The 121896-nt window shown below is 43.5% G+C and overlaps 7 protein-coding genes across 11 annotated transcripts; all 7 read right to left on the bottom strand.

The window, feature by feature from the left end:
* Positions 1-2004: 2004 nt before the first annotated feature.
* Positions 2005-5417, bottom strand: LOC141542656 (galectin-1-like). Its single transcript, XM_074267237.1, has 4 exons — positions 5146-5417; positions 3597-3676; positions 3117-3288; positions 2005-2601 (listed from the first exon to the last, which is right to left on the bottom strand). The coding sequence occupies exons 1-4, from the start codon at positions 5152-5154 to the stop codon at positions 2419-2421; spliced, it is 444 nt and encodes a 147-aa protein (XP_074123338.1). The 5' UTR covers positions 5155-5417; the 3' UTR covers positions 2005-2418.
* A 10070-nt stretch (positions 5418-15487) lies between these two features.
* LOC141542657 (galectin-1-like) lies at positions 15488-18513 on the bottom strand. 2 transcript variants are annotated; one of them, XM_074267239.1, is made up of 4 exons: positions 18359-18513; positions 16762-16841; positions 16196-16367; positions 15488-15713 (listed from the first exon to the last, which is right to left on the bottom strand). In XM_074267239.1, exons 1-4 carry the CDS (start codon positions 18365-18367, stop codon positions 15567-15569), a joined length of 408 nt encoding a protein of 135 aa, XP_074123340.1. In that variant the 5' UTR covers positions 18368-18513; the 3' UTR covers positions 15488-15566. The 2 variants fall into 2 exon arrangements, with proteins under 2 accessions (XP_074123340.1, XP_074123339.1); XM_074267238.1 differs by having other exon boundaries at positions 18261-18460.
* A 17230-nt stretch (positions 18514-35743) lies between these two features.
* LOC141542658 (galectin-1-like) lies at positions 35744-39271 on the bottom strand. Its single transcript, XM_074267241.1, has 4 exons — positions 39155-39271; positions 37500-37579; positions 36921-37095; positions 35744-36447 (listed from the first exon to the last, which is right to left on the bottom strand). Exons 1-4 carry the CDS (start codon positions 39161-39163, stop codon positions 36301-36303), a joined length of 411 nt encoding a protein of 136 aa, XP_074123342.1. The 5' UTR covers positions 39164-39271; the 3' UTR covers positions 35744-36300.
* Positions 39272-48678: 9407 nt separating this feature from the next.
* On the bottom strand, positions 48679-54111 carry LOC141542654 (galectin-1-like). Of its 4 annotated transcripts, none has more exons than XM_074267234.1 (4): positions 53867-54100; positions 51948-52027; positions 50870-51041; positions 48679-48923 (listed from the first exon to the last, which is right to left on the bottom strand). In XM_074267234.1, the coding sequence occupies exons 1-4, from the start codon at positions 53873-53875 to the stop codon at positions 48918-48920; spliced, it is 267 nt and encodes an 88-aa protein (XP_074123335.1). In that variant the 5' UTR covers positions 53876-54100; the 3' UTR covers positions 48679-48917. The 4 variants fall into 4 exon arrangements, 3 of the variants coding, with proteins under 3 accessions (XP_074123335.1, XP_074123334.1, XP_074123333.1); XR_012482227.1 differs by lacking the exon at positions 48679-48923 and adding an exon at positions 50183-50409 and having other exon boundaries at positions 51902-52027; positions 53554-54111; XM_074267233.1 differs by lacking the exon at positions 48679-48923 and adding an exon at positions 50183-50409 and having other exon boundaries at positions 53554-54102.
* Positions 54112-76468: 22357 nt separating this feature from the next.
* Positions 76469-80614, bottom strand: LGALS1 (galectin 1). Its single transcript, XM_074271647.1, has 4 exons — positions 80477-80614; positions 78783-78862; positions 77180-77351; positions 76469-76695 (listed from the first exon to the last, which is right to left on the bottom strand). Exons 1-4 carry the CDS (start codon positions 80483-80485, stop codon positions 76549-76551), a joined length of 408 nt encoding a protein of 135 aa, XP_074127748.1. The 5' UTR covers positions 80486-80614; the 3' UTR covers positions 76469-76548.
* Positions 80615-88301: 7687 nt separating this feature from the next.
* Positions 88302-99401, bottom strand: PDXP (pyridoxal phosphatase). Its single transcript, XM_074271640.1, has 2 exons — positions 98769-99401; positions 88302-89703 (listed from the first exon to the last, which is right to left on the bottom strand). Exons 1-2 carry the CDS (start codon positions 99319-99321, stop codon positions 89387-89389), a joined length of 870 nt encoding a protein of 289 aa, XP_074127741.1. The 5' UTR covers positions 99322-99401; the 3' UTR covers positions 88302-89386.
* Positions 99402-101350: 1949 nt separating this feature from the next.
* SH3BP1 (SH3 domain binding protein 1) lies at positions 101351-121583 on the bottom strand. Its single transcript, XM_074271639.1, has 18 exons — positions 121298-121583; positions 118513-118555; positions 117995-118099; positions 115703-115779; positions 115360-115471; positions 113631-113707; positions 111699-111834; positions 110178-110246; positions 109749-109839; positions 108688-108833; positions 107558-107669; positions 106910-106991; positions 106569-106649; positions 106277-106393; positions 105638-105735; positions 104567-104705; positions 102959-103056; positions 101351-102303 (listed from the first exon to the last, which is right to left on the bottom strand). Exons 1-18 carry the CDS (start codon positions 121357-121359, stop codon positions 101864-101866), a joined length of 2085 nt encoding a protein of 694 aa, XP_074127740.1. The 5' UTR covers positions 121360-121583; the 3' UTR covers positions 101351-101863.
* Between the last annotated feature and the right edge of the window lie 313 nt (positions 121584-121896).

Below are 121896 nucleotides of genomic sequence, written 5' to 3'. Positions count from 1 at the left end.
ACCTCAGAGTTGTCTTAATTTGCATTTCTCTGATCAATAGTGATTTGCAGGCAATCATATTTTGCCATGATCTTCAAAGCTGACAGCATCAAAATCTTGGGTCAGATCAATGAGTGTTGTGTCCAGACTTTTCTTCTGAACCTATTATTTCCTCTGAGAAATGTCAGGTAGCAAACACCATATAGAATATTCTTTGGCCCTTTCTGAAGCTACACTGTCTCTAAAGTAAATGGCTATCTATTCAGTCTGTTTAGAAGGACTCTGGAAAGAATCTTTTTTTTTTAACATTTTATTTTAGCTTTTGATTTTCAGAATATATGCATAGTATTCCACATTCACTTCTGTAAAACCTTGTGTTCCAAATTTTTTCTCCCTCCTTCCCCACCATCTCCTTTAGACAGCAAGTAATCTAATATATGTTAAACATATGCAATTCTTCTATACATATTTCTATAATTATCATGCTGCACAAGAAAAATCAGGTCAAAAAAGGAAAAAATGAGAAAACAAAAAAATGAGCAAGAAATAAAAAAGGATGAAAATGCTTTGTTGTGATCCACATTCAGTCTCCATAATCCTTTTTCTGGGTGCAGATGACTCTCTCCATCACAAGTCTATTGAAATTGTCCTGAATCACCTCATTGTTGTAAAGAGTCTGACAAGAATCTTATCTGCAATGAATAATAGAGAGAGACCTATTTCTTTTACCTTTATAGAGATGGACAATAGAGGCATCCTTGGGGATATCATGGGGGATAACCTCCTCTTATCAAATGATCTGGGATATTTCAGCCCATCATTTTTATAAACATTGGACCCTTTGCCTCCTAAATCTCAATTGGAGTAGAATCAATACCAGGTCCTTTGCCCCCAAATATGATCCTAATGGCATTATAAATTTCTTCATTTGGAAGTTCAGCTTGAGAGAGATTAACTTCAACCTGAGATATAAAGTCAGTAGCTTCAGCATTGATTGATGAGGGTGCATTGAGACACTATGGGAATGTTCAGCCTTTCCAGGTCCATATTTTTATCACTAATCAATGTGATCTTAACAGTACTGAGTAGTTAAAATGAACCATAAGTTTTTGACCCCTCTTTAGCCTGTAGGGCATCATAAAAACATTTTGGATTGTTACTATGTGTAAAACTTAGAGAAAGTTGAAGAAAGAAGTTAAGGAAACATCAGCCAAGTCAGAGCTGAGAGAAGGGGGAAGTCACAGTTGATCCCAGGTGTGACAAGTGACAGGTTTTTATGTTGCCATAGAAACAAGACATCCAGGCCTAGCAGTATCAGACCAAAAACTCTATTATAAAGCAGCAGTTATCAGAACCATTTGATTCTGGCTAAGAAATAGCGTGGTGGAACAATGGAATAGATTAGATCCCTATGACATAATAATCAATGACTATAGTAATCTAGTATTTGATAAACCCCCAAACTCCTGCTTCTGTGATTAAAACTCACTAATTCACAAAAGTTGCTGGGAAAACTGGAAAATATGTCAGAAACTTGGCATAAACTTACATCTCACACCCCATACCAAAATAAGGCCAAAATGGGTACGTGATTTGGGTGTAAAGGGTACTACCATAAGCAAATGAGGAGAGCAAAGGAAAATTTACCTATCAGATCTTTGAACAAGGGAGGACCAAAGAAGCTTAAGAGCTTCCTAGAGTGTTTTCCCACTCTCCTCCATCTGACTTGCAGATCTCTCTGAGCTTCCTTGGCTGGTCCTCAAAGGGAGATAAGGTTTCACCTGGTTTGGATTCAGCAGCTTTCCATTAGGTAGGCTTGCCCAGAGAGTGGTCTGGTCCCCTCTCTTTGCTAACAATAATACAGGTCCCCCTGTCATCACTACTCTGAGAAATCCCTTCCCCATTGCCAATCAGGGATTGTGGAGATTTCTAAACGTTTGTCATCTTGTTTTGTGTTGCAGCCTGGGTTCTAATAGTCTGGTAAGTCCATGGACCCCTATTTGGAATAATGAGATAGTGTTAATATTTTTTCATTCTGTGAAGATTTTTTAATATTTAAATTTTTAACATCCATTTTATAAAAAAGATTTGGATTTCACATTCTCTCCTTTCCTCTCATTCTTTCTGTGCCCACTGAAAAGATAAACAATGTGATATGAATTAAAATCATGTTTTTACATATATAAAAGCAGTAAAACTAGGAAAATCAGAAGTTTTAAACATTAAAGACTGCAATCTTTTCTCATCTGAACATTACTCAGGGAATCTATGTGGAGAAGCACTGACTTAGAGGCCATTGAGGTAAAGGGACATAACCAGGATCACTCAACCATCCTTCTCAATTCCAAACCCAAGTCCTCTATCCCCTAGACCAGAATTACAGAGAAAAATGTTATCTATTATCATCAGCAGCTCTTTTATTAGTAATGAACTTCAAGATCAAGAATTCTCTGAAGCTTGCTTATTTGGAGAAATCGAGAGCAATTCCAACGTCGTCATTTTGATGTCATCATAAACTGCCACAGAATCCATTGTTGTTAAGGTAGTGCGATTCGGGAAACTCAAATGAAACCCATCAGGCAACTTCACCTCAAAGGAAGTCCCTTTAAACTCTATCAAAATCTGAATGGAGAGAGGATAGAATGAGATGAACGGAAAACGATAGGTTTGGAGACAGGAAGATCTAGATTCCAATTCCACTTTAAGACTTTCCCTATAAGACAATGTGCGACCTTGGACAAATCATTTTTCCATTCTGAACCTCATTCTGTGAAACGAGAGAGTGACACTGGATGTCCCCTGATGTTTTCTCCAACTCTAAATCTAGAACACTATTATGTGTCCTGGTATATCCCAGGGTCTTCTCTTATCATTTTGGGACCATGGCCCTTCACAACTCCCTCCGGTTCCCGCCCTCCACCAACCCACCCCAAAACATACTTCAGCTGAAGCCACCAACATTGGGGTTCTTACTATTGACCTTTGGAAATTCACTGACTCATTTTCCCTCTAACTTTTTTTACCCTCTCCATTAGAGTTCATTTCTAGGATTCTTCTATCAAATTCAAGAAGTGGATGAGATCATCTGTTGGACTTTCTTAGGTGGAACATTTCATGCTCTGGTTCTGGGATCTTACCTCCACGGTGGTCCCTTGCACAAAGGGGAAATAGGTATGCCTTATTCCTTTATCCCATGCACCATCCTCCATGCTGTTGCACAGGATGTTTCTGTAATCCCTTTCATAGTCGAAGTTTGGGCTGAAGCGGAGACCAATGTTACTTCCATCTTTGCCTAAGTCTATTACAAATCTGGGAATTGAGGACATGGCATTGACACAGAGCCTTGGAAACCTCCACTCAGAGAATTCCTGAGCTAGAAGACCCCCAAAGGGATACTCATCCCATCCTGACCTGAAGCACCATGACTCCTCTTCTGTAGTACCCATTCCACCTCAACCCCATCTAACAAGTTCCCATTGCACACATTTTACTACCTCCAGAGAGAAGCAAAACAAGTTTGGTGCTTCTAATAAAGGGACAAGTGCAAATAGGTAGGTAAAAAATTCAGCTATTACCCATAATAAAATTGTGTCTCACCCATCCCATGTCCCACTTACCTTCTGGCATTAGGCAATATGTCTCCCACCAATCTTATGGAATCTCCTGGTTTCAGGTTCAAGCGCCTGGCATATATTGGCTGAAAAGACCAAGCACAGTAAAGTTAGGGCTGAGTGGGAGTTTAGGGAGCCACAGCTTCCAGGTGGGGAGAGACCCTCCTTCAGGAAGGTTCTAGGAAAGATTATTTAGTGCTGAAGTGGGAGTCAGTCCCAGATCTATGAACTTGAGGAAACACCTTCATGTCTCTGGACCTCAGTTTCCCTATTTGTTAAATGAGGTACAGGCCCAATTGAGTGATCAGTCCATTCTTCATTTTGCACCTCAGATAACTAAGACTTAAAGAAATAAAAAGTGATCTTTTCTTGAGTAACAAGATCAGAACTAGAATCCACGTTTTTCCTGAATCCCAGGGCTTTCTGTCCTACTGGCTGCATTAGTGCCATCTTTGGCTGACATCACAGGTATCTTAGCACTTTGTCAAGGGGAAAATGAGGACCGTGGTTCTCCCCCAAGGGTAGAAGATTGGCTGTAACTCAATGGGGAAATTCCTTGGTGGCTAGGTCAACTTTACTTTGCCTCTAACATATCTTCACCAATTGTCTTGCACTCTTCTTCATTTGCCCAGCATGGTCTGCATTTCATTAAGTATGAATGGGGATCCTCAGAAAAGTTTTCAGGAGAGCTTCCCACTTTCTCCATGGCCAAGTCTTGGTCCTAATCAAGAGCAGAAGTCAACCATATTCAAGAGAAGGGGAGGAAGAGTCTCAGAAAGATTTGGGAATAAAGAGTAACCTTGGGAAAAACACTGAAATTAAGCTTCTCCTTCCTAAGGGAAAAAGGGTAAGGGAACCAGGGCAGCAGTGATATATGGTCCCTTTTAGTTCTAAATCAATGGAAAAGTAATGGGAAGGCGTGGTGAGAGGAATTTTATGCATTAGTTTCCCAAGAGAAGAGAAAAGTAGTGTATTTGTGAGATCAAATGGAAATGTCTAAGAAATCACTTGTTCCATTTGTTTTTGTCACCTGCCCCATTTGTCTTCCCATCTTCAGGCTTTTCCTTTTCCACTAGAGTCTAGTCAGTCTGGCTCTTTCTGTACTATCAGCCTAGGTTGGAGTTAACTTTCTAAGACAGTCATTAATTCCAGAAGGTCTGATCTTGTGACAGAATACCCATCTCTGCTTTCTTCGTCTCTTTCCCTTCCTTCATCTCCATGCAGATGTAGCCCCTCTCAGCCAACGGACACACTCCCTCCCCAAGATCTCTCTGACTTATCAACTTGTTAAAGACCTTGGGCCAGCAACCAGAGACAAAAGACAGCTTCAAGGTGAAGGGGCCATGGCAAGGACAGACCTTGCTAGGACTAGGGAGATCAAGGGGGGTGAAATAGAGGAGAGAAAAAGAAACCCTAACTCATATAGACAGGAAGGGCAGACCATCTCCTCTCCATTGGAAACACAGCATCCTTGAGTCTCCGGGATCTTTTCGAGCCCCAATCCCAGGGGATTTCCCCATTGTCGAACCCCAAGTCTGTGCCCTAGCTCACTCACTCCGGCCATAACGGAGGGATGAGGGAAATGGTCCTGCGATTCTCCTGGCTGTGTTGGATCCCCGAAGGAGAATGTCCAACTCCAAGACCAAGAAGGTAATTCAGGGAGGTGTCAAGACCCTTCAAAAAGAAGATTGGGCTCAGGGCTTCCTCTGAATCCAGAGCAATCCCCCACACCAGTCCGGTCCTCAGGAACTTTAAGCCAAGTTAGAGCACAAAAGGGGAGGTCTCTATATCAGGAGAGAGGACGGTGGATGTGAGCTCTACATCTTGGAAAATGAACCAATCAATGAGACGACATCTGTGGTCACACCCTCTCTATATCAAGCTCTTCCCTTTTCCAAATTCCTTCCCACAACCAAATCCTAAAATCATCCTTTAAGGTGAGTCTCCTCTCCATTTGGGATCGCCTTGCTGAATGTGGGGGATGTGAATAATATGGCTAGAGGAAAAGATAACAAACATTTGCCCAAGATTTCATTCTTTATGTAAAAATAAACAAGCACACACCCATCATTAATATCCACATTTGTTTTTTCTTTAATAAATGATAAAATTATACAAATACCAAAAATGATTTCAAAACAACGTCTTTATTTATTATCGGTAAATATTTGATTTGTATCCTATTTTATATACTCAGGTCACATAAAAATTTCTCTGGTGAAAAGGAGTCACAAATGGGTAAAAAGTTGAGAAAGCCAGCTTTAGGGGATGAGGTTGGAGCAACTTTTAGAGGGAAAATTAGTTTTAGAATAAAGATGAATATGATGTTGGAGGGAAGAGACTGGGTGGCTCTAGAGGGAAAGCCATATTCTAATCCAAATGAGTGTCTCTCCAAAAAAAATCCACCTGAAGGTGGCAATCTTAATCAGAGGATGGCATAGCATGGACAGACTGAGAATCCATCTGGTTTCTTAACAAATGTGGAAACCGAGGCCCTGGGGTCATTTGGGCCTTGAAGAACTGAACCCAGATCTCTGTCTAGGCCCTCTGACCCAAGTACAATGTTTTTTTTTCCCACAAGACCCCAAGATAGGAGTCCCAGGAAGTCTTTGACACAGCTTCTCCTTGGATACCCACAGATCCTTCCCTTGACAGTGAGACCCAATGAAAACAGAAGTGCCGGGTCATAGGTTAGAGAGGGTCCTGGGATTCCATTAGCTAAATGGGAATGAACTCCCTGAGTGAAAAGAAGGGATCTGACTTTCCCCATCATGCCTTCCTTTTCCCTCTTGATTCTTGTTTTTCTCTTGAGGGGGACCTGAAGGCCAGGATCCTTAGCAACAAGACACTTCCACTCTTTGATCTTCAGTTTTCTTATTTGGGCTTGAGCAGGCTAAATCCCCTCCCATCGGACAGTCCCTCTGTATTTCCAGCCAGGCTCAGATATCTAAACCCAACAATCCTGACCATTCCTTCTCCTACCATCTCTTTCAAGGGCAAGAGAAGCACTTCATGAACCTTGCAGAGGTTGGAGATACATTAAGCAAAGGGAACTCCTAGCAGTGACTGGAACAGAGCAAACAAAGCTCCCCACCAACTTTAGGTGCCTCATATCTTAAGTTTGATTCCAGCCCCTTCACCTCCCCCCTCAACTGGCACCACCCCAACTCCCTGCACTGTCAACTGTGCGACTCAGGGGCAAGTCATATCACCAGTATGTATCTCACATTCCTCCTTTATAAAAAGGAGATAAAATCTTCGTACCAACCCCTTTCCTGGTTGTTATGGGTGAATGATTAAATGGTTGAGGACATAAAAATTTAGTTTTCCAATCTTATCAATATATTAGGCAATGCCTAGCAATTGTTAGAGGAAAAAAAATGGGAGCAGGCCCTTTCCTCACCTTAGGACTGCATCCCAAATATGCTAAAAGACAGATTTTTATACATAAAGAAATCAAATGAGCCCAATAAATCAAAAGGAAACATTGCAATATTAAGTAATCTGATTTCACATAGGAAGAAAGATTAGGAACTTTCCAGGAAAGTCAACAGGTTCAGTTCCCTAAATTCAACGAAAAAGAATATTTCTCTCCCCCAAAATGTTTTTATATAGTCAAAAGAAGTCAGAAACAATAACTGATTAATCAATACAGGGCCACTTTTCAGATACAACATTGGTTGCTTGACGTGTATGATGTAGGAAAACTCTATATACACAGAGTAATATTCCATTACTTTCATATACTACAATTTATTCAGGCATTCCCCAATTGGCTGACATCTGCTCATTGACCACATCTTTGCCCCCACAAAAAGAGCTGCTACAAACATTTTGGCATCTGTGGGTCCTTTTTCCTCCTTTATGATTTCCCCTCAAAGGGTATGCACCATTTTATAAGTCTCTGAGCACAGTTCCAAATTGCTCTCCAGAAAGGCTGGATCAACAACTCCACCAACAATGTGTGTGTGTCCCCGTTTCCCCACATCTCTTCCAACATTTATCATTATCCTTTCCTGTCATCTTAGCCAATCTGAGAGGTGTTCGGTGGTACCTCAGAGTTGTTTTGATTTGCATTTCTCTAATCAATAATGATTTAGAGCATTTTTACATATGACTATAAATGGCTTTAATTTCATCATCTGAAAATTGCTCATATTCTTTGACTATTTATCAATCAAAAAATAACTTGTGTTCTTATAAAGTTGACACAGTTCTTTATATATTTTAGAAATGAGGTTTTAACAGAACATTGGCTGTACAACTCCCCCCAGCTTTATAATTCCCTTTTAATCTTGTTTGCATTGCCTTTGTTTCTACAAAACCTTTTTAATTTGATGTAATCAAAGTTGCCCATTTTGCATTTCACATTGTTCTCTAGTTCTTTTTTGATCATAAATTCCTCCCTTCTTCAAAGATCTGTGATATCACCCCCAAATCATGTACCCATTTTGATCTTATTTTGGGATGGGATGTGAGATGTTTCTGACATATTATTTTCTAATTTTCTCAGCAATTTTTGTGAAATAGTGAATTTTTATTCCAGAAGCTGGAGTTTTGGGGTTGATCAAATATTAGAACAGTATAGTTATTGATTATTGTGTCATGGGTATCTAACCTATTCCACTGATCCACCACTCTATTTTTTTAGCCAGTATCAGATGGTTTTGAAGACTGCTGTTTCATAATGGAGTTTTAGGTATGACCATCATACTTTGTATTTTTTCATTAATTCCCTTGATATTCTTGTCCTCTTTTTTTCCCAATACTTTCATTTTTACAGAGAGGGAAACTGAGACACTGTTTGTTCCCAGAGTTGTAACTCATGGGTCTGGAAGAGAGAAACAAAACAAGTTAAGGCAGCATTGATAGAGTATAGGGACTGGGGAAAAGGAGGCTGAACTGAGAGTGATAAGGGGAGGGGAAGCTAGCATTAGGTAAAGACATCCAGTACAGGGAAGCAGGAGGTGATGGGAAGAGAGGACACTTAGTCCAATTTAAATGAAAAAAAACTGTCCTTTATCTGATCAAGTTGCCTCAGTTTCTTCCTCTGGCTGCCATGTTGTCGGTGGAGTAGTGGGACCCCTTCAGTCCTTCTCTGCCTCTCTCCCAGGGCTGGACTGAGAGGGCATCCAGTATTCTCTGAGTGAATGTCATGACCCCAAGCCATTATCTGACCCAGGAAACCATACTCAGAGGGGTGGTCAGGCCTGCCCTCAGTCAAACAGCCAATTCTCAGCCCAGACTGCACTGGAACCTGGCTCTAACCTTTGGACATCCAGGCATGTGAGGGCCTTTCCACCCAGGACTGGAGGCTCCTTCTCAAGCCTCTCTCTGACTTGGGCCCAGCTTACAGTGAGTGTCCCCCAAAAGTCTGCAAACTGGTCATCCCCCTTCTGCTGTGAGGAGTCTAGATGTGGTGAGAGCAGCTGACAGGGCTGGCCCTCTTGAAGCCAACCAGCCCTAGAGCCAAGCCCAGATCTAGGAGCCGTGAGCCCATCTCTGAGCTTGGGCAGAATCCTTGGTCACTGCTTGTGAGTTTATTCTATGGTGATTAAAAAAAAACCTTTGAATTTGAGGCTGAGCTGGAACTGGCTGCACATACAAAGTCTCTGGGAACAGATCTCTTACTTTCGTCACTTTCTGGTGGGAAGAAATACGGGAATTTATTGTACTTCAGAGGAGTAGAGGAGAGATCAGAGGCTCAGAGAAGGGATCTCCGAGGCCATTGAGTCCAACTTCCTCATGTTACACAAGAAGAACTGAGGCTGGGGATGACTTGGGCTCATATGAGCATAGACATAGAGAGCTGGAAGGACCTGGGAGTCCAAGATCTTGATTTTACCCTGAGGAAACGGAGGCCTTCTCCAAGGTGGTCTAGACAGTGGGTATCAGAGGTCAAAGTCAAATCCAATCCCTGTGACCTCAGAGCCAGGGAATGTCTTCCTCCATCTGACCTGCAGATCTGAGTTTCCTTAGCTTGTCCTCAAAAGGACAGTAAGGCTTAACTGGTTTGGATTTAGTAGCTTTCCAGCAGGTGGACTTGCCCACAGTCTGTGGTCTGGTCTTCTTCCATACCTACTACATAGAGGTTCACCTGAGGTCACTACTCCCTTCCCCATTGCAAATCAGGGAGTGTAGAGGCTCCTAAGTGATTATTACCTTTTTGTGTTATAGTCTGGACTTCTGAAAGTCTGGGAAAGCCCATGGAACCCTTCTCACAATAAGGTGGTGGTGTTGATGTTGTATTTTTTTTGTGTGAATGTTTTATATATACATATATACATGTATATATGTATATATAAAACATTCACACAAAAAAAATACAACATCAACACCACCATATATATATGTATATACATATGTATAATATTCATATATATAATTATATATATGTAATATATATATAATTATATATATAACATATATAATTATATATATATTTAAAATTTTGAGTTCTTAAATTTCTCCCTCTCTCTTGTTCTTCCTCTCCCCACTGAAAGGGCAAACAATACGATATGAATTGGAATGATGTTTTTCTTTATATGTGGATACCACATAGTAATTCCAGAAAAAAATAAAGGTTAGCAACAAAAAAAATGATATTTTTCATACCTAAAAATCACATGTGGAGAACTCCTCTCTTAGTGTCATCAAAGGGCTTTCAAGCTTGTGTAGGCCCACTCAACCATCCTTCTCTACCCGAACCCAGACCTCTATCCCCCAGATCAGAATAACAGACAGTGCCAGCTGTTATCATCAGCAGTACTTTTATTAGTAGTAAGAGAGCTCCAAAAGTGAACAATGATCTAAAACTGGCATGAAAGGAAAATTCATTGGCAATTCCGATGTTCTCATTTTGATGTCACTTTGAGCTGCCACAGAATCCATTGATGTTAAGTTAGTGCAATTTGGGAAACTCAAATGAAGCCCATCTGGCAGCTTCCCTACAAAACTGCCTTTAAATTCTATGCAAACCCAAATGGGGAGAAGACAGACCGAGATGAACACACAAACCTAAGCTTGGAGACAGAAAGATCTAGATTCCAATTCCAACTCAAGACACTCATTAGAAGACATAGTGTGAACTGAACAAATTTCTAAGTTTCTTCCTCTGTAAAATGAGGGAGTTAGAGTAGGTAGTTCTAAGGTTCTTCCTAGCTTTAAATCCAGGATCCTTTTATGTACCCTGGCATATCTCAGTCTTACTGGGATCACAGCCCATCACAGCTCTCTCACTTTCTCTCCCCACTTCAGTCCAAGGGATGCTGGCCTTCTTGTCGTTGACCTTTGGAAGTCCACTGAATCATTTTCCCTCAATCTTTTTGTCTTTTTTTGCATCAGAATTTTCTTCCAGGACTTTTTTGTCAAATGCAAAAAAAGGTGGAAGAAATTTCTTCGATTCTTCCCAAGTGGAATATTCCTTGCTCTGATTCTGGTAATTTAGTCTGGGAGGGGATGACCCTGAGGATTTCTGTCCAAAACAGAAACAATTATTAAATACATTCATTCTGAACCAAGCCCTGCTGAAATAATGACCATCTGGGGCTTGTCCTAGTTCCTACTGTTGACCAATCAGTGAAAGCTAGCATGATTTAGGCTTAAGGGATGGTCCTTAAGAAAGACAGCTCCCTATGTTGGATTGAATAGGCAAGTCCCTCTGTACCTGTCCCAAATTCCTCCTGGTTCTGCCTCTGGGGCTGAGCAGGAGTAGACTAAATCCTCTCCTATGGCAGAGCTCCTCTGTATTTTCAGACGAGGCTCAGGCACTCAAATCCAACATCCCTGATTATTCCTTCTCCCACCATTTATCTCAAGGGCAAAGAAAGGATTCCATAAACTTTGGAAGAGTTGGAAAAACCAAAAAACAAACAAACAAACAAACCCATCATTACCAGGGAAAGAGAGCCCCCAACAGCAATCAGAGCAGACTAGACACAACTCCTGTCCTCCCAAGCCTCCCACCATCCCCAAATGCTTCACATTCTGAACTTGCTTCTAGCCTCTTCACCTTCCCCCTGTACTGTCTCCTCCCATTTGCCCTGCTATGTGACCCATGAACAAATAATATCTTGACTGAAACTCAGTTTCCTTCTCTATAAAAAGGAGATAAAAATCCGTGTGCCAACCCCCTTCCTGGTTGTTATGGGTGAAATATTAAATGACTGAAGACAGAAAGATCAGCCTAACAAGTTTTTTGATGTGTTAAGCAATGTCTGACAATTGCCCAACAAAGCCAGAGAAGCTCCCTTCATCACCTTAGGATTGCACCCCCTCCCCATACAAGAAGAGACAGGTTTTTATCATAAACAAATGAAGCCAATTAATTAAAAGGTAGTCAATACAAAATTAGGTAATCTGATTTTTAATAGGAGGAGAGATTAGGAACTTTCAAAGTTGGGAGAGAGAGAGTCAATGGTGGGGAGTTAATTTTCTGACTTGTATCTTTATATAATGCAAGGAGTGTAGAAACAATAACTGTTTGAACATTACAGGGCCACTTTTCAGATAAGTAATATAGATTGCTTAAAATGTATAATTGTAAGAAAACTCCTTGCATCAATTTTGGATCTGATCAGATTTCAGGTCGGCCCAATTTAGATCTTTAGGTAAGGGTTTCTAAATAGGAGGGAAACATGGTTCAGCTTCTAGGCTATGTAGGGCCAGGTTCAAAAATACCATAAAGTTTTCTCCCAAGAAGGAATATGGATTAGATCCACAATTGCATAGAAAGGAAGCTGGACTAACTGTATTACTGAGTACCAAAACTGAGTCAGTGTAATTTATTCAATTCCCCAAATCGATCACTTGCTGTCCTAATCCCCTCAATTTCCCATTTTGACTGATGATGGAGTGGAAATATTTTCTCTTGGACATTCTGGAATAGGTCTCATTCTCCTAGTATCTAAGGAGACTGCTTCTCTCATTCCATATTACTTGTAAAAGGGTTGTAGATAATTCTGCTAAAATCTGCCAGTAATAAAACTTTATATAATTTACTACGGGTCTTAAAGTTGGTTCTATAATTCTGAAACTTCAGAGAATTTAAGTTTTTATATAACACTTGATCTTGGTTTTATTTTTTAAACCTCAATCTTGTACCTCACATAAGAACCTAAAAAAAATGTTGAGGGTCTGATTTGTAAACGAATTATGTCTTTTAAAGTTAGCAAAGAGGGAGGATTATGTGAAAATGGCAGAATGGATCAGAAAATTCAAAGCACTCTAGGTTTCTCCCATAAACAAAATATAATTGAGCCTTAGGACAAACATAGATTGGTGAAAAACAAACAAGATTTGGGACAGAACAAGGATCCTTTTAGGACTACTGCAGAAGCCCAGAAGAAAGTGGTTTGGGTAGAGGATTAGTTAGTATAAAGTGTAAATACCTTGGGGCGAGCTTTGTTGAAAGGATAGCAGGGAGCCCTGGGGTTAGCTGGGTTTGAAGGTAGCCTCAGTCAGAATTATAGAAACTTTCACCTCCCAGAAGCAGCAAGGGAAATTGGGGCATTTGAGTCCAGATTATTGAGGGAACTTTTCCTGAAAAGGAATGGCAAATGGAGAACTGCAGCTGAGTCAAGGCCCTGGGTGACCCAGAAACCCAGAATGCCTGATGAATGCGAAGAAGAAGAAGAAGAAGAAGAAGAAGAAGAAGAAGAAGAAGAAGAAGAAGAAGAAGAAGAAGAAGAAGAAGAAGAAGAAGAAGAAGAAGAAGAAGAAGAAGAAGAAGAAGAAGAAGAAGAAGAAGAAGAAGAAGAAGAAGAAGAAGAAGAAGAAGAAGAAGAAGAAGAAGAAGAAGAAGAAGAAGAAGAAGAAGAAGAAGAAGGAGAAGGAGAAGGAAGAAGAAGAAGAAGAAGAAGAAGAAGAAAGAAGAAGAAGAAGAAAGAAGAAGAAGAAGAAGAAGAAGAAGAAGAAGAAGAAGAAGAAGAAGAAGAAGAAGAAGAAGAATGATCCACATGTGCAAAAATGGCTTGTAGCAGTTCTTTTGTGGTAGCAAAGAATTGGAAAGGGAGTGGATGCCCTTCACTTGGGAAATAGCTGAATAAGTTATGGTACATGCATAAGTAATACAACATTATTGTTCTATAAAAAAAATGATGAACAAGCTGATTATAGAAAAGCCTAGAAAGATTTACATGAACTGACACTGAGTGAAACAAGCAGAACCAGGTATACATTGTACACAATAACAGCAAGAATGTGTGATGATCAACTATGAAAGGCTTGGTTCTTCTCAACAGTTCAGTGATCCAAAGGAATTCCAACAGACTTTGGACAGAAAATGCCCTCTGCAACCAGAGAAAGAACTGAGGAGACTGAATGTAAATCAACACATGCTAGGTTCAATTCTTTTTTCTGTTTTTTGGGGTTTTTTGGTTTTTCTCTCCCATGCTTTTTCCCATTTGCTCTGATTTTTCTCTTCCAACATAATTCATAAAACAATGTGTATTTAAAATAAATTTAAAATTTAAACCATATGCCTGAGATTAATATTAATAATTGGATAATCCAAAAGAAAACCTGGGGTAGAGCTGAGTATGATGTAACTCTAATAGAAAAAAAAAAAAACTAAGAAAAGGGAAAAATAGTAATTATACTCTATAAATAAGATGTAATAGCAAGACCCAATACAGAAATATTAGATCAGGGAGGAGGGCTACTCCTATTCACATCAGGAATGGGTTAAAGAGGGAACAATACACGTGTAGACCAAGAAGGATATTGCACCCTCCAAAATCTATAAAAGAATAAGGAGGATTGAAGGTCCAGGACCAATCAGAGGAAGCTATGTATGAAAGAAGGGAAATCCCTGACCCAGGCAGAATAAGGAATTTAGGAACTAATGACACAGAGTGTTCCAAGAAATGGTCCATTGGGATCATCAGTTCAGAATTGGAAGGGCCTTAGAGATCATATTATCTCATATTCTTCCCCTCCAGGTGGGAAGAAATTATGGAATTTATTGTACTTCAGAAGAGGAGAGCAGAGATTAGAGGCTCAGGGAAGGGACCTCAGAGGCCATGGAGTCCAACTTCCTCATGTTACAGAGGAGGAAACTGAGGCTGGGGAATGACTTGGACCCATGGGAGCACAGGTATATAGAGGTGGAAGGAGCTGGGAGCTCTTCATTTTTACCCTTAAGGAACCTGGGGCTCAGAAGCTTCTCCTAGGTCATTTAAACAGTGAGTGTCAGAGGCCAAATTCGAGCTCAATAGGTCTGACTCCAGAATCAGGGAGTCCCAGAACCACCCATCATGTCTGCAGATTTCTCTGAGCTTTCTGAGGCTAGTTTTCAAAGGTTCACAGTGTCTCACTGGTTAGGATTCAGCAACTTTCCAGCAAGTGGACTTGCTCAGTCTGTGGTCAAGTCCCCTCCCTTCCCTAATACACAGAGATACCCCCAGGTTATTACTCTGGAGGTACTCTTCCCCATTGGTTAATCAGGGAGTGTGGAAGCTTCTAAGTACTTATCACCTTTGTGTTATGGCCTGGACTCCTGACTTCTCATAATAATATGGTGGTGATGGTGTTGTGTTTTTTCATTCAGTGAATATTTCATTTTGTATTTATTTTTGTCATTCACTTTTAAAAGTTTTGAACTCCCAATTCTGTCCTTCCCTCTCATTTTTCTTTACCCATCAAAAGGGCAAACAATGGGATACGAATCATATTTTTACATACATAAATACCACAGAGCCATACTAGGAAAACTGAAAGTTAGTGAACATGGGATTTTTTTCCATCTAAAAATGACTTATGAATCCCAGTGGAGAATTCTTTTCCTAAAGAGGCACCAAAGGGCCATGGAATAAGGGACTTTGTCCAGGCTCACTCAGCCATCCTATTCAACTCCAAACGCTCTATCCCCCGACCAGAATAACAGACAATGTCAACTGTTATCATCATCAGGACTTTTATTAGTAATAAAAAGCTTCAAGCCTGGAGAATGGTCTGAAGCGGGCTTGATTGCAGGGCTCATACGAAGGACAGTGCTCTCATTTTGATGTCTCCACTAACTCCCAAGCATTCGATTACTGTTATCTCATTGCGATTGGGGACACTAAACTCATATCCATCAGGCAACTTTACTGCAAAGTGAGTCCCTTGAAAGACTATGAAAATCTGAATGGGAAGAGGGCAGAAGTAGGTAAACACAGAGCTTGGACACAGGAAGGCCTGGATTCAAATTCCAGCTCAAGACACTGACTCCAAGACCCTGGGAGTCTTGGGTAAGGCATTTCTCCATTCTAAGCCTCCCTTTCCCCCTCTGTAAAATGAGTGGGTCAGAGTAGATAACTCCTGAAGGCCCCTCCCACTTTAAAGCTAGGGTCCTGTAATGTGTCCCAGCATGCCCCAAGTCTTCTCTTATCCTGTTGGGAGCTGTGGTCCTTCACAACTCACTCTCCCTCTTCATCTCAAGGGATTCTGGGTTTCTGGCCATTGGCTTTTGGAAACCCACTGACCCTCTTCACCCTCTAGCTTTTCATTTTTCCCCCATCACAATTTGCTTCCCAGGCCTCCTCTGTCTAATGCAAGGGATGGAAGAGATCCTGTCTTGGGTCCTTCCCCGGGGTATATACCATGCTCTGATTCTGGGTTCTTACCTCCATCCTGACCCCTTGCAGAAAGGGGAAATAGCTCTGTCTTATTTCCGTGCCCCATTTCCCGTTATTCATGGTGTTGTAGACTATAGTGTGATGATCCTGGAGATAGTCGAAGCGTATATTCAAGTGAAATGCAATGTTATCGCCAATATTGTTCAATGCAATTCTAAATCTGGGGACAGAAAATATATCTCTGTCATTAACATAGGTCTCAGAGCCTGGAAAATCCCCATTCAGAGAATCCCCCCAAAGGGACTCTCACTCCAACCTTACCAGAAGGTCTCTCTTAAGCAGTATCCCTCCTTCCCCCACCCTGTCCAACAAGTCACCAGTGCCCACATTTCGCTACCTCCAGACACAAGGAATTCACTACCTATCCAAATAGTTCATTTGGGACTGGGAAGTTTCCTTTGGAAAGATTTCCCTAATTCTGTGTCCAAGACCAGTCATCTAGAGCTGAGACCAAACAAGTTTAGTGCTTCTAAGGGTCAAGTGCAGGCAGATGTGTGAAGGATTCAGCTCTCACCCATGTTTAAATTGCCTCATCCCTCCCATTTTGTACTTACTGTTGGGCATTAGATGACACATCTCCCACTAGTCTTAGGCTCCGTCCAGGTTTCAGGTTCAACTTAATGGCATGCAATGGCTGAAGAAACCAAGCACAGCAAGGTTAGGATTGGCTGGGAGCTGAGGGGAGCCAGAGCTGAAGTGGGAGTCAGTCCTAGCTTTGTGACCTTGAGGAAACCTCTCTTCATGTCTCTAAGCCTCAGTTTCCCCATATTTTAAATGAGGACCTAGCCTAAGTGACTGACCCAGTCAACTTCTCAGGAAACTGAGATTCAAAGAAGCAAATTGGGACCTTCCCCAGGTCACACAAGTCACCAACAGAAATAGGAATGGAATCCACATTTTTGCAGTCTCAGGTTTATGTTCTTTCTGTTCCACTGTCTGCCCCAAAGTCTTCTTTTGTTACCATCACATGGATCCTGGCCCTTGCTCAAGGATGAAGGAGGATGGGAAGGAGGAGGAGGATTGTGGTTATATCCCAGGGGTAGGAGATAAACTGTAACTCAATGGGGAAACTCCTTGGTAGCTAGGTCAGCCTTCCCTCACCTCCCCCATATTCCCAGTCATTGTCCTGCCCTTTTCCTCATTCTCTGAGAGCTTAAGTAGGGATTATTAAGGATGGAAATGGTCCCAAGAAAAGTGTTCAGAAGAGCTTTGCCCATTCTCCAGGGCCAAATCTGGGTGCCAATCAACGACAGGAGCCAATCATATCCTTGCTGATTCCCCTTCTCCTGAAGGGGAATCGGCAAGGGAGGGAGGAGGAGATTCCGAAAGAAGGGGAATCAAAGATCACCCTGGTAGAAACACTAAAAACAAACTTCTCCTTAAAAGGATAAGGGCATCGAGGTAGCACAGATGTGTGGTCCTTCCTGTTCCAAATCCTTAGAGAAATAATTGAGAACAAGGTGAGGGGTGTCATAAACTGGTTTCCTAGAGAAGAGGAAATAGTGTATTTGTGAGATCAATTGGTTATCACTTTTAAAAGAGGGAGAGGAAGGGCTGCCCCCTGTCCCACACCTTCTTTGGTTTCCACCTTCTTCCTTTTCTAATGGAGTCTGAAGTCTTTCTGTACCAGAAGGCTGAAGTGGAGTTGACTCTGTAAAACCATTGTTTCTTCCAGAAAAATCTGATTCTCTGGTAAAAGACTCATTTTGGTCCCCATTCCCCTTCCCAGCCACCTCTTCTCTTTTCCTTCCTTCTCAAGGAAGAAGATTCCTCCATATTATACCTTCTCCTCCTCAGCATCCCCACACAGATGGAATTTCTCCGAGGCAGGGACACCCTAACCTTAATCCCACTTCCCCCTTACTCCCCTCTCCCTAGAATCTCTCTGGATTTATCAGCTTGCCAAAGACAAGTTGCAAAGAGGAGGGCATGGAAGAGGCATCCCTTGAGGGCTGGGGAGGTCAGGGTTGGGGTTAGAGAAGAAGAGAAAGAAGTCCCAACCTATGGGGGTAGGATGGGAGGTTATAACATCCCCAGCCCTTCCTGAACACACCCTTCTTGAGTCTCCAGGCTCATTTCCAAGCATCAAGCCCAGAGGATGCCCCCCTTCTGGAGCCTCAGTTGGAACACGGAGCCTCCTGAAGCACTCACATTGGCCATGGTGGAAGATGAGAAATGCTCCTGCGATTCTCCTGGCTGCTCTGGGACCTGGAAGGATAAGGACCAACTCTGATTGTGAGATAGTAACTCAGGAAAGTGTTGGATTCTTCAAATATCCGGCTAAGCTTCCTCTGGGAGCCCGCCTCCACACACCTCCAGCCCAGCCCCCTGGCACTTTCCCCCAATACAGAGCACAAAAGAAGAAGGGGTTGTATCTCAGGGACGAAGTCGGCCCAATTTCCAAAGTCTTTCTTAGAAGGTCAGCCAAAGCTAGAAACACAACCTTTCACCACACTCTCTCTGTCTATGGGTACCCAAGGGGAGAATGTGTCACAGGCTACCCGAGATCCTTAGTCTCTGTCAGCACCAATGCACCCACTGGGGTCCCAGTCACTCCCTTCCTTGAGCAGGGAGTTTGTGGGGAACCTCAGCCTGCCTCCCTCCAGCTTCCTGATACAGACTGAGCAGGGAGTGCTTTCTGACAGCAGGTCAGAAAATCACAGGTTCAGCCCTGGGCACTTTGCCCATTTTTCTCTCCTTTTATGTAAAGACATGATGGGGGACCTCTACAAGGTTCAGTAAGACTAGAGACACCCACAGACAGGAGAGGATGGAGGTGGGCCAACTTGGCCTGGAAAGTTTTCTAATCTGAATGGTATCATTTTGTGGCCAGCCGTAAATCCTATGTTGTTATGTGGGGCGGAATCTCCAGGCCTCTCTTTGGCTGGTATAATCCAGTATAGACATTGTCTTAATTGAATACTTTCTAGGAAAGGGAGAAGCTTCCCTACATCTCAATTTTGTAAAGTATGAGTGTTTAACATAGGATGTTTTAGTGGAATATTGACTTTTGAAAAGGATGTGTGTGTTTTCTAGTGTTTTTCCCCCCCTGAAGCAATTGGGATAAGTGACTTGCCCAGGGTCACACCGCTAGGAAAGATTTAGTGTCTGAGAAGTCAGGTCTTCCTGACTTAAAGGCTGATGCTCTCCACTGCATCACCTAGTTGACCCCTGTTTTTTAGTGTTTTTATTAGGAATGGGTGTTGGATTTTATCAAATGCTTTTTCTGCGTCTATTGAGGCAATCATATGATCTTAGTTTGGTCATTGATATAGTCAGTTATGATAATAGTTTATTTAATATTGAACCAGCCCTGCATTCCTGGTATAAATCCTACTTGGTCATGGTGTATTGTCTTGGGGATGATTTTCTCTAATGTCTTTGCTAATATTTTATTTAAGATTTTTGCATCAATATTCATTAGGGATATTGGTCTATAATTTTCTTTCTCTGTTTTCACCCTACCTAGTTTAGTTGTCAGCACCATATCTGTGTCATAAAAGGATTTTGGCAGGAATCCTTCTTTCCCTGTTTTTTCAAATAGTTTACATAGTATTGGAATTAATTGTTCTTTACATGTTTGGTAGAATTCACAGGTAAATCCAACTGGTCCTGGAGAGTTTTCTCAGGGAGTTGATTAATAGCTTTTTTTGATTTCTTTTTCTAAAATGGGACTATTTAAATAACTTATTTTATTTTCTGTTGACCTGGGCAATCTATATTTTTGTAGATATTTCTTCATTTCACTTAAATTATCAAATTTATTGACATATACTTGTGTGTGTGTTTTCAAAGCTGACAATTCATTCCTAGCCCCTCTAGATTGAAGGTGACATTTGTAAGGTTGAATTGGGTCCCAAATGTGGCACCCAAAGGTGCCACATCTGGCCTCACTCTTTCTTCCCTATAATTAAAGTTTTCTGAAGTCTCAACTAAGGGAAAAATAAAGCCTTCCACACTACACCCTCCATTCTTCCCAGTGGCAAATGAACTTTGAAGGGCAAAGCAGGACCCCCACAGCCAGCAGCTTGAGCCCAGCTCTGCTCCCCTCTTCTTTAATAAACTCCCAGCGCTGAAATTGAGTGGGGAGAAGGAAGAGAATAGATAAGGGTAAAAAACTTTGCCAGGAGATGGAAGGCACTGGAATCAGGTTCGGGGTGTGAGTCACTTGGAGTTGGTTGGAGGCTTGAGAGGAGGGGAGCTGTATCTGTTCTGCCCCACTCACTGCTAGGAACTCTCAGCCTGGTGATCAAGGTTTCTGTTTCTCCAACTTCTCCAAGTTTTATGGAACAATTCTCTTGCCCTTTAGATAGATGACAGGAGAAGGAATAGTCAGGGGTGTTGGGCTTGGGTACCTAACCCTCCCCTGAAAATACAAAGGGGCTGTCTTACAGGAGAGAATTTAGCCTTGGAGACAGAATCAGCAGAAATTTGGGGATTCTGCAGAGGGGACTATCTATTCAGTGTAACTATGGGAGATGTCCAAAAGGGAATTAGCTGATGCCTTAGGAAGTACATTTCCCATTCTTGGAGGTCTTCAAAGTAAATCTAGATGACCATTTTGAAAAAAAGTTTCAGAGGAAGATTTTATTTCAATAGTTATTATGAAGTCCCTTCCAAGTGGAGATTGGAGGATTCTGTTAGGGCAGGGACATTGTATACATAGGGAACTTCACCCCTCCCCCAGACATAAAATTCTACATAGAATTAAAGCAGAAGAATTTAGATTAATTTGTTTCACAGAGCCTTCTTCTAAGAAAAAAAATGTGTTTTGTTTAAGTATAAAATAAAATAATACATTTGCATTCAAATTTGGTAAAATTAAAAATGTAATTCCTTTTTTTTTTCTCTCAAGTTCACAGATCCCTTACATCCATGGACTCTAGGGAGATCTGTAAACCTCCAGATTATGAAGACAGGAATCTTACAGAGTTTCCTCACTGAGAAGTTAGGGGATTTGTGAGGTGGGATTTGAACACTGTTCTTTTTGACACCATATCATCCTGCTTTTAATACTTTTTATATTGTATTAAATTTTTATTTATTTTTAAAACTGTGTTTCAATTGCATTTTTATAATAATAATAGCTTTTTATTTTTCAAAATACATGCAAAGATAATTTTCAACATTCACTCTTGCAAAACCTTGTGTTCCAAGTTTTTCTCCTTTCCTCCCCTCTTTCTCCCTCTCTCTGGGTAGCAAGAAATCCAATATAGATTAAACAAATCCTACTTTTAATTCTACTAGGATTCCCATTTATAGATGGGGAAACAGCATTAGAGAATTAAAGTGCCTTGCAGCTGTAGATCTTGATCTTAATTTCCCTCTTAAGAGAGGAATAAGAGCTAAGGATGAAAGAAGAGGCAAGATGGGAAAATAAAATCCCTTCTTTTCACTCACTGTCTAAATGGAGGACATGTCACAGACACACTTCTGAGTCCCTTAGACCAAATTCCATCCTCTGGGGAAGGGGGCATTGGGATGTCTGCCACTCTCTCCCTTTACATCTCCAGAAATCCTTCCCTGAAGATGAAACCCAATGAAAGCAGAGACACAAATTATTCCATTAAACTAGAGTCACTAGGGTGTGCTATAGTGCAGCAAAGGGATTATACTGGATTTGCAGTCAGGAAATGCTTGTCTAGCTTTCCGACCCCAGACAAGTTTTTAAACTTCTACCTGCCTCAATTTCCTTCATCTATATAGTGGGTGCAATAATAGCCCAGAGTTATATATATCAAATGAGATAATATTTGTATAGTGCTTTGCAAATCTCTCTCTTTCTCTCTCTCTCTCTCTCTCTCTCTCTCTCTCTCTCTCTCTCTCTCTCTCTCTCTCTCTCTCTTTCTCTCTCTCTCTCTCTCTTTCTTTCTCTCTGTTTCTCTCTCTGTTTCTCTCTCTCTCTCTGTTTCTCTCTCTGTTTCTCTCTCTCTTTTTCTCTCTCTCTGTTTCTCTCTCTCTCTTATATATATATATATTCTTATATATATATATATATATATATACACACACTCACAATAACTAAAGAAGCTTTATTGGGATGCCTGTTTAAAAAAAATCAGCAAAGGGATTCACCTGATACACTCCTTCTATTTTTAAATAATGACTCTAAAATTCTACAGTGTCGGGTACCACAAAAAGTCTGAGTGACAGTTTTCCAATCCAATACAACTTAGAATGTTGGCAGGAAAAGTCTGTTGCACCTTAGTGAGAGTGGAGTGCAGTCCAGCACAGACTGTGCCAGGATGGTCCTAACCCCAGAAAAGCTGGAGTACGCCTTTGAAGCCACTGAATCAGCAGCATCTGTTCTTGGTTCTGGAAATCTCAATCCACAGACAATAGGATGATGGTGTTTAACAACTGTGCAGAAGGAGATTACAGGGATCCCTTTGCTAGCACAGAGGCAGGACTTTATCACTTTATCCATACTGTAATCCAGGTTGCATTCCTAGTTGGTAGTCCCAACACAAGGAGGAGCACTAGTACGCCAGAGATTCCAGTGAGAGGGGAACAGGGACCCTTCTCACAGTTCCAGGGGGAAAACCTGTCATTCACAGATCAGAGAACAAACAAGGAGAGTAGCAGATCTCTCTATTTACATAATACAACCTTGGAAAACCCAAAAACTTAGACGTTCCTAGAAGCATCTCTAAAAACAGCTGCACAAAACCCCCAAAACTTGGAACAGTTCACTCTCTATCCTGGAAGAAGAGCCCTAGTTTAACAAAGAGTTATAAGCCTAGGAATAGGCTGGAGAACTGAATAAACAAGAGCAAAAGATTCTGATCATATAAAGTTTCTATGTTGACAAAGATCAAAACACATACTCCAAAGAAGATATCAAAGTCAAAGCTCATACATCTAAAGCCTCCAAGAAAAACATGTCTTTACAGCTCAAACAAGGATTTTGAAAATCAAGTAACAGAGATAGAGAAAAAGAATTGGGAAGAGAAAGCAATGGAATGCAAAAAAAAAAAAATCATGAAAAATGAGTCAACAGTTTGGAAAAGGGAAACATACACACAGAAATCCTAAAGAAAAAAAAAAAAAAAACACTTTCACAATAGAATAGAACAGATGTACAAAAAACCAATGAGAAAAATAATTGGCCAAATGGAAAGAGGAGCATAAACTTCCCTCTTGCCTCCAATTTATTTCATTCCCAATTCAAAAGGAACATCTGTATCAGCAAAGGCTGCTTTGCAACTCCTTAAAATTTATGATTCACTCTAACAAACATTTAAAGAACAATTAGCCCCAATGCTATATAAACTATTTGAGAAAATAGGGATTGAAGGGGTTCTACCAAATTCCTTTTATGATACAGACATGGTACTGATACCTAAACCAGGTAGGTTGAAAACAGAGAAAGAAAATTATAGAACAATCTCCCTAATGAATATTGATGCCAAAATCTTAAATAAAATATCAGCAAAAAGATTACAGAAAATCATCCCCAGGATAATACACTATGACCAACTAGGATTTATACCAGGAATGCATGACTGGTTCAATATTAGGAAAACTATTAGCATAATTGACTATAAGAATAACCAAATTAACAAAAACCATATGATCACCTCAATAGATGCAGAAAAAGCATTTGATAAAATCCAACATCCATTCCTAATAAAAACACTTGAGAGTATAGGAATAAATGGAGCTTTCCTTAAAATTGTCAGGAGCATATATTTAAAACCATCAGTAAGCATCATATGTAATAGGGAAAAACTGGAAACCTTTCCCAATAAGATCAGGAGTGAAACAAGGTTGCCCACTATCACCATTATTATTCAATATTGCATTAGAAATGCTAGCCTCGCAATAAGATTTGAGAAAGAGATTAAAGGAATTAGAGTAGGTAATGAGGAAATAAATTGTCACTCTTTGCAGATGATATGATGGTATACTTAGAGAACCCCAGAGATTCTACTAAAAAGCTATTAGAAATAATTCACAATTTTAGCAAAGTGGCAGGATACAAAATAAATCCACATAAATTCTCAGCATTTTTATAGATCACCAACAAAATCCAACAGCAAGAGATACAAAGAGAAATTCAATTCAAAATAACTGTCGAAAGCATAAAGTATTTGGGAATCTATCTACCAAAGGAAAGTCAGGAATTATATGACTAAAATTACAAAACACTTTCCACACAAAGTCAGATTTAAATAATTGGAAAAATATTAAGTGCTCTTGGATAGACCAAGTGAATATAATAAAGATGGCAATACTCCCCAAACTAATATATTTATTTAATGCTATGCCAATCAGACTCCCAAGAAACTATTTTAATGACTTAGAAAAAATAACAACAAAATTCATATGAAAGAACAAAAGGTCGAGAATTTCAAGGGAATTAATGAGAAAAAAAAATCAAATGGAGGTGGCCTAGCAGTACCTGATCTAAAACTATATTATAAATCAGTGGTCAGCAAAATCATTTGGTACTGGCTAAGAAACATTAGTTTGATCAGTGGAATAGGTTAAGTTCACAAGTCAAAATAGTCAATAACTATAGCAATCTAGTGTTTGACAAACCCAAAGATCCCAACTTTTGGGATAAGAATTCATTATTTGACAAAAACTGCTGGGAAAACTGGAAATTAGTATAGCAGAAATTAGGCATGGACCCACACTTAACACCGTACACCAAGATAAGATCAAAATGAGTCCATGATTTAGGCATAAAGAATGCCTAAAAATAAATAAATTAGAGGAACATAGGATAGTTTATCTCTCAGACTTGTGGAGGAGGAAGGAATTTGTGACCAAAGAAGAACTAGAGATCATTACTGATCACAAAATAGAAAATTTTGATTATATCAAATTAAAATGCCTTTGTACAAACAAAACTAATCCACACAGTATTAGAAGGGAAGCAATGAAACATTTTTATAGTTAAAGGTTCTGATAAAGGCCTCATTTCCAAAATATATAGAGGATTGACTAATTTATAAGAAAGCAAGCCATTCTCCAATTGATAAATGGTCAAAGAATATGAACAATTTTCAGATGATGAAATTGAAACTATTTTCACTCATATGAAAGTGTTCCAAATCACTATTGATCAGAGAAATGCAAATTAAAACAACTCTGAGATACCACTACACACCTGTCAGATTGGCTAAGATGACAGGAAAAAAATAATGATGAATGTTGGAGGGGATGTGGGAAAACTGGAACATCGATGCATTGTTGGTAGAGTTGTGAATGAATCCAAACATTCTGGAGAGCAATCTGGAACTATGCCCAAAAAGTTATCAAACTGTGCATACCCTTTGATCCAGCATTGTTACTCCTTGGCTTATATCCCAAAGAGATACTAAAGAAGGGAAAGGGACTTGTATGTGCAAGAATGTTTTTGGCAGCCCTTTTTGTAGTGGCTAGAAAATGGAAAATGAATGGGTGCCCATCAATTGGAGAATGGTTGGGTAAAGTATGGCATATGAATGTTATGGAATATTATTATTCTGTAAGAAATGACGGATAAATACATGAACTGATGCTGAGTGAAATGAACAGAACCATTAGATCATTATACATTTTAACAACGATACTGTATGAGGATGTATTCTGATGGAAGTGGATATCTTCAACAAAGAGAAGATATAATTCAGTTCCAATTGATCAATGATGGACAGAATCAGCCATACCTAGAGAAGGAATACTGGGAAATGAATGTGAATGTTTTACATTTTTGTTTTTCTTCTCAGGTTATTTTTACCTTCTGAATCCAATTCTTCCTGTGCAACAAGAGAACTGTTTGGTTCTGCACATGTATATTGTATCTAAGATATACTATAACATATTTAACATGTATAAGACTGCCTGCCATCTAGGGGAGGAGGTGGAGGGAGGAAAGGGAAAATTAGGAACAGAAGTGAGTGCAAGAGATAATGTGGTAAAAACTTACCCATACATATGTATTGTAAATAAAAAGTTATTTAAAAAAAAAAAAGTTGGCAGTGGAGCCAAGATGGAGGAGAAGGCACAAGTGACTTTCTGAGCCTCTCTCAAACCCTCACTACCAATTATTATATTTAGTCTCAAAAATAGCTCTTGACTGGTAAAATTCACAAAGACTGGAAGTGCAACAACTTAACAGCCTAAGATAATCTGGAAGATAGCCAGAAAAGGCTTGTCCTGAGTGGTGGGAACAGATCAGCACAAACAGAGATAGAACCAGAGGCTACCATATTGAGCAGACCAGGCGGGGGTGGCTTCTGTGATTAGAAAATTTATAGAGATGACTGCCATAGGATGACTGCTCTGCTTTGGTTGCAAAGCAGTAGACCAGCAGAGAAATTAAAGCCAAAGGTAGAGAGTACTCTAAAAAATGCCAGAACCCAACAGGATCTGTCTATACCCACTGAAAACCGGAAGTGACTTAGTACAGACCACAGCACAGCTGTGCAACAGCATTCTGCAGCATGGGCTCTAGCGGGGTAGTCACAAATCTGCATGGCAGGAAGGTGCAGTTTGGGGCATCCTCTAATCTGCACATTGGGGGGCTTGGCCTAGGGCAATAGAACTTCCATAGCACAACTTTGCTCCCCTGGGCAGAAATGTGCCATGGGGGCTATTTGCTGGGCAATTGCTAATAAAGAGTATTTTGACTTTACTGATATAACATAAAAAAGGAAGTAGAAATGGAAAGAGGATAGTGTCAGATAAAGGGAAAGGGGGAGATCAAAAGCGGGAAACTACATGCCACGAAGAGGCAAAGGAAACCTATCATATCTGAGGGGATTTAGAGAGGGGGAGGAACATTATGTGAATCTTACTCTCATTAGAGCTGGCTCAAAGAGAAAATAATTGACAAATTTGGTTTACAGAGAAACTTCTCTCACCTAATTAAAAAGTGGAAGAGGAAGAGGGAAAAGGAAAAGAGTAATAAGGAAGGGTATAAGAAAGGGGAAAGTATTCAAAGGGGGTGGGAGGGATCCTAAAGAGGGAGAGCTGTGTGATGCAAGTGGGGCCCATAAATTTAATACTGGGAAAGGGGGAAAGGGAGGGCAAGAAAAAGAAAAGCATAATCTGGGGATAATAAGATGGCAAGAAATACAGAATTAGTCATTTTAACCATAAATGTGAATGGGATGAATTCTCCCATAAAGGGAAGGGGGATAGCAGACTGAATCAAAAGTCAGAACCCTACAATATGCTGTTTACAAGAAACACATTTAAATTAAGGAGATGCACACAGAGTAAAGGTAAAAAGCTGGAGCATAATCTATTATGTTTCAGATGAAGTCAAAAAAGCAGAGGTAGCCATCTTTATGTCAGATCAAACAAAAGCAAAAATTGATCTAATTAAAGGAGATAAGGAAGGAAACTATATCTTGCTAAAGCGTAGCATCGACAATGAAGCAATATCAATACTAAACATATATGTACCAAGTGGTATAGCATCTAACTTCCTAAAGGAGAAGAGAGTTGCAAGAAGAAATAGACAGCAAAACTAGAATAGTGGGAGAGCTCATATTAAACTCTCAGAATTAGATAAATCAAACCACAAAACAAGTGAGAAAGAAATTAAAGATGTAAATAGAATATTAGAAAAAATAGGTATGGTAGATCTTTGGGAAAAATTAAATGATGACAAAAAGGAGTGTACTTTCTTCTCAGCAGTTCATGGAACCTAACAAAAACTGACCATGTATTAGGACATAAAGACCTCAAAATTAAATATAGGAAGGTAGAAATAGTAAATGCTTTCTTTTCAGATCATGATGCAATAAAAACTACATTCCACAAAAAGTGAGGGGTAAAAAGACCAAAAAATAATTGGAAACTAAATTATCTTATCTTAAAGAATGATTGGGTGAAACAGCAAATTATAGACACAATTAATAATTTCACTCAAGATAATGACAACAATGAGACTTCATACCAAAATTTGTGACATGCTACCAAAGCTGTAATAAGGGAAATTTTTATATCTTTAGAGGTTTATTTGTATAAAATAGAGAAACAGAAGATCAATGAATTGGGCTTGCAACTTAAAAAGCTAGAAAAAGACCAAATTTTAAAACCCCAATCAAATATTAAACTTGAAATTCTAAAATTAAAAGAAATTAATAATATTGAAAGTAAAAAAAAAAAAACTATTGAATTAATAAATAAAACTAAGAGTTGGTTTTATGAAAAAACCAATAAAATAGATAAACCTTTGGGAAATCTGATTAGAAAAAAGGAAAAAGGAAAATCAAATTGTTGGTCTTAAAAATGAAAAGGGGGAACTTTCCACCAATGAAGAGGAAATTAGAGCAATAATAAGGAGTTAGTTTGCTAAATTTTATGCCAATAAATTTGATAATCTAAGTGAAATGAATGACTACCTCCAAAAATATAGGCTTCTCAGAGGAGGTAAATTGCTTAAATAATCCCATTTCAGAAAAAAGAAATGGAACAAGCTATTAATCAACTCCCTAAGAAAAAATCCCCAGGACATGTGAATTCTACCAAACTTTTAAAGAACAATTAGCCCCGGTGCTATATAAACTATTTGAAAAAAATAGGGAATGAAGGAGTCCTACCAAATTCCTTTTATAACACAGACATGGTATTGATACCTAAACCAGGTAGGTTGAAAACAAAGAAAAAAAATTATAGACCAATCACCCTAATGAATATTGATGCTAAAATCTTAAATAAGATATCAGCAAAAAGACTACAGAAAATCATCCCCAGGATAATACACCATGATCAAGTAGGATTTATACCAGGAATGCAGGGCTGGTTCAATATTAGGAAAACTATTAGTATAATTGACCATATTAATAACCAAATTTAAAAAACCAAATGATCATCTCAATAGATGCAGAAAAAGCATTTGATAAAATCCAACCTCCATTCCTAATAAAAACACTTGAGAGTAGAGAAATAAATGGATTTTTCCTTAAAATAACCAGTAGCATCTATTTAAAACTATCAGTAAGCATCATATGTAATGGGGATAAACTGGGACCATTCCCAATAAAATCAGAAGTGAAACAAGATTGCCCACTATTACCATTAACTATTCAATATTGTATTAGAAATGTTAGCTTTGGCAATAAGAATTGAGGAAGAAATTAAAGGAATTAGAGCAGATAATGAGTAAACAAAATTATCACTCTTTGCTGATGATATGATGGTACACTTAGAGAACCCCAGAGATTCTAACTAAAAAGCTATTAGAAATAATCCACACCTTTAGCAAAGTTGCAGGATACAAAATAAACCCACTTAAGTCATCAGGATTCTTATATATTATTAACAAAAATACAACAGTTAGAGTTACAAAGAGAAATTCCATTTAAAGTAACTACCAATAGTATAAAATATTTAGGAATCTCTCTGACAAGGGAAAATCAGAAACTATATGAGCAAAACTACAAAACACTTTCCACACAAATAAAGTCAGATCTAACCAATTGGAAAAATATTAAATGTTCTTGGATTGGGCGAGCAAATATAATAAAGATGACAATACTACTTAAACTAATCTACTATTTAGCGCTATACCAATCAAACTCCCCCCAAAATATTTTAATGACCTAAAAAAATTAACAACAAAGTTCATATGGAAAAACAAAAGGTCAAGAATTTCAAGGGAATTAATGAAAAAAAAAATCAAATGAAGGTGTCCTAGATGTACCAGAGCTAAAATTATATTATAAAGCAGTGGTTACCAAAACTATTTGGTATTGACAAGAAATAAGACTAGTTAATCAGTGGAATAGGTTAGGTTCAAAGGACAAAACAGCCAATAACTTTAATACGCTAATGTTTGACAAACCTAAAGACCCCAGCTTTTGGGATAAGAACTCACTGTTTGACAAAAATTGCTGGGAAAATTGGAAATTAGTATGGCAGAAACTAGGCATTGACCCACACTTAATACTGTACACCAAGATAAGGTCAAAATGGGTTCATGACCTAGGCATAAAGAATCAGATTACAAATAAATTAGAAGAACATAGGATAGTTTACCTCTCAGACCTGTGGAAAAGGAAGGAATTTATGACCAAAGAAGACCTAGAGATCATTATGGATCACAAAATGAAAAATTTTGATTGTATCAAATTGAAAGGTTTTTGTACAAACAAAACTAATGCAGACAAGATTAGAAGGGAAGCAATAAACTGGGAAATCATTTTTACAGTTAAAGGTTCTGATAAATCATTTCCAAAATATATAGAGAATTGACTCTAATTTATAAGAAATCAAGCCATTCTCCAATTAATAAATGTCAAAGGATATGAACAGACAATTCTCAGATGAAAAAATTGAAACTATTTCTAGCCATATGAAAAGATGCTTCAAGTCATTATTAATCAGAGAAATGCAAATTAAGATAATTTTGAGATACCACTATATACCTGTCAGATTGGCTAGAATGACAGGGAAAAATAATGCAGAATGTTGGAGGGGATGTGGGAAAACTGGGACACTGATACATTGTTGGTGGAATTGGAAAACAATTTGGAACTATGCTCAAAAAGTTATCAAATTGTGCATACCCTTTGATCCAGCAGTGTTACTACTGGGCTTATATCCCAAAGAGATTTTAAAGAAGGGCAAAGGGGGCAGCTAGGTGATGCAGTGGATAGAGCACCAGCCTTGAATTCAGGAGGACCCGAGTTCAAATCTGATCTCAGACACTTAATACTTCCTAGCTTGTGACCCTGGGCAAGTCACTTAGCCCCAGCCTCAGGAATAAAAAAAAAAAAAAAAAAAAAAAGGGCAAGGGACCTGTGCAAGAATGTTTGTGACAGCCCTCTTTGTAGTGGCCAGAAACTGGAAACTGAGTGGATGCCCATCAGTTGGATGATGGCTGAATAAATTGTGGTATATGAATATTATGGAATATTATTGTTCTGTAGGAAATGACCAGCAGGAGGATTTCAGAAAGGCCTGGAGAGACTTACAGGAATTGATGCTGAGTGAAATTAGCAGGACCAGGGGATCGTTATATATTTCAACAACAATACTTTATGATGATCAATACAAGTTAATTGGATTTAAGTGAGGATAGGCTATGCAATGTCCAGCCTGACTTTATCCTCTAGGATGCTTTGAGACCAGTGGCAAGACTTAGATCAGGATGACTGGAGATGGCCCTGGATGCACTGGGTGACTTTGACATTTTTAAGCTAAGGTCTTTAACAAGTCTCAATTTGACTGAACCAATGTCCATCCAGAAATTAAGGTTAGATAAGAAATGAGGCAAAAAAAAAAAATGGCCTCTTTCAAATAGTCATGTGTGTGTGTGTGTGTGTATGTGTGTGTGTGTGTGTGTGTGTGTGTGTGTGTGTGTGTATGAGAAAACCCTCAGGGTTTCTGTCCAAAACAAAAACAACTCTTATGTCCATCTTCTCTAAGGGAATCAAGGCCCAAATAATGATCAGGGAGTTGTATGTGTTTTTCTCCACTTACTGCTGAGAACTCTCTCTGCCTACTACTAATGATGTTTTGTTGTTGTTGTTGTTGTTTTAATTTTTCCAACTTTGGAGTATTTCTCTTGCCCTTGGGATAAATGGTGAGAGAAGGAATAATCATTGTGATTGGCCTGGTACCTATTGTTGGCCAATTCATAAGAGCCAGAATGATTTGGGTTTAAGACATGGTCCTTAAAAAAGAAAGCTCCAATTGTTGGATTGAATAGCGCCTTCCCTAAATTCCTCCTGATTCTGTTTCTGGGGCTAGGCAGGACCAGGCTAAATCCTCTTCTGTGGGATAGGTCCTCTTTATTGGCAGACAAGGCTCAGGTATCTAAGGCCAATATCGCTGACTATTCCTTCTCCCACCCTCTATTGTAAGGATAAGAGAAGCATTCCATAAACCTTGAAGAGGTTGGAGAAACAAAAACCATGATCACCAAGAAGGAAGGAAGGAGATTTTGTTTTCCAACTGACAAGTTCCAGTTGGGTCCCCAGTGGGACAGCTCTACTCATATAAGTTATTGTTTGTCCTTCTGCCTACTAATAATGTTTTTTGTGTTTTTTTTTTAATTTCTCCAACTTTGGAGTACTTCTCTTGCCCTTGGGATAGATGGTGAGCGAAGGAATAACCATTGTGATTGGCCTGGTACCTATTATTGGCCAATTCATAAAAGCCAGAATGATTTGGGTTTAAGACATGGTCCCAACAATAAGTGGAGGAATAGCCCCAGCTCCCCTCCTCCCAAGCCCCCCAACAATCCCAGGTACCTCACATCCTATGCCTGATTCCAGCCCCTTTACCTCCCCCTCAATCCTGGCAGCACCCCATTCTCCTTTTCCCTGACCTGCCATTTCAGTGACCCATGCACAATCTATATCCCCACTCAAATCTCAGTTTCCTCCTCTATAAAAAAGAGATAAAAAGCCTTTCACCAACCCCCTTCCTGGTTGTTATGGGTGAATGATTACATGACTGAGAACACAAAGCCTTGGTTTTCATAACTTATCGATGTATTAGTCAATGCCTGGCAATTGTTCAGCAAATCAAGAGCAGACTCCTTTCTCACTGTGGACTGCACCCTAAATATAGGGAGAGACATTGTTATACATGAAAACAACTAATAAAATGAAGCCAACTAATTAAAAAGAAACAATAGAACATTAGTGATCTGATTTCTGATCAGAGGAAATATTAGGAACTTTCCAAATTGAGACTGGGAGAACCCACAAGGTGCTCTTGCCTGAATTCAGAAAAACAAGTATCCCATTCCCTTATCCCAAGTACCTTCATATAATCAAAAGATGTTGAAACAACCGATTGATTAGTACATGCTGTTTTTCAGATAAAACATACAGGTTGTATAGATGTATAATATGTATAAAGATATACTACATAATAATATATCTTATATATAATATATATAAAGATGTATAGATGTATATAAAATATATACATATATATGTATATGAGAGAGATGTATGATTGTGATAACAATTGGATCTGATCTGTTTTCAGGTCAGCATAACTTAGGTCCTTAGGTAAGGATTTCTAAGTAGCAGGTATAGGTGGTCAGCCATGAAGGACCAGTTTCAAAAAATAAAGTAAATCTTTTCCCCAATCAAAAAAAGTTTTCTCAAAGAAAAAATTTGTAGTAGATTTGATGGGACACAGCTTCTAGGGGAAATGGCACAATAATCCTGAGGCCCCCTAGCCTTAGAAATGCGGTTGTTCTAACAATCTGTCAATAATCCTAAATTCCCCTGACCTTCCGAATACTATAGTAATTTAGTTATATATTTCTTCCCCTAGTCCTTAGGGAAAAAAAAATAATAACCCTGAGGTTCCCTGGTTTTAGGAATACCATAATCCTACAAACATTGCTGACCATCCGATTTGCAATCTGTTGGTCAGTGATAACAAATTTCCTGAGACAACAGTGAACAGACCACTCCTCAGACCTACCTGTAAGTCATAAAATCAGCAAATAAGTAACATGAAACTCCTGATCTCTCTAACTTTTTCTTAGGTCTTCTTGCTCCTGGTTCTCTGCTAAATTCTTTTGGAACTTAACCTGCTTCAATTGGTTTTACAATTATAATAAACTTTGCCCCTTGGATGGGTTCGAGATGGGAGACCCTGGTTTGAGATGGGTTCAAACCTGCAAATTCTTTTGAGACACTTTATGACACTGGTCTGAAACCCCAATCTTTTGAGGTCTCTTTTGAACCTCAATGGACCCAAAATTGAATATTAAGGGAATTGGGCTAGTTCCAGAATTTCCTCAGTTTCCCCTTTAAACTAATCATGGAGTGGAAAACTCATCTCTGCTATGGATCCCATTCATAAATGAAATCCATAAAAATCTTCATAAATTGATCATAATTACCAAAATAAGGTTACAATTCACATTATTAGAGGACAAACATGGACTAATTTTGAGAAGGGAGATTTGCAACTCATTAAATTAACCAACATAAATTTAACATAAAAATCAGCATACTTTGAATCCCAGACATGGTGTGTGCTACTACTCTGGTTGCAGGAAATGTCTTCTCTTGGACTTTCTGAAACAGATTTTATTCTTGGGACTGCTCTGAAGGAGGTTCTCCCTCTCGGGTTCCATATCACTTGCAGAAGGTACCTAGATAACTCTGCTAAAATCTGTCAGTAATAAAACTTCATACAATTTAGTACAGTATCTTAAAGTTAATTCTACAGTTCTGAAACTTCAAAGAGTTTAAACTTTTTTATACCACTTACTATTTTTTTCCTTAACTCAATCATGAATCTGATATGAGAATCTTAAAAATAATTCATGAGGGTCTGACTTATAAATGGAATACGATTAATTGAATACTGAATACAGAAGTATTCAATAAAGGTTAACAAAGAGATACTTAAAAATGAGAAAATAAGTAGTTGCTTGGAAGGCAGTACCTTGAAAACTTTAACTACTTATAGAAATAGGGGTTGGTCATATGGAAGAGTTGTCCAGCCCTGTGGTAGAACATTCTGAGCTACTATTGATTGGATCTGTAACAAGCAGACACACTGTACTTTCACCTCAAATTAGAGATGCTATCTCCTTTAAGAAAGAAGGTCCAGGACCAATCAGGGGAGGGTATATATGAAAGAAAGGAAATCCCTGACCCAAGCAGAATAAAGGAATTTAGGAATTAATGTCACAGAGTGTTCCAAGAAATGGTCCATTGGGATCATCAGTTCAGAACAGGAAGGGCTTTAGAGGTCATATTATCTCATATTCTTCCCCTCCAGGTGGGAAGAAATTCTGGAATTTATTGTACTTCAGAAGAGGAGAGCAGAGATCAGAGGCTCAGGGAAGGGACCTTAGAGGCCATGGAGTCCAACTTCCTCATGTTACAGAGGAGGAAACTGAGGCTGGGGAATGACTTGGACCCCATGGGAGTGCAGGTATATAGAGCTGGAAGGAGCTGGGAGCTCCTCCTTTGAGGAACCTGGGGCTCAGAAGCTTCTCCAAGGTCATTTAGACAGTGAGTGTCAGAGGCCAAATTCAAACTCAATAGGTCTGACTCCAGAACCAGGGAGTCCCAGAACCACCCATCATGTCTGCAGATTTCTCTGAGCTTTCTGAGGCTAGTTTTTAAAGGTTCAGAGTGTCTCACTGGTTAGGATTCAGCAACTTTCCAGCAAGTGGATTTGTTCAGAGTCGATCAAGTCCCCTCCCCTTCCTTCCCTAATACACAGAGATGCCCCCCACTTATTACTCTGGAGGTACTCTTCCCCATTGGTTAATCAGGGAGTGTGGAAGCTTCTAAGTGCTTATCACCTTTGTTTGTGTTATAGCATGGCTCCTAATACTCTGGGCAAATCCATGGACCTCTTTTCACAATAACATGATGGTATTGATGATTTTGTTTGTCATTTTGAGAAAGTTTCATTTTGTGTTTATTTTTGCCATTCATTTTTTTCTTTTGAGTTTCAAATTATTTTCCTCCCTCTCATTCTTCCTCTACCCATTGAAAGGCCAACAATATAATATGAATTAGCATTGTGTTTTTACATATATAAAAAACAGAGAAACATTACAAAAACCAGAAGTTAAGGGCAACAATGATTGCCTTTTTTCCTTTTAAAAAATTTTATTGTTTTCTTTTTTTATACATGTACAGTAATTTTTTTTAAATGCACATTTCTTTATGAATCATGTTGGGAGAGAAAAATCAGAATAAAAGGGAAAAATCATGAGAGAAAAAAATAACAGAAGAAAAAGGGAAAAAAAGTGAACCTAGCATATCTTGATTTACATTAAGTCTCCATAGTTCTCTCCCTTGATGCAGATGGTGTTTTCTATCCAAAACTTATTGGAATTGCTTTGGATCGCTGAATCACTGACAAGAGCCAAGTATAGTTGATCATGATTGCCTTTTTCCCCACCTAAATATTATACACCGATACCACGTGGAAAATTCAGATCCTAGAAAATCATCAAGGGGCCATTGAGATAAAGGGACTTGTCCAGGGTCACTCAGTCATCCTTCTCAACTCTAAACCAAACCTTTTTTACCCCAGACCAGAATAACACAGGCCATGTCAACTGTTATCATTAGCGGCACATTTATTAGGAGAAGAGAGCCTCAAGATTTAAGAATGCTCTGAAGGTTGTTGCATTGGAGGGCTCATTCGAAGGCCAATGATCTGATTTTGATGCCAGCACTAGTTCTCAAGTGGTTGATAGTAGTTACCTCAGTGCGATTGGGAATAGAGATCTCTTGATCATTAGGAAGCTTCACTAAAAAATAATGCCCTTGGAAGTGTAAGGTAATCTGAAAGTGGAGAAGGCAGAATGAGGTCAACACAGAAACCTGAGATCAAAAATAGGAAGAGCCGGATCAAATTCCAGCTCAACACAATCACTAAAATAAAGTGTGATCTTAGGCAAGGCATTTCTCTGTTCTGAGTTTCACTTTCCTCCTTTGAAAAATGAGGGGTTGGATGAAATGGCTCTTGATGTCCTCTCCCATTCTAAATCAAGTGTCCTGATAAACCCCAGAGTTTTCTCTTATCCTGTTTGGGCCATGGCCCTCTATAACTTCTTCCCTTTCTTTTCCCATTTTAGCTCAAGGATACTGGGCTGTCTTGCCATTGACTTTTGGAAACCCTTTGGAAACCTTTTCACCCTCTAGCTTTTCATCTTTCCCCCCATCACAGTTTGCTTCAAGGACTCTTTTGTCCAATATAACATCATTTCTTGGGTTCTTTCCAGGGGAATATTCAAGCTCTGATTCTGGGGTCTTACCTCCACTTTAGTCCCTTGCATAAAGGGGAACTTTTTCTCCCTTACTTCCTTGCCCCAGATTTCATTCTGCATGGTGTTTATGACGACGGTATTGTGATCCCCTAAATAGTTGAAGCGTGCATTGAAGTGAAATGCAATGTTACCATAACCATCATTGCCCAGTGCAACTCTGAAACTGAGAGTAGAGAAATACATCATTATTTGCATGAAATTAGAGCCTTGAAGATCCCCAATCAGAGAATTTCTGAGCTTAAAGACCCCCCAAAAAGAACAATCACCCGATTTTCACCAGAGGCACCATGACTGGTCTTCTTCAGGGTTCCTCCTCTCCCCAAACTGTCCAACAAGTGATCTTTTACACATTTCATTATTCCAGAGACAGGGAGCTCACTAACTATACCAGTTGCTGGGAAGTTTCTATTAGAAAGTTATTTTTGATGCTGAGTTCCAGCACAGCCTTCTGGGGCTGGAGCAAAAAGTGTGTGATGCTTGTAATCAAGGATAAGTGCAAGCAGATGTGTAAAGGATTCAGCTCTCACCCATATTTAAATTGACTCATCCATTCAATGTCTTACTTACTGATTGGCATCAGGTAGTATGTCTCCCACTAATTTTAGGATAGCTCCAGCTTTCAGGTTCATCCTAGAGGCAACAATTTCCTGAAGAGACCAAGCACAGCAAGTTTAGGGTTGTCTGGGAGGTTAAGGGACCTAGAACTTTTAGGTTGGGAGGAACCCTCTGGTTCTAGAAAACCAGACTCTCCTCTAAGTTAATTAGTGCTGAAGTGGGTTTAGCCCTAGCTCTTTAACCTTGGAGAGGCCCTTTCATGTCTCTAGGCCTCAGTTTACCCATCTATTTAGTGGGGAATAGAGGATTGACCCAATGCATTCTTCATTTTACATATCAGGAATCAGAGACACAAAGAATCAGGAAGGGACCTGTCCCAGATCACACAAGTGAGCAACAGAAACAGAATCACACTGCACATTTTTGTTCAGTCCCAGGTTCATGTTCTCTCTGTCCCACTGGCTGCCCCAGAGCCTTTTTTTGGCTGCCATCATATGTAAGCTTAAAATCCCTTGCTCAAGGATGAAGTGCGTGTGTGTGTGTAGGGAATGGGGAAAAGAAGGATTGTGATTATTCCCCAAGGATAGGAGATAAACTATAACTCAATGAGGAAACTCCTTGCTAGGTAGGTCAGACTTAGCTTGCCTCCCCTGTACTCCTGAGACATTGTCCTGCCCTCCTCCTCATTCTCCCCAAGCTGTCCTCATCTCATTAAGCTAGGATGGAAATCCATGCCAAAAAAGTGTTCAGGAAGGGTTTTGCCCACTCTCCAGGGCCAAGGAGAGGAGCCAACCATGTCCAGGAGGAGAGGTGTTGTCAAGTGAGGGAGAGGTTCAAAAAGAAAGGGGACTCAAGGGTTACCTTGGCAGAAATAGTAAAGACAAATAACTTAGCTTCTTCTACCAGGGGTAAATGGACAAGGACACCTGGGGAGCACAGATGTGAAATCCTTTTCTAATCTAAATCATTAAGTAATTGGGGGCAGGATGAGGGATAATATTAATAAACTGGTTTCCTAGAGAAGAGGGAAGTAGTATGTTTATAAGTTCACTTGGGAATTATTTTTAAAGTGGGATAGGAAGGCCTAGAATAGGGAATCTTTTGCCCCCTGTTACCTTTGATCTCCACTTTCCTCCTTTTCTAGTTTGGCCTCTTCAGCCCAAACTCTTTCTGTACCATAAAGCTGGGGTGGAGCTGATTCTGTAAGACCATTATTTCTTCCAGAAAATCTGATCCTCTGGCAGAAGATTCATTTCTATCCCTATTCTGCTTCCTTTCCCCCTTCCTTTGTAACTGAAGGAAGGGTATATCTCCCTATCCCCACCCAGATGAAATTCCTCTGGGCCAGGGGACACCCTAATCATAATCTATGCCACAGCCCACTTACCCTTTGCTTTCCTTTCTCAGAGTCTCTCTGGATCACCAGCTTGTCAAAGACAAGGTGCAAGGGGGAGGTTATGGAAGGAATAGTCTTTGAAGGGCTGAGGAAGTCAGGGTTGGGGTTAGAGAAAGAAAAGGGAAGGAAGCCCAGCCCGTGGGGATAGGGTGAGAAGGGTAGAGCATCCCCACACCCTTCCCAAGTCTCCGGGATTCACCCAAACACAAAGTCCCATTTCTGGATCCCCAGTCTATATCCAGGACAAGTAAGGATCCCCTGGAGCACTCACGTGAGCCATGAAGAGGATGGGAAATGATCCTGCGATTCTCCTGGCTGCTCTGGTACCCCGAAGGATAACTCTAATCCCCAGATGGTAACTCAAGGTGCCGTCAGATGCTTTAAATAGCTGGTGGGTCCCCAGATTTACTCAGCCAGCCCACCTCCACATACTTCCTGCCCAACCCTCTGGCACTTCCCCCAATATCAAGCACAAAAGAAGAAGGGGTGTATCCCGGGGCAGGACTGGACAAATTTTTGAAATCTTTCTTGGACAGAAGCCCTTGGCCACATCACATCAAGAACTTTCCTTTTCTAGCCTTCCCCCCAACACACCCAACCTCAAAACCTGTTCTTTTGGGGTGGGGTTGGGTCATATGATTGACTGGGACAGCCAAGGGAAACTGCTTTTACAATGAACAAGAATCTGATCTTCTCAGGAAGGGACTAGGGCAGCTTGAGGAAGGCTATGCTTTTAGTGAGAGTCAGTTGCCTGGCCTCCAGAGTCCACCTGAAGGAGGAAATCCTATGAAAGGATGGCATGTGGTTTCTTAACAAAGTAAACTGAGGCCTTAGACTCCTTTGTTCAATGAGGAGTTGAACCAGGACTCTGACCACAAGTCCATTGCTCCTCCGTTCTGTTTCAGAAGGCTGTTTTTTTGACCAGCTGTCAGAAAGCATTTTGTCCTGTCTGCATCATGAAGCCAGAGGGAAGCAGGCTGATGATCCTGAAAAAGTGATGCCATAACCTCTGACCTTTTACCTCTTCTTTCATTAGACCTCATTGGCAAGGAGAGTGTCTGTGGATAGCTAAGGAGAGGATGTGTCACAGGCTACCTGGGGTCCCTGGCTGGGGTCCCATTTTCTGGTAGCATCAGTGAATCCCGTAGAGTCCCTTCTTGAGTTAATACAGCAGGACTTTCTGAGCAACTTGAACTTGCCTCCCTGTAGCCTGTAGGGAGGGCTTTCTGACAACAGGTCTCTCCTTCAGAGTAAAGGCAGGGGAACCATGGGTTTACTTACACTAGAGACACTCACAGATAGGAGCCGGAGGTGAACCAACTTGCCCTGGAAGGTCCTTTCTAGTGCCACTTTCCGGATAGCTTTGGCTTCTAAGATCCCAGCCAGACTTAAATCCTATGATCCTATGTAGGCAGAATTTCCTGGCCTCCTACTGACTGGTGGAGGCAGTATAACTATGTCTCAGTTGGGAGCCTGCTAGGCTATTATGTAAAATGGAGGTGTTTAGTACACGATTAATAGTGAAATGCGGACTCTTAAAAAGGATGTGTGTATTCAGTTCCAGGTGATCAATGATGGACAGAGACAGCCACACCCAGAGAAGGAACACTGGGAAAGGAGGGTAAAATGTTCACTATTGTCTTTCTACCCTGGTTACTTATACCTTCGGAATCCAATTTTTACCGTGCAACAAGAAATTTGGTTTTGCACACATATATTGTATCTAGGATATACTATAACATATTTAATATACATGGGATTGCCTGTCACCTAGGGGAGGAAGGAGAGGAAGGGAGGGGAAAATTTGGAAAAATGAATACAAGGGATAATGTAAAAAAAAAAAATTATCCATGCATATGTGCTGTCAAAAAAATTATAATTATAAAATTAATATATTTTTTAAAAAATTATGTGTGTGTGTGTGCAAGTGTGTTTTCAAAGCTGCCAATTTTTCCTATAGGAAGAAGGTGACATCTATAAGGCTCTGCTACATGTGACCTCTCCCTCTCTTCCCTACAGGGAAGAGGTCTTAAGTGAGGGGAAAATGAAGCCTTCTACAGCACTCCTATTCTCCCCAGTAGCAATGAGATATTTGGGGGACAGGAAAGGGAAGCCATGCCCTCAGCCAGCCCAGCTCTGCTCCCTGCCTTTTTCATCTACTTCCAGCATTGGGGTTGGGGGAGAAAGGAAGCAGGAGACCCCCAAATGGGGCTTGACCTTGCCAGGAAGGTGAGAAATGAAGGGGCTGTTATCAGAATCAGATGGTTAATCACTTGAGGTTTGGGGAAATTTGAGAGGAAGAAAGTGGAGTCTGTTTTGCCCATTGTTCTCTGGGAGCGCCCTCTGCCTGCTGATCATGGTTTTTGCTTATTTTGCTAATCTCTTCAAGGTTTGTGAAGTGTTCCTCTTGTTCTTGAGAATTGTCATATGATTTTCTTTCTTTTTTTTTAATTAAAGCTTTTTATTTTCAAAACATGTGCAGAGATCATTTTCAACATTCACCCTTGCAAAACCTTGTGTTCCAAATTTTTCTCCCTCCCTCCCTAATCCTCCACTTCCCAAATGGCAAATAATCCAAGATAGGTTAAATATGTGCAATTCTTCTATACATATTTCCACAATTATCATGCTGCACAAGAAAAATCAGATTAAAAAGAAAAAATAAGAAAACAAAATGCAAGCAAACAAAAAAAAAAGTGAAAATACTATGTTGTGATGCACATTCAATGCCCACAGTCTGGGTGCAAATGGCCTCACAAGTCCATTGAAATTGGTCTGAATCATCTCATTGTTGAGAAGAGCCACGTCCATCAAAGGTGAACATTGTATGTCTTCTTGTTGCCGTGTACAATGATCTCCTGGTTCTACTCATTTCACTCAGCACCAGTTCATGTGAGCCTCTCCAGGCCTCTCTGAAATTATCCTGCTGGTCATTTCTTACAAGACAATAATAATCCATAACATTCATATCCCATAATGCAGTCAGCCATTCCCCAACTGATGGACATTTTCTTGCCACTACAAAAAGGGCTGCCACAAACATTTTTGCACACAAAGATCCTTTTCCTTCTTTTATAATCTCTTTGGGATAAAGACCCAGTAGATCAAAGGATATGCACAGTTGGGTAGGCCTGTGGCCATAGTTCCAAACTGCTCTCCAGAATGATTGGATCAATTCACAACTCCACCAACAATGTATTAGTGTCCCAGTTTTCCCACATCCCCTCCAACATTCCGCATTATCTCTTCCTGTCATTCTAGCCAATCTGAAAGGTGTAAGGCAACCCCATTCTCTGGCTGTACTTGGAGGTTCACTGGGGACCCTGCCTCTCCCTCTCTTTACATTCCAACAGATCCTTCCCCCAATTATGAGACACAATGAAGACAGAAGTACATTAAACCGGAGCCGGTAGGGGGTGCTATAATGCCATATTCCCCTGGATTTGGAGTCAGGATAAAGTTTTTAACTTCTACCTATCTCAGTTTCCTCCACCTACATAATGGGTTAATAATATCCCAGAGTTGTTGAGAGGACAAATTAGGTAATATTTGTAAAGTATTTTGCAAACTTTGCTGAGTTATAGATCAATGTTATTATTGGTTCTCAGAACAACCATATAAAGGAGGCTTGATTAGGATGTCTATTTAAAAATAAGTAAAGAGATTCACCTAAGCTGCCCCCCAGCCCTCTCCAAATACCTTTAAATAATAACTCTAAACAAAGTAGTACATGCCCATCTTCCAGGAGAAGCCTATTAAGGAGGACTCAGGCAAGAATCTTGTTTGCAGTGACAAAAGATTGCCATAGGATAAGTAATTTCCTTTACCTATATAAAAAGAGAATTTCTTTTCTTTTTTTTTTTATTTGTAAATTTTTTTGACATTATATATGCATGAGTAATTTTTTTATAACATTATCCCTTGTATTCATTTTTCCAAATTATCCCCTCCCTCCCTCTACTCCCTCCCCTTGATGACAGAAAGCCATTTATTTTCAAAACATATGCACGGACAATTTGACAACATTGACTCTTGCATAGCCTTGTGTTTCAGATTTTCTCCTCCTTTCACCCACCCCTTCCCCTAGATGGCAAGCAATTCAATATATGTTAAATCCAACATGTATTAACATATTTATACCAATATTTATACCATTCTCTTGCTGTACAAGAGAAATCAGATCAAAAAAAGAAAGAAAATGAGAAAGAAAACAAAATACAAGCGGACAACAAAAAAAGTGAAAAATGTTATGATCTGCATTCAGTTTCTACAGACCTCTCTCTGGATGGAGATGGCTCTCTTCATCACAAAATCATTGGAACTGGCATCAATTATCTCATTGTTGGAGAGAACCACATCCATCAGATTTGGTCATTGTATAGTCTTGTTGTTGCTGTGTACAATGAAACTGTACAATGTGACTGATGAGGAGGATCTTTAGATCCTTATAAAATTTTTCTTTAGAAAAGTTTAGAGTTGGGCACTGATGATGATGGTGTGATAACTTTCCTGCAAGTGGTAATGCCATTATCATGAGCCTGTCATTCACTCATTTTGGTAGGCATAGAAGCTTATTGACCAGATCTAGTTTGGATTACAAAACCTATACCAACTTTTATTGTGTTTCTACTTCACTGTTGAACTTCCAGGGGTAAAAATGGTATCCATCACTTATTTCAGTAAGCTGGATTTAATTTTCTAGCTTTGTTTCACTCGGGGGGCTATTTTGATATGACACCTCGGAACAAGAACTGTTTGTTTTTCAAGTCTACCAGAATTTTTATTCACCAAGAAGTGTAGACACATTTCATGTACAATAATGACGTGGAATCAATCTTTGTTTATATATATTATATATATATATATATATATATATATATATATATATATATATATATATATATATATATATATATATCATATATATAATGATTTTGACCAACAGGTTATAATCTCTGCCTGTTAAGTCAGCTAGGGTTTGAGTAGGTAAAGCAAACAATTTTAATGCCAACTTTTCAAAACCTTTCTTCATGTCATCCTTTAAAAGGCTGTTCAGACACTCAGAGGGCTGTCAAATGTCACTACTGCTTTGACTCAGAGAAATGACCATAGGGTCTGGGCCAACTGTAGGCAGGATTGCAACTATGGTTCCCATGTGTATCCACTCCCGCTGCTTCATCACTTGTTGGTTCTCAAAGGTTTGAGGTAGGTAAAAATGGTAAAATGGTACAAGTGATGTCTTTTGAATAATACACAAGTTGGATTTGAGTAAGGTAGAGTTGTGGGAAGTCATCACCTTCAATTTCTCTTCCAGAACCACTGGAATTCAGTTGCAAGACAAAAATCAAGAAGACTGGCAATGGCTTCAGCAGAGAACTTGGGTATGTTTCATGTCTGACCAAGTTCTAAGTGCCCAAGCTATCTTTGTGACCATTAGAACAAATTGTTCAGATCTACACCCATTCCACCAGGAAAATTCTTCCCAGGCTTTTAAGATAGACACCCCTCCCAACTTACCAACACAGTTGATACCTGGCAGTTGGGGTCAACCTTGATTAGACTGTCTGTTAAAACAGTTTACTGGAATTTGGACACTGGGTATTCTATGGCTTCTTGAAGCTGAAGATGAAGGTTGGTGGCAGCTGGACACCAAAGGTGGATGTGCAACCTTCACTCCAGAAGTGCCAGGCATCCCTGAACATCCTACATAGCCTACAATGAACAATCATCACACTAGAGGGACAAGTACACCTCAATCATCCACATACTCCCAATGGTCACACCATTTTAAGTGTCTAAGCCAGGATCTGAGCCCAAAAGGCTCTCTCCTTTAGGGTACAAAGTGCTTAGCAAATGACACAAACACTGTGACCAAATACTTAACCCAAATTTTATAATAAGGTACTATAAAACTAAAAAGAAAGAGGAAAAAAATCAAATTTCTTAACTGGTACAAATAGAAGGCCACAATATTTTAGTTAATTTTTTCATATTACTCAACTTCTAACCCACTGGATGTGGAACAGATAAATGTGTTAGCAGGCAGATGATAAATCCAAATATTAATTTACTTAGTTTGAGGGATAGAGAATCAGATTGGTAACAAGAAGATCTTACATACATTTATCATTCTCATGTCTTCAACTTGCTCTGATTCTAGAAATCTGCTAAAGAAGAAAAGGCAGGGACAAGATTATAAAAGCAAAATGGTCCTTCAGACCTTGACCTAAGGCCACAAAATGACTCAACATGTATGGTAAGATAAGACATCCTTAATCGATTGACATCAGGTAAGAATCATAATTTGTCAACCAATCATACAATAACAATTGTACCTCATACCCAGCTTCAAGAATAACCACGTGGAAAACTGCTGATCAGTGAACGGAATTTGAGTCAAAATAATTCTGTCTTTGGCTATACCCAGGTCCTCTTCTTGGTTTTTTCCAGATACAGACCTCCCCCACCTATAATATCTTCTTTCAATAAGCTTATAGTATTTCTCTTGAATGAAGGATTTATTAACTTAATGGCCCATCAGAAAACTGTATCTAAAAAACCCAACAATTTTAAAATAATATCAATTACAAACCCAGGAGCTTTTATCTCAAATGGGAATTTTCACTACACATTTTTTTTTTTTTTTTTTGAGGCTGGGGTTAAGTGACTTGCCCAGGGTCACACAGTCGGGAAGTATTAAGTGTCTGAGACCAGATTTGAACTCAGGTCCTCCTGAATTCAAGGCTGGTGATCTATCCACTGTGCCACCTAGCTGCCCCTCATTACACATATTTTAATGTTAGATAATTGTTTTTATTTTCATGGAGTTTCAATAAACAATAAAAGTTTATCAAAGAATTGGATACTAAGGAAATGGTCATCAACTGGGAATGGCTAAACAAGCTGTAGGCCCTTACCATTAATGATGTTCAAGCAATGGCTTATCATAGATAATATAAAGAACATTGTTACCCTAGGAAGGCTCTCTGCAGGTAGTAAAGGGCAGAACCAGGATTTAAATCTAGCTCTTCTGACTTTGTAGAGGGCCAGTATCTCAATAGGATAATATCCTATTGTTTAATGGTTTCAAATAAAGAACAGAATAAATGGAGCTATTTATAATTCCAAGCTCACTTGGGATATATCTGAATTAGCTGCCTCGGCAGAAAACATGGCAAAAAGTAGTGTCCCTGGAATTGATGCTGATAGCAGAGCAAACCAAATATTTGAGTGGTTAAAAAAGATAAATCCTGTAAATAATCTGACTTCTATGCTTTTGCATTTTGTTCCTCTTGCATGTGCTATTCTTACAGTCATTGGCTTAACCCTTTGTGCTTTCTGGTATGTCTTAAAAAAGAGGGGGAGATGTAGAGGGCCCATATGGGTTCACTATCTCTTGAGATGTAGAGGACCAGTAATTTCATGATCATATTGGATCACCATCTCTTCTAACAATCTTTTAAAGTCATACTCAGGATAAATGTAGGAGAATGCATGCCACAGGAATAAGGCATTTCACCTATGCTATTTACCCCTTAAAAATAAAGTAAGGACATACTAGAAGTAAATCCATTAGTATGATAATTTCTGCTATTTACTATTCGGTTTCAACAAGTACTTTGACATTGATAAAACATCACAACTATTTATAATTCTGCTGATGTTCATGAGCATCACAACTAAGCTATTTACAATTCTGTTTTGGTGAGTATCTTAGTATTGATAGTTAAAGTAGATACTGAAATGTCAAAGTATGGAATGTGCATTAACCCTGGAGGAATATGGTATCAACTGAAGATAGCAAGTAATGTTGTAACACTAGCCTAAAAGGTATATAAACACTGGCGCTCAGATTAATAAGTGAAGACTGCCTGGCCTCCATATTTCACTGAAGCTGTACACCATTATGACTTCAATTATAAGAGTTCTCCTTGCTCTTTCTATATCACTTTCATCATAACAACCTTAACATGGTAGATGGACAGAAAGTACCATTATAGCCTTTATTCAGATGAGGAAATTGAAGGTCAGAAAGGTAGATTGAACTGCCTGGGCCACGCAGCTACATCATTGGGAAGTGGGATTGATATACCAGTTTTTCTGATTCATAGTGAACAGCCTCAAGTGCTGGGCCTTGGAGTCAGTTGGGTCTGGATTAAAATCTCATTTCAGGCACTTGCTAGGTGGGTAAATCACTTCCTTCTTGGAAGTGCAGTTTCTTCAGGGATCAAATGAGGGACATAGAATGGACTTTGGAAGTTCCCTTCCATCTTAATGATAGAGTCTGGTGTTTGAAGGGGTCAAGGGACTGAGAGTTTAGGGTGGTGAAACATGAATGTATGAGACACACTGGGAATTTACTGTACTTCAGAAGAGGAGAACAGAGACCATCAAGTCCAATTTCCTCATGTTACAGAGAAAGAAAGACAGAGGAGTGATTTGGGTTCATAAGAGTACTGGAGTAGAGAGCTAGAAGGACGTGGGAGGCCAAGCTCTTCATTTTACCCCTAAGGAAGCAGGAACTTCTCCAAGGTCATCTATGCAGTGAATGTCAGAGGCCAGAATCAAGCTAATAACTCTGACTCCAGAGCCAAGAAGTATCTTTCCACTCTAATTCCATCTTTTCTGCGCATCTCTTTAAACTTCCTGAGACTGGTCCGAAAGGAGAAAGAGGGCTTCCCTTGATTGTATTCAGCAACTTCCCCTTTGGTAATTAGGGATTGTGAAATTCTTCTCAGTGTTTGTCATCTTTTTTATGTTATAGTTTGGGCACCTGACAGTATAGGCAAGTTGAGGGACTCCTTCTCAACAATGATGTGATAGTGTTGATGTTGTTTTTCATTTTCTGAACATTTCATTTTAAATTTCCTTTTAAAATTCATGTTTAAACTCTGAGATACCACTACACACCTGTCAGATTGGCTAAGATGACAGGAACAAATAATGATGAATGTTGGAGGGGATGTGGGAAAACTGGGACACTGATGCATTGTTGGTGGAGTTGTGAAAGAATCCAACCATTCTGGAGAGCAATCTGGAATTATGCCCAAAAAGTTGTCAAACTGTGCATACCCTTTGACACAGCATTGCTGTTATTGGGATTATATCCCAAAGAAATACTAAAGAGCGGAAAGGGACCTGTATGTGCCAAAATGTTTGTGGCAGCTCTTTTTGTTATAGCTAGAAACTGGAAGTTGAATGGATGTCCATCAATTGGAGAATGGTTGGGTAAATTGTGGTATATGAAGGTTATGGAATATTATTGCTCTGTAAGAAAAGACCAGCAGGAGGAATACAGAGAGGCTTGCAGAGACTTAAATCAACTGATGCTGAGTGAAACGAGCAGAACCAGAAGATCACTGTACACTTCAATGCTGTATGAGGATGTATTCTGATAGAATACATAAAGAAGATCCAACTCACTTCCAGTTGATCAATAATGGACAGAAACAACTACACCCAGAGAAGTAACACTGGGAAGCGAATGTAAATTGTTAGCACTACTGTCTATCTACCCAGGTTACTTATACCTTCGGAAGCTAATACTTAATATGCAACAAGGAAATGGTATTTACACACATATATTGTATCTAGGTTATATTGTAACACATGTAAAATGTATGGGATTACCTGCCATGGGGGGGGGGGGAGGGAGTGGAGAGAGGGAGGGGATAATTTGGAAAAATGAATAAAAAAAAAAAAAAAGGCAAGTAACTTGATATATAGTAGAATAATATTTTCAATGTATTAAAAATACAGAGTAATATTACCCAAACTGGAAGTTAGTGACAGTAAAAATAGCATTTTTCCCATCTGAAAATTACCCAGTCTTTTCCCTTTTATGAACTGATTTCCTAGAGAAGAGGCAAGAAGTGTATTTGTGATGTAATAGTTCTTATTTTTAAAGAGGCGGGGCTAGAATTTGGAGCGACCTGAGGAATTCTCTCCACCCTTTTTGCCTTCTTCAGCTTCCTCGTTTTCCAATGAATTCTGTTCAGCCTGGACTTTTTCTGTATCATCAGGCTGGGATGGAGTTAGCTCTGTAAGACAATCACTCATTTCAGAAAGTCGGATACCATGGGAAAAGACTCATCTCTGCAAAACTCGAAATTTTCCCTTCCTTTTCAACTCAAGAAAGGGAAATCCCCCATACCCTACCTCCCTTCATGCAGATGGAGCCCCTTATTGCCAAGGGACACGCTAAATCTCCCCCATGTCGAGTCCCACTTCCCCCAACTCTCCTCTCTCCAGGTTCTCTCGGGGACTTACCTGCTTGTCCAGGCCTTGGAGCAGTAGCCAGGGAGAGCAGACAGCTTCAAAATAAAGGTGTGTTGGGGGTTGTAAAAGGAGGGGTAGCCTTTGCAAGGGCTGGGAAGGTCAGGGTGGGGCAACAGAGAAGGAGAAGAGCTAAGTGCCCTCGCTCTAAAAGAAAGGAAGAACATCCCCTTCAGCTTGCCATCATCAGGGATTCTTTCCAAGCATCCATACCAGAGGATCCCTCAGCCCTGGCCCCTAAGCCTATACCGTGGGTAAGGACACCCGCCGCCTGGACCCTGGCGCACTCACTTTGGGGCATTGTGGAGGATGAGAAATGCTCCTGAGATTCTCCTGGCTACGCTGGGTCTCAGTAGGATAACGTCCGACTCCAAGCCTGAGAAGGTAACTCCCGGAAGTATCCAAACAGATGGTGTGGCTCCGGGCTTCCGCCGAGTACCGAACACCTGCACTGTGGTACTTTTCGCCCAACCCAGTACAAAAAGGGAGGGGACGTATCTGAGGGGCGGGGCCGACGGAACTTTTGAAGTCTTTTTAGGAGGATCAGCCAATGAAGGAGGAGATGACTCTTTGGTCCCATCTTCTCCATATTAAGCTATGCCCCCTCAACCCCGACGGAATCCTAAGTCTCCTCTTTAGGGGATGTAGTTGGAATGACTGGTAGATGGGGGAAGGCAAGGGAAATTTACTTTTAGAATGAACGAGAAACTGACATTGCCAGGGGGGGGACCATACTCTGGCCCTCCCTTGATCTGAGTGAGAATCACTCCCCTGGACTCAAAGAGTGGATCTGAAGGAGAAATCCTAATCAGAGGATGGCAGAACATAGAGAGCCCTAAGCAACCTTCAGGTTTCTTATGGAAACCAAGTAGAAGTGAGTCAGGAGCCTCTGACCTCACGTACAGGTTCAAGGATAGGGCCCCAGGAAGTCTGTGACAGCTTCTTAAGACACCCACAGACCCTTCCACTGCCAATGAGATTCCTCTCATTAAAAACAGAGGTCCAAAGAGAAAAAAGAAAGAAAGCAGAGGTACATTTTTATTAGTAATAAGTGAGCATCAAGGGTTCAGAAGACTCTTCTGAAGCTGGATTGCTTGGAGGGCTCAAATCAAAGTCAATCTTTTTGACATTGAAATCATCAGCAATTGACATGAAGTTTATGTTTTCTAATTCAAGGCGATTGGGAAAAACAATCTTAGAACCATCAGGAAGCTCCACTTTAAACTCCTTTCCTTCAAAAGTTATAAAGACCTGAATGGAGGGAGGGCAGAAGATGATCACAGAACCCTGGGCTTATAGACAGGAAGGCTTGGATTCAAATTCCTCCTTGAGACACTGACTACAGCACACTGTGTGACCTTGGTCAGATCATTGTACTCCATTCTGACCCACAGTTTCCTCTCCAGCTCCAATTCTCTGGTCCTGTTTTGTTCCTGCTATACCCCAGACTCTTCTCTCATTCCATTGACATTACTGCCCTTCACAACTGCCTTCCTTTCTCCCCAGACTTTTCTCAGCTCAAGGGATGCTGGGATTCTTGCCAGTGCCCTTTGCAAACCCACTGACTCCTCTCTCCTTCAGCACTCCACCTTTCCCCCATCAGAGATTGCTTCCAAGTCTCTTCCATCAAATGGTTGAGAACATCTCTTGGGCCATTCCTAAACATTCTTGGGTGCTTCTGACATTCCATGCTCTAAATTTAGGGGCTTACCTCTACCGTTGTCCCTGCCTTGTAGGGGAATCTAGTGACCCTTTGTTCTTCTCCCCAATTGCCACCCTGTTTCGAATTTAACATGATGATATTGTTGTCATAAAGAAACTTGAAACGTGGGTCGAAGTGTAGGCCGATGTTATTTTCATCCAGGCCCAGGTCGATTTGAAATCTGGGAATGGAGAACACATTGCTATCATTGACATGGGCCCTTTAAGCCTTAGAAATCGCCACCCAAAGTATTCCTGAGCTAGAAGAACCCTGAAGGGACTCTCTAACCTTATCCTGACCTGAAGCACCAAGGATGCTCTTCTACTGTATCCCTTCTCCCCCCCCCCCCCTGACTAATAAGTGATTATGGTACATGGTGGAATGGGGAGATAAGGTGAAGAACTTACAGGAATGTATGAATTCTTTTTCTGTATTTTATTTTCATTATTTCTGTGTCTCCCAATGACCTGCATAAATACAATATGTGCAGGCCTATATTTACTTAACCTAAGTCGGTGATATTTATCAGTTTTTGACTTTTATCGATATTTAGTCTATTAGCTCGGTTATCTAAAGCCTGAAGGCCTAAGCCAGAAACCTTCCGTTCCAATCTCTCTGGATAGCAACAACCAATTAGATGCCCCCCTCCTTCTCAATGCTCTCTTACTTGTGATGTAATCTCTTGTAACAAAATCTATAAAAGCTATGTATCTTTACTAATTCTTTAGCCCTCCTACCTCGAGCTTATCTCATGGTAGGATTGCTCATTCTCATGAGACTTTAATAACAATCTTTCTGCTTTCTTACTTTGAGTGATCTCTGAGTAGTCATTTTGGGTAGGGGTCTTCCACGTCCCACACAGTATTCTGGCTAGAGACAAGTAGCTCCCTCTATCTAAACTGTCCATTCCAGCTACTGGGAAGCTCCTGTTGGCAAGTTTTGCTTAATGCTGAGTCCTAGCTCTGCCATCTAATGCTAAGAGAAAACCAGTTTGATGGGGCTAATTAATGGTCAAGGGCAAGCAGGTGTGAAAGAACTCACCTCTCGCCCATCAAATTTTGTCTCATCCTTCCCATCTCTCACTTACCGCTGGGGATTAGGTAGTATATCTCCTGTTACTTTTACACCCAGTCCAGGTTGGAGGTTCAGATTCATAACTTTAAAGTTCTGAAGAGACCAAATACAACAAAGTTAGGTCTGGCTGAGAACTGAGAGGATTCAGAGCTGCCAGATGAGGAGGGACCACCCAGCAGGAAGATTCTAGGAAAGCAGACTCTCCCTAGACGAGTTAGTAAGCTTTTTGTTGTTGTTGTTGTTTTTTTTTTTTTTTTGCAGGCAAGTGGTGTTAAATGACTTACCCAGGCTCATACAGCTAGGAAGTTTTAAGGGTGTGAGGCTGAATTGGAACCCGGGTCATCCTGACTTTTGAGCATCAACATTATCCACTGCACCATCTGGTTACCCCACAAAAAACTAGTTAGTGCTAAAATGGGAGTCAGTCCCAGCTCTAGGGTCTTGAGGAAGCCTCTTCATATCTCTAAATCTCATTTTCTCCCTTTATTAAATGAGGACATAACCTAGGTGATTGATTCAGGCCATTCCTCATTTTACACATCAGGAAACTGAGGCTCAAAGAAGCAAGAAGTAATCACTCCCAGAACATACAAGGGAGCAACAGAATCAGAACTGGAATGCATGTAACTGGAATACACGTTTTGCCTAGGTCCCAGGTCCATGCTGTGTCTCACTGGCTTCCCCAGTACCATCTCTGGCTGGTATCATATATGTCCTAGCTCTTGAGGGAGGATGAAGGAGGAAAGACACTGTGATTCTACCCAAGGGTAAGACAGACTATAGCTCAATGGGGAAACTCCCTAGCAGCTAGGTTGACCTTCCCTTGCTTTCCCCATAAATGCCCAGCCATTGTCCAGCCTCCCTCTTCATCCCAATAAGCAGGGAAGGAAATGCTCCCCAGGAAATTTTTCAGGAAGAGCTTCCCCTATTCTCCAGATCCAAGTCTTGGTCTCAAGGGCAAGAACTAGTTATACCCCGGAGAACTGGACTTGGCAAGGAAGAACTGGAGTTCAGAAATAATGGAAAATCAAGGGTGGTCTTGGCAGAAACATTAAGGTGAAGGAAGCTAGCTTCTCCTGCCCCATCCTTTTGGGAGATGGGTAAGGAAACTCAGGAAGCCCAGATGTGAGGTCCCTGTCTGTTCTAAATTAATAGAAAAGTAAAAAAGACTGAGTGGGAAGAGGTGGATAGTTTTATGAACTGGTTTCCTAGAGAAGAGGCAAGAAGTGTATTTGTGATGTAATAGGTCTTATTTTTAAAGAGGCAGGGCTAGAATTTGGAGCGACCTGAGGAATTCCTCCCCACCCTTTTTGCCTTCTTCAGCTCCCTTGTTTTCCAAAGTTCAGCCTGAACTTTTGCTGTATCATCAGGCTGGAATGGAGTTAGCTCTGTAAGACAATCACTCATTTCAGAAAGTCGGATACCATGGCAAAAGATTCATCTCTGCAGAACTCGAAATTTTCCCTTCCTTTTCGACTCAAGAAAGGGAAATTCCCCATAACTTATCTTCCCTCCGCCATGAAGAGGTAACTCCTAATTGTCAAGGGACACCCTAATTTCACCCAGGCCAAGTTCAACTTCCCTCAACTCCCTTCTCCCCAGGATCTCTCGGGACTTACCTGCTTGTCAAGACCTTGGAGCAGTAGCCACGGATAGTGGACAGTTTCAAGATGGAGGTGGAGGTGGTAACTGGAGGGGTAGCCCTTTCAAGGGCTGGGAAGTTCAGGATGGGGCAACAGAGATGGAGAAAAAAATAGGTGCCCTCGCTCTAAAAGAAAGGAAGGGAAGAACATCCCCTCCAGCTCCAGAGCAGACCTCTCGCCATTATCCGGGATTCTTTCCAAGCATCAATACCAGAGGAATCCTCATGCCTGGCCCCTAAGTCTATACCGTGGGTAAGGACACCCGCAGCCTGGACCCTAGCGCACTCACTTGGGGCATTATGGAGACTGCGAAATGCTCCTGTGATTCTCCTGGCTGCGTTGGGTATCGGTAGAATAACGTTCAACTCCAAGCCTGAGAAGGTAACTCACGGAGATATTGGACCCTTCAAATAGATGGTGTGGCTCCGGGCTTCCGCCGAGTACTGAACCATTCCCCAGCCCTCCACTGTGGCACTTTTCGCCCAACCCAGTACAAAAAGGAGGGGACGTATTTGAGGGGCGGGGCCGACGGAACTTTTGAAGTCGTCTTAGGAGGGTCAGCCAATGAAGGAGGAGATTACTCTGGTCGCATCTCCTTTAAATCAAACTATGTTCTTCTCTAACCTTTTCCCTTCAACCCCGACAGGCCACTAAATCTCTTCTTTAGAGGATGCAATTGGAGCGTAGAGAGTTGGTAGAGAGATGGAGGAAGGTGATGTAAACCTACTATTAGAAGGAACAAGAATCTGACATTGGCAGGAAGGGGCTAAGAATCATATCCTGGAGAGAAGGCAATCCCTTGATCTGGATGAGAATCACTCCCCTGAACTCCAAAGAGTCCATAATCAGAGCATGGCATAGCACGGAGAGACTTAAGCAACCTTTTTTTTTTTTTTTTTTAAATTTTTACTTTTATAGAAACTGTGGCTCTAGGTTCACTTGATCTGTGCAGAATGGGGTCAGAAAAAAGAAATAGAGGAAGAAAAGGGAATCTATTGGAAGAAGAAAATGAAGTTAAAATGGGGGTGTAAATTACATCTCATGAAGAGGCAAAAAAAGACTTATTACAATTGAGGGAAAGAAGGAAGGGGAATGAGTATTGTGTGAATCTTACTCTCATCAGAGTTGGCTTAAAGAGGGAATATCAGACATATTTAGTGTCACAGAAAAACTTGTCACCCTATATGGAAATAGAAGGGGAAACTGGAAGGGGAAAAGAAAGGGGGAAGCTAATAGAAGGGAGAACAGAAATAGAAGGGGAAAAGTATTAGAAAGGGAAGGGGCTGTAAAAGGGGAAAGCTGTTTGAGGGAGGTGGTGATATGGGGAGGAGGGAAAGAGGAAAGAAAAGAGAAAAATATAACTTGGGGAAAACAAGATGGCAAGAAATACAATTAGTAAACTTAACTGTGAATGTGAATGGGATGAACTCTCCCATAAAATGGAAGTGGATAGCAGAATGGATTAAAAGCCAGAATCCTACAGTAAGTTATTTACAAGAAACACATTTAAAGTAGAGAGATGCATTCAGAGTAAAGATAAAAGGCTAGAGCAGAATCTATTATGCTTTAGCTGAAGTTAAAAAAAAAATCAGGAGAAGTGATCCTGATCTCATATCAAGCAAAAGAAAAAATAGACGTAATTAAAAGAGAAAGGAAGGATACTCCATCTTGCTCATAGTTAATGAAGTAAATTAATCCAAAACATATATGCATCAAATGGTATAGCATCCAAATCCCTAGAGGAGAAGATGAGTGCTGCAAGAATAATTAAACAGCAAAACTATGGGGGATCTCAACCTTGTTCTATCAGAACTAAATAAATTAAAACACAAAATCAAATTCAAAATCAAATGCATAAAGGTCTGACTTTCCTCGTCTTCCCTCCTTTTTTCCCCCTTGCTTTTTGTCTCTCTCTTGAAGGAGACCTGAAGACCAGGACCTACAGCTGCAAGTCATTTTCATGCTCAGATCCTCATCTGGGACTGAGTAGGAGTAAACTAAATCCTCTCCTGTTGGACAGCTCCTCTGTAGTTGCAGGCAAGACTCAGGTACCCAATAGCCCTGACTCTTCCTTCTCCCACCATTTTTCTGAAGGGTAAGAGAATCACTCCACAGACCTTAGAGAGTTTAGAGAAACAAAAACTATGATGACCAGGTAGAGGAGCTCTAATCAGTGAATAGGGCAGAATAAACACAGTTCCTCTCTCCCTAATCTCCTCATTAACCCCAGGTACCTCATATCCACAGCCTGATTCCAACCTCTTCATCTTCCCCTCAGTCCTGGCACTCAGCTTCCCTCTGGACTGCCAGCTGTGTGACTTATGATCCATTCATACCCACTGTGAATCTCAGTTTCCCTCTCTATAAAAACATCAAATCCCTTCCTGGTTGTTATGAGTGATTGATTAAATGACTGAGGACATAAATGCTCAGTTTTCCAAGCTTATCAATATATTAAGGCATGCCTGGCAATGCTTCAACAAACCAGTCTTAGCGGGCCCCTTCCTCATCGTGGGCTGCACCCCAAATACAGGCAAAGAGAAATTCTTATATGTGAAAAACAATTTATCAAATGAGGTCAATTAGTTTCAAGGAAACAATATAAACTTAGTCAATCTGAGTTCTAATTGAAGGAATAGGAACTTTCCAATTTGAGAGGGAGAAATTCCTGAATTCAGAAAGACAGATATTCCTACTCCCTCCCCTCCACAAGTATTTTTATCCCTTTAAAAGAATATAGAAACATGTGATTGATCAGTACAGGACCACTTTCTAGATATAAATTGCATGAGGGATGTAATTATGAGAAAACTCCTTACATCAATCTTTGGATCTGGTCAGTTTCTAGGTCAGCATAACTTAGGTCTTTAGGTAAGGGTCTCAAAGCAGCAGGGACAGGTGGTCCAGTTTGTCAGCCATCCAAGGCCAGGTTCAAACAATATAATAAGACTTTCTTCCAATTTCCACAATTTAAAAAAGTTTTCTCCCAACAAAGAATTTGCATTAGGCCCATAATTGACTATTGAAAGAATTGGGTTAGTTGCAGAATTCCCTCAATTTCCCTTTTAATTGAACAATGAGGTGCAGCTAGGTGGCACAGTGGATAGAGCAACAGCCCTGAATTCAGGAGGACCTGAGTTCAAATTTGGTCTCAGACACTTAACACTTCCTAGCTGTGTGACCCTGGGCAAGTCACTTAACCCCAGCCTCCAAAAAAAAAAAAAAGAAAAAGAAAAAGTTTCCTGATGTTGAGTCCTAGCTCAACCTTTTGGGACTGAAGTAAAACTATTTTGGTACTTCTCCTCAAAGGTCAAATGCAAGTAGGTGTGTAAAGGATTCAGCTCTCCCCCATGTCTAAATTATTTCATCCCTCCCATATCCCACTTACTACTTGGTATCAAGTGATACATCTCCCACTACACTTATGATCAATCCAGATTTCAGATTCAAATTACGGCAATAATTTAAAGAGACTGAGCACAGCAAGGTTAGGGTTGTCTGGGAGGTGAGGGGACTCAGAGCTTCCAGGTATGGAGAGGCCACCCTCAGGGGAGGATCTAGAAACCAGACTCTCCTCCAGGATAGTTAGTGCTGAAGTGGGAGTCTGTCCCGGTTCTGGGACTTTGGGGAAGCCTCTCATGTTTCTGAGTTTCAGTTTCCTCATCTGTTTAAAGAGGAACTAGCCTAAGGGATTGAACCAGATCACTTCTTATTTTACATGTCAAGAATCTGAGACACAAAGAATCAGGAAGGGACCTGTTCCAGGTCACATAAATGAGCAACAGAATCAGGACTGCACTATAGATTTTTGCTCAATCTCAGGTTTATGTTCTCTCTGTCCCACTGGTTGCTCCAGAGCCTTCTTTAGCTGCCATCACAAGTATCCTGGCCCTTGGTCAAGGATGGATGATGAGGGAAGGGCTGTGGTTCTATCCTGAGGGTAGGAAGTAATAGCTCAATGGGAAAACTCTCCAGTAACTGGGTCAGCCTTACCTTCCATTCCCCACACTCCCTAGCCATTGTCTTGCATTCCCCTTCATTCTCCTATAGCTATCTTCATCTTATTAGGCAGGGATGGAAATGGTCCCTAAAAAAGTGTACAGAAAGAACTTTGCCAGTTTTCCAGGGCCCAGTTGGGTCCCAATCAAGGCCAGGAGGCAACCAGCAGAAGAGGAGTTGACAAGAGAGGAAGAGGTTCAGAAAGAATGAACAATCAAGGGCTACTCTGGCAGAAACACTAAGGACAATGACAATGAACTTAGCTCCTCCTAACAGGAGTCAAAGGACAAGGGCATTTGAGCAGCACAGATGTATGGTCCCTTCCTGATCTAAACCCTTAGAGAAGCAACTGGGGCCAAGGTAATAGGTGTCATAAACTGGTTTCCTAGAGAAGAAGGTAATAGGGTATCTGTGAGATTAACTGGATATTATTTTAAAGAGGGATGACTAGAATAGGGATCACTTACCCCCTGTCCCACTGCTTCTTCTGTCTCAACTTTCCTCATTTTCCTCTGGATCTTTTTCAGCCTGATTTCTTTCTGTATAAGGCTGGAGTGGAGTTGACTGTGTGAGCTCATCATTCATTCCAAAAAGTCTGATCCTCTGACAGAAGATTCACTTCTGCCCCCATTCCTCTTCCATTCCACTTTGTCTCTTTCCCTTCCTTCTCAATACAAGAAAAGGATTTCTCCACATCTCACTTCCCCATCCCCACACAATGGAGCTCCTCACAACCAGGGGATGGTTAATCCATTCCATAGATCTGGTGACATTGGTCCTCCCTCTAGACTTAGCAGTTTGTCAAAGATAACTTGCAAAGGGGAGGACATGGAAGGGACAGCCGTTGAAGGGCTGGGGAGGTCATGGTTGGAATTAGAGAAGGAGAGGAGAAAGATGACACAGACTGTAGGAATGGGGTAGGGAGATTTAGAGCATCCCCCTCTCCTCTGGAACACATTTTCTCCACTCTACGGGATCCTTTCCAAGCCTCAGCCCCAGAGGATGTCCCATTTATGGATGCTCAATCTATTTCCAGGACAAGGACCTCCTGGCACACTTATTTGGACCATGACAGAGGATGAGAAATGCTCCTATGAGCTTTGGGCTGCTTTGGGACCCTGAAGAATAATGTATAATTCCAACCCCGAGAGGGTAACTCAGGGAGGTTTTTGGACCCTTCAAATAGCTGGCAGGTCTCAGAGTTTCCTTAGAGAGCTCATCACAACATTCTTCCAGCGCCCAACCTTCTGGCACTTTCCCCCAATCTGGAGCACAAAAGGACAAGGGGGTGTATCTCAGGAGTGGAGGTGGCCAAATTTCCAAAGTTGGAAGGTCATTGAAAACATACAGACACAGCCATTTGGTCCCATCCTTTCTGCAGCTGTTCTTTTCTAACCTTTCTCTCTACAACCAACCCTCCAAACTGCTCTCTGGAGGATGGGTTTGGGGCAAATGATAGACAGACTGGGGGAGCCAATGGAAAACTTTTTTTGGAATGAACAGGAATCTGATCTTTTCGGAAAGGAACTGGGGCCAGCTAGAGGAAGGTTATGTTCTGGTCTGGGTGAGAGTGAGCCTCCTGGCCTCCAAAGAGTCCATTTGAAGGGAGAAATCCTAATCAGAGGATGACATAAAGTGGAGGGACTAAGCAACCATTTGATTTCTTAACAAATGGGCAAAGTGAGGCCACATAGTCCCTTGGGCAGTGAGGAGCTGATGTGGTTCTGATCCAAAGTCCAGTGCTCTTTGCACTATATACCAGGAGGCTTTGTTGTTCTGGCCTGTTGTCAGAAAGCATTCAATGGCCTTATCTGTATCGGGAGGCTGCAAGGGACAGGCTAAAGTTCCTGAGAATGTGATGCAACTTTCTGACCTTTTATCTCTTCTTTCATTGAATCTCATTGTCAGGGAAAGTATCTGTGGGTGCCTAAGGGGAGGATGTGTCATAGGTTACAGGAAGAACCCACTCTGGATCTCTTTCTCTGGTAGCACCAGTGGGCTCACTACTTCCCTGTCATTTAGTTCCTTTTATTGATGTTATTGTTGTTGTCGTTTTTTGCTGAGGCAACTAAGGTTAAGTGACTTGCCCAGGGTCACCCAGCTGGGAAGAGTTAACTGTCTGAGGCTGAACTGGAACTGAGGTGCTCCTGACTTCAGGGCTGGGGCTCTATCCACTGCACCATATAACTGCCTCCATCACTCATTTCCTTGAGCTGAAATGGCAGGGCTGATGCAAACTGGGCAAAGAGTACAGATTAGAAAACCACAGACTCGGCCTTGGGAACTTGACCCATCTTTCTCTCCTTAGTAAGGGCCTGTGAGACCTCCACAGGAGGCTGAAGATACCCACAACCAGGAGATGATGCAAACGAACCAATTTGATTTGGAAGGCCCTTTCTCATCTCAATTTTATAATCCTGTGGCTTCTCAGGTCCCAGCCACATCTAAACTCTATGATCCTATGTGGGACAGATTCTCCTGGAGTCTTATTGACTGGCAGAATGGACGTTGTCTCAATCAGGAACCTGCTAGTAGAGGGAGAAGATCCCCAGTTTATAACAAGTGATAATATAATGGAAAGTTGGCTCTTGATAAAGAGATTGCTGTGACACGTGGGAGAGTAGTCTATTTTTCCTGTGTGCTGCTGGGAGCGCCCTCTGCTGCTGATCATGTTTTTCTTTCTTTCTTTTTTTTTTTTTTTCCCTTTCTTTTTCTATTTCTTTTTTTGCTTTGTGTTTCTCTAACCTCTCCCAAATTTATGGAGTGTTCTTCTTATTCTTGAAATAGATCAAAGAAGAAGGAATAGATGGGTGTGTTGGGCTTGGGCCCTCCAGTCTCCCCTGCAAACACAGAGGGGCTGTCCTACAAGAGAAGATTTAGCTGATCCTGCCCAGCTCCAGAGGCAGAATTAGCAGGAATTTGAGAAAGGTGCAGAGGGAACTGTCCATTCAATTCAATGGTGGGAGCTGTCCAAAGTGGAACCAATTGACCACCTTAGGAAGTGAATTTCCCATTCTTGGAGAACTTCCAAGGCAGCCTGGATGACCACTTTGGGAGAAAGTTTCAGATGAAGATTTTATTTAAGTAAATGTATGAGGTCCCTTTCAAGTGGAGATTTGAGTATTCTGTCAGGGGATAGGGACAGGGACAATCTGTAATGATAGTATATACACAGAGGATTTCTATCCATCCCCATATTAAATCTACACAGTATTAAAGTAGAGGTTTTTGAATGGATTTGTGTCGGAGATCTCTAAGCACTTTGGTGAAACTCTTCTTTTTAAAAATATGGTTCTTTTTTAAGTAGAGGAAACTAGTACATTTAGTGTCATTTCTATTTTTCCTCTCCAAATTCATATATCCCTTCGAATCTATCCATGAACCCTAGGGAGATCTGGGAACCCTTATCTTAAAGAGTTACCTCTTTAAGTTAGGGGACTTAGGAGGTGAGATTTGAAGTTAGATTTTCTTGACATTCAAGGAGTGGATTTATATTGCCCTGTTTTTATTCTCTTAGAATCCCAATTTACAGATAGGAACCAAGGATCAGAGAATGCAATTTATAGCTCAAGAAAGGAACAAGAGCTAAAGGTGGAAAAGGAAACAAAATGGTGATCTTCTCTGACTGTACCTGGAGTCTTTATTAAGGTCGCTGTCACTCCCTCCATTTACATTGTGTCAGATCTTTCCCCTGATGACAAGAAAGCAAAATTACAAGTTTATTCCATTAAATCACAGTCACTAGGGGGTGCCACAGTGCACATTACCATGGATTTGGAATCAGGAAAAGCTTAAGATGCTTTACTAGCTTTCTGACCCTGGAGAAGATTTTTAAATTCTGCCTGCCTCAGTTTCCTGAGGCATTTATATAAGTTGTTTGATAATGGCCTAGAGTTGTGAAAAATCAAAGGAGATCATATCTGGAAAATACTTAGCAAACTTTACAGAGTTATATATTTTGATCCTCACAACAACCACATAAAGGAAGCTTGAATAGCATGTCCACTTATATAATTGGGAAGGGACTCACCTGAGCTCTCACCCTTCTAGTATTTTAAAATAATGACCTTAAAGGAATTCTAGAGCATCAGAACCCACAAAAAAGTCAGAATGAAACAATTTTCTAGCTGAAGAAAATTTAGCAGCTTGGCAGTAAAGATCTATTGCAATCCAGCACAGGCTGTACCAGCCTATATGTATCCTTAGCAAACTAGGGTCAGGCCTTAGGAGCCACTGAATCAGCAGAGGCTGCTTCCAGTGTTCTCAGTCCATAGACAGTAAGGGGTCAAACAACTGAACAGAAGGAGATTACAGGGGTCTTTTTGCTAGCTCCAAGACAAGACTCTATTGCTTTTAGCCATACCTGGATACAGGTTGCATTCCTTGATGGTACGCCCAAGGAGATGAAAAAGACTTGCACACTAGAACTTCCTGTCACAGTGGGGGAGCAGAGCCATTTTTCACAGTTCTGGGGCCAATAAAAAGTGCTTGGGTACAGGGTAGTACAGTAATTAACATCTCTCCTTGGATACTATCACATAAACCAAAAACTTTCAGGCCCATTCTGAAAACAGCTACAGAAAAATCCCTAAAGCTTAGGACAGTTCTCCCTCTCCCCTGAGAGCAGAATCTATTTCAACTAAGAGTTAAAATCCCTTGTCATAGACTAGGAAAATGAATAAACAAGAGAAAAAAAAATTCTTATCATAGAAAGTTACTATGGTAACACATCAAAACACATGTTTTGAAGAAGAATAACAAAGTCAAAACTCATCTAAAGCCTCCAAGAAAAATATGAATTGGTCCCAAGTCATGGAAGAGCTCAAGAAGAATTTTGAAAATCAAGCCATAGAGTTAGAGGAAAAAATGGGAAGAGAAATGAGAGTGATGAAAGAAAATTATGAAAAATTAGTTCAACCACTTGATAAAGGAGATATATAAAAATTACTAAAGAAAATAGCATCTTAAAAAACAGACTAGGGAAATTGGTAAAGGAGGTACAAAAATTCAATGAGGAGATTGGTCAAATGAAATTAGAGTCAAAATTTCATTGAAGACAAGATTTCTTAAAAAGTAAAATTGGTCAAATAGAAAAGGAGGTACAAAAGCTCACAGAAGAAAGTTACTCCTTAAAAATTAGAATTGACCAAAAAGAAGGCAATGATATGATGACAAATCAAGAAACAATAAAACAAAACCAGAAGAATAGTGTTAAAGCCAAACAGAATTCCAAGCTTGTCTTCTTTCAGGACCCTGATAATGAGGATCTCTATCTAGTTCTTCATAAATTTTTCCTTTGACCTCTTTAGGGTTCATCATGGTGAAAGCATAGATATTGATGATGTCGGTGTGGTATTTTCCCGTAAGGGACAATCTCATCGCCATTCATTCCTTTCGGTTGACTATAAGATTATTGACCAAATTGGTTTGGATTGAAAAATCTGTGCCAGCTTCATGGTGTTCATCTTCATTGATGCCCCTTTGGGGAAAAAAAAAATGCGTATCCATCTCTGCATTCAGTAAACTGGCCAGATTGTTTCACTTGAGGCTATTTAGATCCAATGGCTTCAGAGTTTCCTTGCAACAAGAATTATCTTTCAAGTCTACTGGACTTCTTGTCTATAAGAGTTCCGTAAAAATGGTAAACTTCTATGGATGTTAGCTTTTGACTTATAAATAAAGTGGATTTGAGTTGTGTGAAGTCTTTGACATCATTCTCTCTTCCAGAATCACTGGAGTTTAGTGTTAAAATAAAAGTCAAAAAGCCTGGTAATGGAAAGGGCTGGGGTGGATGACCTTGACATCTTCCATGATTGACCAAGCTCTAAATGCTCCTCAGTGCCTGCTTAAGGTATATTCATGGCCAGTAGAACAAATTGTTCACATTCACCTCTTCCACCGGGGAATTCTTCCCATGCTTGAGGTAGACAGTCCTCCTAACTCATCAACAGGTTTGATTCCTGGGGGTTGCATTTAACCACCTTTAGCCTGTCTATTGAAACAGTTTACTGCAGTATAGGCCCTGCATTCTACATTCTGCATTCTGCCTTCTACAGCTTCTTGGAGCTGCAGGTGAGGGTTGGGTGGACACCAAAGGCATATGTGCATCCCTGAAAAGGAGTCAGCAGCTCTCACTCCAAAGGTGCCTGTTCATCTCACACACCTGCAAAGTTGGATGAGCATCCATCACACCAGAGGGACGAGTACTCTCTCATCATGTCCCCCATGGTCACATCATTGTGTCTAAAGCAATATTTGAGACTGAATTACTTCAGGAAAACAAGTTCAGAGCTCTCTCCTCTAGAACACAACACAATTCACCAAAGTGTCCAGCAGATAATCACAAACCCTATTGTGTGGTTCGGAAATGGTGAGGGGTCACCATTTAATAAAAAAGCTGGAGAGAGCTCTAGAGAAAAGCAAAGTTTATTGTACATTCTCGCGAGAAGGGCGTCCCACCCTTCGAGTAGACTATGGAAGAGAGGAGGCACCTCCTGTGGGCAGGACAGCGCCGCCTTTAATCCCTAACGCAAAATGCCCCCTCCCACCACTGACCCTCATCCTCATTGGCTGAGAGTCTTACATTCTAAACGCGAGATCTACCCACGAAATTGAACTTGACCAATAAGTACATAGTTGCCCATATTTGGATGAAATAGGGAGATGATATCATAGGAGGGGAAGGCAATGCCCTTTGCTGGAACTTCAGGGTCCTTCAGGCCTACTCGAACTCTGAAGTAGATGAAGCCTTACTCGATTTTCACAACTGTCTTGAGATCTCACCTCATCTCATTCACTATGATCAAAAAGTTAACCCAAATTTTACAATAAGATACAAAAGAAAAAGGAAAACTCCAAACCTTTTCTCTGGTATAAAGAGAAGGCCACTTTACTTGAATTTTCCACTTGATGTGGAAGGGATAACTGTATTAGCAGGCAGACGACATGCCAAAGTGTCTCAGAGGTTCAGGATTGAATAAGTTCATGTACAGAAAGAGTCTGGTCCAGGTAGTTCTCTCTGTAAGGACGTACAGTTCAAAGCATTGGCTCACCACCTTCCCTGACAGTGATGAGAGACGTGCTTGAGATAAATTTAAGGTATCCTGGTGGACAATGCATGTATCACATCACAAACTATATAATTTATGACTTTGTTAGATCAGTAGTTTGTTCCTGCTGATTGCTCTAATTTAGGACTTTGTTAGATAAGCAAACTGTTACCACTAATTGTTCCAAATTATGATTCTGTTAGATAAGTAGATTCCACCTGCTAGTCACTGTTTAATGTTAATGTCAAACCGGGAATACTGGAAATGATGTAGACTTTTAACTTTGTCATGTGCACTAAGTGTTGGGGATGTGCAGGCTTTTGATGAGACAAGGTGCGTGAAGTAAAAGAATTTACTAAATTATAAGTAAAAGTAGAAGTTTAAGTTTATTATAAATCATCAAGAGATCTCAAATGGAGCAGAACTCTTTGATGGAATTAGAGTTCTGTCCGTTCTGCCCATCCGCCCATTCTTCCCACCCTCATATATAGGATTTGAGACAATACAGGGCTATTGGGTTTGAATAGGCTTCAGTAAGGCTATAGAAAGTTTGATTAGTGATAGTTCAAATTGTATAGAGCTTAAGTGGAGGTACTTAAGGTGAATTCAGTTCTATTGATAGTTAAGTAGGGGTACTTAGCATTAGTTCAGCTCTATAGAAAACTTGGATGGGGTCAGCTGAACTCTATAGAAAGGTAAATTAGTGGTACTTAACAGAGGTGGGGTTGGGCTGGCTTCTAGGTCACGCAGGAAGTTATTTTTTGGGGGTCTCCAGCCTCAGTTTCTCTTGTTAGATTCCCATCAGATTCCCCCCTGAGACAAGTCCCACCAAATTCTTTTGGGGAAAAGAGACGAAGGTCTCGTCTTCTGTAGCTTCTTCAAGCTGGAAATGGTCGTAGAGATGTCCCTAGTTCATTTGGGGGGTCCATGTCAGGAAGGGAAACACGGGCTCTGAAGATGGCAGCAGCTGAGTCTAGAGGGGGTGTGTCTCCTTGAGTCCCAGAGTCTGCAGGCTGTAGAAGCCGCTGAAAGTTTGAAGCCCGAAGCCTAGAAGAAATGACTCCCACCAGTAGTCTGAAAATACCAGGACCAAATATGAGTAATAAGACAATTATTAAAAGTGGAGTTAGGATGGGGTTAAGAACCAGGGGCCCCACCCAGAGGAAGAGTCGGGAGGAGTAAGGATTTTCTCTGGAATGTCTTTCATCCAGCCAGTCTTCTACAACCACTGTCTCTGGTGTGGTGATGGGTAGATATGAGATCCTTCCCAGCCAGAAAGCAGGGTCAGAGTAGTTCCCCTGGGGGTTGGCTAGGACAAAGGGGTGGCATCTACTGAGGAGCTGGTGGCCTGTGGGAAGGGAGCCTTTGCAAGAAATGCAGTAGGCCGCATGTGGGACCCACCCTGAGGGTGGTGATGGCACACCCAGCAGTCCTGGACACCCCCATTCCCTGCAGAGTTCCCGAGTCTGACTAGGAAGTTGTCACTCCATTTCCCAGGACCCACAGAGTAGGACCAAGAAAGCTGGAGAGAAAGTCTCAAGAGTAGAGTCCTCATAAGGAGAAAGAAAGGAGATTAGCCTGAGAAGCTTCTTTCTCCAGTGTCTTTCCCGGGCATCTTGCGAAAGAGAAACTTCAGGTCTTCTATAGGTTCACAGGAATAAACTGAGTTATCTGAAACAGAGGCAACATGTTTAATCCTAGAACTATGAGTCCAGCTGGGGGACCCTTCCAGTTTAACTGCATTTGGAGCAGTTAAGATGACCTTGTATGGGCCTTTCCACTTCACGCCTAGGGGGTCAGACCCCTGGGCTTTCCAGCTCTTTAAATAGACCATATCCCCGGGATTGACAGGGGAATTGGCCTGAGTAGGAGCATCTGTGGGTTTGGGGAGATGCTCGTTTGCATATTCAGAGAAAGGGCCTTCTGAACTGCACCAAGTTGTGAAGCAAATCGAGTGACCAGATGTTGTTCAGGGTCAACAAGAATGTCAGTTATTAGAAAAGGCCTTCCACAAGAGCTCAAATGGACTGAGTTTGATAGATTTTCTGGGGGCAATTCTGATTCTAAGAAGCCTGACAGGGAGATTTTTAATCCAATCTTCTCCAGTCTCAAGACTTAATTTAGTGAGGACTGGCTTAAGGGTGTGGTTCATTTTCTCCACCTTCCCGGAGGCTTGGGGTCTCCAGGCTGAGTGAAGGTGATAAGTAATTTTAAGAGCCTTTGCTACAATTTGGGTCACCTGAGAAATAAAGGCAGGCCCTTTATCACTCTGTAACAAGGCAGGAAAACCAAAGCGAGGTATGTTTTCATTTAACAGTCATTTGGATACCTCGTGGGCTTTCTCAGTCCTGCAAGGAAATGTTTCTACCCAGTTAGTAAATGTGTCCACTAACACTAGAAGCAACTTGAAACCTCTGCAGGGGCATATGCGTGAAATCTAGTTGCCAGTCCTCGCCAGGGTAAGTGCCTTTCCTCTGAATTGGCTTCAGGAGAGGTGGGGGTTTAACGGCTCCCTCAGGATTCACCTGGGCACAAATTGGACAGGCCTGGCAGACTTGCCTGATCGTTTCCCCCAGCTTACGGCCAGTGAAAACGCATTCAATCAAGGAGTGGAGGGCACCCCTCCCCAGAAGCGTAGCCTGGTGCAGACCAGAGATCAGTTTCCACTGATTTGCCTCTGGAACTAAGAGGTGGTCTGAGGGAGTCTGGTACCAACCAGAGGGAGAAAGACTATACCCCCTTTGTTCTGCCAGAGCTTTCTCCTGTGTGTTGTAGGAAGGAGTAAAAGACTCAGCTGGGGAATTAAAGGTGTCCATAGAGGCGTAAGGGCAGCCGTCTTAGCATCTGCATCTGCCAGCCTATTTCCCTTAGCCTGAAGTGACTCTCCCTTCTGGTGCCCTCTGCAAATATAACCGAGACCTCCTTGGGTTCATGGACAGCTTGTAATAGACGTAGAATTTCTCCCTAGTGTTTAATGGGAGAATTCCTTGCTGTTAACAAGCCCCTTTCTTTCCAAAATAGCTCCATGAGCATGCAAAACATGAAAAGCATATTTGGAATCAGTGCAAATATTGACTCTCATCCCCTTCCCCAGTTCTAAAGCCCTGGTTAAGGCTATAAGTTCGGATTTCTGTGCCAAGGTGCCAAGAGGCAATGGCTTAGCTTCCAGGGTGCTATAAAGAGATACCACTGCATAACCCGCCTTTCTCTCCCCGTCCTTGAGGAAGCTAGACCCCTCCGTGAACCATTCCTCATCTGGGTTCTCAAGGGGAGTTTCCTTTAAGTCAGCTCTGCCCAGGTTAACTGACCAGGAAGTCCACCTGGTTTTACCCCTTCAAAGGCAAAGAGAAATTGACAGTCCTCATGTAGAGGAATACAAAAGAAAGCATCTTTTAGGTCTAGGGTAGTAAACCATTGAGTATTTCCTGGGATCTGGGTAAGTATGGTATAGGGGTTAGGTACTATGGGATGGATTGGGATAACTGCTTCATTAATTGCCCTTAAATCTTGTACCATAGGATAATCCCCATTCGCTTTCTTAACGGGAAGGAGAGGAGTATTACAGGGAGACTGGCAGTGGACCAGAAGTTTAAACTTAAGGAACTTCTCAATCCTGTCCTCCTGCTTAATTGGACACTGCCATCTATGTGGGAACAGTAGGATCCCGTAGCTTAACGAGGGCTGGTGTAGCATGCGTTGCCCTTCCAGGAATGCCCTGATCCCAGACGGAAGAGTCTATGTCCTCCCAGGTTTCATAAGGAACATGGGAAGCTCTCAGAAGGAGCACAAAAATATCACTTGGAGATTGGAGCAGAGAGAATTGGGTTCCCAGCTTCTCCATTAAATCCCGACCCAATAGAGGAGTGGGACAGGAAGGAATAACTAAAAAGGAGTGTGGAAACAGCAAATCTCCCTATCTACAAGATAGAGGAAAAGTTTCCAAGCAGCTCTGGAGATTCCCTTCAATCCCCATTACTTTACGGGCGGGAAGGACGCGTTGGACCAGAGTGGGATAATAGAACTGAAAAACAGGCCCCAGGATCAAATAGAAAATTAACGTGCTTACCTGCCACGTCTAGAGTCACCGGGGGTTCGGCTGCGCTGATGGAGAGAGGGGGGGCCTCGCTGAACCCCGGCCCCGTCATACCGAGTCCTGAGAGGACTGGAGGGCGAGGTTTGAGGCGGTGGCTCTACTCCTCTCTGGGCAGTCCCTTTTCCAGTGTCCTTCCTTGTGGCATGTAGGACAAGGATCTGGAGGCTTTTTCTGGGGGCATGTGCTCGCCCAGGGACCCTGCCTCTTGCATTTAAAGCACAAACGGGTCTGATCTCTAGAAATGGCGGCCGCTAAAAGCTGAGCCTGTTCTTTATTTCTGGCTCTGGCCCTGTGATCCTTCTCCATTGCTGCTGCTTGGTCCCTATTATTGAACACCCCAAAAGCAACTTCTAATAATTGAGTCATGGGGGTCTGAGGCCCTAGGGCCAATTTTTGTAGCTTCCTTCTGATATCTGGGGCAGACTGGTTAATAAAATGCATGCTAAGAACTGTGGCACCCTCCTGAGAAGTGGGGTCCAGATTAGTGAATTTTCTCAGGGCCTCTTCCAATCGACCTTGGAAGGGGGCGGGATTCTCCTCAGCTGTTTGAATGATCCCCCTGAGCTTATCATAATTGACTTGCTTTTTGATTCCTTTCCTCATGCCCTCAATGAGGCAGGTTAGTAGGTGGTCTCTCCTCTCTCTATCCCTGCTTCCCTCCTGATAGTTCCATGAGGGGTCTGATGGAGGTGCAGCCACAGCCCCTGCCTGGTACCTAGCAGGGGAGGAGGAAGCCATCTCGTCCCCGAATCTCTGAGCTAAATCCCAGATTCGCCTCTTCTCCTCTATGGTACAGGAGGAGGAGATTATAATATTAATATCTCCCCAGGAAAGATCATATTGGAGGGTGATGGCTTTGAATCCATCAATATATTTAGTAGGATCCTCAGAATATCTGCCCAATTTTTCCTTGATTTGGGAGAGATCCGACATGGAAAAGGGCACTTGTACTCTGAGTACTCCCCCCAAGGGTCGGAGACTTCCCTCAAGGGGAAGACTTTAGAAGGAGGTTCCTGATCCACAGCTGTAGCAGGATCAGGCTCCCGTGGAGGAGAAGGGGAATCTACAGCTTCAGCCCGAGGAGGGCCAAGGCCTTGAGACTGGCCGGCCTCAGAGGGAGGTGGAAGGGATTGGGTTGAGGAGAAAGGCAGCCCACTTCTTGTATGAGAAGGACTAAGAAGTGGGGGTTGGGCATTTCCAGAACTCGACTCCGGTGGAGAGGGGAGTCCTGTATCTTTGGACCCTGGGTCCTGTTTCTGATAGGAGGAGGTTCTGGAGTGCAAGCATTCTGCTGAGAGCCGGAGGGCGGAACAGATGCTTCTCGTGCCCCTGAAGGAGAAGAGAGGATCTTCTAAAAGGTCAATTTCTTCCTCTCCATTAGATTTGGCAAGTAACGCTTTGCAATGTGGCCTTGGTTCAGCGTCCTGCGCTAGAGCCATGAAGGCCTGAACATAAGGACTTCAAACCACTTCCCTTGTCTCCTGCAATACAAGTCCAACTCCTTAATAATTTTATAATTTGTTGAGCCGAATATGGGCCATGTTTGCTGGCCGCCTAGAAGGGACTTTGGCCAGGTATTTTTGGAAAAATGAATTAGCTTTTTTGTTTTGAGATCTCTTATGCCAAATTTGTCTTTGTTTTTTAAGAGACACCCTAGAGGTGAGTCTTTAGGAATGGATGAGATAAATTGACCCATTCTTGCCTTAAGCCTCAAAAATTACGCAAAAGCCGTAAAGCACCCCGAATTTTTCCCAATAGGTCCTTCGTTCTCCAAGGCGTCCCTTGAGAGAGAGAAAAAAGAAATCCCAGAAATCCTTATCACAAGCATCCCCATGAATAAGGATTTTGCTTGGGCGGAAAAATGCCCCCCAGACAAAGTTCAGAGAAAGAGGGGGCTTACCTACAGCTGGCTCTGTCGATTCCCCGTACGGGCCACCAGGTTTGTTGGGGAGATGCAGGCTTTTGATGAGACAAGGCGCAGGTGAAGTAAAAGAATTTACTAAATTATAAGTAAAATTAGAAGTTTAAGTTTATTATAAATCATCAAGAGATCTCAAATGGAGCAGAACTCTTTGATGGAATTAGAGTTCTGTCTGTTCTGCCCATCCGCCCATTCTTCCCACCCTCAAATATATATAAGAAAGAGGTGAAAGTAGTTTATCACCAGGCTAACACTAGTTTTAAGACATAAGATATAAGATTGATTCTTATCCAGCTGATATAAAGTGCACATATTAAATTGGAATAAGGCAAAATCAATCAGGTGATAAAGACAGAGGGACATCCCATACAAAAATCATGCAAGGACCCAATGAGATCCTGGCTGACTATTTCAGTCACTTAAGGATGGCAATTCCGCATTCTAGGCAATGGGGAAGCAGCTTAAATTTTAATGAGATACTTGCCCTTGAAAATGCTAATAAACCTTTGATATAATGCAGGAAGGGCAGATATTGGGCTTCTGAATGTCCCTCTCAGAATGATAAGGAAGGTAATCTGATTTCCGGAAACTATTTCCTGGGCCAATTCCGGTCTTATCAGATAACAGGAGCTGCATTTTCCCTTATTCCCCCTCAAGCAGGGCCTACAAACAATATCTTAACAGTTTAATTAATGATTTAATGCATGCTATTTGGGAAAGTCACAGGAATTACTGACAATATGCGAATATGTTCTCTTGATCTTCCTTCTTCTAGTATGCTAGGTTTCATTTTATCGAGTAGTTCACAACCATTGATTGCTATAGCTGATGGTTAGGCATGGAGTAGTAGATTCGATTTTTTAGTGGAAATATGTATTCTTTGCTATGCCTCTCCTCACCAGAATATTTTAATAATAAAAAAGGGAAAGAGGATAGGGTATTTACTAATACCACCGTACAAAAGAGTAGGAAAAGAATATTTAAAAATCTGAAGTAGTAAATTTTGTATGAGTACAGTTAAAGAGCAACCTACAACTGATTCTAGGCCAATTTTAAAATAGAAATTAGACGAGGTAATTTAGTTATTCTAAATGATTATCAAAAATTATTGGGGATATTAATTGGATAAATATTTGAATTGACAAAATTATTCAAAATTTTAAGAGGAGATTCTAACCCCAATTCAAAAAAATCTTGACTAAAGAAACTGAGGATCATCTACAAGCAGTAGATGGTATCTACAGACACTATTAATAAACATTTCACCTTTTTAAATATTCCACCTACTACTTAATATGTTTTCTAACACCCTGTTTGAATTTACATGTCAGAATGAGTTATATGCAATTATTACTGTACTGTATACTATTCAAGAATCTCAACATTTTTTTCAGATAGCAAATATGCTGTTTATGTGGTTAATAACATTGAAAAAGTCCCCCTTTCCTCCCATCCCCATTCCTGGACTCCTATTGGTGAAATGAGATTTCTTTAACATTAATTATTTCTATTGTTTAAAAGAATGGTTTATCTGAGTGAATGTCCATCGGTTGGAGAATGGCTGAACAAATTATGGTATGTGAATGTTATAAAATATTATTATTTTGTAAGAAGTGATCAGCAGGATAATTTCAGAGAGGCCTGGAGAGACTTACATGAACTGATGCTGAGGGAAATGAGCAGAACCAGGAGATCATTGTACACAGCAACAAGATTATATGATGATCAATTCTGTTGAACATGACTCTTTTCAACAATGAGATGACTGAGGCCAATTCCAATGATCTTGTGATAAAGAGAGCCATCTACACCCAGAGAGAGGACTGTGGGAACTGAATGTGGATCACAACACAGCATTTTCACTTTTTGTTACTATTTGTTTGTTTTCTTACTCATTTTCTTTCCTTTTTGATCTGATTTTTCTTGTGCAACAAGAGAATTGCATAAATATGTTTACATATATTAAATTTAATATCTGTTTTAACAGATATTGGATTGCTCACCATCTAGGGGTGGGGGTGGGGGGAAGGAGAGAAAAATCTGAAACACAAGGCTATACAAGGATCAATGTTGAAAAATCGTGTGTGCATATATTTTGAAATAAAAAGCTTAAAAAAAGAAAGAACAATTTAAAAGTTAAAAAAAAGAATGGTTTATGTTTGCACCATATTAATAACTCAGTAGTTCTTATTTTTCAAGTTTATGGCTTTGGGCAAAGATGGGACAGTCCTCTTCCATGTCATTTTTGTCTGTGTTTTGTGTCTGTATCTGTGTGCAGAATGTCTGTCATGTCGACTCCCACCTTAAAAGGGGAAAAAGTTTTTCTGGTGGACTCCAGCTCTGGGGTTAAATTTAACTGCTAAAATAACATCTTAGCAGATTCTCAAGGTTTTGAGAGAAATGATTGAGAAGTTTGGCAATCAGTCATCTTAGACAGAAAAAAAAAATCATCAACACTACCAACAATTAGGTAAATAGCAACTTTTTGCTCACCTTTCTTTGACTTCTATCTTCTCTGGAGTCTCTTGCTCCATTGGCAAAGCACCTCAGAAAGGGACCCTTTCCACAGCCCTGATCACTCAGCTCTATCCACTGGCCAGAGTCCAGAGTGCATATCAGTTGTAAGGATTGCTAACTAGCCCCAATCCCTCTATTTGCAAACCCCTTTCATCTCAGATAAGATTAAGAAAAGAAAATGTCCCAGTAGATAGAGCATGGACCCTGAAGTCAAAAGGATCTGAGTTCAAATGTGGCCTCAGACATTTAACACTTCCTAACTCTGTGACCCTGGGCAAGTCACTTAACCTCAATAGCAAAAAAAAAAAAAATTAAAATTCCAGAAAAAAAAAAAAAAAAAAAAAAAAAGAAAAGAAAATGTTGAAGAATGGTAGTGAAACTCAAATTCTGCCTCCCTGTAGAAATGGAGTAAGCAGTAACACCCTTGGGGACCTTGTCCAAATACCTCCCCAACCCAGCTTGGAGAATGGGGATGGAGACACTATGGTTAGCATTCCCTGAGCCCTGGCACCTGAAATTACCATCAAAGGGAGATCATGGCACATTACCCCAATCTTCATCAGGTTCTGTCCAACAACTGCCTGGAAGAACCCGAGTGCTCCGGTCAGCACCCACCATTCTCTGTTTCACTTGCAGAAATGTATTAGCTTTGTAATTTGTAATTTTATCTTTGCCCAGTTTTGTAAAGAGAAATAATAATGATTGTTTTTGTGAAGATCACATGATTTTTGTACAAAAATGCTTAGCATAAACAAATGCTGTATGAATATTAGGCGCTTTATTGGATACAATTGCTTTATATTTGATAACTTTATATGGATTTTTACATGTGAGTAATCTATAATGCCAATGTTGAGATAAATGATTTGTGTGTGTAAACTAAATTAAGTAAATTCAACTAAATTAAGGCCTCCCCAGGACTAGGAAGATAGTACATAGAGGAGTGTCTCTTTCTCTTTCTTCTCTCTTCCCTCATTCCCTGACTGCAGCAGGATACATGGCAGAAGGAGTTAAGAGGGAGAGAAAGAAAATATACATAGTTCAGTGAAATTTGTTATTTGAGATATGATAGGAAAAGCAATCTTATTCATTCATTCATTCATTCATTTATTTACTTACTTATTTATTTGTTTGTTTATTTTGCTGAGTCAATTGGTGTTAAGTGACTTGCCCAGGGTCACATAGCTAGACCACATTTGAACTCAGGTTTTCCTGACTACAGGCCTGGTGTTCTATCCACCTGCACCACCTATCTCCTCCAGAAAAGTAGTTTTAAAGGAACTCTAATCAAAGCTCACTAAAGGGATATGTAAATTGTAATCTATTTGCACTGACTGTGTTAGCAGAAGATTTAAGAGTTTGAGAACTTTAGGAAAGCCGAAAAGCTACTTTAAAAACTCTGGCAACAAACAGCCTGCTTTTGAGTTATCTAGAGTCAGACTTCTGGGGGTCCTGTGAGTAAAAAACAGGCACTTTAACCCTTTCTTGGATCACAAAAGAGAAATGGTTTGTGTGAATTGAAAAATAACCAAATGACAATTCACTTTGGAACATTTAATTAGAATTTTAGGGAATCCCATGAACTAAAGTTCAATCAATTTTAAAATCTGTTCTATCTCAGTTTTTAAAATGGTCTTGTTTTCTCCCTAAAACAAAAGGAAAAATATTTAAGGGAATGGAAATCCTCCCTGAGAACTTCCAAAGCTCAACAGCTTGGGGACAGAAAAATGGGAAAAATCTAAAATTGTTAACTAAGTCATTGGGAGTTACTGTCATCATGCTAACCCTAAACTTGGTCAGTACTCTTTGTGGGACATACAGGGAGACTGGTTCTGTCTCAAAAGAAGGAAGCTGTTCAAAATCAAAGCTGCCTGGTGATGGAACTGCTTGAGATGCCCATCATTAATGATGCTCAAGCAATGGCTTGTCACAGGTATTATAGAGAATATTGCTGCCCTGGGAGGCATCTCTACAGGCAGTAAAAGGCAGAGCCAGGATTTCAATCCAGTTCTCCTGGCTCTCAATTGTAAGAGCTCCCCTTGCTCTTTTTAATCACCTTCTTCATAATAACCTTAAGTCAATAAATAGCCAGGAAGTACCATCATACCCTTTGTACGGAGGAGGAAAATGAAGGCAGAAAGGTTGAGTGAAGGGTCTGTGGCCACACAGCTACAATGTTTGGGAAGGGGGATCCACAGCCAGCTTTTCTGATTCATAGTGGACAGGCTGCAGAGCTTGGAGTCAGGAAGGTCTGGATTAAAATTCCATTTCAGGCATTTGTAAGGTGGGTGTTTTGGTCCTAAATCGGGGCTCTGGTGCTTTTAAAGAGTCAAAGCATGTAAAAAGTCATGGGGCTCAGAGTTCAGGGATTTTATTCAAAGAATTCAAGGAATTTATTGTACTTCAGGAGAGGAGAGCCAAGATCAGAGGCTCAGAGAAGGCCTTCCAGTCCAACTTCCTCATTTTACATAGGAGGAAACTGAGGCTGGGGAATGACTCGTGACCCTTAGAGCATATCAAGCTCTTATTTTGCCCCTATGAAAATTCAGGCCCAAGGGCTTCTTCAAGTGAGGGTTAGAGGTCAAATTCAAATCCAATCCCTAGGACTTCAGAAGCAGGGATTATCTTCCCACTGTCCTCCCATCTGAACTGCAGATCTCTCTGAGCCACCTTGGCTGATCCTCAAAGGGACACCGGGCTTCACTGGTTGCGATTCAGCAGCTTTCCAACAGGTGGGCTTGCCCAGTGGTTTTGGTTTGGTCCTCTCTCTCCCCTAATACACAGAAGTTCTCCTACAGCTACTACTCTGAGAAATCCCTTCCCCATTGCTAATCAGGGATTGTGGAGGCTCCTAAATGCTTGTCATCTTTGTTGGAGGTACAGTCTGGACTCCTGATGATCTGAGCAAGCCCAGGGTCTCCTTTTCACAATAATACAATGGTGTTTGTTATTTTTTTTTTTTTTTTCATTTTGTGAAGGCTTTTTAAATTTTATTTTTAACATTAATTTTTATAAATTTTGAGTTCCAAATTCAGTCTTACTTTATCCATTTAAGAGGGAAGTAGTGTGATAACAATTTGAATAATATTTAAAATATTTTAAATGCATAATAATACTAGGAAAACCAAAAGTTAGTAATAAAAGATTTTTTTCCCCATCTGAAAATTGTCCATGGATCCCAGCTAAGAGCCCAGTCCCAAAGATTCACCAAAGCATCATCATAGTGAAAGGACATTTTCAGGATCACTCAGCCACCCTTCCCAACTCCAAACCTGACCCTCTATCCCCCAGACCAGAACAGCAGACAATATCAACTGTTACCATCATTTTTATTAATATTAGAGAGCCCCAAGAGTCAAGAATGGGGTCTGAAGCTGACTTGATTGTAGGATTCATTCGAAAGCCACTGATTTGAGCTTGAAGTCACCATTAACTTGCAAAAAGTTGATTGTTTCTAGGTTCAGCCGATTGGGGAAACTGATCTGAGAGCCATCGGGCAACTTCACAGTAAAGTGAGTCGTTTCAAAAACCATGCAAACCTAAATGGGGAGAAGGCCGAAGAAATTGAACACAGAACCCTGAGTTTGGGTTCAAATTCCACCTCAAGACATTTACTACATGATACTCTGACTCTGGACGGTTTATTTTTTAATTCTGTGCCTCAGTTTCCCCCTCTTTAAAATGAGAGTATCAGAATAGATTGCTCTGGAAGTTCCTTCCAGTTCTAAATCTAAGGTTCCTCATTTGTATCTTGGTACATCCTGGGGACTTCTCTAGTCCTATCGGGACCATAAGCCCTCACAACACTCTTCCTTTCCTCTCATCCTTCCCTCCCCAACTTAAGGGATGCTGGGCTTCTTGCTACTGAGTGAAGATCCATTGGCCCCTTTCTCTCCCCTAGCTTTTCATCTTTTCCTCATCAGAGTCTGTTTTCAAGGCTCTTCTGTTTAACACAAGGGGTTGATGACATCATCTCTTGGAGCCTTTCCAGGTGGAGCATTCCCTGCTGATTCTGGGTCTTACCTCCGCAGTGGTTCCTGGCAGAAAGGGGAAGTTATTCTCCCTTTGTTCTGTGCCCCACGAGCCTTCCTGCCTGGAGTTGCAGACAACAGTATTGGTATCATCACAGGCGTTGAAGCGTGGATTGAAGTGCAAGGCAAGGTTAAGTTCATCCTTGCCCAAGTTCAACCTAAAGCTGGGAATCAAGAACACATTGCCATCAGGACCTAGAGCCTTGGAAACCCCCATTTGAAGAATCCTTGAGCTAGAAGAACTCCAGGCAACCTGAACCCAAAGGACCACAGCTGTTCTTCTGCAGTACCCCTTCCTGTCCAACAAATCGGCAATTTACTAGCTTCAGAGACAGGGAGCTCACTGCCTATTCATTCCGGCTACTAGGAAGTTTCTGTTAGAAAGATTTTCCTGATTCTGACGTAGTCCTGTCACCTGGAGCTGAGGTAAAACTGGTTTGTTGCTTCTAAACAAGGGTCAAGGGTCAAGGCGTGTAAGGGATGTCGTTCTCACCTCTGGTTGATGAGCACTGATATGTTGGAAATTGGCAAGGGCTACAAATCGAGATTTGTATTTACTGTTTTGTTCACTGACTGGATTTAAGAAAGTGATGGAAAAAATGGTAATAATGAAAATTAAATGTAAAAGATTGTGTTGGGGAGGTGGTGGGCCAGCTCCCAGTAACCTTTCTCTCCTCTAAACTCTTACAATATTCAATATAAGCTGCTGTCGTAGCACCATCATCTGGTGTCTGCTGAGGTTTTGTGGCGGCAGAGTGGGCTGGGAGCCAGTGAAAATGAGTGGTTTAGAGGACAAATGGACTATGCTACTGACTCATTCTCTGGGTCACCTTGAATAAGTCACTTCTCCCTGAGGCTCAGTTTGCTTAGAAGATATCTAAGGCCCCTCCAAGCTCAGTCGGTGATATATGATCACTCCAAGTGTAATAAGGAAAAGACTACGCAAACCTTAAAAAAAAACCCGCTAAATGAATTATTAATGATTATTCTTATAGATCTCTGTCCATACCCCAATTAAAGTGTCCATTTTTAGAGAGTGAAGATCTTGCCTTATTTATCTCAAAATCCTTCACAATTTATAAAAGGAACGAGCAGATCCCTGGGAAATATCGCCCAAGTCCCTGGGGAATATCGCCCATGTCCCTTAGGTTTGAGTCAACTTTTCAGAAGCTCTTGCTAAGCAGAAGACAGACTTCTCCCCTTCAAAAGAAGACAACTTATGGGGGGTTCTTGGCCAAAATCAGGAACCCTCTTGATCCCTAGATGGTGCAACTCCAAACTTCAAATCATCTTTGTAATTCAGGGCATTATATTGCTTAACTTCTCAATGGCTGGGGAGAGGGACTGGAAAGAGGGAAGCATGGCCCTGCAGAGACTTGGCAGGAAGTGATTTATTCTAGAAGATGCTGCTTTCTATATTACCCCACCCTTTCCTAAGGCAGCCCTCAAAGCCCCGCCCAAGCACAAGTCTGCAGAGTCCAGATTGGCCAAACCACACCTTCTGCAGAGGGGAGCAGGGTGACAGAGCTAGACAGAGTTCAGGGACCCACATTAGGACTTCATTACCTAGTCTCAGGCCTCCATCTGCCACTTACCACTTGGCATCGGGCGGTATATCTCCCACTATTTTTACACAAGATCCAGGTTGGAGTTCCAAGTTACTGGCAACCATTCCCTGAAGAGACCAAGCACAGCAAGGTTAGGGCTGGCTGCGGCTGAGGGGACGAAGAGCTTCCAGTCAAGGTGGAACCACCCTTCTGGAAGGTTCTGGAAAACCACTGTCTCCCCAGACTAGTTACTGCTGAAATGGGAGTCATCCCCGTTCTGAAACCTTGGAGGGGGGCCCTTTCATGTCTCTGGGCCTCAGTTTCTCCATCTGTTAAATGAAGATTGATGCAGTCCATTCCTTATTTTATACATCAAGAACAGAATTAAAGAAGCAAGAAATGACCTTTTCCAATTCCCTGGGAGCTTTGAGTAACAGAATCAGAACTGGAATCCCCATTTTTCCCAGGTCCCAGCTTCCCAATTTTTCTACCCCAGTACCATCTTAGATTGGCATCCAATGTGTCCTGATACTTGGGCAAGGGTGGAGGGAAGGGAGGTCTTTTCCTCCATGTCCAAACAAAAAAAAAACTGTGCCGTGGGGGATGGAGGTGGAATAGTGGTGGAGAGATGGAGAGGAATAGATAAATAGCTTCAGAATTTGGTGATATCGAGGAGAGGGGCTGAAGGGAAGGCCATCGTTTGGTCATTTCCCTGGTTTCCAAAGAGTCCATCTGAAGGGGGGAATTCCTAGGCCAGGAAATACTACACCAAAAGGGGGTGGCCAGATTAACCCTCCCTTGCTCTCCCCATATCCCCCTCGTCCTGCCCTCTTCTTCATTGTCCCAGAGCTGCCTCATCTCACTAAGCGGAGAAGGATATCCTCCCCAGGAAAGTTTTCAGGAAGTTTCCCCCCCCTCCAGAGCCAGGCCTGGGTCCCAATCTGCGCCATGGACCAGCCCTGGGTAGTAAGTAAAGGAGGGGGAAATTCATCACCTTGGCAGAACAAGGCGAAGGACCCCGGCTTCTGCACCCCGGCCCTTTGGCGCAGGGAAGCAGGGAAGTGCGGCTTCTCCTCCTGCTCCGAATGAATGGAGAGTAATCTGGGGCTCCCTGACCTGGTTTCCCAGATAGGAGGGAAGAAGTTAATTCGGTCCCACTTTTAAGAAACTGGAAGGACTTGGGGAATCACTTGTCCCTTGCCGCACCCTTTGGCCATCTGCTCTTCCTTCCTCAGCCCGGACCCTTTTGGAGCCATCGGGCAGTTAGGGATCACTCTGGAAGATGCTCATTCATTCCAGAAGCAGGAGATTGATCCCTGTCCCTTCGCCCCCTTCCCTTCAGTCACCAGTCAAGAAAGGGGGTCCCCCCTCCTCGGCGCGCGCGCGCCCACACATGCAGATGGAGCTCCTCACAGCCAGGGGCCACTCTAACTCCGACCCATGCTGCCCCGCTTCCCCCCACGCTCCCCTCTCTCCAGGATCTCTCTAGACTTGGCAGCTTGTCAAAGCTCTTGGGACCGGCGGCCAGGGAGAGCCGACAGCTGCAAGGGGGAGGGGACGGAGGGGCAGCCCTTACAGGGGCTGGAGTGCTCAGGGTGGGAGGGCCCCAACCTCTCCCAAATCCCCTCCGAATATAACCCTGGCCAGTCTCCCCGCTCCTTTCCAAGTCCTCAGATCAGAGGCACCCCCGACTCCGGGACCCCTAAACTATTCCGTGGGCAAGGAGCCCCTGGCACACTCACATTGGCCATGATGGAAGATTAGAAACGCTGCGGCGTGACTCCGGGCTACTAGGAGATCCCGAGGGATGACGTCCAACTGCAAGGATGAGAATTCAGGGCGTTGTCCAACCCTTTATACAGCAGGTCCCCAACTCCGGGGCCGGCCTGAGTTATCCTCCCTCCCCACCAGCCCCGCCCCCTCGCACTTTCCCCCAATCCGGGGCCACAAAGGGGGAGGGGGCGTAGCTCAGCTGTAGAACCAACGGATGGAGGGGCAGCCAATCAAAGTAATTTCATTTTAGGACCACGCCCCCTCTAGATCAAGCCCCGCCCCTTTCTAGCCTTTTCCCCCACATTCAAACCCAAAAAAACTGTCCTGTGGGGGTTGGGGGTGGAGTAGTGTGGTGGGGAGAGGGAGAGGAATGGAAAAATAGCTTCAGAAAGAACTGGAATCTGAGAGTGAGGAGAGGGGGCTGGGGGCCAGCTGGAGGGAAGGCCGTACTCTGGTCTGGATGAGTGAGAGTCATTCCCTTGGTTTCCAAAGAGAAGGGGGGAAATTCTTATCAGAGGAGGGTATGGAATGGAGGGATCTCTGAAATCATCTAAACCACAGGGGAAACTGAGGCCCCAGGGTCCCTTGGGCAATGAGGGGCTGAGATGGGACTCGCCCCCGTCTCAGACGGCTCTTGATACCCAGTACCCAGCGCTCTTTCGACTCTATCACTCGGATAAATGACCATATTTATAAATAGGGAAACTGAGGTGCGGGGATGAGTACCTCATCCTCGGGGTCATTGAAGAGGGAGGTGAGTAGGGAGAGGGAGTGGAATGAGCTTGGTCTCCATTTGAGAGGAGGAATCGTGGAGTCTCTCCATTGTCTTCGGACATCTCCCCCGGGGGTCTGTGGGGAGCTCAAGCCCTCTCTAATCCCCGGAGGTCCTCCAGGCCCCACCCTGTGTGGGGATTGTCCTCCCTCCCCCACAACAAATGACTTCAGTCAGCACCTCTGCTTTTAATTATAACCAGAGGAAGACTGGCAAGATGCCTGAGGCTGAGCCTGTGGTTTTCTGGCCCGCTGTCAGAAAGCTTTCTGCTCCGTCCGTATCACGAGGCTGGAGGGAGGCAGGCTGAGGCTCCTCAGAAAAGCCCGCGGTCCCAGCTCAAAGAAGGGCGTGGCAGGGACCCCAACGGGGCCCTTAGGTGCTGCAGAGAACGGGACCCAGGCCGGGGCCTCAGTAGCCGGTGATACAGCCTCCCTTTAGACGATGAGTAAAAAAAAAAAGGGGGGGGAGATCTTATTTTCCCATTCTTCCCTCATTTCCCCCCCTTGCCTCTCGTGAGGGGAACCTACAGCTTTGAGTCCTTTCCATTCTCTGATCCTCAATTGCCTCATCAGTAAATTGGGATCCTAGTAGAATTAGAAGCAAGGTATCTTAGTGGATAGAGATCCACTCCCTCAAAGTCAAAATCTGGGTTCAAGTGCAGATTCCCAAGTCTCCTAACTTCTTAGTGCTTGAGGTAGCTCTCTAAGAAAAGGGTTCTTTGGGCAGCTAGGTGGTGCCTGAAGTCAGGAGGATCTGGGTTCAAATTTTATCTCAGACACTTAACACTTCCTAGCTGTGTGATCCTGGTCAAGTCACTTAACCCCCATTGCCTCAGCAAAAAGAAGAAAGAAAGAAAAGGGGTCTCCAACCGGGGTTCGCAGGTCAACGGATAAAATTTCAAGTGACTTCTGAATTCGTAAAGGAAAAAATAAATTCCCTCTATATTTTCACTGAGCTCTAACTGAAATGCATTGTTTCCTTCTCCTTTTTAAAACAGAGAGAGAGAGAGAGAAAGAGAGAGAGAGAGAGAGAGAGAGAGAGAGAGAGAGAGAGAGAGAGAGAGAGAGAGAGAGAGAGACAGAGAGAGACAGAGAGAGACAGAGAGAGACAGAGAGAGACAGAGAGACTGAGAGAGAGACAGAGAGAGACAGAGAGAGAGAGACAGAGATAGAAAGAGAGAGACAGAGAAGAGAGAGAGAGAGAGAAGAGAGAGAGAGACAGACACAGAGACAGAGAGAGAGACAGAGACAGAGAGACAGAGAGAGAGACAGAGACAGAGAGAGACAGAGAGACAGAGAGAGACAGAGACAGAGAGAGACAGAGAGACAGAGACAGAGAAACAGAGAGACAGAGAGAGAGAGAGAGAGAAGAGAGAGAGAGAGAGAGAGAGAGAGAGAGAGAGAGAGAGAGAGAGAGAGAGAGAGAGAGAGAGAGAGAGAGAGAGAGAGAGAGAGAGAGGAGGGGGGGGGAGGGAGGAGGAAAAGAGGGGGAGGGAGAGGGAGGGAGGGAAGGAGAGAGAGGAGAGAGTTTTCTCCCAGACTGCCTGTGGGGATCAATGAAACAAACCAGTCAAAAGATCTCTGCTCTAAGACTAAGTTTCAGAAAAGCTGTCGACTTGTATTTTAAGGAAAAAGTTTGCTCACCTGAGAATCCCCCCTTTTTTGTCCTTATCCCCTAATAGAATGCTCAGATTTCCACTTGGAAGGGACCTCAACCAGCTATCTGAGTAAATTTCCTTTGAAACTTTCTCCCAAAGTGGGTCATCGAGGCTTCCTTTGAAGACCTCCAACAACGGGAAACTCACTTCCCATTGCACCGTTTCCACTTTTGGACAGCTCCCATTATTGGACTGAATGGACAGGTCCTCTGCACCTTTCTCAGATTCTCCCTGGTTAAGCCTCTGGGCTAAATCCTCTCCTGTAGGACAGCCCCTCGGTATTTGCAAGCCCAGCACCCCTGACTATTCATTCTCCCACCATCTATCTTCAAATCAAGAGAAGCACTCTATAAACTTTGGAGAGGTTGGAGAAACAAAACCCATGATTACCAGGGAGAGGGAGCTTCCAGCAGTGAGTGGGGAAGAATAGACAAAGCTCCCCTCCTCCCAAGCCTCCCCCCAACCCCAAGTGACTCACATGTTGAACATGATTCCAGCTCCTTCATCTCCCACAGTTCTGGCAAAGTTGAGTTCCCTTTTAGGGCCCCCTACTCCCCTGCCCCCAAGGATGCTGGAAGAAGATGAAAGGAGGGAGCAGAGCTGGGCTCCAGCTGCAGACCCCTCAAGCTGTGGATGTGGCCTCCCTTCCCCCAAAGACCACGTTGCTATAGGGGAGAATTAGGAGCAGGGTGGAAAATTTCATTTTTCCCCCCTCACTCGGGACTCAGGAAATCCTAATTGTAGGGAAGAGAGGGTGGGGCCATATGTGGCACAGCTGGTGCCCAGCCCAGACTCTTTCCAGCTAGAGGGGCTGGAGACAAATTGGTAACTTTGAACACACACACACACACACACACACACACACACACACACACACACACACACACATTTTCAAGAGCTAACTTTTCACTGTAACATCATGTGTTAAACACATATATTTTACATAATGGGAAACTGAGGCGTAGGAAGACTTTTCCCCCTCCTAGCAAGAATCTGATTGAGGCAGTGTCGGTACTGGTCAGCAACTCTGCTCCTGAAGTCCTTTGTTTAGTTTCCCCAGCCTATAATTCTGTCCTGTGTAGGATCATAGAGTTTAGTTCTGATTAGGATTATAAATCAGGGACTGGAAAGGATCTTCCAGTTCCATCTCCAAGATCTCCTGGCAGTGCACTTGCCAGCAGTCTGAGCCACAGATCACCTTCAAGTCCTTTGTAGATCTAAATCACAGCGATTTCTAATTCATTCTGAATGATGGAGCATATTCCTTCTCTTGATCCCAAGAGGCTTTTCATTCAAATCATTTAACCCATTCTTCATTTAACAACAACAAAGAATATATATTCCCCCATAAGTCCTTTGAGAGCTGTTGGCTTTTTGTTTGTGTCTCTCATACCTAGCACAACAGAGTAGATGCTTAGGAGATTGTTCATTGATTAAATTCTGGGCCAGGGAGATCCTTGACCTTGACCTTGGTCCCATCTTCCAGTCTTCTCTTCAGATAAGATTTTTACCAGTTAGAGGAGGATGTGGCTTTGGGAGTCCCAAGCCTTGAATTCTAACTCTTCTTGGGTTGTTATTCCCATTTTATAGAGAAAAATACTGAGGCGACACTCCTGTATATCACAACTAGTGGGGAAAGTCTAAGATTTTAACCTAGGTCTCTCCTACCTTCTCCTTCTTCATAGGTAAGCCAGGGCAGCCACAGTAGGTCTGGGAGGTCACCTATCCTCCTCTGGTTGAACCTCCTCCCTAGAATGGAGTCTCTGATTAGTCCTAGTCATCCTTTCCATCCAACAAATGACTATAATCTACCTCCAGGATACTTTTCAGAAGCTCTGGTATCCCTGCCCAGAGACTTATCTTCTTGGTCCTAGTCATCTTTCCCCTCCAACATATGACCATAATTTCTCTCTGAAGAAGGTATGGGTCTGTCCAGCCTACCTAGGATAGCCTCTGGTGCCCCTCTCAGACCTTTCAGAAGCTCTGGTGTCCCTGCTAGAGACCTACCTTCACTTGGGTATCTATCTCTCTCTGCTTCTCTCCAATCTCTCCCTATCCTTGACTCCAATCTTTCCATTTTTCACCTCTCTCTTTCAGTCTCTAATTTTCCCCACCTGTTTTTTTGTCTCTTTTAGAATACATTGCCCACAGAACTCCCTTGTTGCTCACTTTCCCTGTCCCTCATCTCTCTCTTTCCTTCCCCTGCTTTACATTTTTTTCATCTCTTCCTTTATATTTCATCTCTTCCTATTCATCTTTCTCATCTGGAAGGCATTTCTCCATTCACTGGAAGAGTTTTAACTTGGTATTTAAGATTCTGGGTTTCTCTTTCTCCCTACCTCTTCTATTATTCATCTCTTCCATTCTCTCATCTCTCCCTTCATCTTTCCTTCTCTATTATTCATCTCTTCCATTCCCTTTCATTTCTCCCTGGTCCTCCTTCGATCAGCTCCTCATTACATCTTCTCTCACCTCTCCCTTCATCTTTTCCTTTCCTGTTCTCGTTTCTCATCTGGAGGACATTTGTTCAGTGGGTAGAGAAAGCTGAATTAGATATTTACCATTCTGTGATTCTTCCTCTCCCTATCTTTTTTCTCTCCTCCATTATTTATCTTCTCATTCTCTTATATCTCCTTTCATCTTTCCTTTTCCATTATTCATTTCTTTCACTCCCACTCATCTGTCCCTTCATCTTTCATCTCTCCCTTTCTTTTCTTGTCCCTCACCGACTTTCTGTTTCTCCTCTCCTTACCTGTGCCAGTCTCTCTCATCTCTCTTTCTGGCTCATTCTTCTACTCATTTTATTGTCTTTCTCACTCTTTGACTCTTTTTTTATCCTCCCCCTATCACAGGAAGGCCACATAGTATAGTGGAAAGAATGCTGTCTCTGGAGTCAGTGAAAAACTTGACTCTGATGGTGTATTGATATAACTTTAGATAATTTGTTCCTAAATTTCCACATTTCTAAAACACAGGAATGGGTTTTTTGAGTTCTAGAATTACAAAGCTGCAATCTCTATTAATCATCCTGCTTTTCTTTTTGCCTCTCCCTGTCTCATCTTTCCTGTGTTCTTCTCTCCCTAAAAAGAGGGTTCTTCAAGGGTGGGGGGTGGAGGGTAGTTGGGCCCGATGACCTTTGAAGAGTCTGAGCTTTTGTGTCTCTCTAGGGCCATCATGGGATTGAGGTTACGTGCACTCCAGAATTCCTCCGCCCCCGTACATGCTAGGTTTTTGGCTGCCGCTCCTTGTGGGTTGAGCTCATATTCTTCCAAGTGAAATTCCAGTTGCTCCCAGCCTCCACTAACCCCCTCTCTCCAACACACACACCTAATACGTTACAGTTCCAGCTCCATCCTTGGGTACCAACACCTCGCTGTTTGAAAGTCAAAGATCTTCTCAAGCTAGCCTTGGAACAATCTGAGTCCATCTATTCATTCCCCACTTTTCCAGGGGGCCTTTAACTGCCATTGGGTCTTCCCTTTTGGGGACAGAGAGGCAGAAGAGAATAATTATAATAAGATTTTTAAGACAAGAAACCTAGCAGAAGCTCCAAAAACAGTGGTCTTGAGGTCCCAGAATTATAGGATCTTTCCATCTTTTTGAGGGAATTCAGGTTAGAAACTTAGACCATCTCATTCAATCTGTATTTGAGCAGGAGTCCCCTCTATAGCACCCCTTATAGAGAAAACAATCAGTCTCTCCCTGCATTGATCTGATAATACATAGGTTTCACATCTGGAAACCTCTGGTTTTTAGGAAGTCGCTCCTCACTTCCTATGAAAATAGTTTAAAGTACAGTAGAAAACTTGGTGGGGATCTCAGGATTGGAACTGAGTCCTGGGCCAAGAGTGTGAGCTCTTGGAGGATTTAAGACTAGCAGATCTCTGAAGCTATTCCTGGGAGTTTTGAACAGCAGTGGGCTAAGCCAATCAGGAGTCTGCGCTAAGAAAACACTATGATGATTCCCAGTGGTGGGAGCCCAAAGCCAACAGGCTTCCTAGGAAATAAGAGTAGGTCAAAGATTCCATGCTGATCAGACAGGAACCAGATCCATGAACAACACTTGCATTTCCAGCCTGCTTGAAATATGGTGACCCAGTTTTAAAACAAAGCAAAATAAAATAACAAATCCTGGCTCCCCAATCTAATTCTTCTGTAATCTTGGACAAATCGCTCTATTTTTCAACTGTAAAATAGTGAGATTGAGTTAAATGGTCTTAGATCAAAGGCTATGTTTGAAGCAATGGCTCTCCAATCCCACTCTCTGCCCCAAATGCTGTTCATGCTGACCCTGAGAGCCAAGAACAAAGCAAACTTTCAGGTACTACGGAAACATGAGACTATTATTACTTTTTCTGTCCCAGGTCCAAGTACCAGATTAAAAACTCCTTCTATTCCATCCCATGGAGGAACTAATCCAAAAACTTTCAAGTTTCCTAGTCTACTTGGACAGCTGCTGGAGTGCTAGTTTTGGAAGAAGTCATTAGGCCAAATCCTGCCCTGACCACGTCAACCTTCTACTGGACTTTGGGTCTCACGTTTTATCTGTAAAATGAGGGGGTTGGACAGGGTCAGCGGTTCTCAAAATGTGATCTAGAGGATCTTGGGAGTCTCTGAAACTTTAGGGTCTACAAATTCAAAATTGTCTTTTATTTCTAATAAGGTAAATATAACCCACATTAACACAAACCCTTCAGACAGATCCTCAATAAGTTTTAGTATAAAGATACTGAGAACAAAAGTTTGAGAACCACTGTACTAAGTGACTGTATGGTTTCTTCTGGCTATAAATCTAATCCCATCTTCTCCAGGAAACTCTTCCTGGACCACTGGGATTCCTTCGACCTCAAGCTGGTGGTAACTACACAGACCACGCATTTGGCCAATCCCTGGGAGATCCTTAGCCCAAATGACCTTGTGCTCTGAGGACCTCTTTCCATGAGTCATTCCCTTAGTCATCTTTCACCAGACCAGCATCCTCCTGGCTCCTCTCCAGTCCTTGCTCCTAAGTCCTTTCTCCAGGAAATTCTCATGGAGACTTTCATATTTATTTGGTACCCATTAGAGAGAGTTGGAGAGAGTCTGGGAGAGTTTGTGCCTTAAACACAAACACTAAGAATCCATACCCAGGATCTCTGTAGGACTTGGGATCCTGGGTGAGGGAGCAAGGACTCGCTTTCCTTATGCCCAAGAGGGACTAAGGGGCTCATGTGGGAGATTCCATTACCGATTGACTTTCCAGCATTTGAGAGGAATGGAGTGACAGGTGTAGACCAGACACTGATCAGCAGAAAATGGACAGGACAGCCCTGAAGAAGGCCTCTGTCCTCACGATTACTACACCCCACAGACAGATACACAGGAATTCCAGGGCTTAATTTATTCGGTTTCAAGTTCCTGGGGGGAAAAGGGGAAGAGGAGCTGGATACATTTAGAGGTGTCACGGTAACTCCTCCTGGTGCATCTGAAAATCTTAATAAATTGGTAAATAAATAAATATCGGGGCAGGGGGACAATCACATCAACAGTCTCAGGGAAAGAAATTTAGGGTCCCACCATGTCCGTCACAGCATGTAAGGAACAGGGTCCTCTTTTGACTTAAAATCAGGGCAGGAGTCACATAACCCCTCAAGTTGGCACTCAAGGCATCCCCTCCCATTGGTTCACTAGAACCTGAAATTTCAACGGATTCCAGCCCCGATTGGTCCTTTAAGAGACAGGTCTTAATGACCTATACTGGTTGATGTGCCAGAACTTTAAACCAGACTGGCTGGCTCAGTTGGATCCAGGGCCCCAAGCTCGACCCATCAGAGAGCTATTTGTGTGTGTGTTTGTGTGTGATGGGAGAGGGAAAGCTCCTGATTCAGGCAGAATGAAGGTTTGGGAATTAATGGCACAGTGTTCCAAGAAAGAACCTGTTAGGATCATAGATTCAGAGCTGGAAGGGGCCTTGGAGGTCAGTTAGTCCAAAACTGCATTTTTACAGAGAAGGAAACCGAGGCACCCCTTGTTCCCGGAGTCATAGTTCCTGGGTCTGGAAGAAAGGGGGAGAGAGACATTAAGGCAGCATCAACCAAGTTGGAGCTGAGAAAAGAGGGCTGACAGGAGCTGGGATGCTGCCATTAGGAAAATTAAGGAAAAAATCCCCAGTAAAGGGAAGCAGGAGCTCATGGTGGGAGAGGACACCTAGCCCATCCTAAAGGGAGAAATCACTAGGTCCCCTGGGAGGCAGGTACTGATCCCAAAAGATGGAGAACGCACATGTGTGTGTGTGTGTGTGTGTGTGTGTGTTCTGTCGGGACTGGGGGAAGGAAACATCCAAACTGGACCAGGACCCGGGAATTGGGGAAGGAGTCCTCTTATACCCACAGTGTCAGAGAGCAGGGGAGAGGAAACGGGAGTAAGATGACAGCCGGCCCCCTTGGTGGCCCTGCCTCCGGTCAGGCTGCCTCAGTCTGCTAGTCCTGCTATCAAGTCTGCAATACTGTCCACGTAGTAGTGAGGCACCAGGTCTAGCTGGCCTGCAGCCAAATAGGCCTGGGCCTGATCTAGGCGGGACACTCCGGTGAGGGTGAGCACGGTGGTCAGGCCACAACGGTGACCAAAAAGGATGTCCGTCTCCAGGCGGTCCCCCACCATCAGGGTGCGAGCCGGGTCCACGCCAAAGTGCTCCGTGATACACTCGAACATGTAGGTGCTGGGCTTGCCCACCACTACTGCCCGCCGCCCCGATGCCGTCTCCACAGCCGCTGTCAGGCTCCCAGTCCCTGTGGTGGGGAGGGAAAAGAGGGGTTGCTGAGCCAGGAGGAGGGGAAGCCTACTCCCCCCCCCCCCATAGCTCTGATTCCTTCTCATGACAATCTCAGATTTATCATCCTGGCCTGAGCCACTCTTGAAGGATTCCAACCATGCTGCAGATACAGACTGGCCACACCAATTGGAGGCAAGCTAAAAGTTAAGGGCTCTAGGAGGTGTGAACCTGCATTGGCAGAGGGAGCTTTCCCACTGGAGAACTTCTAGATCCAGTGCCTGTTGCTAATATACTCTTGAGAGGCAGTGCAGCATATAGCCATCCGGACTCCCATACTCCCTCTGGTCATGGCATGGTGATGCTAAGTCACTGACCCATCAGCACCCCAGGCGACTCTTGGTAAAAGGAGAAAAGGGGAGTTTTTGCAAAATTGTAACTACTGCTTTGTGCATGCCCTGCGTCCCCTAGACCATGATCTCCAGGAGTTTCTCTCCTAGTTGGACCCCTGAGCAACCTCCATGGGCTCTTGGTAGTTGCTGACCCACATTGGTAGAGGAAGGGGTTTTCTCATTCTGGAATTGCCCCAATCAAAATCCCACCCGCAGCTACTTTGATTCTCTTCCAGTGCCGGCTCTGCTCAGGCAGAGGGAGTCAAGTGTTCTCCCAATCATAACTGAAAGCCATCTTCTGACCCAGGAAACCAGGCTCAGAGAAGGAGGAAGACTGCCCTTAGCCACACAGCCAATTCCCAGCCCAGACTGTCCCTGGAATTTGGCTCTAACCTTCAGACATCCAGGCACCTGAGGCTTTTTCCACCTAAGATGGGGGGAGGGTCGGGGGGCCCCATCTCCGGCATTGGACCTGGCCTAGACTGAGTGATCCCCAGTAGACTGACCAGTCCCCTTCTGCTATGGAGAGACTTGATGTGGAGAGAGACTGGTTGACAAGGGCCAGAGATCATTAATGGCCAAGTCCAGATCTGCTTCCCTTTGCCCTGCCCAATTCCCAGAGGGGCCCAAGGGGGTAGAAAATGAGGCTCTTTTAGGTTGGGAGAAGGCCTTTTAGGATTTTCCATACAGATGAAAGTTCCTTTCTCCCTAGCAGGGAGGTACCATCAGGTCTGACTTAATCGCAGCTGCTTTTCTTCTCATATGTTATAGGGAATGGCTTTGGGAGGAGGGGGGGTTTATATTTGGAAACTGATGCAGAAACAGCAAAAGACAAGAGAAGTGAAACTCCAATTCTGCAGGCAGGACTAATTTCAGCTAAAAGGTGGATAGTGCGGGGTAAGGAGAGAGGGGTGGGAGTATCCAGGAAGGATGATGAAAGGTACAGCACTTACCTGCGAGGCCTTAGGTGGTTACTGTCTAGGCCTCAGTTTCCCCTTCTGTAAAATGAGGGAGTTGGACTTGACAGGCTGAGGTCCCTTTCAACTCTAAATTTAGGATGCTCTGTTCTGATCACCCTTGGAATCCCCACAAGGCTTCTCTGCCTTGTGTTAACGTGTGGTCACATGAGGAAGAGCACTAGCAACTTCCTCAGTTTCAGTCTTAAGTATTTCTGTTACCAGGAGACCAGGGCAAAAAGTATACAATTACGTTTCAGTCCGAGGCTCAGTTTCCTCCATTGTCAAATAGAAGAGAGTAACGCAGGTCCTGGCTCCTCTTTGGTGAGACTGAGAAACTCCTATCTATATGAAAGGGGAGCTCAGCACCCAGAGGATGTGCTAAGGAACCACAAGAGTATGTTTGAACTGATGCTTTAAGTGAGTCCACTATCTCCTTCCCCTTTCTTTCATAGCAGGACCTAAAAAAGGGTCTAGATGTATAAAATGAGTAATTCACCAATTGCTTTCCTCAAGCTGCAGAGGAGACAAACTTTACTCTGTAAATAATCGGCCCTGTCTGACATCTCTTTCCTATTATGATCTCCACGGGAGAGCATAAAGGCCCAGAGGGCAGTACATGGTTGATAGCTTGGAACAGCTTCATGGCCAATTGGGTGCCTCATTCATTTTTTAAAAATGTATTTATTTCATTAAATATTTCCCAATTACATGTAAAAAATTTTGCATTTTTTGTGAAATCTTGAACTCCAAATTCTCTCCCTCTCACTTTGACTCTTTAAGATGGATCATATTAATGTGGATCAGAAAAGTCTGCAGCTCCCTCAATTCACAGAACCATGACACATCAGAACTGGAAAGAACCTTAGATCAAATCCAACCCCCTCATTCTGCAGATAGAAGAACTGAAAGGGGCAGAGTTGGGAGGAATGAAGAAATCAGTGATCTAGAAACGGGAAAGAGCTTTAGGTCCAGGAAACAAAGAATTTGGATGGGGACTGGAGGCTCTGAAACTTAAAGCAGTGTGGTCCCAAGAAAACCCTTGAAGTCGGGAAATCGGGATCTTTCCTATGAGAGTTAGTGCTTATTTTGTCTCGTCTTTATTGATGAGACCCAGCTGCTTCTTCTATAATGTTGTAAAAGAGTGAAAGTCAGCCACCACCTTCTCCTCTGGGGAATCCCAAGCCCCTCGGAGGCTGTAGGGCCAGTTCAAAGGAGGGCAAACATCAGCACCAGGTTCTAAACTATCCCTTCCACTTTTGCCTTTCTTGGTTGCAGTATTCTTTCATTCACTCATTCATAAAGCATTTATTAGGACTTGTGAATAGAGCCTGGCCTGCAATCAGGAAGATGAGTTCAAATCCAGCTACACACATTAGCAGCTGTGTGAGCCTGGTTAAGTCACTTTACTCTGCTTGCCTCAGTTTCTCATCTGTACAATGGGCTGCAAGGAAATGGCAAACAAATCTAGTATCTTTGCCGGGAAACCCCAAATAGGGTCACGAAGAATCAGATATGACTGAAGTGACTGAACAACAAAGATGGGCCAGGTGCTGTTCTGGGTATTGGGGGATACAGACAAAAAGTAGAGCACTTGACCTCAAGAAATGGATGTTCTCCTAAAAGAAAACAATATGTGTGTGTGAGAGAGAGACATATCATATGATATGATGTAAAGGGAAGCATCAGCAAGTTCAGGAAAGGCCTCCCAGAAGTGGTACTTGAGCTGAGGTCGGAAGGAGGTTAAGGAGGGCATCCCAAACTTGGGGAAGAACCTATTCAAAATCGTGGACTTGGAAAATGAAATGAGAAATTAAAAACAGCAATTAGGGAGAATGGAGGGGACTATCACTTCTGGACCTCAAACTATATTAGGAAACAGCAGCCTTCAAAACCAACTGGTGTTGATAAATAAATTGAAAGATGGAGGGGGAAATAGATGAATGGAAAAGACTAGATGAAGAAGATTTAGAACAATGGAATTTAATAACGTGTGATTTGATAAAATGAAAAACAGAATTTAGAAAAGAACTCCCTAATGGATAAAAACCAACCCTTACACCACACTCCATGATATGTTGTAAGTGGATAGGGGGCTGTATACAATAAAAGAGCTGTCCAGCAGATGCTGGATGTAATGTACAACAAATCTTTTATAAATGAGGAAAACGAAGGAAAAAATATGAAACTGCCATGGAACTAATATTAAACTATAAAAAGAAAGGGCAACACCATATATTTTCATAATTAAAGATTAGTAGAAGATATATTCTTTTTTTTTCCCTGAGGCAATTGGGGTTAAGTGACTTGCCCAGAGTCACACAGCCAGGAAGTGTTAAACGTTTGAGGGAATATTTGAACTCAGGTCCTCCTGACTTCTGGGCTGGTGCTCTGTCCACTGCGCCACCTAGCTGCCTGCAGAAGACATATTCTTAACCAAATGAGGCAGGCAATACAAAAATACAGAAAACTTTGATTACATGAAAGTGAAAAGTCACTGCACAAATAAAATTAAGGCATCTAGGAAAAGAAAAGAAGTAATGAATGGGATCTTTGTATTAAAATTTCCAGATAATAGCTTCATATCTGTCAACTAACAGATATTATAAAACCAAAAGCTATTCTTCAATAGTTAAGTTGTCAAAGGAATAAAGAAACAGCCTTCAAAAGACTTGAAAACTATTAATAACCATATTAAAGAATGCATTCATAGTGTCTCATTAATAAAAAATGTAAATCAAAACATCTTAGGGCTTCTTCCTAACTCATCCAACAAACTGGTAATGATAACAAAGATATTAAATGTTGGAGAGCCTGTGAGCACATTAATTATATAGCTGGTGAAGCTGTTCACTTTGGAAAAACTTGGAATTAATATGGTAAAGGGCAGCTAGGTGGCGCAGTGGATAGAGCACCAGCCTTGAATTCAGGAGGACCCGAGTTCAAATCTGGTCTCAGACACTTAACACTTCCTAGCTGTGTGACCCTGGGCAAGTCACTTAACCCTAGCCTCAAAAAAAAAAAAAAAAAAAAAAAAAAAAAGCTGACTAAAAGGTCCATACTCTTTAACCCATTTCATTGGTAAGAAAATTTCTATGTACATCAAAATATTTATAACAGTACTTTTGTGTTTCCAGCTTCAAGAACTGGAAACAAAGTGGAAGATTATTAACTGGGGAATGGTAAACACATGGGTAAATAAATGTAATGAAATAGTATTGTACTGGAGAACACAGTGAATAAGATTAATATAGAAAAGCCTAGATTTACATGACCTGATGCAGAATGATCAAATATTAATTCTAACAATATAAATGGAACCAACTACCACCACAAAGTAAACCAAAGTGAATGTGTCATAATTACAAATAACAGTCATGACTTCCAAAGAAGCAGAAAACATTTCTCAACTTCTTTGCAGAAGTGGAAGGTCCATGATTGTGAAACATTGCCTCTAATTTCAGAATTCTTAAATGTAATGAACTTTTTTCCCCCCTGTTTTTTCATATTATTTTGCCTCTTTAAAGAAATTGTTTTAAAAAATTAAAAATTTGTTGGGGTGTGTAAGTGGGCTGGTATGGCTTGAAAGCAAAATGCATGAAAGTTGAGTAAAAGTCTGAAGCCAGATGGTGAAGAGTTTTCTTTAGGTACCCAGCAGAGGAGTTTAAATTTGCTCCTAGAAATTATAGGAGATAATGGAGTTTATTAAGCAAGAAAAAGATGTGGTTTAATCGATTTGGGAGTCATCAGCTTTGAGATAATGGTACCCATGAGCCCTTTCTGATTTTGTTTCCAGAAAGACTCCTCCCATCCTCACTTAACTCCTCCCTGATCAATAAGCTCCCTTCCTTTAGAATTTCCCCAAGAAACTTTCCTGGATGCCCTTCTCAAATTTTTCAAATTATATATGAATATGTAAAGTTGTTTCCAATCAAACATTTAATTGAGAAGTTTTTATCAAAAGGAAGCTATAATTTGCACTCTTTCTGTTGTAGTCTGCTTACATTTTTTTTCTTCCCATGTTATTTTTACCTTCTAAGTCCAATTTTTCTTGTGCAATAAGATAACTATCAATATGTATACATGTATTGTATTTAACATATACTTCAACATGCTTAACCTATAGGGGACTACCTGCCATCTAGGGGAGGGGGTGGAAGGAAGGGAAAAGTTGGAACAGAAGATTTTGCAAGGGTCAATGTTGAAAAATTACTCATACGTATGTTTTATCAATAAAAAGCTGTAATAATAAATTTTTTAAAAGAACAATAGCCAAGAATTTGGCTCAGAAAAAGATGGGAAAAAATTCCCTTCTGTCTTTTCTTTCAAGAGGTAGGGGACTACGGCTATGAGCTCTAAATATACTGTCAGATTTGATTCATGTGCGAGTTAATACCACCTGTTATTCTTTGTTACAAAGGTCAGTTTACTGGATGTAGAGTGAAGAATATAATCCTGAAATGTAGGTGATATAACGAGACATACATAAAAATAAAATTTCTTTTCCAGGATCTTTACAAAATGTGAAGACAGATCCTTTATCTCCTTTATCCAGCCCAGTCCACTCAGGGGTCCTTCTCCTTCTAGCCCTGACATCCCCCAGGTTCATTCAACACTCAGCTCCCAAAGTGAGGGTTTGGGGATCCCCCAGCTGCTCCAGAAAGTACTATGTACCGAGTTTCAGGCTGTTTCCCTTCAACCAAAATGTAAGCTTCCAGGGGGCAGGGACTGCTTTGTTTTTGTCCTGGGCTAGGACCCCAGATCACTTTCTAAGGATTTGTTGGATGAACCATCCACCTGATCTGATTATTTCTTCCCACTCAGAAATTCCTGTTGTTTGGTAGCAGAACTGCTCCAATTTCTTCCCATCTCTTGGATATTTATCCCAAATCTTTCCCGATTAGCTTCAGGTACACAAACACGATCCTGAGATATGGATGGAGGCAGGGGAGCCAGAAGCCTTCCTCCATTAAAAGACCAAGAGTTGAATGGCCTGGGTGAATTGAATTTGTGTGGGCTTTTGTGGGGTTTTTTTTTTGGGGGGAATCCCCGGTCTCTGCCATAAAACTAGATGCTCCTCAACTTGTTCTCTGTTGGCTCTCCCTTGCCCTGCACTTTCCCATTCAGAGGGTTTCAGAAGGGAATCCAGCTCAAGTGGTTATCACTGGCTCCCCTCCAGAGGCAGGCCACCCCCCTCTGGGATAGCTTGATTTGTTGGGAATTTTTTCTTTTCTTCTTGCCCAAATCTGCCTGTTTCCACTGATCTCCACGGCTCTGTTTGACCTCAGAGGGCAAGACCACAAGGGCCTACAAGTGTTTCAAATTCTTGAAGACTGACATCATGGGCTTCTTCTCCAGGCTAACCCCTTATTTCCCCCAACCCATCATTTCCAAGCCTTTTGTCACCCTGGCTTTCCAGCCTGTCTCTCCATTCAAAATTTACCAGGAAACTGAACTGGACAGCTCAGAAGTTACCTCATCCAACCCAGAGGTGGACAGCAACTGGGACCCTCTATGTAAAAGAAGGAGAGCTAGGGAGGAAGTGAATCTCCCATCGGAGGGAATTTCTTTTCCAGGACAGATTGGCTTAGAAGTCCCTGCAGATTCTGACCTCTTATCTCCATGACCTGACTTCTCAGAGCAGAGTCTGATAGAGACTTTCCTCTTCCTCATTCCCTCCTATGGTTAATATTAATAGTTCCTATCTTGAGAATCCATCAAACTAGAAACTTTTCATCCTGGAACCCACCAGTGTCCCATTTCCACTCAATATTCTCTCTGAATACCTCTCCTAGAACCCTAGCTAGGATGATTCTAGAATCTAAAAGATCCTTAGAAGCTAATTCTTTTCCTGAGCTAGAATCAGAGAAGATGCTGAGTCCAGGGAAACCTGGATTCTAGCTCTGTTGTGCCAGTAACCATGTGACTTCTTAACCTCAGTTTCCCCAACTGTTAAAAAGAATGGGGGGTGGGGAGTAAGGATTATTACTGATCATTTCAGAAAACTGTGTTGAGGCAAAAAATATCGGTGCCTATCATGACACCATCTTACGCCAGGTGCCGACGGTAAATTAGTAGCACAAAGCTACTATGTGCCTCTGGCCTAAAATGGGCCTGTCAAAGTAGAGAGTGGGGGCAGGTCCTGGTATCAGAGGCAGCTCTTACACGGTGACCCCGGGGCCAAGGGTTTACCTGCTCTGCGCCCAACACCTCATCGGCAAAAGTGGGAGCGATAATTGCAATCCTCTAGAATCATGGGGTCGTCCTGGAGAGTGTTTTATAAACCTTAACATGGTAAAGAAACAGCTTTTGATGAAGGTCCAAGCCTTTCCGTTCTCATCTCTCTGGGGCTGGTAGTCATCCCCACCTCCCCGGCTTGGGGCCAACCTCACGTTAGGCCGTCCCAGGTTCTCCTCGATGGGATGGTGGCTCTTGCTGCCCCACACCCCATCCCGGGCCCAGGAAACCTAGGCAGTCATTCATCCCTGAGAAGCCTGGCTTCTGCCCCACACCCATGACTTCATGCAGTTTCACCAGCCTTTGGCCACAGGTGCCTGCAGTGGGCCCAGCTCGGTTCTACCTCCCTTCAGGATGGATCAGAGGTAAGGGTTTTGCATTGCCCTCGTCCTCCCCATCCAGCCTGCCCTCTGTCCCATGAGGTCCTGAAACAGAAACTGAACCTTGGCCCCCTGATTAGAAGGTGCTGCCCACACCCTTCTCCCCCTTTTATCCCATATCAGCCTCCCTACAACTTTCTCTCCAGCACATCTAGAAAAGATGTCAAAATGGCCCCGGGGTGCAGTAGTCTATAAGTGTGCTGGGGCTTCTGCCCCCCTCCTTCCCCCCCCCCCCCATCCCCAGGACCAGCCTCTTCTCCCCTCTGCCTGAGAGTTTGCAGTAGGAAGACAGACCATTCTTGCGGGCTGACTCAGCAGATTCTGGAGTTCCACCTTCTCCAGGCTGGACTCTGACCTTTGCTCTGTACTGCTCCCCCTGCTCCCCATGGGAAGTTGGTTTTCCCCTCCCCCCAGGTATCCTAAGCCAGAAAGATCCCATCCCATCGGGGCTGTGGCCAATCCTGAGCTCGATTGTTAGGTTAGCGCTCCCTTCCAGGGTCTCGGATTTCTTTCCATCCTAGCTCCATCCTCTCTTCATTTTAGGAATCTTGTCCCTTTCTTTCCCCTCAAGAGTTTCCTCCTCCTGGGTCCTCCTGCAAGGGTCCCACGGTCTCTCCTTCCCCTTTTCCTCACAGGCTGAGAGCCCGGACTTTAGTCTGGCGCCACTCCCTGGCCCCCGGCCTCCTCTAGGTCCATCCTTTCCTTTCCTCTCGCCCAGTGGATCCCGCAGCTGGGGAGATACCCCTCCCCCACTGTAAACAATCCTGGGCTACCCCCCCCCCCCCGGGGCTGAGCCCCGAGCACAGCCCGGCACCACCCCCAGCTCCCGACCTCCCCTAGGTCCTGACTCTTTCCTCTCGCCCAGTATCTTGCAGTTGGGGAGACAGCCCCCCACCCCGTGACTGTACAGAATCTGGCATCTGGGGAGATGCCCCCAAACACACTGTCCAGAATCCTGGGCTCCCTCCCCCTCCGGGCTGGCGCCAGTCCCTAGCTCCGAGCTCTCTCTCCGACCTCGTGCCCCTCCCCCTCCCTCCTCTCTCTTAGCGCTCCTGGGGCTCGGTCCATCCCTCCCAGGCTGCGCCCCGCCGCCGGGCCGAGTCGCCCCTACCCCCTCACCCGGGGTGGTGCGGCCGTCGCTGAGCGGGTGCCACGGGTCCACGTCGGTGGCCACCAGCAGGCAGTCGGGGTCGCGCAGGTGGGCGCAGGCCTCGCTCAGCTTGGCGAAGGTGAAGTGCTCGTCGTAGCCCACGAGCACGGCGCGCACGGGCCCCGGCTCATCGCCGGCTAGGCGCAGCCCCGCGGCCCGCAGCTCGCCGCGCAGCCCGTCGCCGCCCAGGACGAAGACGGCGCCCGGCGGGCAGGGCCGCGGCAGACGCTGGCTCAGCAGGCGCGCCGCGCACAGCGCCGAGCTGAAGAGTTGCTCGGCCGCCACGCCGCGGAAGCCGAGGCGCGCAAAGCGGACCGCCAGCTCGGCCACCGAGCGCCGGCTGTTGTTGCTCACGAAAAGCGCCGCCTTGCCGCCGCGGCCCAGCCGCTCCAGCAGCTCCGGCGCGCCCGGCACGGCGCGCTCCCCGTTCCACAGCACCCCGTCGCAGTCGAACAGCACGCCCTGGGTGCGGGCCAGCAGCTCCCGTAGGGCGCCTCCGCCCAGCCGCTCGCAGGCCGCCATGCAGCCCCCCGGCCCGGCCCGGCCCGGCCCAGCCAAGCCAAGCCCAGGCCAGCCACCGGGCTTTCTCCCGCGGGAATGACGTCGTTGCCACCGCCTCCCCGCCGCCCCGCCCAGCGCCCCGGAGCCAATGGGCACAAAGCATCACTGCGGGGCGGGGTCCGGAGCCAGAGTGGTGACCAATGGGAGGAACGGCCAGGAAATTTACATCGGGGCTCAAAACAGTGGGCCAATGGGTGAAGAGCTTCTCCTCCACCGCCCTCTCCCAGATGTCCTAGCCTCCACTTGAGTAGCTGCAAGGCCTTAAGCGGCCTAAGGGGAAAGAAAAGAACCAATCGACCCAGGGGACTGAAAGAGCTAACCAATGGGCGAATAGTATTTCCCTAGAGGGCTCCAGAACGGCTACAATCTGGCCTCGATGCAGAAAGAGACCAATGGGCAGTGAGTGTCAGAAAGGGGTGGGGACACGGCTCGAAGTGACAGCCAAAGGGCGAACAAAGATGCGAGCTAGGAGAGGAAAGGTGGGTGGAGCCATAATCCTTACAATAGAAAAACGGGCCAACCCGTTGAAAGATGCACTTTCCCGAAGTCTACATTCTGAGGGGAGGCGGGACCGAAGCCAAAACTGATGGTAAAACTGACCAATGGACAGATACAAGACCAGACTCTTAGGGAACGACAGCGTTCTTTAGCTTAGTCGTGGTCGCCCCTGGACGCTCGCTCTGGAGCTAGCGCCGCGGTATGGGAGAACTCAGGGTCCCAGCGTGAGCCGAAATCCAACGGATTGGCGATGGCGGCGATAGGGAAAAAAAAGTAATTGGGGGCGGAGCCAATTTGGATATTTACCAAAAACTCCGACCAATCGGTGACAAGCGTCTTCTCAGGAGAAGGAGAAATCAGAACTGAGGAAGGGGAGGCTCGAGGTGGAAGGACGGGGACCGAGAGATTGGGGATGACGGCCCGGGGTTAGAGCGGGGAAACTAAGAGGTGAGGAAGAGGACGAACGATGGAGCTGACTGACCCCAGCTACTCGTGGGCTTGTCCTTAAGGCTGGACCGGAGCGGATTGACGTTAAACTTCCCCTATTAACGGACGGATTGGCAGGAGAAACTGTCCAATAGGAACCAGAAGGCTAGCATAAACGAGAACCGCGGAGGCCGCGGCCAATGAGCAGCGTTGGAAGAGGTGGTTGCTAGGCTGGGGTCTGATTTTCCCGGGAAAATGCCTTTGGGTGCGCCGAGCTACGTGGCGCGCCGGGAAGGGCTGGGGAAAGGAGGTGGCGCGTTCCTTTCTGCCCACGTGGCTCCTGGTCCCGCAAGGGGGAGGAGGGGCTGTGCTTGAAGAGGGACCCTTAGAAAGTTTGGCTGGATTTAGATCCCATCCTCAGTGGGGATCCGGAACCTCGCCAACGGGAGATGAAGGGAAAGGGAATAAGCATTGATGTGGCGCCTACTGTGTGGCAGGCACTGTAGCAAACCGGGAATGTACAAAGGCAATAATAAGTCATGTAATGTACGCACATATCTGTGCATGTAACACACATCCTGTACATACACATTACATAATATATATTTGTATACAGATATTGTATTTGGACATATACATTATACGTATCTGTATGTGTATGTATACTTTGTATATCTATATAATATACATTGTATATATACTTACCCAGAAAACCATTATTCTATATAGACACAATTGCCTATGTAATCTGCATCTTATTTTCCCTCCCCTTCCTCCCCTCCCCCCCTCTCCAGATGTGAGCTCAACTCTGACCTCTGACACTGTGTGATGGAGTAAAATTGCTTAACTGCGGCTGCCTCAGGCTCTTCCATATAACAGCATCTACGCCCAGGGTTGTCCCAGAGGCGATCACATTTGTAAAGTGCCTGGCCGCTACTGTTACTATGGGCAGTGAGCTCCCCATCACCGGAAGTGTTCGCAGGGCGCGGACCCTGTAACTCTGAGCCCGGGACTCCGCTCTCCCGACAAGCGGGACCCTCAGGGACCGAAGCTGCTGCCACTCGGGTTCTCAATAATCACCTTTATTGGGAAGACGAGAGGGGCGGTGGACCGCACACTAAGTATGCTCCAGTTCGATCCAAAATAACTTACAAGCCGTACCAAGCCAAAAACAAACCAAAACCGCTTCTGGGAAAGGAAAAGAGCTGCTCTCCCAGTGAAGTCAAAGTAAGGGCCCTCCCCGTTACTCTTTGCTTTCCCTCCCGGACTGGGCCCTGCCAGGCGTGGGGAGAGAGGCTCTGGACGCCCAGAACCAGGGGCGCCACGGGGCAGTGCAAAGGCCCGGGCTCCTCCTCAGCTCCCAAGGCTCAGGACCAGCCCAGCTGGGGCGAAGGGCCAGAGGCACTGGTGACTGGGAGATTTCCATCCTCAGGGGCAGTTGAGGGCTGAGTCACTGGAGCTCCCAGATGGGATGGGGCCAGAAGGAAAAGGGACCCCAGAAAAATAGAAGAGGCAAGGGAATGGGGGAGAGGAGGGGCAGTGCACTGTGGTGGACGGAGGCGGGCGGCCCGCCCCTGGCTCAGTCGGTATCTGAGGCGAGAGTCCTAGGCCGAGGCTGGGGGGGAGTGGTGACCCCTCCTGGGGAGGCACAGCTGTCCCCCTCAGGGCCTCTGGTCTCCCCAGGGAACTCAGTCTCAGTGCTGGGGGTGAGGAGGGGACTGGGAGAAGGAGACGGTCGATTCAGCCGTCGAACAGGCTGGGGAGGTTGAGGAGGCAGGGGGGGTGGCACAGAGGGGGCCTTAATATTGCTGCCCGCCTGACGCCGGGGGAGTGCCCTGGGAGTAGCCGGACTCCCTGGAGTGGAGAGCTGAGGCTGTGACTGAGGCTGTGACTGAGGCTGGGCCTGGGGCTGAGGCTGTGTTGGGGAAGGAACTGTAGAGGGAACGGTTGGAGGTGAAGTTCGAGGACTCAGGACCTGGGGTGGCGGCACCATGGGCCGGGCAGGGGCTGGGCGTTTGGCTGTAGGGAAAGTCAGAGGGAAAGAAAGTTAGCCTGGAGATCCAGAGATACCCATCCTGATCTCTGACCTTGGTCTTGCCATCACTCTAGACCTGGCTCCTATTCTGTTCTACTCTGGCCTCCCTGCCCCTGGCCCAGCACTGAGGTGATGGATGCAGGGGCAAGCGTCCAAAATCCTGGCTCTGGTCCTGGCTCCGACAAAAATCCAGGGTCACTTTGAGCACATCGTTTTCCATGGGCCTCAGGATGGTCCCATGGACTGGAACCGCTTTAAGGGTTCCTCCCATACTGCATGTAAAATATGAGATATTTTACAGCCTCAAAGCTCCCCTTCCCAAAGGCCCTCCCAGCCCCGACATCCTCTATTCCAATCAAGAAGCACTGATTAAGAACCGACTGAATGCCACAGAAGTGAAACTGCCCTTGGCTGTCAAGGAGCCTCTGTTCTGAGGTCCTACTCAGCCCAGATGCGCCATTACTCTTAAGAGTACTTGCTTCTTTCTCATTTTCTATGCTCGTGTCGTGTCTCCATCTAGACTCAGCTTTAGCCGTCCCAACCCCATCTCTGACCAAGATCTCAGCCTCTAAAACTCTTAGTTCTCAGGGACACATTTCCCATGGTACCTCTCCAATGCATGGCCATAGGGACACTCACTTTTTCGGGCCGTTTCCTCGGCTGATGCAGGTGCTTCTGTGAGGTTCTTGCTGACCTTTGGGGAGCTAGGCCTTGGGGGAGGTTCCAACTCTACCTTACTGAAGGATAGAGAGAGAGAGAGATGAGAACACAGGTCTCGGCCAGAGACAAGGACCCTAACGGCAGGTTTCCAAGAGTCTCCCGAATACCAAGAAACTCCCGGCTCTCAAGTTGAAGTCTTTCTCAGCAACCACTTGTGTGAAGGACTGCGTTACCGCTGGGGTTGGGAGAAGAACCTTTGCCCAGCATCTAACAGGAGACCAGGAGGGCATTTGGTAACCCCAGTCAGACTACTGAAAGCCAAACAGGGAAGCCTGCTTGGGCTGAGTGGAATAGAGACAGTCAGAGGGGGGTACATCAATGTGGGCAAGATCCAGCTTGATTTAATAATCACAGCTGAACGGAGTAGTGAGCTCCCCATCAATCTAAGTCAGGGGTTCTTAAATTACGGCCCGCAGGCCAGATACGGCCCACTGAGGACCGCCGGGTTATGGCAAATGGGCTGAGGGGCAGAGACAGACTGTGAGTTTTTGTTTTTACTATAGTTCAGCCCTCCAACAGTCTGAGGGACAGTGAAGTGGCCCTTATTTAAAAAGTTTTGAGGACCACTGATAAGTGCTCAAACATCTACATAGAAAATGATTGAGATCACTATTCTCCATGGGAGGCTGTGGTGTCAAAATTAATAAGAATATAGAATCATACATAAAACTGGAAGGGACCTCAGAATATCTAGTTCAATCTTCTCATTTTACAGATGAGGAAACTGAGGTTTCTAGAACTTAACCGAGCCAGGACATCTCAATAGTTCTGGAGTCATTAAATCAGAACAAGTTTTAAATGCCTGGGCTACTTATCCTGGATATTCCTGCCCAATTCCTCAAACCGTGGGGGCCTAAAGTTGGAAAGCAAGGGAGTATGCAATGTTGGGGGTCTCCAACTGGGACAGGAATAGGATTGAAAAGACTGAACCTAAATGGTCTCTGGGGTCCACTTCCAATCCCCAAATCCTCTGATTCTGTAGTTATGTCAAGATCTGTGACTCCCAGAGTCTCAATTGTTCTCCAATTAACTTTTAGGTAATATAAATTTCCCAACAGACCTGAAACAATTCAGAACAATGGAACAATAGCATCTATCTACCACTGAGGCAGCTACAGCTGGATTCAAAGTCAAGAAAACCTCCTAATTTAAATCCGGACTCAGACACTAAGCTGTGTGAATTTGGGCTAGTCATTTCACTTTTGTTTCTTTAATTGTAGGAGAGGGCCCAAAACAGCATTTACCTTTCAGGGTCATTCTGAGAATTAAATGAGATACTTGTAGAGCACTTAGCGTAGGACCTGGCACGTTGGTGGAGCTTTATAAATGCTAGCTGTCATCATTATTATTATGAATACCGCCACCAAAAGAGAGGCTGGAGATGTCTGGGGATATCCCCGACGCCATAAAACAAAGGAAACCCACAAGGTCGTCTCTCCTATCTCCCTCCATTCCCCAGAAAGAATCCTCAGAATTGAAAGAAAGAGCAGTTGCCTTTTGGTCCAAACCATCAAAGAATATTCTTACCTTTCCTTAGCCACTGGAGAGGGCGAGGTAGTAGCTGGGAATTCTTCCGACTTGGGGCTGTCCGAAAACTGTTCCTGGGGATGGGGTTGATACACGATATCGGGGGAAGTAAACAAGCCTGAGACATTGAAATTGATATCTGCAAAAAGAAGAGGGTGGGATCAAAAGCCTTCCCGAGAAAGAGTCGATTGAACAGAATTCAACAAACACCTTTTTCTTCCCAACTTACTGCTAACCCAGCTGCATTCACTTTGTCAGTGCCAAAGTCTCCCAGTTTTATGGAACCGAAAGGACCGATTTTGTCTGTTGTGATCACTTCTCTCTTTAAGAATTCACTCCTTAAGCTGAGTGTCAATTCGGATAAAGCCCCGACACTGAAGTCGCAAACCTGGACTTAGACACTCAATGTTTTTTAGCCCCCAAATGCCTCAGTCAAAAATAAGACTTTATTTTTGCTGAGGCAATTGTGCTTAAGTGACTTGCCCAGAGTCAAACAACTAGGAAGTGTTAAGTGACTGAGACCGGATTTGGACTCAGGTTCTCCCACCTAGCTGCCCCAAGAATTCATTTCTTATACATATCTTTTTTACATGACTTAAGTATTCACTCCTTAAGTATGTCTTTTTGCCCGACTCGATTCTGTTGCTTTAAAAATATGACAACTTTTATTACTAATTTCTATTTAAATCCAATTTTGAGGTTTGTAGTCAAAGGGATGGGCCTAAAGCTAATTTCTGCCAAATCATTTTAGTCTTCTGATTCTTCAGAATCTCTCCACTGCATCAGGGACAAGCTCCACATCTGGAAGGCTAGGGAAGAAGCAAAAGGCCAGTAGGAACAAAAGGGGAGCAGAGTAGTTCTCCCCACACACACACTCTGAGAAATGGGTCATGTAAGGGCTGAAGGGCTGGTTCTTACCACCATTACTTCTCTGCTTCCACCTAGGATAGTCCTATTTCTCTGACTTTTCTGTGGAATGAGCACACAAGCCCACCTGTGAACACACCACACACACACACACACACACACAAACACACACACACACACACACACACACACACACACACTCACCTCCTGGGAAGAGGACGTCTGAATTCTGGATCAGTGCCTCCACCACACCTACCACCTGGATAGAAGACACCGAAGCTGCATCCAGCTGAGCCTGGTCTCTGAGATGCAGAGGAGAGAGGAGGTTAGTATTAGCCAGGGAAGGCTCAGTGCAGTGATGGCCCCTGAGCACAAATACACTCTGAAGAGGCAGAGGAAGATGGGACTTCAAGTCTTTTCTTTAATCAAATAATATCTCTATTTCTAGCCTCCACTAAAGTCCTCTGCCTTCTGATACTATCCCATAGTCTGGAAAAGATCCTACTTTAGAAAGGTTATATAGGGGCACTAGGTGGTATGGCGGATAGAGCACCCTGAAGTCAGGAGGACCTGAATTCAAATTTGATCTCAGACTCTTAAACACTTCCTAGCTGTATGGCCCTGGGCAAGTCACTTAACCCCAATTACCTCAGTAAAAAATGAAAAAAAAAAAAAAAAGAAAGGCTATATGTAGCAGGTACTGCCAAACTCAAGAGCCTGACATCCCCTGTTCTAAGGTCCCTCCCAGTTCTGACATTCCACATCCCAATATTCTCTGCTAAGGTCCCTCCCTGGTCAGGTTCTCCCTTCTAGGTTGAAGGTTCCTATGTTCTCGGCTCCTACCCGTCTCTTGTGGGTGGCCATAACAGGTTTGGCCCCAAGACGATGGCGATGTTGCTCGGAGTCATCTTGTTCACCTCCTGCTCCTTGGCCAGCCTGGCTAGAAACTTGATCAAGTACCTGGGTGGGAGAGAAGAGTAGGGGAAGGGAGTCAGGAGTGGGGTCACTCCCTCTCCTGACTCAAGCCCTTCTCCTTCCTGATTTGAATGGGCTTTCCCTGAGCCCTGATCCCCCTCCCAGCCCTTCCAGCCCAGCCCCCACTCAGCCTAATCACCAGACTACATTGTGGACCCACCTCAGGTTGCAGAGATTTTCCTGGGGCAGTTTCCCACATACTTCTCGGAGGCCTTCAAGCCGGGCCATTGGATCCTTCAGACTGGCAACAGAGAAAGAAAGATCACAAATTCTGAAAGACAGTGGGATTCTGGGTGGGGGCAAGCCACAGTGAAGGGAAGGCCTCCAACTTCCTCATTCGTTTTTATAAACTTGTAGATTTGGAACTAGAATGCACTTTGATGCCATTGAGGTCAGTTCCTCTTTGCTGAGGCTCCCCAGCTAGGAAGCATCGGAGGTGAGATTGGAACTCGGACCTTCCTTCACCAACTCTGTCTGGACTGGTTTTTTGCCCTCACTCACTTGGCAGCAGTCATCCAATCCTCATAGAGTTCAAATGTCATGATAGGTTCAGGAAGCTCACGGAGGTAAGACTTGAGGGCCCCTGAAGAGAGAAGGAAGGCAGAGAAGCAATGTCATTGCTGGCCCAGAATCCTCAGCCCGGCATCTCTCTGGGTCAGGCCCACCCTCCTCAAATCTGCTCTACGGCAGCTTCTCACTGGCTCATGGCAGGGGAAGTGTTCCATCATGGTGGGATTAGCTACTGGAAAGCTAAGTTTTTTCAGGCCAGAGAACTCCCGAAATCAATATCAAAATTATCGAAGTGTTGTCTTTCCTCTGCTGAAGGGATGCCCCAAATACAACATACACTTCCTGTTGGGTTTGCTTGTTTTGTTGGTTAGTTTTTGCTAAACGCTACTTCCTTCCCTCCTCCCCACACCCACTCTGCCTTTCTTTTTAATTTTTATAATAAGGATGGTCCATAGGATGAGGGGAAAGGGGGAGGGGTATGAAAGTGATGTAAAATCTAAAGAGAAAAAGGTAAAAAGAAAGAGGGGGGCAGGGGAGAGGGAAAAAGGGAAGGGAGGGGAGGGGAAGGCAGGAGAGGGCAGGGAGAAGGAGAGGGAAACTAGGTGTTCTAATAGCCAGCCCAGACTGGGGCTCTGGTACCAGCAACAGCGTGAGGGTCTGAGCAGAATTCTTCCAAGCTGCTGGGGTTGAGGGCCATGGTCTGCTTCAGTTTCTTGAGCACCGAGGCCCCTGCTGCCAGGCGGAAGAGGCCCTAGGGAAATGGAAAACCATGATTTCGAAGGGCTTCCCATTGAGGCAAAGAGGCTAAGGGGAAGGGAGCTAAGGGTAAACTGAGGAAGAGGAGACTAGATGGATGGTGGAAAGAAGCAAATCCAGTCAAGGAGTGAGACTAACTGCCAAGGGGAATGGGGAGAAACAAAAATAGCCTGTCCCCCAACCCTCCATGAAAAGTCCCTGCACCCTCAAGCCTCTAAGGTTGGCAACATGCCTTTTATCCTCCCCATATGAGATTGCACACTTAGGAAAAGATCTCACTCACTCGCCCTAAGGTGGGAATGACCAATAATAGCCGAGCTTAATTAAACATTTGTATTACCAAGGAACCATATTTTTAACCTGATGATCTATATGATAGGATTCTCAACAATTGTGAGCAGCCAAAAGGTGGCAGAGGTGCCTCATTTCAGTAGCAGGAAGGTATCCGAAGAGCCAGCTGTTAGTGACTATTCTGTCACTAATTTGCTGTGTGACCTTGGTCAGATCATCTGACCTTTCAGTAGAATAAGTCCCACTCCACTCTCTCAAAGAGCTACCGAGAGATGGATGTGAAAGCCCTTCATAAACATGTCAGTTGGGTTCAATCTTGTCCCTGCTGCTCGATCACAATCTGTAGCTTTGGGCAAGCCCCTTCCCTTCTCTGGGCCTCAGTTTCCCTATCTGTAAAATGACAGGGCTAGATGAATCAAGCTCTCGCTCTCTCTCTTTTTTTTTTTTTTTGAGGCAATTGGGGTTAAGTGACTTACCCAGAGTCACACATCTAAGAAGTGTTAAGTGTCTGAGACTAGATTTGAACACAGGTCCTACTGACTTCGGGGCTGGTGCTCTATCCACTGAGCCACTTAGCTGCCCCGGATCAATCTCTAAGAACTCATCCTTCTGTGATTCTCCATAGCCACTTGGTATAAGCGTCCTTACTATACCACCCAGAAAGTTTTCCCAGCCCCTCCCAGGTGTGAGGTGGTCTCTGCAGGTGCCCTTCTTCCATCTACCTCCTCCTTCATTCCTTCAGACAAAAGCATCAAGATGCAGGCCTCCAGGGGCAAGGCAATGTCCCGGCCCGTCTCCTGCAGATGGGTCTTCAGGGCCACCCCATACACTTTGGTAGAGGGGACATCTGACACACGGGTGCTGCTCTCTGTAGGAAGAAGATGAGACAGGATGAAGGAAGGAAGTACTTCATCTTCCCCTCCTCTGAAAGAATAGCCTCAGAGGTAAGACATAAGACTGACCAACCACTAGGGATCCCAGCCCTTTCTCCCCTTAGTCAAGGACCCATGTAAAATTTCTGGAAATTTGGAAGCAAATGGTAGGGAGGAGAGGGTGTGAAGAATGGATGGCAAATTCAGGAAAAGAGGGAGTCCCAATCATTTCAAGTTTTAAGTAGACTTAGAATGAGAATGTTTTTTGTTTGTTTTTTCAGCGTTTGTTATAAGCCTGATGTCACTTGGTTGATTCAGTAACAAAATATGTAATTCCTTCTCCAGTGTCTGTAGCAGTTTCTTTACCATATACTATGTCTGTGTTCTATGTTTCCTTTCACTTATTCAGTACATGACAGCTGCTTGAGGGCAGGAACTGCTCTCATTTTGTCCAGTCTTTCCAGAACCATGGACAGAGCCTGGAGGACAGTGCTCAAGGGCAATTCAACAATCTGTTTGCATCCAATGAGAATTTATTAAGGGACTTTTTGGTGCCAGACATCTTGCTGAGTGACAAAAGGCATATTCTACGAGCTCTTTGGAGCAGATAGTTTTGTTATATCTCATCTAATTTCAAATTTGTTTTCTAGGTTTGTTAGTTTTACTCAACTTCCCCTCCCTGCTGGGTTTTATTCCTTGGTATAAAGGCTCTCAAGAAGCAGCATTTGAGGCTGGTTTGTGGGTCTCCAGTGTCATTCCTGTCCTACTCTGCTGTGAAGAAATAGATTAAGAATGGAAAGTGTCTTGGTTGAGTCACATAGACCTTAAGGGGAAGAAGTCAGTCCCGAACTCCCTGTTATCTCCAGCACCTTGGACAGGGTCAGGAAGGGGCTATCCTCTCCCAGCAATACCTGTGTGACCATGGCTCTCCTTCAGCTCAGCCAAGGCCGAGTCCAGTGAACTTAAGGATTTACGGTGGTAGCTAGCCTGCAGCTCCAGAAGCTGTGTAAGAGAAGCAAGGTAAGGGTCTTGAGAGGAAGGCTATGGGGTGAATCTCAGAGGCCCAGAAGTTGGGGATTTCCCTGTCAGAGCTCCTCTCCCACCTCCTCTAACCCAATCCTGGGAGGTCCCAGAATGGGAGGCCTCTGACCCCTGATGGAAAAATGGGAACTTTGTGGGCTCCTTTCTCCTCCAATTGGGAGGCCTCTGGGTACCCTCTATTTTTTCCTTTCTCCAGGGCTCCTCTGCTAAGAAGCAGCTGCCTTTCCCACCCTACTCTCCCCAGGACTCTCTCCACCATTCTGATAACACCCCCTGGGGCAGGGATGGGGGACTCTTACGTTGATGAAGTAATTTGCGTAGCTGTCTTCCTTTGTAGAAAAGTGGTACAGATCTGACAGATACTCATCCTAGGAGAGATGCAGCAGGGTTCCAAACAACTCTAGAGTCGGTCTTTCTCTTCCTCTCCCCTCCCCCAAGCCCATCTTCCTGAACCTGCCCCTGGTTTGAGAGCTAAGACAGTCCACGATGACCACCCCACTTCAATAGAAGACTATAAACTCTTTGCAGACAATAACTACTTTGTTCTGATTTCTCTATTCCCAAGACTTGGTACAAGACCTCACATACAGTAGGCACTAAATAAATACAGGTTAAATTGAACTCCCAGGATTATCACTTTTTTGCCATTCAACTTTGGACAAATCACTTTATGTCCATTCCAATGTCTTACATATAATAATACGCAAGTTTAATAAATGCTTAAGATGGGTTGAAAGAGGTATCATTTTGTCAGTGTAAGCACTTTGAGAGGCATCGAGGTCTACTGAATAGAACATGGATTTGAAGTCGGGAAGACCAGAGTCAAACTTAAGGCACTTAACTGTGTGACCCTGGCTATTTCTGCATGAGTCAGGAAGCTCTTCAAGGATAGGCACTATCTTTTGCCTTTCTTTGTATCCTCAAGGCTTAGCATAGTGTCTGGCCCTGAAAAACTGTTTATTGACTGACTAAAAGTGATATAACCTCTCCAGACTTCAATTTCCTCCTCTGTAAAATGGGGACAAGATTCCCAAGATTATTGGGAGGATCGAACAGAAGAATGGAGAGAAAAAACTTTTGCAAACCTTAAAGCCCAATGTAAATATCAGTTAGGCTGTTCTAAAGAGAGAATTCCTGAATTCAAATTATATTTCTCATTATTACTATCTTGAGGGTAATGTTTGTTACACAATAGAAAGAAATTAGGATTTGGAGGCAAAGGGACTGAATTCAAATCCTGCTTCGGTCACTTGCTAGCCATGAGACCACAGACATCACTTCCCTTCTCAGGTCTCAGTTTTTTCACTTGTAAAATAGGAAGACTGAATTAGATTAAACTTCTGAAGTTCCTTTTAGCTCTAAATTAAGGGTTCTTATCCAGAGGTTGTAAACTTGTTGTAGTTTTTTTTTTTTTTTTTTTTTGGTTTTTGTTTTTGTTTTTTGTTTTTCCAAGGCTGGGGTTAAGTGACTTGCCCAGGTTCACACAGCTAGGAAGTGTTAAGTGTCTGAGGTCACATTTGAACTCGGGTCCTCCTGAATTCAAGGCTGGTGCTCTATCCACTGTGCCACCTAGCTGCCCCTTGTTGTAGTTTTTAAAAAATATTTTTATAATTGTATTTTAAAATTAGTTCCCTATGTATTCCTAGGCATTCTATACTATGCTTCATTTGGCTTCTAGTGAGTATAAAAAACAACAACAACAACAACAACAACAACAAAACTCTCCATTTTACATAGGAAGAAACAGGTTCAGAGACGGGTAGGGATCTAACTTCTTAGATTGCTCCAACAAGAGCCATGGAACCTCTGAGAGTCCTCACCTTGGACTGTTCTACCTTCCTCTTCAGTTCTTCTTCTTCTTCCTTCAAGGTCTCCAGCTTATTGGTCATGGGGTTGTGACCCCCAGGACCCCCGACACCGGGTCCGAGGCTGGAATTTTTGGCCATCTGACTGATCCTGGAGAAGGGGTCCAAGAAGAAAAAGACACAATGACCAGTCTCCTCCCCTCCTCCACCCTTCCTCAAGTCAGCTGGGTTTCTGACAGCTTACAAGGAATCCTGGAGTTCCAATGCAAATGAGCTCACTTGAATATTGACTTAGTTAGGAAAGGGATGTTCTCTTGGGTGCCCATAGTACTCTCTACAAAGCACAGCCTCCTTAGAACCTTCCCCTTGGGGGACATAGGGCCAGATGCCCCCTTGTGGCCTCTGAGAAGCATGGCCTGGTTAGAGCCTTCCCCCTAGGGATATAGAGGACCAGATGCCCCCTTGTGGCTTCTGGGAGACAGTCTAGTTAGAGCCTTTTCCCAAGGGGATAGAAAGGGCCAGACGCCCCTTATGACCTCTGAGCACAGCCTAGTTAGAGCCTTCTCCCTGACGGATACTTAGGGTCAGATGCCCTCTTATAGCCTCCAAGAAGCAAAAGCCTTCCTTCGGGGACCCAGAAGGTCTGGCTGACCAATCAACACCCAACAGAATTCTATATTTCTAAAGATATTAATATATATCCCTATAATTAAATTAGAATAGTATATTATATATAATATTATAATAATATATAATATAAGAAACAATATAGAATATTTATAGAAATATAGAACCCTGTAGGGGTACAAGACACAAGCATAAGAATATATGTTCACCATCACACACACACACACAGGCAATTATAACAGTATCCTCTCAAAGATTCTCTATTTCAGGTGTAGTATGTCTGTTTTGGAGAGGAAATCTCCCACACTTACTAGCTGCATGACCGAGCAATTAATTAGCCTCTCTGAACCTCTTTCTTTATACTATCCACCCCTGTGCCTACCCAAGGCAGCAGCCAGACCCGCAAGACTACACAAATGTCGACCACCGAGATGGACATCAGGAAGTTTACAAAGCAACGTTCTGACCCTCCAGGAACGAGGTGAGCCGCCATAGTTATATCCACCTCCCAGGAGAATTGTGAAGCCTCCCCAAAGTGCTGTCTCAGCCTCCAAAGGCAACAGAGTCAGGGGCTGTCATGAATTTCATTATAACCATCATTTTTTCAAGAGGAAAAAACAGTCTTGGAGACAGGAAGTGATTTGCCGCAGAGCTTTTGCTAAGATGGCACTATGTATGGCTTATTCATGTTTATGTCACGGTGTAGACATGCTTATACGTGGCACACAGAAACAGGTGTGTGCATGTGTTCACCTGGTGAGCACACCCATGCATATATTAGTCCACACAGCTGTTGCACATGCTCTCAATACTACAATACATAGGTAGATGCATGTATAATCAATAACACATACCAGATGTTCACATGCACACATTTGCACAAAACACTGACAAATCTCTGTATGATTATATTACATACAAGCACACACTCAGGAGTGCATAACAGCATGCTTGTACATACATGTGCTCATGACTACACCTGCATTCACACAATGTGCACAGAAGGACGTACACATACTTTTAAAATGCCTTGCCCTTTGTCTGGAAAGGTGGTCTACTGTCTTTTAGGACAATAAGAAGGACTTATCAGCAGAACAGACCCTCGTTGGAGTGTGGTCTCCCCTAAGCCCCCTCCAGTCAGAAGAAGGAGGGTCGAGATGCCCAGAGTTGTATCAAGGATAGGGCCTGTGGCTGGGAAATAGAGCAGAGTGAGCAAGGAAAGGAGCCCCCTGCTGTGGTCCCAGAGCCCACCAGATATACAATCTGACACAAGTCACCTAATTTGTGGGTCCAAACCCAAACTCAACTCCACCCACTCACCTGCTCTTCAGGGCATTCCAGTCTAATACCAATTTCTGAAGGGTTTTTTTGTGCTTGAGAATGGATGGAAGCTCGTCCTGGTGGATCAGATAAAAGGCATAGACTATCAGAGTAAGGAAAGGGATTTTCACAGAAAAAGAAAAGAGAACATCAGAAAAGCCAGGGAAGTTATGGAGTTAAGATTTGAATGTGGGCCAACTCCTTGTTCCCAAGGTGGACAAAAGTAAATGACAACTTCACTAAAATTGATTCTATCTCAATTTGTTTATTTGCCGATTCTTTGGGGTTTTCCCTATTAGGTAAATCATCCACTTATCAGTAAACAAATAACTTTCTCTTCTTTGCCAGTGTTTGTTTTTAAATCACTTTGACATCTGAATGTAAATGATATGAATCCCTCTCATCCTTCCATTATCCAGAGATTCTTTGTAACAAAGAGTTTAAAAAAGAGACAGAAATAATTGAACAAAACCAACTTATATGTCAACTAAGTCAGACAGTATAGGAATAGTCCAGGTCCACAGTCCCTGCTCTTGCAAAGAAGAGAGAGGGAAAGGCTTTGCTCATATCTTGTTTGGGACCCAGTTATTATAATTGCACAATTCAGTTTGGGTCCCTTTTCTTCTTTTATTTTACAGCATTTTAATCATCATACATATTGTTTTCATGACTTTGTATCAGTTCATATAAATCAGGTTTAGTTTTTTATGCCCATCAATTTCTATGGCATGACAATATTTAATTAAAAATCAAGTGCTACCGTTTTATCACATTTCAATAGAAGTTAGGGAAGAAGAATCTCCTCAGTTTCTAGTTCCCTGTTACTATAAAAAGTATAGTTATAAATATTTTAATATAGATGAAGCCTTTTTTTGACTTCTTGGATGCTATAGTCTGTAAATGTAACTTCTGAGTAAAAGCACTAACATTTATATAGAGCTTTAAATTTGCAAAGAGCATTACAAATATTCTCAACCATCTGGGAAGTGGTATTATGATGTCCATATTTCAAATGAAGAAATATTACACAGACATATGTTGAGTGACTCTTCCAGGATCACACAGCTAGTAAGGTTTTTGTGTCTGAGCCCAGATTTGAAGTCAGGTCCTCCTGACTCCAAGGCCAGTGCTCTATCCACTGAGCCACCTGGCTGCCCCTATGATGTACTTGGTTGATATGTTGGATAATTTTTACTGAAAGTGATTTTTTCCACTTTTTCTTCTTTGTTAACTGGCTCACATATTTAGAGCTGGAGGAACTTTAGAAGTCATTCCCTCCCATCAGTTGACAAAGGAGGAAAACTGAAATGATCTGTTAAAGCTGGATCTCTGAGATAATGAAGATATAGTGGGAAAGTATGTGATGAAAAAACAAAAGGTATTAATAAAATTTTAAAAGAACTAAGTGACAATTATAACATTAATGATATTAATTTACATTAATTAACATCATTAATTCAAGGGCTGCACTTAGCAATGAATTCATCACCTGGGGACCTGAACCCTGGGGGAAAAAGCTTTCTAATAATTGACTAGGCAGGTCCTCAGAAAGGCTTCTCAAAGCCTTTCCAGTTTGATCAGATCTAGTAGCAGAGCCTTCTGTAGCCAGAATCATGTCTAGGTTACCATGAAGCATGGGAGTATGCCTTTGGTGGGTCTTATCACTATAATACATGTAAAATCTTTAGTAAAACTGACAACATGTCTTGGTCAAGATGACAAAGATTACCTCACTCAGCTTATTGAGGGGCTGAAGGACATCTCTCTCCAGGGCCATCTCAAACTCCGCCAAGACGCGAGCTAGCTGACTCTGGATGGAACAGCTCATCTCTAAAGCCTTCCTATGGGGACCAAGTGATCACATTCAGATCAAGACCCCTTCATTCCTTTGAGGCATCCCCACAACCCCAGTTCTCCATCCCATTGTGGGGCGGGGAAGGAAACAAGCCAACCCCAGCCCTGTTCTTCTTCTCCACTAGAAGGGAACCCTCCCACCTTGGCCCATTCTCTGCCCATCTGGAGGGGAGTAACCTTTGGGATTCCATGAACTAATCCCTCCCCAGGTCACTTACCCCATGCTAGAGTCTGCATCCAGCTCTTTGATGCTCTCAGCCATCGTGTGGGATAGAGCCATAAGTGGCAATTTTTTCTACAGAGCCAAAAAGGAGAGGTGAGGGGATGAGATCTGGTCTCTTCTACCAAAGACCGAGTCCAAAGCTAGCGCAGGCCCTTCAGGGGATCCCAGACCTAGATCCATAGCTAGGAGGGATTCTAGAGGTCAACCCGTCCAATCCCCTCACTTTACAGGGGTAGGCTCAACTTGTCCAATCACAGGGATGTTAAATGTAAGAGTAGGAATCTGAACCCAGGTTCTCCTGAGACAGTATTCTTTCTACTGCCCCTAGCTCCTTGGATGTCTCACACAAAATGAAGAATGGGATATATATGAAAAAAGCCCAGAAACACATGTGCTAGAAATACATCTGTTCAACATTGAATAATACATTTTTATTTTTCCAGCGCTTCTTACTTTCCAAAACAATTCTGCATTTTTAGAGCCTCCAAAATACCCTCTGAAGGAGGAGGAAAGGAACAGGAGGATAAAGTCAGAGATGAGAAATCTCTCAGGAAAAGTAAAGAGTTAGGGTGGGGGAAAAGTGAGATGGGACAGCTCTTTTCAAGTAGCTGAGGGTTGTCATGGGGAAAAAGGCTTTTCTTTGCCTGCTTGGCCCCCGAAGGCAGAAGCAGGACGAGGGGGCAGGCTAATGGGGACTGTGGCTGAGAGAGTCAGATTTGGATTCCATATAAGGGAAAAAATTCCTAGGAATTAGAGTTAATCAAAGTGGAGTTGGCTGCCTCCAGGGGCAGGGAGTTAGTTTTCCATCCCTGGAGGTCTTTAGGCAGAGGCTAAATATCCCACTGGCTAGGGATTTGGGGATTGTGGCCATTATTACATTATTATAACTTTCATTTTGCAAGTAAAAAACCAAGATGGGGAGTCCAAGTAAGTTGTCCAGTGGTAGAGGTGGGATTGATACCCAGGTGTTCTGATTTCCCATTCAAGGCTTTTTCTATCAGGTCAGCACATGAAGGTGGAGGGAGGCTTGCAGGGCATGTTGGGAAGGAAACATGCTTGAATGGCAGGATCTGGGCAAGGTGGGACAGGGAATTAGCAGCCATCTTTTTGTTTGTTTTTGAGGCACTTAACTGGGGTTACGCGATTTGCTCAGGTTCACACAGCCAGTTAAGTGTGAAATTCAATTTGAACTCCGGCCTTCCTCCTAACTCTAAGGTGCTCAATCCACTTTACCACTTGGCTGCTCCCCTTTTTTTTTTTTTTTTTTTATTTAGTCTAACCAAGAACAGTAATCTCCAAAATATTTTGAGGCTGGGTTGAGTTGGGTTTGGGTTTTTTTGGTTTGTTTTTGCTTATTTTGTTTTGTTTTTGTTTTTCTTATCTCCCAGTACCTAGTAGGTGTTTGATAATGCTTGTTAACATGGCACTCCAAGCCACTGTCCACATAGCAGCCAAACGAATAGTCCTCTTACTCAATAATACATATTACTCTCCTGCTCAAGAGGAAGCTTGCAGTAGCTCCCTCTTGCCTTAAACACGGATTCCTCCTTTGGGCCTTTCAAGCCATCCAGTCTGCCTTTAGTTTACCTTTCAGACTGAACACTAAAGTACTCCCTCCTTACACATGCTACTTTCCAGCCAGACTGGCTTTCCTTCTGATTGCATCTCTCCCTACTGTGCACAGTCTGATCAGACACCTGAAGTACCCTCTCTTATCTCTACCTCTAAGAATCCCCCAAAGTGAGCCTTTTCTGATACTTCTCAGCCCGGACAGTGGAAAGGATCTCAGGATCACATATCCTGGAGCTAGAAAGGATCACGGAGTCCAACCCCATCATTCTACAGATAAGAAAACAAGCCCCTGGGCCTAGAAGCTTGCTTTGTTTGTCTTTGTAACCTCAACATTCTGTCTGTATGGTACCGGGCGTTTAGTAAGTGCTTGGGGAATATCCACAGAAGCCAATTTGGGTATTTGGAGTGTGGTGGAACAGGGAAAAGAGAGTTCTTTTGCTGGAAGCAAAGAATAGGAAGAAGATCCCAAGGAAGAGATCATAGGATCTAAAGAACTTCTGACACTTTCTATCTCTGTGACCTTAAAAGCAAGTCATCAACTCCTTGGGCCTCAGTTTCCTCATCTGTAAAGTGAGGAGATTGGATCCCAAGGCCTCTTGTGGCTTGAGCTCTACCATCCCCTAACGTTAGTTCCTATCGCTCCTCACCTCTGGAGCTAGCTCTCTCTCCTACCCACCCCCCCCCAAACCAAGAAAGGGCTTCCATGCATACTCACCACACGCTTCTCCATGTCTGCCCCACTCTGGCCCTGTAAGCAGGCCTGCAGCCTCTTGTGGACATTGTGAGCAGCCCGCTTGGCTGGCTCTAGCCTCTGTTCTACCTGAAAGTGGCAGAAAGAGGCCGAGAGGGAGAAGTGTTCACAGGAGGGGGCCTGTGTTCTCCCCTGTTAGACTGTAAACTTCTTGAGGGCGGGAGTATCTTGTGTCTCTTTTTATAACCCCAAAATTTAACATAGCATCTGGCATACAGTGGGTGCTTAATAAATGTTTAGCCATCCATTGAATGGTTTCCCTTTTTCTCTTCATCCTGCCACATACCCAAGACTTGGTCCTCCTTCAAGGACACTTCCCCTTCCATTTACTCCCTATTTTCCCCAGGGTGACATCTTCCTTAGAAGGGAAATCCAGTCCAGGAGGTTCTGGTGACTCATAGCACCACTTGGCCACCTCCCTCTGCCTTCCAATTCCTGTACGGGCCTGCCTCTCACCACTTTGCTGGAGCCCACATCCTTACCTGGAGCAGGTCCTCGCTCAGAAATTCAGCAGTCTCTTGGACACTGTGGGGGACAGAGACTGGTTGAGCTTGGAGGCCTCTCTACTCAACCTACTTTCTCCTGCTTCCCCAGAACTCCCTGATGGACATCCTGACATAAGGCACTTGGAGTAAGGAAAATCTAGATGAAAGTCTTAGGTCATGATATCTCTGTGATCTAGGTCAAGTCTCTGACCGTATCTGTGCCTCGGTTCCTGTAACTGAGCAGTCAAGCTAGTTGTCCTCCGAGGCCCATCAAAGTTCTAAAATCAATGACCCCATAACCAGTGTCCAAGTCTGGACTCTGAGGGGGGAAAGGGCACTTCAGGGTAACCAACTAGGAGCTGAAGGGGGATTGGGCAGAGGGTGGAGAGGACAGGAGCCCCAGCTGATGTGGCCTCCCGGGAAGGATCCCTGCCTGTCCACATCCAGCTATTCATTCCAGTCTCTCACCCATTCTACCCCACACCCCTCCAGCCAGAGCACATTCCAAAGCAGCTGGGAATCCAAAGTCAGCCGCTTCCTTCTCCACCCTGAGCTGCACCTGAGAGCGTGGGGCAGGGCAGCAGGAAGAGCTCTTCAGGGGCCCCAGACCAAACCTGTGAAGGCTGCCATGATAGGGAACAGCTGGAGTAAAGTCCAGAGTAAAATAAAGAGGGAGATATCTCAGGGAGGGGGAAAGGGAGAGATCTGGTGGAGGGGGAGATATCAGGGGGAAGGGGAGAGGGAGATGTCAGGGAGAGGGGGAAGGGAGATATCAGGGGGAGAGGGAGAAGGAAATATTAAAGGGAGGGGGAGGGGAGACATCTGGGGAGAAAGATCCAAGGGGTTTCAGTTTGGGGATATAAGAAACAGTGAAAAGCACGAGCAGTGATTGGATTTGTCATCAGAGAAACCGATTCTGAAGGTTGTCTCTGTGCCAACTTGCCTATTGCCTCAATTGTCTTATCTGTAAAATGGCTTCTGAAGTCCCTTCTAGCTCCTATATCTATGCTCCTATAGTCATAAATCATATCATTATTTTTTGTTGAAGGTCTCAGTATCTTCAGTAAAATGACTGGATTGGGCTAGATGGTCCTTGAAGTCTCTTTCAGCTCTAAAGTTATGATCCTAAATCACTTCCCCTCTATGTCTCAGTTTCCTTCTTTGGGGAAGAAAAGGGGGGGAGGAGGAAAAGCTTCAATAGCCTCTAAGGTCCCTGTCAACTTGAAATTGAGATTTCCCCCCCTCACTTCTCCCCTCATTCCTGCTTCTCCAGCCCAGCCCATAATGCAGACTGAAGTTAGAATTGTACAATTCCAGGACGTCATGGAGTCCAACCTTCTTAACTGAAGGATGAGGAAACTGTGATCCAGAGAGGTGACTTGTCCAATGGCTCACGGGTAGTAAGTAGCCAAGACAGGATTATAAACCAGGTATTCTGGTTCCCAGTCAGTTATTCTTCCCCCTCCCAAATGTGAGAGGGAAATTCTAGGTTCCATGAGGAGATGGAGGGGGGGGGAGGTCAAGGAGGAGATGGCAAGGGAGTCAGGGCAAGAGCATCTGGTTTTGGTTTTTGTAAAACAGATGTTTAAAAACTTAGGCCTTGGGAATGGGGCTGGATTTTTACCTGACCCTGGGAAAAGCAAAGAATCCAAAGTTTTGAAATCTTGAGAGGAGTGGGGGTGGGGAGGAGACAGGAAAAGCAGACTTATGGGAAAAGCAGCACATGGATGGCTTTTTAGCCCTCTGAAGAAGTCCCCCAGGAGCCATTCTCTCCAGGGAGCTGTGATCAGGCCAGATCCCTTTCTTCACCCCCTCCCTGAGGTCCCAGTCTTATCTCCTTCCTCCTCTCCAGGAAGGATCCTGAAATTTAAATTCTTTACTGGGGCCAGGCTGGATAATGGAAGCTGGAGGAGTATTGGGGGTGGGGAAGGAAGAAAATTAGCCCCAGAATCCCAGGCAGAGTGAGGAGCTAGCCAGCCTGGTCTCTGACCTTCCCCTCCAAAACTTAACTACAGAAACCTGGAGGGGGGAGGGGAAGGGGAGGTCTCTTCAGGGAACAGTTCCTAATTTCCTCCGCTGTAGAAGAGGGACTTCAACCAGGTGATCGAAAAACTGTTAGCGTTAAAAAGTAACTTCCTCTGTTCGAAGAGCCCTTCAAGTTCCGAAAAACACTGTTCTGAGGGCCTCTCAGTTTGGACATCTTTTTTCTGAGGGTCCTCCCCACTCTGCCCTTCCAAGAAGTTCCTTTTTCTAAGCCCAGCTCCCACACTCCACGCTGGGAGGCCCTCGCTGCTCCATATTCCAGGTTCTGGTTTCTTTGTAGTTCTAAGGCCCCTCCTAACTCTGACCTCCAAAGTTCTAAAGTCCCTCCTAGTTAAGGCACTCAGTTCCCAGTCCCCCTCCATCCAACTTGGAGGCCCCTCCTCCATGGGTGGAGACTCCCCCTCTTCCCAAGCACACCAGATCCCCTTCCCTAACATCTTGGGGGGATGGGCCGAGGACTCCAAACCCTTCCTGCCGTGGGAAGCGTTGGGGAGGGGGTTTGGCCCGGGGCCTCACCTCACGAGAATCCCCTTCCCAGGAGACCTCTTTTGGGTGGGGGGAAGGGTTGAAAGAGAAAGCAAACTTAAGGGAAGAGGTTCCAATCCAAGTCTGGGGCTTGGGGGTGGTGCGGGCTGGGACTGAAGCACCGGGGTTCTCAGTCCTTATGCCGAAGCCCCCCAGCCCAGGACACGCGCGCGCGCGCAGCCCACCCCCGCCCCCCGGCCCGAGCCGCGCTCACCGTGCCGAGCCCCCGGTCTGGGACAGCTGCAGCCGCATCCGATTAAGCTGCCTCTTCATCATCTTGGGGGACTGGGGGGGCAACTTGCGGGCGGGCTACCGAGAGCGGGCCGCCCCCCGGGCTGCTCATGGGACTCGGACGACGGCACACGACGCTCTGCCCGGGCGCACCGAGGTAGAGACGGACCGACGGACGGTCTGTCGGAGGCAGTTTCTCTCTTCCTGGCAGAGCCTCTCTCCTCCTCCCTTTTCTCCTCCTCCCTTTTCTCCTCCTCCCTCCCCCCCTCCTCTTTCCCCTCCCCCTCTCCTTTCCCCCCTCCCTCCCGCCCTGCCTCTCCTCTCTCTCCCCTCCCCTCCGCCGCTAACTCCGCTTCCTCGGTCTGTCCGTCCGTGGGTCCGTCGGTGCGTCCGCCCGCCTGACTGGGTGTCCTCCCGTCTGTCAGTGCTCCGGTCTGGCGGTCCTCCCTCGCCCCGCCTCCAGCCCGAGCCTTGGAGTGCCCCTAGCTGTTCCTGTCCCCACCTGCGGCGGACTCCGCCCGAGAGGGGGAAACGGAGGGACAAGCCCGCGCGGGGCCCGGGCCTGCTTGTGACCCGGGCGCG

This window comes from Sminthopsis crassicaudata, chromosome 5 (assembly GCF_048593235.1).
Source record: "Sminthopsis crassicaudata isolate SCR6 chromosome 5, ASM4859323v1, whole genome shotgun sequence".
NCBI classification, from domain to species: Eukaryota; Metazoa; Chordata; class Mammalia; order Dasyuromorphia; family Dasyuridae; genus Sminthopsis; species Sminthopsis crassicaudata.
Note: the sequence above shows the minus strand (reverse complement) of the source record. Positions and strands in the feature narration are given on the sequence as shown.

Excerpts from the sequence above, each read along its gene's own strand:
- LOC141542656 (XM_074267237.1), bottom strand. Across the intron at positions 3,289-3,596 it reads ATATTGCCTAATGCCAGAAG|ATTTGTAATAGACTTAGGCA; the intron begins GTAAGTGGGACA and ends CTCAATTCCCAG. Across the intron at positions 2,602-3,116 it reads TGCAAGGGACCACCGTGGAG|ATTTTGATAGAGTTTAAAGG; the intron begins GTAAGATCCCAG and ends CTCTCCATTCAG.
- LOC141542657 (XM_074267238.1), bottom strand. The coding sequence starts at position 18,293 with ATGCTTGGAAATGAGCCTGGAGACTCAAGAAGG. Across the intron at positions 16,368-16,761 it reads GTGTCATCTAATGCCCAACA|ATTTAGAATTGCATTGAACA; the intron begins GTAAGTACAAAA and ends TTCTGTCCCCAG. Across the intron at positions 15,714-16,195 it reads TGCAAGGGGTCAGGATGGAG|ATTTTCATAGTCTTTCAAGG; the intron begins GTAAGAACCCAG and ends CTTCCCATTCAG.
- LOC141542658 (XM_074267241.1), bottom strand. Across the intron at positions 37,096-37,499 it reads ATACTACCTGATGCCAATCA|TTTCAGAGTTGCACTGGGCA; the intron begins GTAAGTAAGACA and ends CTCTACTCTCAG. Across the intron at positions 36,448-36,920 it reads TGCAAGGGACTAAAGTGGAG|ATTACCTTACACTTCCAAGG; the intron begins GTAAGACCCCAG and ends CTCCACTTTCAG.
- LOC141542654 (XM_074267232.1), bottom strand. Across the intron at positions 51,042-51,947 it reads ATACTACCTAATCCCCAGCG|ATTTCAAATCGACCTGGGCC; the intron begins GTAAGTGAGAGA and ends CTCCATTCCCAG. Across the intron at positions 50,410-50,869 it reads AGGCAGGGACAACGGTAGAG|GTCTTTATAACTTTTGAAGG; the intron begins GTAAGCCCCTAA and ends CCCTCCATTCAG.
- LGALS1 (XM_074271647.1), bottom strand. Across the intron at positions 77,352-78,782 it reads ATACCGCCCGATGCCAAGTG|CTTTAGGTTGAACTTGGGCA; the intron begins GTAAGTGGCAGA and ends CTTGATTCCCAG. Across the intron at positions 76,696-77,179 it reads TGCCAGGAACCACTGCGGAG|GTTTGCATGGTTTTTGAAAC; the intron begins GTAAGACCCAGA and ends CTCCCCATTTAG.
- PDXP (XM_074271640.1), bottom strand. The coding sequence starts at position 99,321 with ATGGCGGCCTGCGAGCGGCTGGGCGGAGGCGCCCTACGGGAGCTGCTG. Across the intron at positions 89,704-98,768 it reads CGACGGCCGCACCACCCCGG|GGACTGGGAGCCTGACAGCG; the intron begins GTGAGGGGGTAG and ends TCCCCACCACAG.
- SH3BP1 (XM_074271639.1), bottom strand. The coding sequence starts at position 121,359 with ATGATGAAGAGGCAGCTTAATCGGATGCGGCTGCAGCTGTCCCAGACC. Across the intron at positions 115,472-115,702 it reads GATGCAGACTCTAGCATGGG|GAAGGCTTTAGAGATGAGCT; the intron begins GTAAGTGACCTG and ends TGGTCCCCATAG. Across the intron at positions 105,736-106,276 it reads TGGCCACCCACAAGAGACGG|AGACCAGGCTCAGCTGGATG; the intron begins GTAGGAGCCGAG and ends TCTGCATCTCAG.